This window comes from Gobio gobio, assembly GCF_949357685.1.
Source record: "Gobio gobio genome assembly, chromosome: 3".
Classification (NCBI taxonomy): domain Eukaryota; kingdom Metazoa; phylum Chordata; class Actinopteri; order Cypriniformes; family Gobionidae; genus Gobio; species Gobio gobio.
In genome coordinates, this window is record NC_137099.1 from 14675411 (window position 1) to 14819589 (window position 144179).

At 37.9% G+C, this 144179-nt stretch overlaps 6 protein-coding genes and 1 long non-coding RNA gene across 10 annotated transcripts in view; 3 read left to right on the forward strand and 4 right to left on the reverse strand.

Moving 5' to 3' along the window:
• Nucleotides 1-27193: 27193 nt before the first annotated feature.
• LOC307124375 lies at nucleotides 27194-33347 on the reverse strand. The gene is made up of 3 exons (XR_013816257.1): nucleotides 32922-33347; nucleotides 31669-32013; nucleotides 27194-31583 (listed from the first exon to the last, which is right to left on the reverse strand). It is a non-coding gene; the product is annotated as an uncharacterized lncRNA (long non-coding RNA).
• Nucleotides 33348-33633: 286 nt separating this feature from the next.
• On the reverse strand, nucleotides 33634-36262 carry LOC307124369 (OX-2 membrane glycoprotein-like). Its single transcript, XM_079813518.1, has 5 exons — nucleotides 36165-36262; nucleotides 35741-36082; nucleotides 35132-35431; nucleotides 34544-34651; nucleotides 33634-34422 (listed from the first exon to the last, which is right to left on the reverse strand). Exons 1-5 carry the CDS (start codon nucleotides 36208-36210, stop codon nucleotides 34373-34375), a joined length of 846 nt encoding a protein of 281 aa, XP_079669644.1. The 5' UTR covers nucleotides 36211-36262; the 3' UTR covers nucleotides 33634-34372.
• Nucleotides 36263-42000: 5738 nt separating this feature from the next.
• LOC307124372 (nectin-3-like) lies at nucleotides 42001-45168 on the reverse strand. Its single transcript, XM_079813521.1, has 5 exons — nucleotides 45059-45168; nucleotides 44607-44948; nucleotides 42751-43050; nucleotides 42477-42572; nucleotides 42001-42376 (listed from the first exon to the last, which is right to left on the reverse strand). Exons 1-5 carry the CDS (start codon nucleotides 45096-45098, stop codon nucleotides 42345-42347), a joined length of 810 nt encoding a protein of 269 aa, XP_079669647.1. The 5' UTR covers nucleotides 45099-45168; the 3' UTR covers nucleotides 42001-42344.
• Nucleotides 45169-49485: 4317 nt separating this feature from the next.
• Nucleotides 49486-60687, forward strand: mpc2a (mitochondrial pyruvate carrier 2a). Its single transcript, XM_079813524.1, has 6 exons — nucleotides 49486-49606; nucleotides 49703-49976; nucleotides 53200-53240; nucleotides 53927-54011; nucleotides 54475-54586; nucleotides 60419-60687. Exons 2-6 carry the CDS (start codon nucleotides 49829-49831, stop codon nucleotides 60465-60467), a joined length of 435 nt encoding a protein of 144 aa, XP_079669650.1. The 5' UTR covers nucleotides 49486-49606; nucleotides 49703-49828; the 3' UTR covers nucleotides 60468-60687.
• An 18334-nt stretch (nucleotides 60688-79021) lies between these two features.
• Nucleotides 79022-89659, forward strand: atp1b1b (ATPase Na+/K+ transporting subunit beta 1b). Of its 2 annotated transcripts, none has more exons than XM_079813513.1 (6): nucleotides 79022-79242; nucleotides 81059-81187; nucleotides 85965-86120; nucleotides 86384-86568; nucleotides 86818-86901; nucleotides 87982-89659. In XM_079813513.1, the coding sequence occupies exons 1-6, from the start codon at nucleotides 79149-79151 to the stop codon at nucleotides 88240-88242; spliced, it is 909 nt and encodes a 302-aa protein (XP_079669639.1). In that variant the 5' UTR covers nucleotides 79022-79148; the 3' UTR covers nucleotides 88243-89659. The 2 variants fall into 2 exon arrangements, with proteins under 2 accessions (XP_079669639.1, XP_079669640.1); XM_079813514.1 differs by having other exon boundaries at nucleotides 79023-79242; nucleotides 86818-86890; nucleotides 88072-89460.
• Nucleotides 89660-118712: 29053 nt separating this feature from the next.
• On the forward strand, nucleotides 118713-131750 carry LOC307124362 (cyclic nucleotide-gated channel alpha-3). The gene is made up of 9 exons (XM_079813509.1): nucleotides 118713-118952; nucleotides 122748-122909; nucleotides 123035-123064; nucleotides 123153-123305; nucleotides 126518-126586; nucleotides 126677-126856; nucleotides 126943-127044; nucleotides 129169-129275; nucleotides 129635-131750. The coding sequence occupies exons 2-9, from the start codon at nucleotides 122818-122820 to the stop codon at nucleotides 131023-131025; spliced, it is 2124 nt and encodes a 707-aa protein (XP_079669635.1). The 5' UTR covers nucleotides 118713-118952; nucleotides 122748-122817; the 3' UTR covers nucleotides 131026-131750.
• Nucleotides 131751-134377: 2627 nt separating this feature from the next.
• The window catches only part of cfap221 (cilia and flagella associated protein 221), a 15265-nt gene continuing 5463 nt past the window's right edge, over nucleotides 134378-144179 (reverse strand). For 2 of the 3 annotated variants that reach the window (XM_079811858.1, XM_079811859.1), the window contains exons 11-25: nucleotides 143040-143142; nucleotides 142842-142929; nucleotides 142679-142762; nucleotides 142298-142393; nucleotides 142032-142122; nucleotides 141258-141355; nucleotides 140947-141027; nucleotides 139201-139308; nucleotides 138904-139074; nucleotides 137639-137797; nucleotides 137304-137398; nucleotides 137104-137199; nucleotides 136898-137008; nucleotides 136420-136467; nucleotides 135741-136172 (exon numbers count right to left, since the gene is read on the reverse strand). In XM_079811858.1, the coding sequence (XP_079667984.1) occupies nucleotides 136046-136172; nucleotides 136420-136467; nucleotides 136898-137008; nucleotides 137104-137199; nucleotides 137304-137398; nucleotides 137639-137797; nucleotides 138904-139074; nucleotides 139201-139308; nucleotides 140947-141027; nucleotides 141258-141355; nucleotides 142032-142122; nucleotides 142298-142393; nucleotides 142679-142762; nucleotides 142842-142929; nucleotides 143040-143142 (1556 nt within the window). In that variant the 3' untranslated portion in view covers nucleotides 135741-136045. Of the gene's footprint in view, nucleotides 134509-135740; nucleotides 136173-136419; nucleotides 136468-136897; nucleotides 137009-137103; nucleotides 137200-137303; nucleotides 137399-137638; nucleotides 137798-138903; nucleotides 139075-139200; nucleotides 139309-140946; nucleotides 141028-141257; nucleotides 141356-142031; nucleotides 142123-142297; nucleotides 142394-142678; nucleotides 142763-142841; nucleotides 142930-143039; nucleotides 143143-144179 lie in introns of those variants that run through there. The other variant, XM_079811860.1, reaches the window with a different exon arrangement.

The window sequence follows — 144179 nt, forward strand, 5'->3', positions numbered from 1 at the left end:
CGACTAGGAAGACATTTACGGGTATTAGAGGCATCAGAAATTTAAGCACGGCTACAAAACAACAGCCGACTGCAAAGGATGCCACGTTTACGCCACTGTAATCCAATTAAATGTGCTGTGATGTGCGTGTTGAGAGAGAGACAGTCTAAACCTGTCTGCAGAGACCACATCTATCTATCTATCTATCTATCTATCTATCTATCTATCTATCTATCTATCTATCTATCTATCTAATCAGAGATTCTCTTTCCTTTTATATCTTCTGTTGTTTTTCTGCTTTCGTAATTTATCATCGTGGTCAATTTGTCGTGCCCTACACGTAACATTTAAAGGAAACCTCTGTCATTTTTCCATTCCCCATTCAACAAACCCTAACAAACACTGACAGGCATAATGAAAATTTAACATACGTCTGAGAGGAAGGAAAATGCTTCCTCCTGTCAGATTCTCCAACAATACAAAGCGACTGCTCGCCTCACTATTATATCTTTTCCTTTTAGCAAAACCCATCCATGCTCCACCCTCATGTCAGAAAGCCATGAGCAAACCCTTGAGGGTGTTTGGGAAGCCTTTAAATTTTTATGAAGAGCTAAGCTCTGCAATCTCTCGTGATCCAAAACAAACTAGCGGAAGACAAGCAAGGAAACATCTCTGCCTTGTCTGGTGTAAAGCATGCAAAGACTGGATGTACTATGCCTGTTCTTCCCAGAATGTTTCACATATAAACAGGAAAAAGATCCAGATCTGCTTCTCCAAATGCTTTTCTGAGAGGCAGGAAATGTTTTAGGAGTATTTTTTGTGACTAGCTGCTTTGTATACATTGTCATATGATCAAAGACTTTCTTTTCTAGCTACTTTAATTGGCAGATATACAGCTGAAAATTCTGAAATCTCTCATTAGAGACATTTATTATTATTATTATGTGGTGAGGATAAGTTACCATACTTAACACTCTATGGCCTGGTTTCACAGACAGGGCTTAGTTTAATTAAGACATCCAAGTAGCTTTTATAAACGTTCCTTAGAAAAAAAGCATTACTGGTGTGCATCTTGAGACAAAACAATATCACTGACATATTTTAAGATATGCCAATGCAAGTTGCTTTAAGTTAAAACAGCTCATACATGCATTTTAATCTGGAACTAGCTTAAGCCTGTGAAACCAGGAGTATACTAATAGCATGAAAATAGCATATATATTTGAAATATATTTTTATATGATAGCTGCTATATACACTAAGTTTAAATAACATTAGATTCTATTTACACTAAAGTGAAAATAGCAGTAGGCCTATTTTCTTTGCAATAAGTGTAAATTGTTAGATGCTATTTATACTTATAAATAGTGGCAGATACTATTTGCACCTCAGTGTTGTTGTACATTAAATGGTATGCAATAATAACATGATTATGTAAATTATTATATGTATTAAAATTATTAAATTGATGCTGCCTTATTGGGACAATAAAGCTCTCCCTATATACCCCTAACCCTAACCGATAAACACTTTTTTGCTGAAACATAACATTGAAACATAACTTTTTTACTGAAAATAAATGCCTTCCAACCTGGTATGTGATGGGAACATGAAAAAATATGGACGTAGTGTCCGTAACGTCACCCATAGGATTCTGAAGAGCAGTTTTGAAGCGTAAAGTAGGGACGAGCTGGCCATTGCCATCTTGTCAACGCATCATTGCTCGTCACTCCCGGAAAACAGAAAATGGGCAAAAAGGCGGGATGTGGATGGAGCTGAGGTGACGTGATGACTAACAGACAGCTGACAAACAACAATCCACCTGTCACTCAAAGTGGCCACACCCTAAATTATTCAGAACTTTAAGGCTTTATATAATGTAAACGATTGAGTTGTGAAAAAAAAAAACAGTTATCATGAAGGGCAAAATTATATATATAGACCAAAACCACAATTTGTACCAGGCTGTAAACATGTTTTTTTCTGCTGTAAAGTTGGGCATTTCAACATGGGGCTCAATGTCGATGCCAGTCGATGAATTGCAGTTTAAGTCACTTCCGTATTGGCTTCAAGAGAAACTGGGGGAGGTTACCGCTTGAATGGGAAAAGGTAGTAGAGCAAGTTCAGCAAAAGGCGGATTCAAACTCAGGTCGGTTTGCGTTAAAACTTTGTCTAGTGCCTTACCCCTACACTATTGCTACTGTTGATGATCCAGCGTCTTGCGTAATGTCTGGCTCAATCAGACATCATGGGCAGAGTTAGTGTAAATAGACTCTGCCAACAAGGTGGGCTATTTGCACTGTATTGTTTTTATAGTCCTTGATTTAAAAAAAATCAGATGCATAAACAACATTCAAAGCATCCTGCAAAGCAAAATCTGCTCTAAATTCAGCCATATATCTGTATGCTTCTGTACAACAGATATGCTTTTTTTTTTTATTTACCAGTCTTACCTGAATGTTTTTCCAAGAGCCTGTCTCCAGTTTAACCTTTTAGTTAAAAAGATAATAACAACCCATAGTCTCCCTGTCATTTGTAACACATACACACACATGCAAACACAATTTTCTATCATTCATCCACGTCAATGAACTCGCTGGTCTATGGAAAGGCTCTTTAATTCAGTAGCAGCGATAATTACGGGAAAGAATAAGCCATGAGTGAGTTCATCTTGTGAGTCATTTTCGGGGGTTAAGAGCTGTTCTCCGTGACATATGAAGACGCTGTGGCAGTGATGTAGAGCATCGGTGTGAGAGTTTAATATGCCAGGCACGTTGAGTTACTCTCCTCTCCATGAACTTATAGGCGATACTTCAAAGCCATGCTTTTGTCATGTCTAAAGAATGTGTCATCGATGTGAGAAGGGATCAAAGTTTCTGTTTTGTGTGTCTGCAGCTCTGTTCCACAACCTAGCGAGCTTCTAATGCAGCATCCTAAACTGTATGGAAGCACAAACGTGACCGATTTGGAGCACTCTTCCCATGTGCCACACAAATAGCCCGTCTCGCATGAAGCGTATGGGAGATTAGACTCACAATTGACTCACTGGAGACATTAGCATGATATTCTAAGCATGAAAACACAAGTATTGGGTAAAATATTTTTCTAATTACATTAATTATCGTGTAACAACTATATAGTAACTATAAAATAACTATTTTGATACTTTGCCAAATGAAATGTGGGTCTGGAGCACATAATGCCTTTTATAAGCAGTTTGCTAGGTTTTTTATTGGATATTATTCTTACTGTAGATTGGCTGGAAGTGTGATATACCTTTTCGGTGATATATATATATCTCTCTGTGTACATTGTCACTACTGTAAGTGCTACAAAGTAACATTTTACACTATTTTTGGATCATTTTAGTAAAATTTGATTTCAAAATTCCAGAAAATTTCTAGATCCAAACACAAAGGGTTTCTACTTACAAAAGCTTGTCTAATAATGCATTAAAACAATGGTTTAGTATTTTTTAGCCATTAGATTTTGATTAGACTGTTAACAGGGCTTGACATTAGCTTTTTTTTTTTTGCTGTAGCTGCTGGTTTTAAAGTTACTAGCCACTCAGCATTTTTACTGGCATCAATTTTGACATTGATACCATGGGGAAAACTGCCATATAGATATTTTTAATATAATTTCATAATTTGGCAGCAGGTATATTAGGCTGTTGTCATGTGTTGTCACGACCTGATGCACGGATCTATTATACTGTTACACATGCTTTTTCTTTCTCAACTGTTTACTTTCACTTAAAACAACTGAACGGCATTTCAACATTATTTTGTGTGTATTTGACTGTATTAAGTGCAATAAGCAGTGAGCACAAAATCTGCGGGAATGAGTACAATTTTGCACAATACATGCAATCCGACACCGAAATTCAAGCCATGTAACACCAACAATATTCATCCAGAGCAAAAGAAACGAGTGAGTGAGGGGAGGCGGGTTTGTGTGTCAACTCACTGTCGGAGAGATGAGAGAGCAAGAATGCGCAGCTGGTATTGTGTATCTATTCTGCGGAAAAGGAGTATTGGAAGCCTTTCACTATCGATATGTAGCCTATCGAAAAATCTCAACACTACATTGCATTTGTATTTATTACAAATATATTACAAATGTGTATTACATATAAAGTTCAATCTGCAAAAGTGGCTAGTAGGAGTGAATGCATTAGACGCCACTGCTGAAATCCACCCGTATTTGATGAGTTGGCATTATATAACTGTAAATAAAACACCAATCTATGTTTTCCCAAACAGGCAAAATGTGTCCCTTTAACTTGAGGCATTTAAAAGATCCATTTTCAAATCACACAGACCAATCATTTAAACGTTAGATTTAAATGTGACAATATTCATTCAGCATTTCCAATAATGGCGCACTATTCTTGCTAAAGAGCACTGGTAGTTTCAGTAATAAGCTCTGATTTGATATAAACCACGTAAGCAGCTTTTATGGGTCTGGGCTTTGACGGAGATGACTTCATGGTCTCAAACACTCAGTCACGGCAAAGCCAGACAGCGTAAGCCACCAGACACCCTGTAAATCTATTAGATTTATTATCTGCTCACAAAGTAAATCTGACCTTCTCCCTTTGTCCGTTTTCTCTTTTTCCTCTCCCACTATCAACTTCACTGAATTTTTTTTTTTTTTTTACCACTGTACCTTTTGAAGAATCTATGCTTTGCTTTTTACCAATAAGTCTGTTCCATCATCTTCATGTCCTGAATGATGCCCAAGGGCCACAATGACAACATAAGCAAGAGGAATCCAGGATAAGAGGTCTGGAGAACTTATCACACACTTATTCTTAGTCCTTCAAGTACTCTTTTTTTAAGGCTTTACCATCCATAAAATCGCGTACAGTACTGTAGGTGCACTGTACAATAAATATTTGATAATCATTGATGAAACATTGCTAAAAACATGACGATCCAATGTTTTTGGAGACGTGTGCGGGCCAGTAAATACACACCTTTATTTGCTAAGTCCCAAATCTGTTTGTCTTATGTAATGGACCATTAAGCGATGTAATCTTATTTGAGAGACCCTTATAATCAAGGGTTTGAAAGGTTGGACCCTGATGGGTCCTGTGCAATTTCATTACAACCATGGAGATGAAAAACTGGGGACAAGGTTAAATTGATCCCCAGAGACATTAGCCCAAATGAACCCTGGCTTACAAACTCAAAACCCCTCTCATAGACCAACAAACTGAATGTTACTTATAGAGTAAAGATTTTTTCTGTCACCTCCTAATAGTGTTGCTCGCACCAATTTCCTTTTTTTCCCCCTTGAGCTCCCTTGAGGCAACGTGCATGGACAGTCCAAACCCTGTCTACTTGCCTCCCTTTGGTTCCCAAATCAAAACAGCACCTGGAACGAGTGTATAAACCGTTGGTCACACTCCTCAGCCCTCAGAGATGGCCAGATGTTAAAGTATCTGCGCACACATCCAATGTCTGTTTAAGGACATGAGGCAGCATGAAAACAGCACTAAAATATGCCACTGAACCATCTCAAACCCTCGTATCCCTTATTTCTATTCATAATTTCATAATTACCAAGAGGATAGTGAACATAAATTGATGAAATTAAAAAAGGGGGGTGGGGGAATAGAGAACTAGAGCAGAAACTCAAGTCCTTAAAGGGTTAGTTCACCCAAAAATGAAAATTAGCCCATGATTTCATCCTGTAGGAGTATATGACATTCTTTTTTCAGACAAATAAAATTGAAGTTATATTTAAAAAGTCCTGGCTTATCCAAGCTTTATAATGGCAGTGAATTGTTGTCTCGTTTATGAAGTCCATAAAAGTGCATCTATCCATCATATAACTGCTCCACACGGCTCCGGTAGGTTAATAAAGGACTTCTGAAGTGAAGTGGCACGTTTGTGTAAGAAAAATATCCATATTTAAAGCTTTATAGACTAAAATAACTAACTTCCGGCGGAAAGCCGTACGCAATTCGACTTACGGCAAAAGAGTAACCCCCTGACGTGATGTATAGAAGCATCGCAAACTTTGACGCCTCTCGAGGATAGTGTTGGGCAACAAACGCAAGCCCATCTTCTCTTGTATCGAAATCCTCCTTTCTCTTTAAAAATTCTCGTTTTAGACTCTAATTCATGACCGGTGTTTTGTTTTGCTCTATCCTCTGCGCTTCTGCGTTCGTCAATATGCATGCGTCAAGGGTTCAAGGGTCAAGGGTTACTATTTCGCCGTATATATACGGCAAACCGCCAGAATTTAAGTTAGGTTATTTTAGTCTATAATGCTTTAAATATGGTTATTTTCCTTACACACACGTGCCACTTCACTTCAGAAGGCCTTTATTAACCCCCCGGAGCCGTGTGGAGCAGTTATATGATGGATAGATGCACTTTTATGGACTTCAAAAACGAGGCAACAATTCACTGCCATTATAAAGCTTGGATAAGCCAGGACTTTTTTAATATAACTCTTTTTAATATAAGAAGAATGTCATATACACCTAGGATGACTTGAGGGTGAGTAAATCATGGGCTTATTTTCATTTTTGGGTGAACTAACCCTTTAAGTCAAGCACAGAAACGGACCAATATAGATATGTTTATTATTGTATGCACATTTCTACCCTCTCCTAGTTTGTTTGTCATTGTTATGTAATATTCTTAAAATTGGTATTATTATTATTATATGTGAACGGGCCTTTAGACTTAAGTCGAATAAGGCAAGAAGGTCTGTTTATTTTAAGCGTGTTCTTGTCTGCCGCTTAAACACTTGAGCTTGTTACACTGGAATGGATTCTGATTGGCTGTCAATGTTTTAGCATTCATCAGCTGGAAAGTGATTCCAATAATATCGTTTCTCTGTGTCATTATCGTTATAGCTGTGGTGTGAACTCTGCTATTCTTTAATATTAAGAAAGATTTGTAGAACTATATCTTTATCGCTATCTTTATAGTTATTACCCTTGGTGTGAATGGGACTTAGGGGAGTAAGTTACTGATTCCATTCCATAAATCTTTGGACCCACTGTTTATAGGTCTATTAATCATAATTTCTGAACTTAACTGTCATGAATGCTTTAGAATACAGACCTAACATTGGAAAGCACTTCCAAAAAATGTAATTGTACATTTGTTTACTATAAAGCAAATCTACTGAACTAAACATGTTTTTAATTTATATAATATATATATATTCACATAATAATGTGGACTCTAAAACTGCTAGAGAATGAAATCCATAAGTCTAACCAAGTTGTGTTCCAAATCTGAAGTTGATATCGCAAAATTTGAGCCTGTTAAAGGTATCATTTCCATGGTAAAGCAATGTCCAATTTGAAAAAAAGGTTTTCACAAGATGAATTTTGAGTGTTTAATCTTTTGAATGATATAATTTGTTGATTACTAAAATGTGTGATAAAGGCAATAAAAAACATGTCATGTCAAGTGTCCTACAGTTAACATGCTATTAAATTTTATAGCATAATTTTGGCATTAATAATATCTGTGCAAAAGCACCTTTTGTGATATATATCACTTCAGTTGCAGCTTCTGTGCTGCTGTTTAAAGTTGATATTTCATACACTAATACATGCCAAAAAGAATGATCTTTGTTTACATAACCATTACAGTCTAAAAAGTTGAACTCAAACCAACATTGCCGCATTATGTTCTTTTAAGATAACTCTTTCAAGATGACGGAACCCAAATACATACAATTACAAAACAATCTAATGACGTTAGACCCTATTAACTAAACGGAACATAAATGTTACAACAGCTATCAATTGAATCCTTGGTGACAATTGCCTGTGAAATATTCCTAGCTTCCCCAAATCATTAATAATAAGCAATAAAAACGCTTCATTTGCTTTACAGACCTAACTGTGTTGCTCACACCAATTTCTTTTCCCTCAGCTCCCTTGAGTCGATGAGCATGGACAATCCATTGGGACAAAAGCTGTCTACTTCCTAACCTCTGTTTTCACACGTAACAGCGCCTGGAACGAGTGTATAAATCTTTGATCACACTCTTCAGAGAGCAGCTCCAGCGAGTATCAATAATTATCCTGTAGCCAGCAGTGCCTATAGCTCCTTGGGAAGTCTTAGATGCATAATTGCATGCACATTTTGAATGACATTTTGAATAGATTAGAGACTAATGATCAGTTTGACCAATATTTGCCCTGATCATCACTCAGTCTACGGATAAATGGTCACTAATATGGAAAATCACCCAACAACCATATTCAAAAGAGCAACTAATTGAATGTATTGTTTGGGAAATTACTTATCTTCTTAAATAACAGACATTCATTCTCAAGTGAGAATTGATATTCAGACAGCCCTAAACAAAGATGAAAATAAATCTGCCACCATCTAGACCACAAATCAACATTAAATAAAATAAAGGAAATAATAATATGACGTTATTCAGAAGGCCTATTATTTTTGTTGTTGCATTATGATAATTATGTGTCAAAAAGCAAATAAATAATAGTTAAAAATCTGTAATGAATATCGATTATTGGACACATCACAAACCAACTTTTGATAAATATAATGGAAAAATAATAATACTTATTATTATTATTATTTAGAAAGCATATTCATTTTGTAGTTTTATTATGATAATTATGTGTCAAAGAGCATAAAAACATAATAGTTAAATATCTGTAATGTATATCGGTTATTGGACACATTACAAATCAACTTTGAATAAATATAATGAAAATAAAAAGAATATAACATTATTCAGAAGGCATATTATTTATGTTGTTGTATTATGATAATTATGTGTCAAAAAGCAGAAAAAGCAATAGTTAAAAATCTGTAATGCATATCGGTTATTGGACACATCACAACTCAACTTTGAATAAATATAATGGAAATAATAACGATAATAATAATAATATTCATAAAGTATATTCATTTTGTAGTTGTATTATGATAATTATATGTCAAAAGTAGAGAAAAATAATAATAGTTAAAAATCTGTAATGCATATCGGTTATTGGACAAATCACAATCAACTTTGATTAAATATAATGGAAATAATAATAATAATAATATTCACAAAGCATGTTCATTTTGTAGTTGTATTATGATAATTACAAGTCAAAAGTGGAAAAAAAAATAATAGTTAAACATCTGTAATGCATATCGGTTATTGAACACATCACAAATCAACTTAATTAATAAAATGAAAATAAAAATAATATAACTATTCAAAAGGCATATTATTTTTGTTGTTGTATTATGATAATTATGTGTCAAAAAACAGGAAAAAAACAATAGTTAAAAATCTGTAATGCATATCGGTTATTGGACACATCACAAATCAACTTTGAATAAATATAATGGAAATAATAATAATCATTTTATTTTATTCAGAAGGCATATTAATTTTGTAGTTGTATTAGGATAATTATGTGTCAAAAAGCAGAAAAAAACAGTAAAATATCTGTAATGCATATCGGTTATTGGACACATCACAAATCAACTTTGATTAAATATAATGGAAATAATAATAATAATATTCACAAAGCATATTAATTTTGTAGGTGTATTATGATAATTATATGTCAAAAGTAGAAAAAAAACAATAGTTAAAAATCTGCAATGCATATCGGTTATTGGACACATCAGAAATCAACTTTGAATAAAAATAATGGAAAATAATATTTATTATATTTTATTCAGAAGGCATATTAATTTTTTAGTTGTATTAGGATAATTATGTGTCAAAAAGCAGAAAAAAACAGTAAAAAATCTGTAATGCATATCGGTTATTGGACACATCACAAATCAACTTTGATTAAATATAATGGAAATAATAATAATAATAATATTCACAAAGCATATTAATTTTGTAGTTGTATTATGATAATTATATGTCAAAAGTAGAAAAAAAACAATAGTTAAAAATCTGTATTGCATATCGGTTATTGGACACATCACAAATCAACTGTGATTAAATATAATGGAAATAATAATAATAATAATATTCACAAATCATATTAATTTTGTAGTTGTATTATGATAATTATATATCAAAAGTAGAAAAAAAACAATAGTTAAAAATCTGTAATGCATATCGGTTATTTGACACATCACAAATCAAATTTGAATAAATATAATGGAAATAATAATAATCATTTTATTTTATTCAGAAGGCATATTAATTTTGTAGCTGTATTATGATAATTATGTGTCAAAAAGTAGAATAAAATAATAGTTGAATAAAATAATATCTGTAATGCAAATCGGTTATTAGACACATCAGAAATCAACTTTGAATAAGTATAATGGAAATAAAAATAATCATTTTATTTTATTCAGAAAGCATATTAATTTTGTAGTTGTATTATGATAATTATGTGTAAAAAAGTAGAATAAAATAATAATAGATGAATAATATCTGTAATGCACATCGGTTATTGGATATCAAAAACAATCTGTAGGCTTGCTTTCGTCGTCAAAAAGCACTATCGTGTGATCTCGAAGTTGAACTCAGACCAACACTGCAGCATAAGCATCCAGATCGTTTAAGATGATGAAAGCCCTATACATCATAACAAGATCATATCTAAGTTGTTAGAAGACCCTTTAAGTAAACAGAACATTAATGTTGTGATAACTCTTATCGAATGAATTAGTCTCAATCGGCTGTCAAATCTTCTGCATGAAAACGCTTCATTTACTTTACAGACCAGGTTTCCTTGGTCAGTTGTGCGCTATGTCCATTCTTGTTGATCGCGCGCACGCACTGACACTTGCAGATGTAGGTACGAAGGCGCTTGTGCGCTTTCACTTTTGCGACGCATCAAATGATGCTCGACAAAAGACGCTTTAGAACTTCAATGCGAATGCAAGCCCCGTATCGCTTCGCTTACCTGATGCGCCTTACAATGTGGATATTCAATCGACCCTCGTATTAAACAAGGGGTCTCTGAGGAGGGTATTCCGTGGTCCTCTTATGTGGCAGGGGAGCCTGGAATACTATTTATCATTGGCGTCCTCACGAGATCCTCATATTCCCCATTTAGAGCCAGTGGAACGCGTGCGGCGAATGCACAAGCCTCTTGTTTTTCCTCTGTTTTCCCTTCTCACCCTCTCACACATGCATCGACACGCACAGCACACACGCCCCAATGGGCTCTCCACGCGTAAACGCCATGAGGAGCATCCCTGACTCCAATGCGCATTTCCTCGCTCCTATACGCGCGGCTTATTTCAGTGCGCGCAAACCAGCGCAGTTCTCACGGCACAGAAAAATTAAGGTTTGGCCAGCAGAAAGGCTGTTTAACTCACATTGCCAACGGACGCTAGATACAGGTGGTTTTGCAAATCTCCGACGTCTTCTTCCAAAAGTGCGGAGCGAGGAATATTTCAAAAGAACAAGTGCGTCTCGCGCTCGTATGGCGGCATCTTGTCTTCATATTGAGCTTCGCGGCAGCAGCAGCAGCAAAGATTCCAGCGTTCGCGCGCTGCGGTTGTCATGGTGTCAGACTGAGGGATGCTGCTGTGGCGCTTGATTCGTGACATCACACAGCCGTTAGAATTGCTACAAGTTTTCTTTTATTGGTTAACACTCACGGGGTTTCATTTCTTATCATTTAACTCTTAAATGTTGGAGATGATTTCACTGCCATATTCTAAACATCCTTGGAATGATTCTGCTACAGGAGTAGAACATCTAAAAATCCGTCATTCCATAATCCTTATGCATTTTCTTCTGTCAAACACGAAAGGAAATGTTCTGAAGAATGTTTTTGCTGCTTTTTTCCATTCCACAAAAGCATGTCATAACTAGGGGCTTATAACCAGTCAAATGAGCACCAAAAAGTAGTTCTTATTTACATTGTTCCATGACAATTAAAGCCCTACACTCAAAAAAAAAAAAAAAAAAGGTTCTATATGGCACCAAAAATGGTTATTCGTCGTAATCATAGAGGAACCACTTTTGGTGCTATATAGCACCATATCTTAACATGTTCTGTATGGTAGCGGTGCTATATAGCACCTAAGTCAAAGAACCGGTGAATTACCTCTGAAGAACCGCTGAAGAACCACTGAAGCACCAAAATTGGTGCTATAGCACTTAAAAAGGTTCCCCTATGATTACCAGCCAAGAACCATTTTTGGTGCCATATAGAACCTTTTTGTGTGTGTGTGTATAGACTATAAAAAATATAATTAGACTACAAAAAGACTCTAAAATACTACATGATAACTGTAAGTTACCTTACCATATATGGTAAAAATATTTTACATATGTAAATGTACTGTAAAATAATGCATTATTTAAAGAAGTCTATAAGTTTTTGTTGCCATCTGCAATTGCACACAGTAAATTCCCCGGTGTTGAATTAACACCGCTCGGTGTTCATATGGGAACCACCAGCAGGGTGTTAAAGTAACACTGAAGCAGTGTTAGAGTTAATAAGATACTTAAGTGATTAATTGAGTGAAGATTGTTTGATTATTGAAGACACCTGATGATAATGAGCAGAATCGCTGAAGGAAAGAGAAACACAAGAACTACAACCGACTTCAGCCACATCTTTAGATGAAATCAACTGAAGACATTAAATCTCTCTTATTACAAACCAGATTGACTGTATTTATGTCATTTGTCTACAGTTCTTTTTGAGAATTAACAGAGGTTTAGAGGATGATGTTTTATGGGAAATGTTGGGTTAATGGTTACCATTATGGAGATCAGTGTTTATTTTAGTTGGGCAGTTTGACTTGGCATTTTATGTCAGTTTGTGGTCTTTGTAACAGTGCTTACTGGAACACATACTTTGTTGCAAAGAAAGCCATAAACATAAATTATCAGGTGATATAGTTACCATCATAAATATATTTTTTCAGAAAAGTGGTTAATAGAAATGTTAATACAATTTGTTTTAATAGATTTCCACCATAAATGCTTCATTTCCACAGATCAGTCATCCTAAATTTTGACTTTTAAATACATTTAAGGGAGAAAAAATGTTTGTGCACACAGACCTCAAGAATCATCATATGAATCTCAACAATGGTGACATGCTGCAATGCATGCTGGGACTCATGATTGTTTTACTATGTGATTATATATCCCAGCATGTATTGCAGCATGAAGCATGTCACCGTCATTGAGATTAATATGCTGATTCTTGATGTTTGTGTGGGTGTGCGTAAAGTGTTTTTCTTCACAATGTATTTAAACAACAAAATTCAGAATATTTGATATCTGGCAAGGAAGGATTGCTGGTAAAAATCTACTAATAACAATTTGATTAATTTTATTTTTTATGTGTCAATTATCAGTCTCCTTTATGATGTTGAAAGATATATCATATAACCGTCTTTGTTTATGATTTCTTTTGCAAAATAAATTATGTGTTTTTAGTAAACACTGTTACAAAGACCATAAACTGACATCAAAAGCCAAGAGTCCAACTGCCCAACTAAATGAAACACTGATCACCATAATGGTGACCATATATTTTCAATAAAACATCAACATCTAAACCTCTGTTAATTCTCAATAAGAACTTCTGTAGATGTCAGAAATAAAGTCAGTGAGGTTTGTAGAGATGTAATGTCTTTTCAGTTGATTTCATCTAAAGCTGTGGCTGAAGTCGGTTGTAGTTCTTGTGTTTCTCTTTCCTTCAGTGATTCTGCTCATTATCATCAGGTGTCTTCATTAATCAAACAATCATCACTCAATTAATCACTTAAGTATCTTATTAACTCTAACACTGCTTCAGTGTTACTTTAACACTCTGCTGGTGGTTCCCATATGAACACTGAGCGGTGTTAATTCAACACCGGGGAATTTACTGTGCAGTTATTTGCAAAATTATCATCTTTACGCAGGTTGTGCATCACCGTGGCTCCTTAGCGCAGATGAATCTAATGTTTTGAGGAGTTTGTGTGGCTACTGTACTTCGGATTCACAGATTCTACATCTTGGAAGTATGACCAAAATAAGAATTTTCTCATCTGAACAATATCTGCCACTTTTGTTCTGACCAACTGAGAAAAAAAGCCATTACAATAAATCGCGCTACCAACGGTGATTGAATCTAATGATCGCTTATCTCATATCACATCAAACCGTGCAAATAATTATTAATGTTATACTTTGTTCTCAAATTGGTAATTCTAACAATATCAGCATGTGTGTATTAGCATTATCTGTAGATTTCAATTTCTGTACAGTCTAATCTTTTGCTCTTGACTATGGGTGAATCTCCAGTTGTCACTGATGATTGTTGTTTGGATCTTTCAGGATTACAATCCATCATCAAAATGATAAATTTAATTATTCCAGCTGCTGTGAGAAAAGGTTATAAATGATCGGCCACCTGCAGCATCCTCACATAGTAATAATTTGTTACATTTATATGGCGCTTTTCTAGGCACTCAAAGCGCTTTACATAGAAGGGGGGAATCTCCTCATCCACCACCAATGTGCAGCATCCACCTGGATGATGCGACGGCAGCCATATTGCGCCAAAACGCCCACCACACACCAGCTGATTGGTGGAAAGGAGACAGAGTGATTAAGCCAATCGTGTATATATATATATATATATGGGGATGATTAGGAGGCCATGATGGACAGGGGCCAATGGGCAAATTTGGCCAGGATGCCGGGGTTACACCCCTACTCTTTATCGAAGGACATCCTGGGATTTTTTAATGACCACAGAGAGTCACATGCGATATAGTCTACTAGCCGGACTCCTTCTTTATGTATACTTCCGCATTTTTTGTATTCCTGCAGACGGACCCACAGAGGGTTATTAACAGAACAGTTATTGTAAGGGTTTATGAATGGAAATTGTTTTGTACTAAATGCACTTCTTAAATAGCTCTGATCTATTGAAAAAAATTTACACTATGGCAATAGCTTTCTTACCTGTACACGATTAAATCAAGGCGGTATTTGACCGTGGATGGAAAACATGCCCAATGCATTATGGGTGTTGAAATTGTCCTACATATTTGGCAAAATGGAAGACAACAGCCCTTTTTCTGACTCCTTCTTTATGTATACAGATGTGACATAATGATGCAAAGACAAGTGGTGGCAACATGTCCTCAAACCAATACACCTATAGGTTGTTTGTCACTTCCCTGAAATACGACCCATATGAGCGTTTACTAAAGTTGTGCCCCTATCGACAACAGGACACTTTCATTTTAATGCTTTGTATCCTTTTATTTGTGTCATATTTTGGGTTTTGTGTAGCTCAATTGATAGAGCATTGCGGAAGTACAACATCATGTAATCATGTGATCATGCAATCGTAGGTTCGATTCCAGGGATCACATGTGCTCATAAAGTGTATATGCACTATAAATCACTGGATAGGTTTAGGGGTGGGGTGTGTGTAGTTGTTAAAGCTACACTGTGTGATATTTTCCCCCATCTAGTGGTGAAAAGGTATATGACCATCCAGTGAATTTTAGTTTCTGTTCCTCTCAATTCCGATTTCGTTTCAACTCCTACGGTGGCCGATTTAGTCCAAGATTAAAATGGCTTCCAGTTCGACCTCGTCCACATTCACTTTAACGTTAGCACTGCAGTGCGCTCTGTATAACAATTGTTAATATGCCGATCAGACCTGATACATATTTCCATCAACATACATTACAAGCAAATATTTTTTATAAACGAATAAACATTGTTGATAACAAAATAACTGAATGATTATTCAAATAGGTGAGCATTACGCTATTGTATGTTGACACAAAAATACTTCTGAGGTGACATCAACTGAATTACGAGATGACACACTCTGAAACACATCTACAATGACAATAACTATTATTACTTACGGAGTTATTAACGCACAGAAATACCACACAAGGAAAAACAGACTTTTGAGGAATAAACAAGCCAGGAAAACTCCCTATAACTCTATTACTGGAGCAGCTGAGATGAAAACTCTGCACAGGCACCAGACAAGTCTGAACAAGTTGACGAACACATGCGCGAGGCAGGGAATTTTTTACAGTGCCATCGAGTATTAAAACCGGTTAAAACGCGAAAGGCGAAGCTTGAATTTACGGGTATGTCCCTCTTTGGCTAATGTACTTTCAAGATGGAGGGGCAACATGGCGACCACCGTTAGATCCCATTACCTTATGTATTTTCAATGGCATATTATAAACTTACGAGAATACTTTATTACTTGAAAGAAGTAAATATACATTAATGAGCACATATATTTTTGAAAGAACTAAGTGTTTTTAGCTAAGAATAGACTAAAAAAGTTACACAGTGTAGCTTTAATAAAAAAATGTTTTTGCTAAATGGAAATATGACAAAAAAAAGTTCACACATTGCATTTAAATGAACACGCATTTTGATTGGTAACGATAGTCATTTCATGACGACAGACGTAATTTTCACGCCAGCTAGAGGACGCATGACTTAAAAACGTAAATAAAGGTCGTAATAAGGTGCTTGAAAAACCACCTAGAGTCGTTTTTTTTTTTTTTGGGAGGACAGTGGCGGAAAGCTACCATTACCACTTAAATTATAACACATTATTACAAGCTTACCGTTGTGAATCGGGCTAAGGAGATAGTTGTGAACACTGGCTGGTTATATACTTGCTCAAAAATTTATTGTGGATTTTTTTACCTAAAAAAGTTACAGACTGCAGTTTTAAATAACTATGATACTTTTGAAGGAATCGTTAACCCCCAAAAAAAGAACATTCTGTAATCAGAATTTCTTGTGTGGGGTGCTTTGCAAAATGTTTTCTGCTCTTTTTCATTCAATGTATAGTAAGGAGATGTCAAACTCCAAAAAGGATAAAATTGTACCATAATAGAAGTCCATATGACTTGTGCTATATTCTAAGAATTCAGAATTCATATTGTTATTCACACAAAATTCTGCTGTAAGATCTGCAAATTCAGACTTGCTGAATTGTGATCACACTGTTTGAATATGGGATGAATGCCAATAAGGCATGGCTGCCGTCTACAAATGATGTTTACTGCTAAATATCTCCACTTTGACTTGCCTGTAATTGGGAGTGGAATCAGAGAAGTGGCAGCACCGGTTCTCACTCTCTAAATGTGTGAGTCAGTGATGGGTTTGGACAGAGCTTTGGAAATTTATGTCCCTGGGTATTGACTGGTGGTTCTTCTAGCCGCCTCGAGGCATAGATGGGATTCACAATAGTCATTTTGCCCTTAATAGCTGAAGACCTGAACACAAGAGAAACATTACACTGTCCCCCTGTGATCTTACACTCATCACCATTAAATAATCATTAAATACACACCTCCTCTCAGCTCAATCCATCATCAAAGGAACATTTCCCTAATCTTGTCAGATGAATGGGCTCTGTTCCCTCCACAAGATCTACATCTTTCTCTCGAATTGACATCTTACTTTAAAGTCCTGAAAACACTATAGGCTACAAGAAGTACACTCCTAAAAATAAAGGTTTCAAAGGTATTTTTTCACATAGATGAACTATATATGGTTCCCCCTAATAATTTTTTAATGAACAGTTCTTATAATAACCTTTTTTTTTCTTTGTGTGAAGAACATTTTAATAATCTGAAGAACCTATAAAGAATAACTCCATGGATGTTAAAGGTTCTTCATGGAACCCCATATGCCAATAAAGAACAAAATGTAACTGCACGTTTATTTGTCAGAAAAAGTTTTGACAGCTCCGGGGCTTTATACTTCCGCATTTTTTGTATTCCCGCCCATTTACAGTCGGACCGACAGAGGGTTATTAACAGAACAGTTATTGTAAGATTTTATCAATGGAAATGTTTTGTATTAAATCCACTTCTACACTATGGCAATAAGGGTTTTGCTTCATGGGGTTGGGCGGAACTGATAGAATGGCCGTTTCTTTCAGTTTTTTCCCCTCTTGTCTCATAAAACACTGTGTCCGTGCCGTGGTCATCTAGTTTAAAATGTTGACTTCAAATGGATTTTTTTTTTCATATTTTCCATCCGGGCGTTCTCTCTATTTATGATTCTTTGCAGCCTTTTAGCCACTGCCTACAACGCACTGGATCCTTCACTTGAAACTGAAAGTAACTCGCTCCCGCTAAATGTGTACTCTTTGAATTCTTGTACCCAGGAACAATAGTACAAGACGACATCGTCATGAATAATGTTTGCTAAGAAGTGTTTCCTATTAAATCAAGGCGATATTTGACAGTGGATGGAAAACATGCCCAATGCATTATGGGTGTTGAAATTGTCCTACATATTTGGCAAAATGGAAGACAACAGGCCTTTCTCTCTGTTTTCTCTAGTCAGGTAGCACGATAAAAAAAATTCAATTATTCAATTATATTATTATAATTATTATTATCAATTATTGTATAGGCAGCCAAGTTTTATAGAAAGCCCATTTTGACAGAGGTGGCTGGTGAAGTAATACCACTTTAAGAGTGTAGTGGCAAAAGCAACGCATTAGCCATACTCTTTTCCGACATTTTTTCCCTATCCGTTACAATTAACAAAAAAATTAAGCTGCAAAAATCGCCTACACTGGGATTGGATTCAGAACGATGATCAAAACACAGATGGAGTATGTCGAGTCCATCAACACCCCCAAAGCTTCACAATCCTATAACTGGCCCTGGTTCGACATTTCATTCGGTAACATTATAGGCACTTTTTATTTAAAGTGATGTTTTATTAATACATTTCGGGAGGAGCACGTTCAGATAATTAAACACGAGTGGAGCACATTAAGTTAATCATTTTAATCAACGATAAGAAGTGTATAAATATATACTGCAGATTTACCTTCTCAGGGCTGCCAACTTACGAGATTTGGTGGGGCCAAAAAAATAAGAAAAAATTAATAAAAAGAATAATAATAATATATATATATACACACACACACACACACACACACACACACACACACACACACATCACAGAAAACACTCTCTCTGCATCAGCATTTGAATGGGGTAGTATTGTTTTTTTGTTGTTGATTTCTTTTTTGCCTTTGATAGATAGGCAAGGCAAGGCAAGTTTATTTGTATAGCACATTTCATACACAGTGGCAATTCAAAGTGCTTTTCACAGAAATGAAGTTAAAATATTCATAAGTGAATAAAATAAAAATAAAAATATATATAGTATAACAGTTATAATAGGAATGAAAAGAAAATAATTGTAAGAATTATAAGAAGATACGTATAAGTTGATCATTAATTCTGTCTATTAAGACAAAATGCATCTGACGCTTTGTATATACAGTATATCCTATAGACACACACACACACACACACACAATTTTAAAGCACTATGTAGAGGCATGATTTTGTCTAAATAGAACAAATTGATTATACATCAACCTACAGCATACTTTTACAGGGAAGAAAAAGGAAAAAATCTGTCAGTCCTGTCTGTTGCTCTTCTGTCTGTTGTGCGGCTATTTTTTGCTGTGGCTGATCTAAAAATAAAAAAACAGTGTTGTAGTTAAAGTAGTTACAGTAAGTTACATTCAAGTTACCCTTTTGAATAAGTTACTATCAAAAAGTAGCACATTGAAACTACTTTTTTCTCTTTTTTTTTACAATGAGATTGTTACAAATAACTGAATAATTGTAAATGAAGAATGTAATAATATTTGGGGTTTCAAGCAACATATGTCATTAAATGCAATGTAATTATGATTTTAAAGAGTATGGGGTGAATTCAGGGTTATTGGGACACTTTTTTCCCAGTCATTTCAATAGCAAAAACTGTCAGAATCATTACACACAATACTCAAATATAGCCTATATCTCAAACTGGCTTTCAAAGTGCAAAATGGCTACAAATGTAACATCAGTGCAAAAACAAAATGTATGCAACTTAAATGAAATTCTCAGGAGTCAGGATTAGTCTAAAAATGCAGGTTAAACTCACAGCACATGCAGTGATGAAGCGCGAACAGAAACGCTCTGAGACGCCAGTCATGAGCTGCTCGCGTGAACAGTGCAAATTGCTTGACAATTTATTTTCGTTACGAATTGTTTCATTTAAAAGTGGACATTTAAGTCCCCATGTCATGAAAACAAGATAGCCTACTGCTTCTAACCACAGGTCGAGAGCTGTCATTCCAATCACTCAACTTTGCGATGCTGTTTGCGAACGTTTGTTGGAACTATGTTTCGGGAAACACCGACTCGCTTTACTACGCTTATAACGACGGAACTTGCGACCATAGCTAACGCCGCTTTCGGGAAATGAACACCCCTGAGCGTCACAGCGCTCCGCTTTGCTCATTACAGGCTCATTCTCATCAGAACAACCCACACCGGATATGTAGCTTTCGGTCGTGCTACACCGTATTTGCACATTGATCTTAAACCCCCTCCCCGAAAGCAAAACTAATCGATCACGAGTGGCTCAACAGGTAGATCTATAGATAAGCTCATCTTTCAGGCATTTCACCGACCGGGTTGACACTTCAGCGTGAGAAATCGGGGGTGTGGCGTGTGGGCGTGTGAAACCAATCAAATGCGTGTGTCTCACGGCCAATGCCGAGAGTTGGCTGCTCTGCCTTCTTTTCGTTGACAGTTTTTTAGCATCCCTCCACCACCCTATCTACTCGTTTTTTTCAACTCTTATTAGACGTCAACACAATCCATAATACAATGCAGTCTAGTTCTAGACTATCTCTATCAATGGGGGATACTCTGGGTTCGGGCCAAAATTCCCAGCCCAGAGCCCTCCCCCGGACAGCACGCCAAATACGCATACTCTTTACTCTATTTAATTTGATGTGTGAACTCGTGAATGCTGTTTAATGTTGATGATTGCGTTATTTTGCATGCATCTGCTTACATGCTATCACTTGTTTTTGCTTCTTCTTTACTTGTGTTTTGATCAGGAGATTCAGTACTCTTTCAGAAGTTGTTTCATAGAGCCTCCTAGCGTATAAAACTAGCCAAGTTTCCATTCACTTTTTTCCACTGTTTTGTTATCGACAAAGTGAATATGACAGCAATTTGCTGTCTCCAGCCTGTTTCCATCCAATTGGTCTTTTACCGATAAAATGGTGTGCGTAAAGAAAAAAAAGTCTAGCTTATGATGCCATAATTCTAAAATTCGTTTAGAGCTTTTTGGATTCGCCTTTATTTATTTATTTATTTAGTTTTGAGATAGAACTGTTTTACATATTAATAAATTGTAGGCTAGGCCTATTTATAAAATAACTGTATTAACAAGTGTCATGTTTGTGATTTGTCAAGTAGCCAGATCCTGCACATCGTGATTTTATTCATTTTGTTTATTCGGATACAGACGTAATAGCCTATGCTGTGTATTTTACCTTTCTTTTTATCAGTAGGCCTATTGGAAACTCCAACAGCCTTCCTTCATTTGACAGATGCCACATTTTTATTTTTGATGAGCTACTGTGATTTTCAAGGCGTTATATTTTTCTCATCCATTTTGAAACAAAACGTATATATTATTAAACTGTAGGCCCTATACAAAAAAAAATGTTTCCAAACTAGTTTTTGCGACATTTGAAGTAGGCCTATCGACATACAATTTATGTGCTAAAGTTAAACTGAAAAAGATTGTGTCGACATTTGCAAAAAATTATCGATAATTGCCATTTCCATCAGCTATACCAGTAAATGTTTTGATGCGCTAAACCTTTTTTTCGCACAAATATCCTTGGATGGAATCCAACCCGGACGGTACTCCGGACGGTTGTCTCATAAATGACGGAAATTTCCGTCAATGGAAGAGAAAGAATTCATATAAACTATAGTTTAGTATCAGAAAGTATATAGTATGCCAACAATTAGCTGTTTTGATTTTTGTGGTGATTTCAGGTTTTAATAACTGCATTCAGCCTAGGCAAATCCTGACCCACATAATGAAATGCATTAATGCAAAATATAAAAACAGTTTAAGTGTAAGCAAAATCCAAACCATGACTGAAAAACAAATGTGTGTTACTGAGAGGCAAGATATAGCTGCTCCGGCTTACCGCGAAACTTGTTTCTATGAAACTGTGCTCTGTAATGCAGGGATTATTTCTACATTTAGTTGTATTTTTTTTCCAAGACAAATTTTGCTGTTTGATGCAGTACTTAATTTGATGAAAGGGATTTGTTTTACCCAAGTTGAAAAATGATTTTGCAATGGACTCTGAGCTGAGGAGCACTTTGAAATCCTGGTGAATGTTTATTACTGAAATGAAAACATTAGCACACTTATCTATAAATGTCCACATGTATCAAGTTGTTTCTGCCTAGTTTTCTCTGTCTATTCAAGTAATAATAAATTATACATTTGGCTCCTCTCTCCACAAAGGAATAGGCCATTCTTCCTCCTTACAGCGACTGCAAGCCATTCTCCAATCAGAATAAATTTACTGAGGTTTCATTATCCATCAATGTCGGAAACTATCAGTTCAGTATGTCAGTTCTATCAGACCTCAGCATATATTATTCACTGTGTTCATTGAATATTTTTTTTAATTCATTTATTTTATGCATTAGCATCAGTGATAAGGAAGTGAACTTGCAGTGTCCCTGAGAAGACACTAAAGGCATTCTTAATAATGCCTGAATCTCATCCCCAGTGTTGGGGAAAGTTACTTTTAATACATATTGCGTTAGGGGAGAGTGGGGTAAGATGGGCCAGTTTGTAAGTTGACCCACCCCCTTTATCTTGGCAACTGTACACTTTTATTGTCATGTGAACATATATTGTGGATCCTCCCATCATTTCTGCCAGACTGTGAACAGGAGAAGCAAATGGGAGGAGTGGAAGGGTGTACACCCATTTACTTTAAAAAAACCATACATCAAAGCAAACGTGTCCAGGTCTAAATATGACCCATATTGGTGATTTAGCAATGTATAAAACCATGCAAATAATTTAGCTAAAACTTAGCCTGAATTGGTAAGCTTGCTAGTTTTATCCAAAATGGCAGCTATGTGGCAAAGTGAGCCAAATGCTGTGGGGTAAATCGAGCCAGCGTTTTAACCTACCCAACCACAAGGCACTTATGTTAAATCTCTGAAGTATAAACTGGTATAATTTCAATGTAATGATGCACAACTGGTTTAGTTTTCTTATCATTTCTTGTCATTTTCTTATTTTTTAGGAACGAAGTACAAGTACACCAAATCCTTCTCTGATAAGACAAAGAAGATGCTCAATCATATATATCTTCCCACCTGTAATCCCTAATGGCCCAACATGTTCGACAGTGCAGAAAAACTACCATGCCAAGAACCTTTTTACTAAAATGTTCATTATTTTCAGTGACATTTATTCATTTATTCTAATTCCGTTTTTATTGTATTTAATTTTACTCAACAAACTCTGTTTAGTCTGTTTTTGGTTACTTTGGTGTTTAACATAATTGTTTCAGAAATGCAAACAATTAAATATATTGAAATTGAAATTTAATTTGGTTGGTTTTATGTGTTGTTTAAATCAGATTTAAGAAAATAAATCTTTTGTAAAAAGACATCTCATTATTGAAGGTGTTTTTAAAGGGGTGGTAAAACACATTCTTTTGAAGGCTTGATTGTGTTTGTGGGGTGCACTGTAACATGTGTTCATGCTTCGTTTTAAAAAAAATTGCCTTATTTTTCATATATTTGACCTTTATTCTACACTGCTCTGTCCCTCCTTGTAAAACGGTCTGATGCTTTCCGGGTTGTATGAAGCCAGTCCCTCAAAAATACGCAGTGGGCTCAGATTGGTTAGCTGGCCCAGTGTGTTGTGATTCGCTAACCGCAGTGCACGTCGGAAACGTCACGCCCCTTACCGCCCGAATCAGACCCAGAACATTTGAGTGAAGATGATCGAGCAGAACCTGTTCAGTCCTCGAGAGTAAAGACTGCGGATCTATAATGATCGCTACTGAATGGCACTTTAACTTTTGTATTTTTAGAACGATTATAGCCAAATATCTGTCGCAAGAACTAACCCAAAACAAACACTAAGCACTGGCTTTAACTAGTAAGTTAGCCAAATCACACACAGAACCATGTTTAGCAAGCCTGTAGATAAACAATACATAAAAGCTCTAATCAAAGAATCATTTACACTAATGCCAGGTTCGCTGTTGAGATTTTAACGTTAGTGTTTGTACCGATAGGTGTTCGTCGGATAACGTTAAGTATGAATGAGCTTTTAACAGACTGGTTTGCAGAACAGTGTTGTCATCTGTTTACTTCCTTGCTACAACCTATTACAGGAAAACACATCGATGAAAAATAAATCAGACTTACAGGTTGTGGCCCGTGAACAGCTTCTGTTTGTAAATCCAGCTTTCAGGACAAGCCGTTGTGCATATCCTGTATTGAACTCGCGAAGTTTGTGGAAGATTGTGTTGTCCTCCGTGAAATGTGCAGCGCGCGCGTCGTGCATCCACGCACCGGCAGTGTTTTTTTCACGCAGCTGACGTTGTGCAAATCTGGTATTGAAATCGCGAAGACGGTGGATGCAGGGAGCCCTGCGCGCGCCTGATTCCCCGCTGACTCAAACACACGTGCATATAACATGCTGTATGTTAAACGCTCTGCAACGCACCCCCGTCCCTATGAAGGCTGAACAGAGCAAGTACCCCAGACCTGCAATCCGGATGAAAATAACAGCGTTTCTTCGGCATTGCGGCAAAAACACAGCCTACTAACGCTTCCCCGCGGCGATACAAAATTGCCTCGCCCCCCTTATTTCATATTCTCGGAGGAGGGGTTTATGTAAATATTGGGCCTGGTGATGTCAGCAAAACCTGGAGGAATGTGTAGTAGTCCCTAGCGGCCGTTTGCTGTAGTCCTTAGAAACTGATTTCTTTAAAAGCAAATATCTCCCTTTGCTTTAAACTTTGAACGTTGTAACTTTGCAGATGTTGTTTATGCTCAAGCAGCAACATTACACGTTAGCTAAAGTTAGAATAGTGAAATCGTGGTTTACCACCCCTTTAAAAGAGGTAAATTATCTTTACAATTTTACTTCGACTATCAGATTCAATTAGATGGTCCATTTACACCTAGATGGTGCAACTTACCCAATGACTCAGATCAACTTACCCCGAACCTGGGGTAAATTGAGCCACATGAACACTTCTTTATAAGAAGTTATATTTGTAGCACCCTTTGTCATAGATGAATTCTGGTCATTTGAAATGATAGCAAACATCCTGAAATTACTTTGCACTTCTGCCGTATTTTCTCTTATCTTGAGGACCACATAAGTTTAAAAAAATTGCCCATCTTACCCCACTCTCCCCTACTGTCTAAAAAAAGTAACTAATTGTGTAAAAAGTTACTTTTGTGTTACTTTTTCTCATCTGGGCTGGGCTTGCTTGTTTTGTAATAACTATCAAACAAACATTTCAAAATCTAGGATCTTTTGATTGCACATGCCACTTTGTTTGATATTTTATTTAATGAAACTGACTTGTATGTGATTTAAAGGTAACATATATAATATTCAAACATGATTGTATAAAACGTGATCGGTAATAACGTTTAAAATATGATTTATACTCCCAGGAAACTTTGGATTCATTATGTTAAACATCATGATAATACATTATGGCAATTTGTCCACAGTTGCTTGCAACAATCGTTCCTGGGAATGAATAATTGACAGAGAGCTTAAAATGATTCCAATAAAAGGAACAGACATCTACACTAACTCTCACCTCTGATTATGAGCCACATTAACAACGGACAAGCCCTACATGCTCATTTGACAAAGTGATGTATTTTAACTGCCCTGGACGGCTCTATTAAATAATACATTAAACCTGGATGCAATTTGGATGCCTGCAAAGAGAATTGCTGGAATTGGAGGAATGAGATTTTTCACATTGACATCTAATTACAAATGAATGAGAGGGTGAGCAACACACACAAAACAAATGGTTCTTCAGCGGTTCTTCAACGGTTCTTTGGGGTGGTTAAGGTGCTATATAGCACCACTGCCATACAAAGAATCCGTTAAGCCCCTGTATAGTTCTTTAAAGGTTTGTGATTCAAAACAGCTTTTGCAGTAAATTCACATTTATAGCAAACATATGAGAGTGAAGTAACAGATCTAAAAATCTAAGGAGGAGAATGGGGTGGTTCTATAGTTCTACATAGCATACCATTTGACAAAGGTCCTGCACCTTAAAAGATAGGTGCTATATAGCACTTAAAGTGGTTCCCAATCCCAATGAACCACTTTTAGTGCTATTTAGCACCATTTTTATTTGGAGTGAAATGTTTATAGATTTCTCAGAACGACAGCCTAACACCAGTGAATTTACACTACCTCGATGCTGTCAACAGTTTACTGAAAAACTTTCCGTATACTTACAGTAGCCTATTTACTCAGATTGTTAGGACAGTTTTAGTCAAACTTCTGCTCAACCATGTGATTTTTTTTGTAATGGGTTGAATCAAACCACAGATGCTATCTTTAAACTTCCCTTTGATTTCTTTAAATGGTTAATGCCCCATTGGTTACTGAAATAATTTGAATACCAATACTATTTCAGGACTGTACTTTTTGGTGACACAAGCAGAGCACTGTGAAACCATCTATGTGTGAAACTTCCACTCTAAAGGTCCGTCACACCAAGGACGATAACTATAAAAAATATAGCTGCAAGTAGCAATACCGGGGCCAAGCGCAACAGAAGCAAACAAGGAAGCTAGCAGCAGACCAACTGAAAAAAAAATTAGCGAAGACATTTGAAGACAATTTTAAGCAAAAATGTTAAAACCCCACATTAAAACACTGAGTTGTATAGAGCCAATGTCATATTTTTTTTATTATAGCGCCACCAAGAGGCACAATCCTACCATTTTTTAATGTGTGCTCGGAGAGTGAGCCCATACATATGTTTGTCAATTTTGGTGAAAATATCTAATTTCGTTTTGAGTTATAGACATTTATATGAAAATACTTTTCTTACTATCGATATTTTGACATTTGGGCTCACATACATCTGACTATCGGCCTATGTTTACGAACTTCAGACGCTGGTTTCATCTCGATTGAACTAGCGGTTCCGACGATATCAGGTGATTTTTTTATGGCTAAATTACAACGCTGCACAAACCATACACCGAAACCTAGCAAGTTTGATATCGTTGGACTCGGCAAGGATTCAGAAGACAAAAAAAAGTCCCATGAAAATAAGTCAATCTCACCCAAAGTTATAAGCGTTTTTTTTTTTTTTTTTTTTATCTCCACTAGGTGGTGCTGTTTCGAAACTTCTCAGGCTCTTTCAGGACATCGAGCTGATGACCCATACTGAGTTTTGTAACAATCCGTTCAAGTGTTCAAATACAGCCTTTTAGCACATAATTCAAAATGTCTGAAAGCCAACATGGCCGATATGGTAAAATTGGATATCAGACGACTCGACATGTTGCCCTGAACAAACGGTTCAAAAGTTATAAGCAAAAATAACCATTTTCATATCTCCGGACCAGTAGGTGGCGCTGCGCCGGAACTCTGCAAGTTGCCTCAGGTCATGCTTATGATGATGACATGTACCAAGTTTGGTTTGAATACAATAAAGCGTTGCAAAGATACAGCCTTACTGCAAGTGCTTTGTAAAATTTGTTCATGCTTTTATCAAAAACTATTTTGACGAATCAACTTGAATTCCATAACTTTTTGTCAGCACTGACTGAAGATGATGTGGTTCAATTTTCGTGCAAATTGGACGAACCGTTTAGGACAAGTTCACAAAAGTAGGTTTTTGGGAAAATTCCAAACGGCGGGAAATTTATAATGACGGGAAACACGTCATAGGGTGCTATCGAATCGGCGTGAGCTCAGAAATCAGAGGAAAAGATAATTTTGTTTCTAGCCCTTAAGGTTCAAAAGTTATTAGAATAAACATGAGTTCAAATTTGGACAGGTGGTGGCGCTAGAGGGATTGAGTTAGAGACACCAAAATTGCCATGGTGACAGATCAGACTGCCCTCTATTAGTGTGCCAAATTTCACAACTTTTTACCAAACGGTTCTATGGGCTGCCATAGACTCCCATAGCGGAAGAAGAAGAAGACGGTTTCAATAGGTGCCTTCGCACCTTCGGTGCTTGGCCCCTAATAATCGTTCTCAATATTAAAGAATAGCAGAGTTCACACCACAGTGATAACGAACGGCACGGAGAAACGATATCGTTGGAATCACTTTCAGAACGATTTTATCCAGCTGATGAAAAACATTGGTGTAACGAGCTCGAGCATTTAAAGCAGCAGACAAGCACGCGCTTAGAATAAACAGAACAATATTGTCGCTATAATATAGTTATCTTTACAGTTAACTTTATAATTATTGTTCTTGGTGTGAACAGGTCTTAACCCTGCATGTTTTGCCACTAATTTCAAAACAAAACAAAAAAGTAGATTGTTTTTTTAAGACACAAATCTTATAGGGGAAGTAAGTTGTCTCTGTGTAAAGGCCTAAAGGATTTACAAGATAGAAGTCCGAAAGTACAACATACTTTAATGTCATCAGCTGTGAAATATAATTGTTATGAAACTATAACACTCCTTTAAACCTTAGTAGCCTAGTTGTAATTAGAGCCAGTCATTTTGGTAGGCTATAGATTGACCAGCAGGAAAATAACAGGGGGAGTTTTCTGTGTTTTCAGTAACTGAAAAAAAAATTACATTTCAGAATTGTCTTGGCATAATTCCTGGATAAGGTCACCAGGGAAAACTAAAGAGAAATAGGGAGAGAGAAACTGACAGGAAAAGAAAGAGAAAGTCAACAGACCGTACAAACTCACTGAAGGTTATATTTGCAGATGGGCTTAAAGGCACTCTCAAATGTCTCCAATGATAGAAGGTAAAACCTGGTCACTTTATCCCTTCATAATGACCATGAATCCATAAGCTCATTTAATAGGTTATCAGGCTGATTGGTTATTTAAAATATTAATGTTAAATCTCCTCCAACCTGTCATCCTTAGCATCTCTGGCAGAAGTGCACTGCTCGCACAGTTTATTATTGGCCACAAAAGGAACACCTTTAATTACTACTGTGTCCATGAGTTGAATAAATCAAAGACAGGAGAGAAATATCATATTCCTTATATTTTCAGTGATTTCTACAAGACATTGGATATCCAGTAGATGTCAGTATTTCTCTTCTGAGATCAATCCAAATCCCTTGGGATGCTTCTAAATCTGCACATATTTAAAGTAGATTTTCTGCATGGCATGCAGAAGAGTTTTATGAACTGTTGATTTATAAAACTTTTTAGGTTAATGAAATTCAATGTATTAAATCAAGTATATATTTATTTATAATTAAAAGTGCAGTAAAAAAATGAATTGCAGGGTAATGCGGCATCTACAGTTGCAAGAAAAAGTATGTTAACTGCTTCCAGAATCTGTGAAAATGTGAATAATTTTAACAAAATAAAAGATCATACAAAATGCATGTTAGTTTTTTATTAGTACTGTCCTGAATAAGATATTTACATCATTTATTGTTACATATAGTCCCTTGTTTATACTGAGCAGTTAAACTGCCCAAAGTTCTTCAGAAAAAAATCCCAAAAAATATTTTGCATATTTGAACCCTCTCCAGCAGTGATTGTATGATTTTGAGATCATTGTTTCATTGAGGACAATTGAGAGACTTTTTGAATTTAAAAATCAAGGTAAATTGTATGTAATTTGTCTTCTGGGAAACATGTAAGTATCTTCTGTTGCTTCCGAAGGCCATTACTAAATGGAAAAAAATTTTTTTTGACATCTTCATCCTGTTCCAAAGTTTTCACCCCCTGGCTCTTAATGCATCATGTTTCCTTCTGGAGCATCAGTGAATGCTTCAACCTTTCTGTATTTCTGTGACAGAAAGAATCAGTGCACAATACAAGTAACGTGAGTTACATAGTCAGATTACTTTTTTCAAGAAACAAGTACTTTTCAGGCTAGAGTAAGGCATTACTTTTACATTTACAACAAAATAGTTACTTTTTCAAAGAAGTAATGCAAGTTACTTTGTTTTCCCATTTATTGACTGACAGCTCTCGCTGTGTAAAAATGATAGTTATTGTAGTTCTAGACTAAATGTTGGCATGCATTTACTCATCTCACTTGCACAAAACTGTTTCAGTATTCCTCAAAATGAATAAAAACTGAAATGCTACCTCAGAATATTACGCAAACCTGCAATAATTAAATGTTATTTAATAACACAAATATACTATGTGTATTTACTCTCACTTTATTAACCAATGTCTTTGCTGCTGACCTTCGACAATCCAATTCAACCATACCAATAAGCAAAAAAGACTTTAGATAAACATAATTAATTGTGTTACATCTTTTTGTTTGTATTGCCGAAGAGTGTTGAACATTCTTCTCCATCTAAATCCTATTCTTCTTCAATCCAGAATGGCAGCATAGCTGAAAAGATTGTTTGAGCTGCGCCCTCTTTTGTACAGGTGTAAATTTGCATTTTTGTCCGAAAAACCAAACAAACATGTTTTGTTATTAATAAACAAACAAGAAAGCCTAGCCTGGGTGAGAAAAAGTAACGCAAAAACAATAACTTTCCATAAAAAGTATAACTAAGTAATGCAATGAGTTACTTTTTTTAGGGAGCAACATATTGTAATTCATTACTTTTTCAGTCCACTCTAAAATGCAAAAATGCATTGCACTGCTACCACTGAGCTGATCACAACTGTGGAGGTTCATGGGGGTTTTTTTGGGCGAGATGAGCTTGGTTTCAGTTTCAGCCACAAGCCTGGACCGCTGCATTAAAATGTTCCATTGCAGTTCAAATGAATGTAGCACAAAAATATCATACAGGCTGTGCAATTCATCATCCATTTTACCCCTTAAATTACTCCGTATATATTATATTTTAGACAATAAGAATATTCAAATATAGAAATAAAATTCGAACAAAACTTGAAGCCAATACAAATCTTTTTTTGGTTAAAAATGATCCAAAATCTATTATTGAGCAAGTTCATAACCAGCCAGTGTTCAAAACGATTTCCTCACCTTAGCTTAGCAATTCACAACGGTAAGCTTGTAATAATGTGTTATAATTTGAGTGGTATGAGTTTTCCATGGGAAATATGAGCTTCCCCCGTTCATCTTTGTGTCATTACGTCACGTCTGTACATTAAGGAGTCCGGGCTAGTATGCTATATCGTATGTGTGTAAGTTGCAGGTCATTTGTGGCCTCTTCTTACAGCAGCTTGTTGCGCCATGTCAACTGGTGCGTTGATAGACAACCCACACTCCTCAAAACATTAGATTCTACCGCGCTGAGGAGCCGTGCCAATGCACAACCCACGTAAAAAAGATAACTCCACAAATAACTGAAATGTCAGGGTTCGAACAGAAATGGCGACATATAGGTAAAACTTATGGACTGCAGCTTTCATTTATAGTGATTTAGGCTTAAATAAAAACCAATAAAGATCTGGATTTTCATATTTATCATGTAATAGCCAGGGGTTGATGTAGGTTCATACTGAAAACACAATGTCATTTAATAACACTATACAATATATGGCGCTGAATGCTAGCACAGCTGCGTCTGCCTTTAACTGGCCACTCCATGTTGAGACCTTCAGACCTTTGTATGGATCAGCTGTAGAGACATGTTTGTCACATGTAAGAGCATTGTATCATACAATAACTAAGAATCAAAATGCTGTTTTTGTTTCAGCTCAAACCTGTGACGTTGAGGTACACAAGATGGCCTTTCGCTTCAGTCCCACTGTTGAGACATGTGGCATCACACTGGTAGTATCCACTGTCTTCAAGGCTCAAGGAATTGAATGAGAGGAAAATGTTCCTGTGCCTGATTGTGTTATTTTGTATTTCATTTACTGTTATTACATATTCGTTCGGATCTGTGATGGGTTCTTGCTCAGATTTAGGCTTAGTGGCATTTGTGTACCACCAATTGGTCACAATGTCACAATTGTGTGTCTCATACAGCACCTCACACTTGAGAAACACCGAATGGCCTTCAGTCTTCGTCACCGGTTCACGTGAGTATTTCACAGCCACTGTACCTGGGGAATATTTCATCAAGCTCATCAAAACTGTTGAATGCATTAAAAGACTCCAAAATTTGACAACAACCCAGCTAGCAAACCTATTTAGTAAGAACGTTTTACTAAAGTTCCAATAAAGTTATATGAATGGCCAGTTTTACAAATTTACGTTAGTTCTTGGTGAATGTCATAATACTTGCAAAATGATAAAATTGACATTTCCCTAATGTTTTCTGTTTTATAATTTTGCAAGTTTTATGGGAACATTCATTTTGAGCATTCTCTGATCCAAGTAGTAAGCAAAAAACATTGGACCCACTTTATATTAGGTGGCCTTAACTACTATGTACTAACATTTTAATTAATCATTTGATACAATGCACTTATTGTGTACATGTCTTTACATTGTACTTACATTTTAAAAAATACCTGCATGTAATTACATCTGTAATTAATTTCTGTAGTTACATTTGTAATTACACAGTTGACACTTCCCTTACACCTAACCCTACCCTTAAACTTACCCATACCACCACACCTGTCCCTAACTCTACCCATATCCCACCTCAATATCAGCAAAGGTATTTTGCAATACAATTTGAACACAGTAAGTACATTGTAGTTATTTTTTGATGTAAGTACATAGTACTTAAGGCCACTAATATAAAGTGGGGCCAAAACATTTGACTAACATCCAACTAAAATGTTCCATGAATGATGTAGATAACACTTTTATGCTAATGTTCGATAATGTTATTAAAAAACCAGATAACTTTGAGCTAATAATGTTACTGGAATGTTTGTTCATAACGTTGAAAGCACCATGCCAGAATGTTAGCCAACGTTTGCTGTTAGTTTGGAAAGCTTCATTAAAAACAAATGTGTCTAAAAGTATTACGTTAAGTTAAGAAGTGAGTGAGACTTACCCCCTGCTAGAGACGATAGCATACTGCAGAGAGCAACCATTATAGGGAACGCAGAAGTCGGGTGAAAGAACTGCATGTTTCTGTACTCAGTTAGTCAGAGGAAATGGCTAACTTGAACATGGCTACCTGATGTTTGTCTGAAGCTCTAACCACATCAAGAGGACTTCCTTTGAACTTTGCAGATGCAGCACTGGTGCATTTAGACAACCAATCACAGATCACGTGGCTGATGAAAAAAGAGGCCGCAAAGGCCTGTTTGAAAGTCACAAGATGGTCATTTGAGTGAACAAAAACTTTCAATTAACTTGTGTTTGATTGCCGTTGGTGGTTTGATACTGCAAGTTGTGTAGGTTTAGACCTTAGATAGGAATCAGGCCTTAGCATTTACCGCTAGCAAGTGGTTACCGCTTGCGTCATTTTCAGTTCGACCCGTCACCCTTTCTTTTCACTTCTCTTCTTTTCAAAATATGCAATGTTATGAAAAGTCAGAACTTTACGTTTTAGGTTTTATTTTGAAACTATACATATAAGTGAATTCAGGGAGATTGAACCTAAATTAATCTTATTATATTTTCAGTCTTGTCATCTATGTGTGTTACACTAATTTGTTGACATCATTTATGTGCCCTGCATACATTTCCTGTGTTTCCCACACTTATTCCCCGGTTATGCATATAAATTTCAGTGATGTTAAAGCAGCAGTTGACAAAGTATGGTTCAAGTTTTTTTTAATTTAATACACATTGCACATTGCAGGTTTGACATATAGCCTACTGTAACATATGCTGTAACAAACACAAATATGTAACTTTATAGTCTTGTGATTTACCAGTCATTCTTGCCAGCTAGACACACTTACTGCATCTTACTGCAGTAAACATATAACAATAGTACAAGTACTAACAATAGTAACAAAATAAGTAATTTCTCTAAGCAGACTTTAGAGTTTCCTGCCAGAAACTACAAAACAGGCTCAGTGTCCAATAATGACATAACTTTCACTTAGTTTCACACGGTTTCCCCAAATTACTGGCATTGCTCAACACAGTACTGTACCACTGTGAGAAAACATAAAAACTTGCATTTTTGAAATGATAAATTACTGTCACATAGATATTCAACTCCAGAAGAATTACATTACATTCAACCAACTGGGTCTTAAAGTGCAAATGCATGAGTCTGATACATGAATACATAAGTTATAGAATATTACCTCTCTTATACAGTCACTCTCTGTGGTCAAAACACGCTGATATAGTGGTCAAAATATTGCGTATTAATCTATATTAATGCAATAGTACACTTCATAGTATTGTAAACATAAATATGTAAAATAATATGCATGTAATAAATTAAATAAATACTAGAAAAGATTTAAGGAACACACAAAAATTCACAATCACAGAGATAAATAACACAGAATAAATGCATACTGTGAGGTAGCTGCAGGGTTAACATTCCTCGTTTTGGTCATGAAGGGATTTCATCTCAAAATTGTCTCCTGGGGGGACAGGATGAAATTATTAAATTAGTTTGTTATTGAGATGCCGTTCTTAAAAGATGACAGTTTGTTGGGTTGCATTAACCAATTTATACTAGAGGGATACAATTTTGCAGCTTACTCTTTAGCCAGGTGCGAAGACAGATGACAAAAATGACAGTAACCACAATCATCACGACAATGATGACCGAAAATGTAATGATGTAACTTCTTGGTGTAGTGTTGTTCACTGTAAGACAAGAAAATATTTTTTCATCAAATAGTGAGAAAAAGACTTGTTAAAAACTATCAAAATGCAACATAATGAATGTTTGGCTTAAAGGGATAGTTCACCCAAAAATTTAAATTCTGTCATCATTTACTCATCAACCAAGTAACCAAGCAGATCTCACCCCACTCCAAAGGGGGGCGAGATCTGCTTGGTTACAAACATTCTTCCAAATATCTTCCTTTGTATACAGCAGAACAAAGAAATGTATACAGGTTTAGAACAACTTGAGTAAATGATGACCGAATTTTCATTTTTGGGTGAACTATCCCTTTAATTGGTTTTGCTGTTTTATCAGGTAATCTAAAAAATATATATATATTGACTTATTATTTAAGTCAACACTATTTAGCATGACTGAATCGAGTGACTGCATAGAAATTAACAACTGCACATTTTCTAATTGTGATTCTAGCTTAGCCGATATGTTGAACCTGTTACCTTCATCATCTTGTTGAGGCACGTAGATGTGGAAGCTCTTCTCCATTCTGTCACTCTGAGCCAAACATTCCACGTGCTTCCCACGAAACTGTGACAGTGGAAGTGTGATGTTGCTTGTAATGGTGGATGAACTGTCTTTGTTGAGCGTTATGAAATCATTTGAACTAAAGTGCTTCAGCTCTTTCTCTGAGTATTTCCATTGGATTGTTGGAGTTGGTTTACCGGTGGCTGAACATGAGACTACAACATCTGGATCAGAGGTGGGTGAAGGATTCACTTCCGCTGTTATTTCTGAGATACCTGGAAAGTACCAGAAATATAATGACTTAAAAGTAGCCTACTACATATTAAATCACTAGGAAAACTTCTAAATACAATGTTTTCAATTTGTGTATTATATATATTATTTTTGCTGGTTCAATTGTGACAATATGCCCCGGCCGCCACATAAGTCAATATATAAAGACTGTTTACTCAAAAAGTGACTTCTAAAACTATATTTTTATTCTAGTACAAACTGCTGTATTTAGCCCAGAATATCAAACACCAAGGTATTACCACATGACTATACCATGGTCTCATAACAGTAAAGTACAGGTGTTTACCTACCTTTAACAGTGAGGCAAAAGGTTTTTCGTTTGGGTCCTGATGGATACACTTTAAAGGAACAAATGTAGCAAGCCTCGTCTTCAAATGTTGTGTTTTTGATCTCAATAGATGTTGAATTAAATGACGCCAGAGGGAAAGTGACTTTTCCGACGTACTCCTTATCCACATTATCCTGGAATTGTTCGCTGAATGTAGCAAGAGTTTGTACATTTCCATCCGCGCGTACCCGCTGCCAGGTGACATGTTTGACTCCAGACGCGAACGGCAGCGTGCAAGAGAATGAAGCATCCTGACCAAACACGACATCTGTGTCTCCTCGTGCTACAATAGCTGAAAGGTAAGCTGTGGAATAAAAAATAAACAAGTTATTAGTTTGCAAACTTAACACAGTTTTGTCCTGAAAAGTATGATTCTTGTGACTAACCTCTTATGAAGCTTAAAATTAGGATCAAGTTCACCAGACACAACATGTCGAATGGTTGGCAATGATCAGTTTGTAATCAGACATCGTATATATAGCCTAAACCGAAAGTGAAAGTCGATGCTTATTACGCAGTATGACACACGCAGGGGTTTCCTGATTCACTAAAAGGGCTATATATATATATATATATATGGGTAATATGGTAATCCACGCGACTTTCTGTCATCCTACGATGAAAGGGAGAGTGGGAGACTTGAGTTTGTAGGATATTATGATATTATTGTTATTAAACCAATCAGAAAAAAAAACCAAGCCAGTACCTACTCATGGAAATTTGATAGTTTGATGGGCAATTTAGAGATATTATAATTAGATACTAACAGAAAGGGGAGACCCCCAATTTTAGAGAATTTCTACTTGGGAATTATGTTGCATATGTGTATTCAAAATCGTTCAAGAATTGCCTCAGCCAATTGATCTTAAAAGTATCGTTTAAAGAAGCGAAGTCAAGAAAATGAAGACCACCATGTTCAAAGCTATTTATGACAGCAGTTTTTTTTATGTAAAGTCTCTTGTGTCTCCAAGTCAAAAAGCATCCTATCCACCTCGACACATATCGACTTGTTCACATGTAAAGAAAGAGCAGGATAGGTTAATCTGATTGTTAATCTAATTCACGTTAAGTCTGATTGTTAATCTAATTCACGTTAAGTCTGATGGTTAATCTAATTCACGTTAAGTCTGATGGTTAATCTAATTCACGTTAAGTCATATCATTTTTATTTTAAAAGTAAGAAAAAAGTGTTTTCCATCAAATGTAATCTAACTAGGTGGTCGAATAAAAATATTTGGACCTTATATTTGAAAATGACCTCACTTTTTATTTTTTATTGTAACCACTTAGAAAACAGATCAACAAACAAGGAACATAATCAAATCACTGAATAAAACATATGATCAGCCATAGGTTGAGCACAGCCAGTAACAACCAGAAATCAAATTACCTCACATTAGCATCAGCTAGCTAGTTAGCCAGCCAGTTAGCATCAGCTAACAATATTTTGCAAAAAGGTTGATTTTATCTACTGTTATTTTGGCTTGTCTTTTTTTACTTTAAGCTAAAACATGCTTGTACTCTGATTTTGCTGTAACCGTATAAAGCAAATTGCTTTGTCAGAGTGGGGGCATTTTAACAAATTACATTTTTGTTAAAAATCTAATAACATGAAAACTCTGGACATTTTTCATACTTGGTTTATTTATGTCATTGTCACTGAAAAATAGGATAACTATTCTAGACACTTTAGCCTAATTTTTGTTTCTCAGAAAAAGTTACACAGTCCTTAAGGAGTATTTAATTTAATGTGTTCCTTTTAAAAAAATAAATAAAAAAAAGTCACGATCGTGCAACTATTGACATTGTGAAAAAGAAAAAATTCTCATCATTACAATAATTAAAAAAAATGAAACAAGTGCAATATTACGGTGGCTGGGATAGGACATGTTTGGTTCACTTAGTTCTGTCATGGCCACTTCATTTAGGGCCAGATTTACTAAACAGGGTGGTTTTAGTTTTGTATTTAAAAAGTAGCCTATTGTATTTTATTGTATTACAATGACTATTTAATATTAGGCTACCTCTAAACTTTGACTAGGTTAGGCATGTTGCTTATTAATTGTTCTAAGAACCTCAAAGCATATTTTAGTTTTTGTGTATTTTGTGCTACTCCATAATGATGTTCTAGTAGTTGATTTCTTGCAGCATACAAGTAGGGCCCAAACATAAACTCAAGCCCAGGGGCCCCCAGCTCCCAAGTCCTGCCCTGGATGTAGGCTATACATGAAATAAAATTAAGTTCCTGCATTCATGTAAATTGAATGTAAATGAACCACTTGCTTGCATATTTTAACATGTGACGTCATTATTGGAGTTTCCTGTTTAAATGGCAGAAGATTTTGTATTATGCCAGGTAAAATGAGCCATCACGTTTGGGAAGGAAAAAAAATCCATGTTAAACAGGAAGACTAACATTTCCCAGAAACTAAAATGCAAATGCAGAAATGGTTGGTATTTTTGCTGTCTCACGTTATGGTAAAGTTGTGTATTCACAAGGCCCTGGCATTCAGATTCAGCACTCCCCACTGTACACTATGATTTAGATTTTTCATAATATTAATTTTACAGAATAAGATACATAAAAGCATACACACACACTTAACTGTTTAGCAAATGGATATATTGACATATTTAAATAAATAAAATAAAAATGCTAACATAATGTAAACCCAGGATGTTGGTTGTATTTATCAGTGGATTAATCAAAATCCAGAAGCCTGATGAACTTAATAAGTAATCAACTAATATATTTATATTTCACTGTCTGCTGTGTTGTTTATCATTTATATGTACTTAACATATTACAAGATTGTGAAATGTTCATATTACTATACATAACAAGATTGTGTTGGTCACGTCACGAAACACCATAGACCGTAAAAACACGTAACCAAACAATGATACCTAAACCTTCCCGTCACTGTAACCTTAACCAATGAAATTAGCTGCAGGGCGGGATTTCTAGCAAAGTAGTTTTGGAAATCACGCAGAAGGAAGTGCTCTGAGTGTTCTGTACTTCCTGTTAAGTAAACCAAAAAGTTCTCAAGCATTGCTTAAAGGGATAGATCACCCAACAATGAAAATTCTCTGAACATTTACTCACCCTCATGCCATCCCCAATGTATATGACTTTTTGTCTTCATATAAACAACAATTTTTTTAGGAAAATAATCCATCTCTGTGAGTCCATATAATGTCCATGTAATCCACTTGGTTGATGCTTGAAAAATTAATGAATCAATTGGGTTTTTCACACTGCGTTTAACCCCGGGTTATGGTCGTTCTAAACACCTCTTTTAACCCCGGGTAAAGGAGCGTTTCACACTTGTGCTTTAGATGCGGGCTTAGCATCGCTTTTTACCCGGGTTTTTGAATCCCTGCTCTGGAGAATGTTACAGCTAGACTCTTAGCAGCAGACAACCAATCGTTTTTTCATGGAAACACTGCACATTGTAGTAAATTCAGTGTTTGAGAGGAAAAATGTCAGTGAAGAAGAGACCGTTTCATTCTTACCTTTATCGTCTGAAATGTCCATTCAGTATAAACTTGATATTTATGAGTTCACTCTTACATCAAATTAAATAGAGTAAAGATTATGCGCATTTGGCGTGCTGTCCGGGGGAGGGCTCCGGGCACGGAATTTTGGCCCGAACCCAGAGTATCCCCCTGTGATAGAGATTTTATTATGGATTGTATTACGGATTGTGTTGACATCTAATAAGAGTTTATTAAATCAAAGTGAGGAGATGGGGTGGTGGAGGGATGCTAAAAAACTGTAACGAAAAGGAGGTAAATCTGCAGTATATACTATACCTCTTATCGTTGATTAAATTGATTAACTTAATGTGCTCCACTTGTGTTTAATAGGTTTCATTATCTGAACGTGCTCCTCCCGAAATTTGTAAAAAAATCATCACGTAGTACAGTCAACAATAGGTGGGTGCACAATTCTATAGCTTTTACTTAAACAGGTTGCGTGCTGCATTCATCCAATCAATGACACTGACACCGCAAATATGCAAATAAGAACATTAACCCAGGGTTTAGGAATGTACAATGTGAAATGTCAGTTTATGAATAGCCAGGATTAATTGTTAACCCCACACTTCTCACACCATCTTCACAATGCACTTACAATACGTGTCGCAAGGTCCCTCTCGTGAACACTCATAAAGACTGACAGCAATGATTTAGAGTAAAAAATATTCACAAGTTCACACTTACATATAATTTATAGAGAGTAAATTTAAAAGACGTATTTGGCGTGCTGTCCGGGGGGAGGGCTTCGAGTTCGGAATTTGGCCTGAACCCAGAGTACCCCCCGTGTATGTAAGTGGTTAGAACCAAAAGTGTGGAGAAGGGGTGGTGGAGGGATGCTGATAGACTGTCAATAAAATGGAGCTAGGACTGCTGTGTAGGCTATATACCTCTTATTGTTGATTAGCTGAGTGCTCTCCACTTGTGTCAATTATCTGAACGTGCTCCTCCCGAACCTTGTTAATAAAACATAATTTAGTGCTTTTTTACACACCCCTATCATTTCGCTTTAGAAGACATTGATTCATCCATGTGGTTTACCGTCATGACTCATGATCACTGTGGTTTTTCAAGCGTCAACTGAGTGCTATCTATTCACTTGCATTATATGGACTCACAGAGATGGATTATATTCCTTAAAATTTTCATTTGTGTTTATCTGAAGAAAGTCAGTTATATACACCGATCAGGCCTAACATTTTGACCACCTTCCTAATATTGTATTGGTCCCCCTTTTGCTGCCAAAACAGCCCTGACCCGTCGAGGCATGGACTCCACTAGACCCCTGAAGGTGTGCTGTGGTATCTGGCACCAAGATGTTAGCAGCAGATCCTTTAAGTCCTGTCAGTTGCCATGGGGCCTCCATGTATTGGACTTGTTTGTTCAGCACATCCCACAGATGCTTGATTGGATTGAGATCTGGAGGCCAAGTCAACACCTCAAACTCATGCTCCTCAAACCATTCCTGAACCATTTTTGCTCTGTGGCAGGGCACATTATCCTGCTGTAAGAGGCCACAGCCACCAGGAAACCGTTTCCATGAAAGGGTGTACATGGTCTGCAACAATGCTTAGGTAGGTGGTACATGTCAAAGTAACATCCACATGGATGCCAGGACCCAAGGTTTCCCAGCAGAAAAGTGTAAAGCATCACACTGCCTCCACTGGCTTGCCTTCTTCCCATAGTGCATCCTGGTGCCATGTGTTCCCCAGGTAAGCGACGCACACGTACCCGGCCATCCACGTGATGTAAAAAAAAAAAAACGTTGATTCATCAGACCAGGCCACCTTCTTCCATTGCTCTGTGGTCCAGTTCTGATGCTCATGTGCCCACTGTTGGTGGCAGTGGACAGGGGTCAGCATGGGCACCCTGACTGGTCTGCGTCTATGCAGCCCCATACACAAAAAAACTGCGATGCACTGTGTATTCTGACACTTTTCTATCAGATCCAGCATTAAACTTCTTGAGCAATTTGAGCTACAGTAGCTCGCCTGATCAGTGTACATTGGGGATGGCATGTAAGTAAATGATTGGATAATTTTTATTTTTGGGCGAACTATCCCTTTAATGTGCCACGTTTGAATGTGTATGAGAGGGAATGCACTTTCAGTGAATAACTTCTATTTAATTCTGTGTATAACATAAAAGAAGGAAAATGCACTACTTTTTTGGTAGCTTTTTTGACCATTTTGAAATTTGACAGCTGTATTGGCCATTCACTTTTGTTATGTAAAGAACAGGACATTCTGCAAAAGTTCTATTGTATTTAATGGGGTGGGGAATCTTAAAGGATTTATCTGATTACTAATGCCCATGGAAGAAACTGAAACTTTCATCTGCAATGGAAAGAACTGAAAGCATTCATTCTACATTTCAGAGGATACGTTTGGGACTTTCCTTTCAGGATAAAAATCTATTCAAAGTGTGATTCACTGGAATGGGTGTCACTGCATATGACATTACATGAAGTACATGAATGTACCTGTGTCAGTGGCATTTGAGAAGTTCCTATATTATTCATAAGGTATATCCGTTTCCTTTGAATACTTTTTCAGAGTATTGCTGACTCATAGTTGCAGATAGGCAAATGTAGCACAAAGGAATTTCATGAGAATTATGCTATTGTTATTGGTGCTTTTGTTATAGCCACCAATGACTGACAGTCTGACACCTCAGGAATGTCTGGGTCCAACAACAATGTTTTATTGGAAAACTTTGTTTTATTGAAAACTGCACAAAATTCACATATAGCTGAAGGGTTTGGTAAAGAAAATAAATAAAACAATTCTGCAAAATGCAATACACAATACTCACAACAATAAATAAAACAAAATAGGTAGAAAGAACTAATCATGAAGTTCTTAAAGTGCAGATGCAGGATGTAGAAAATACAGTTTCTCATATGAACAGATATTATTTATATGATTATATTAATATTAGCTTATTCAAAAATGTAAACATGATGTGTTTATTTTTAGTACCAGACTACAAAAGTATTCTGAATAAAGTGGCAGATGACCAGTAGTTCATGCTGTACAAGCGGATATCTGATGTTTATCTGGGGGGGAAAAAGGAAATTATTAATATACATATTTAACAATTCTGTTCTTTATGACAATAAATGCGGTCCTGATAGAAAGTAATATTTTTCTGCTTACCATTTAACTTTGTGTGAAGGTAGAAGGCAATAATGACAATACTGAAGATAACCACGACCAACATCGGAATGATATACTTTCTTAATGTGACATTTTCTGTGAAACAAAAAGATTTTTTTTTCATGTAAATATTGATTTAAAAATATTAAAATGCATCTTGTTTGGCTTAATTCTGGAATTTCAATGCTTGCTTATTTTATTATTAGCTCATGCAGTTTTTAATCCACTAAACCACCACCCAAACACTTGCGTTACATAAGTCAAATCAAGTTACCTTTATTATCATCTTCAGGCACATAAATTTGCAAGCTCTTCTCCATGCTGTCACTCTGAGCAAAACATTCCACGTGCTTCCCACGAAACTGTGACAGTGGAAGTGTGATGTTACTTGTATAGGTAGTTGAACTGTCTTCATTGAGGTTTGTGAAATTAATTGACCTGAAGAAGTTCAGCTCTTTCTCTAAGGATTTCCACTGGATTGTTGGAGTTGGTTTACCAGTGGCTGAACATGAGACTACAACATCTGGATCAGAGGTGGGTGAAGGATTCACTTCCGCTGTTATTTCTGAGATACCTGGAAAATACCAGCAACATAATTACTTAAGTACAATTTTTTAACATTAAACAATGCAATGTAATATCCAAAGCTCAAAATGTCTATCAAAGTTCACAATATATACTATCTTAACCCTATGATGCTGATACTTGGGTTCATTTGCAATTACACATGCAGAAATTAGTTCACCTCAAAATGAAAATTTCCTGATAATTTACTCACCCCAATGCCATCCAAGATGTCCATGTCTTTCTTTCTTCAATGCAGTTTCAAAGGGCTTTGGAGTGCTTCAAATGGTACAGCGCAATCCCAGCTGAGGAATAGGGTCTCATCTAGCGAAACGATCTGTCATTTTCTAAAAAAATAAAAATAAAATTCAAATGCATATAATTTTTAACCACAATTGATCGTCTTGTGCTGGTCTGCAACGAGCCAGGCATTACGTAACGTAAGTTCAAAAGGTCACGGCGAACGTGGGCGGAAAAGTGTGGAGAAGGAGGATCGTTCAAATTTTATTGTATGTTGAATGACATATTTATTATTTAATTTATCATTGTTTTACCTGTTTTGTTAAAAGCGTTTGTATTAGTCTTCGAACGCTCGCTTTGTAAAAAAGTTCGGCGTGACCATTGCAACATACGTTACGTAATGCCTGGCTCGTTGCAGACCAGCACAAGACGATCAATTGTGGTTAAAAAGTATATACATTTCAATTTTTTAAAGAAAATTACAGATCGTTTTGCTAGATAAAACCCTATTCCTCAGCTGGGATAACGCAGGACCATTTGAAGCACTCCAAAGCCATTTGAAACTGCATTGATGTGGACGTTCAACATATTGGTTGCAATTGAAGTCCATTATGTGGAGAAAAATCCTGAAATGTTTTCCTCAAAGAACTTAATTTCTTTTCCACTGAAGAAAGAGACATGGACATCTTGGATGGCCTTGGGGTGAGTAAATAATCAGGACATTTTCATTTTGAGGTGAAATAATCCTTTAATACTGTTTGTAGTACACAAGTGCTGAGCAAGCCTCCGTAGTTGAAATTCAAACATGGTAAAGGGCGTTTTGGTTCCCGAAACATGCTGTAAGCGGTAGACCAATCACAACAGACTGGGCCAATGACCAATAAGAGCAGAGTAGACTCTCAGAAAGGAGGGGTTTAGAGAGAGATTGGATCCTTGATTTAACTGTTTCAGACACTGTGAGAAAAGAGGTGATGCCGCAATATATGTAACGAGAAAATTAAAGTGTTTTTTGGACGCATGTATATCTATTGTAGGAGACCTCCAAAACAAAATTAAGAAACTTTAAAATAGCATTACAGGGGCACTTTGAACATTTCCACTGGTTTTGCACTGGAAAAAGATAATTTAACACATATCAACCATATGCACCCAATTGGAAATACAAGTTGTCCCAATGGGAACCTGCCTTTGGCCTATTATATATACCATTAATGGCTTTTCAGCCATTTAAAAATGGCAAAATAAATATTAAACCACTGTTTTGGCAAAATACATAACCTTCCCCAAACTGATATGCCCTAGTCTTAAAGGTATTTATTTACCTACCTTTAACAGTGAGGCAAAAGGTTTTTCGTTTGGGTCCTGATGGATACACTTTAAAAGAACAAATGTAGCAAGCCTCGTCTTCAAATGTTGTGTTTTTGATCTCAATAGATGTTGAATTAAATGACGCCAGAGGGAAAGTGACTTTTCCGACGTACTCCTTATCCACATTATCCTGGAATTGTTCGCTGAATGTAGCAAGAGTTTGTACATTTCCATCCGCGCGTACCCGCTGCCAGGTGACATGTTTGACTCCAGACGCGAACGGCAGCGTGCAAGAGAATGAAGCATCCTGACCAAACACGACATCTGTGTCTCCTCGTGCTACAATATCTGAAAGGTAAGCTGTGGAATAAAAAAAATTATGTTGTTATAAGCCTCCCACCATCTCCATCCAGTTTAGAAACATCCAGCCAGAGCAGTTTCAGATTTAGCCATAAAAATCAATTACAGACCTCTTATGAGCAAACTTAATATGATCAGAAGGCGCAGCATGTCTAAAATGTTCTGGTTTCCATCTCTGAGCAGATATACATATATAGCTTATCTGGGGCATCCCCACCCCCTTCCAGTAAGGATACACAATGAAAAAGGGGAATTTTATTATTGGCTTCCAAGCTCTTCATTTGAGTACAGTAGCCTACATGTCATGAAACCTGAGTGTGTTTGGCGCGATCGTGTTTATTGCAGACGAATGCTTGATTCAAATTAAAGTTTTAACAGTGCAAATCCTTTTCAGTGAAACTTGAGACTAAACGGTGAAAGGTACAAATTTCAGACATGCATTCAGAATTTTTTTTTTTTTTTGCATAATGTATTTACAATAATATTAATATCTTTGTGTACAGTTATTTAAATGGTTACATACTACCATTCAAAGATTTGAGGTCTGTAAGGGTTCCTTTTTTGTAGAAATAAATTAATAATTTTATTCAGCAATCAAAAGTGACATTTTCCCCAAATAAATGCTGCTCTTTCGAACTTTCTTTTGATCAGAGAATCCTGAAAATATGCATCACGGTTTCCACAAATATATTAAGCAGCATAAGTTCTATGAAAGGCACATCATAAGAATTTTTTCTTCAGCACTAAATCAGCATATTAGAATGATTTCTGAAGGATCACATGACACTGAAGACTGGAGTAATGATGCTACAAATTAAGTGTTACCATCACATGAATAAATTACATTTTAAGAAATATTACAGCATAAAACTATAATAATTATAATTATTCATTTTCCACACTACTACTGTTTTACTGTATAAATGCAGCCTGGGTGAGCATAAGAGACTTATTATAATGGGTGTCAGAATATCAAAGCACCATCACATAACAAATAATGCACAAAATTTGACGGAAGTATCCAAAATTCTTTTTTTTTTTTGTTGCGGCCAGTGAATGTGTTCATTGTTCAAAGTTAGGCGTTCTGCTGCTATGAGGTTCCCTATATCTACACTAGTTAAAGTTAGTGCACTGATTTGTTTGATGTTGGGTTGAACTCTTATGATCTTTTGCATATTAGTAACACAATGTATCATTAATCGATTTATCTATCTAGTAAATATTTGAGTAATTTCCAGGATTTTCTGGCAGGTTTATCCCGGACTTTCCACAGAAATAAACAGAAGGCTACATGTGACTTCTGACTCATGATAAAATCACTTCCGCTTTTACATTTGGCAACTTTTTTTTTTTTTTTACATTTAGCAACACACATTTTACATTTATGCAATGTTTCTATATCAGACAATCTCAATATGACAGGCTATATTTTCACTATTGTGCTAATTAGGAGATTGAGTACTATATTAAGGATGTAAACGAAAACTTGCCTCCCAAATCCACAAGCGGCGGCGACTATCCGAAATGCAAGCAAAACAAAGTCGTATTGCTATTTTATGAGCGAAGTAATCCAGAACACATGAGTAATGACCATACTGTAAAACAATGACACATACGTTTTACTATAAAACACAAGATGAAACATCCGTGTGTGATTCATAGAGTTTCGGCCAGCACATGACTTGTAAATGAGATAACGCGGAATATTTCATGACTGCACTACTACTGTCAAAATAAAAGCCTTCCGCTTTCAAAATAAATCCTCAGGCTCTGAAATACTTTCACTTTGCCTGCAAATGACTTCTATAAACGATAGCTTAAATTTCAGTTCAGACTTGCTATTTATAATGCTGATTAATTTAACAGTAATGGAACTTATTTTAATACTTCTGCTATTGCTGATTTATCGAGACTTCCCTATTTAAATGTGTTGTTTAAATGCCTGTAAGTCAGTATTTAGGTGTGTCATGTCATATATTGATGGTGGTTGAGGAGATTCCCCTCTTCCATGTAATGCGCTTTGAGTACCCAGAAAAGCACTATACAAATTTAACAAATTATTATATCTCTGATATCATTTTCAAAAACTTTGATATAATATTCCAATATTTTCTGCTACACATTAAAGTAGTTTAGAAATATTCTACTTATATCTATAAATGTGTGAATTAATGTCAAGTACACAGAGTGCAGACAGTAATGTATTTGAAAGTGTTACAAATCTTCCCATCTAGTCAACCATGACCTATACTAAATTACATTTAGGTTTTGAGTACATATATCAAATTAAACAACATCTAATAAAAATCAATTTTAAGCCAAGTGTGAAATTACTCACAGCTTTGTCACCTCATGTATGATAGAAATGTAACCCCTTTCTAATTGGTGTTACAGCCGTACAAAATTGAACTCTCCTTGCCTCTTTTTCAATGCATCTTATCACTAAACTATGTTTTTGTTATCATTTTGTGCAAATTGTTTATGCCATTAAATCGCTCTTTTTTAATCTCTCATGAAATGAGACATGACATAAATTTACGTTTTGCATATATTGTAATTTGATTGTGCCTGATGCAGATCAAACTCCCCATAACCTCTAATTTTTCACATTTTTTAATTGTAGAGAATTCTAATTATTCATTTAAATCTTTGTATACCTGTTAGAACTTCTTTTTTTATTATAAATTTGTATTAATTTAAAGGGTTAAAGTTAAGATGCATGGTTGCGATCAGTGATTAGCATTCAACTTTGTTTCCCCCACAGTTACAGAAATTACATAAGTGCCAAATATTGCATAACAAGTTAGTATTTATTTACGGTTATTAAAGGGGAACTTCACTCATGGAATGAAACAGAAAATACCTTACACACAAACAAACAAACCACATGTAGCATCTTGTGTTTTGTACTTAATGTGGAAGTGTGTGGATTGTTTTTTTTTTCAGACGTATAGAAGGATGTTGATATAGTTGTTTTTTGATGACACACACTAGAGAATCATTTGTTTTTCATACCAGGCAATATGCAAAATAGCATCTTATTATTTTCCCATATTTTGAGCGGCCAAATGAATTCAGTAAGCGCAGGAATAAATCAGTGTTCCCATTCACTAAGTAGTGTAAAGATGTGACCCACCCGCACTACCCCATGCTACTATTTGGGGTAGTACAATTCTATATGGTTTATAATTACTCCCTTCCCTTAATTGTCCTCAGTGTGAAAGGACTCAAAATCATACAGTCACTGCTGGAGAGGGTTCAAATATGCAAAAAATCATGGGAAACTGAAGAATTTTTGGGACCTGGAGGATTTTTATGAAGAACTTTGGGCAGTTTAAGTGCTCAGGAAAAACAAGGGACTCATGAACAACCATCACAAAAACAACAAAACAAAAAAAAAAACAGCCGTGGATTATCCAGGTAATGACACACAGTATTAAGAATCAGTGGTTCATAAACTTTTTAACGGAGTCATTTTAATAAATTCAGCAATTTTTTGTCTTGTGGACTATATGTACAAAAAATAAATATATATCTTATTCAGGACAGTACTAAATAAAAAAATAACACTTTTTGTATCATCTTTTTGTTCTCTTTAGATTTTGCAAGCGGTTCACATATTTTTTTCTTGCAACTGTATAATGTGTGTGTGTGTTTGTGTTTGTGTATATTACATTGTGGGGACCAAATGTCCCCACAAGGATAGTAAAACCTGAGATCACCTACATTGTGGGGACATTTGGCTGGTCCCCATGAGGAAAACATCTTATAAACTAAATTAAACAGACTAAATTATGTTCCTTGAAAATGTAAAAATGCAGAATGTCTCCTGTGATGGGTAGGTTTAGGGCCAGAGTGTAGGGGGATAGAATGTACAGTATGTACGGTATAAAAACCATTACGTCTATGGAAAATCCCCACAAAGATAGTGAACCAGACGTGTGTGTGTGTGTGTGTGTGTGTGTGTGTGTGTGTGTGTGTGTGTGTGTGTGTGTGTGTGTGTGTGTGTGTGTGTGTGTGTGTGTGTGTGTGTGTGTGTGTGTGTGTGTGTGTGTGTGTGTGTGTGTGTGTGTGTGTGTGTGTTTTCACTTTGTGTTAGGCTAAGTGTAAATATATCAGTCATGCACTGACAGTGAGTGCAACAAATTTAAATCAGCTGACTGCTTAAATGACTGTCAAACTTGTAGGTAGCCTAAATTTGGAGATTATGTATACACTTTATTTGCATTTGTTAGCATAATATAATAAAATAATCTCCCATTTTCAAACATATTTTCCCCTGCAAATAAGCAAAATATCTGACAATCAAAAATGGTATTAGCAATCAAGTAGGTAATATGGACAACCAGCTGCGTATTAATAATATTTATAAATATGCTAAAGAGAGATTTCATACCATTATTTAAAGATTCTACAAATGTTGTGCTCCAAATGTAGGATATTCCGTTTCACCGCGTTGCACAAGCCAAAACCATAGACGGCCAAAAGAGCATGCGTCGATTAGACCGATAGCGACATCTGCTGGACGGAAGCCGTTAGTACTTATATGAGCACCAGCACACAGGCGTTTTAATATTCCACTAGGCTGTTACCTATTAATAGATCATATGACCACATTCTCCCCGCAGCGATCTAAGGAGCCCATTTTTAGAATATATGTAGGTTGGGAAAGGTCATTTTTTCAATCATTTATTAATTTCTCACTGTATTTGTCAAGACCAGTCTCACGTATCTCATTGTTTGTGTTTCTGTAGGCTCGCTGCCTGGCACCAAGACGTGTTTTCGGTGATGGTGACTTTGTGATAGGTCGTCTCGAAGGGTGGAGAGAAGGTGCGCGCCAAATAATAACCATCGACATTGTGCTCTGATCACTGCATCGAATGATTATGAACAGCAGCAGACTTTATTTACGACTGCAGTCATGTCGTTTTTATTCCGGTGGCCTGAGAGCGAAATATCACCGGACCCTGGACAGGATCGAGTTAATGCTGCCTCCTAAATTAAGACCTGTCTACAATCATCCTGCTGGTAAAAGATATTACTCTGCTCCTGTCTAAAGAAACACATTTATTTAATTCATGTTTTCTGTAATTTTACCATCTTTTAGCCTATATATTATCTGTAATTGTATTGATGCTATTTCTCATGGGGTCATACAATGGCCCCAAAAAGAATTTGAATAAAATGTTTGATAAATAAAGATAGCACAAGTACGTCTTTCATGCAAACATTCCACAGTTTAAGTTGTAAAGCAAATTATAGGCTACCTTTAAAAATTAGATGTTAATTGAAACATCTATATGGACTAAATGAACTTCATACATCCTTAATAACCTTGGGAATACAAAATGGCTCGGCGAGCTGTTAGTCCTGAGAAATGATAGGGTAATTTGTTGCAACGAAATTCATACATTTTAAGTCTGATCTAAGTATTAAAATACTTGTAGGGCCTGGCTTGGACAGTTTGAATGAGTCTTCTGTGCATCTTTCTGTCCCACTATTGGGTTGTATGGTGTCCTGTCCATCATAACCACCTAGACCTGGGCTGCGTCCGAAATCGCATACTCTCTTGTGTAGGTACTTATTTGAACTTCATGCCTAAAAAAGTCTATATGAGTGTGTGTAGTATGAATGTAATCTGGACATACTGCATTCGCCATGTTGCCCTTATTATGTGACCTACCAGTGTCAGTTGCGTCATATCATCTCCATTCATAAATCTTTTCCCGTGGCCTCAAGGGATAGTAAAGTAAAGAAATGACCCAATAATGCACACTTTAGAATCTCGCCTACAAGAAGTAGGTCATCCGGGTACTTTGTGCCTACTCTGCCTACATACTTCTTTTATCACATATTATTTTGCATACTAGGAAAGTATGCGATTTCGGATGCAACCATAGTTTCCTATTTGGTTCTTTCCAGAGATCTTGATGGAGTTGTTGGTCCCTGTACTGTTGATGCTAAGGGTATGTTTACGCGACAACAATGTACTAAAAATGGAAAAGTTATTCCTTTGTGTCTTTGCGTTGTCAAAAAGATCCCAGTTTACACGGATCCACAAAAACGAATAAAACACTGTGTTATTCATACCAGGCCAGTAGTTGGCGATGTTACTTTGTAAAGAAACACAATGCACTTATAGACTGAACATGTAATATGCATGCCATGACCTCACCGTTTTCAGAAGTTTGTGTTTTCAGGGCCCCAAAACGTTGTTGTCGTGTAAATGAACGGCTATAATGCATAAAGTTTTCTGATTTTAGTTGAAAAGGGTGTTGCATAAATTAGCCCTAAATTTGAATTCAGTAAACTTTTGAAAATAGTTTTCAAAGTGCAAGTTTTTGAAAACGATACTGTTATCGTCTCGGTGTAAACTACAAAAAAGGCAAATTTGTGAAACCGGTGACATCATGCGCATGTGTATTACGGCATATAGGCACGAAGTGACATCGCCAACTACTGGCCTGGCATCCATAATACAAGCATTTTTTGTCGTTTTCACGGATTCGTGTGAAAAGGGATCGTTTTGACAATGTTGTCGTCTTGACGCAAAAAAAACGCAAAGGAAAACTTTGTTTTTAGTACACTAGTAAAAATGCTGGGTTAAAAATAACCCAAGTTGGGCTGAAAATGGACTAACCCAGCAATTGGCTTGTTTTAACCCAGCGGTTGGGCTAAATGTTTGCTTAAAACAACCCAATCAGTGGGTTAAAAAAAACCAATTGCTGGGTTAGTCCATATCCATTTTTAACCCAGCATTTTTAAGAGTGTACTATGTTGTTGTGTAAACGTACCCATAAATATTAAATCATTAAACTATTCCAATGATCCTGGGTTGTAATTTCGTATCATATACTGCATATACACTACCAGTCAAAAGTTTGGAATCATTAAGATTTTTTTTAATGGTTTTGAAAGAAGTCTCTTCTACTCACCAAGGCTGCATTTATTTGATCAAAAATACAGCAAAACACTATTATTGTTAAATATTTTCACACCTTAAAATAACTTTTTTCTATTTGAATATATTTTAAAATACAATTTATTTCTGTGATTCAAAGCTGAATTTTCAATTCAATTTGCTGCTCAAGAAACATTTATGATTATTATCAATGTTGAAAGCAGTTGTGTAAATCATTTTTTCAGGATTATTTAATGAATAGAAAGTTCAAAAGAACAGCATTTATCTGAAATGTAAAGCTTTTGCAACATTATAATGTCTATACTGTCACTTGATCAATTTAATGCATCCTTGCTGATTAAATGTATTAGTTTCTTGAGCAGCAAATCTGCATATTAGAATGATTTCTGAAGGATCATGATTCATGTGACACTGAAGACTGGAGTAGTGATGCTCAAAATGCAGCTTTGCATCACTGGAATAAATTACATTTTAAAATAAATTGAAATAGAAAACTGTTATTTTACATTTTAATAATATTTCACAATATTACAGATTTTCTTTGTATTTTTAATAACAAATGCAGCCTTGGTTTGAAGAAGAGACTTCTTGAAAAACATTAGAAAATATTAATGATTCCAAACTTTTGACTGGAGAGCATCAAATAAAAAATAAAAATAACCCAACACAACAGTAGCACTTTGTAGAGCTTCACGATTAATTGTTAAAAGATTGCGATCTCGATTAAAACACCCACGTGATCTTATTCCTAAATGACAACGATTCGGCTATGTGACTGTCTATTAAACATTCAAGTATGATCACAGCGGACTTTCAAATCTGCATTCGCGCAGTTGTCATGAATAGGTAAGAATCAACCACACAGTATTTCTGTAACAATAATTCAAATTATCACAGAAATACTGGGATAGAAGTTTATAGTTTGGATGTCTATGGTAGCGATCAAAAGGATGATCGTATCATTTACATCGTTACACCAGTAACGGTGGCGACAAGTGACAGTGACATTGAATGTATTTGCCATTAAATCATTCATTCAAGAGATTTGTTCAAAAATGCTGATTCATCCAATAATGAAACAAGTGAAGTCTTTATGAATGAGTCATTGAATCATTAATTCAAATCGATTTAAGAAAAAATTATTCAAATTCATTAGATATTTTTAAATAGACTGCAGCAATTAACATTTTGTCAGAACCTTTTGTAAAATACATGTTATTTTGTTGTACATTCAGAATCGTGGGAAAATTGTGATTCTCAATTTATCCATAATCGTGCAGCTCTAGCACTGTCATAATTTCTCACAGGATATTTTCTTTTTTTCCTCAGGGCCAAAGACGGTTTTCTTCTGGGCACCTGTTTTTAAATGGGTGAGATGAGAATTGTACACAAATATTAAAATACAGCACTCAACATCACCTTTTACCAACTTCAGTTTTTACATTTTGCAATTCTAAATTGTACATTGACTTGGCCTTGGATTTTTTGTGCTTTATTTAATTATAGAGAATGCAATGAAAATTACTAGTTAAAGTAGGCAATAGTTCATCATTTACTCCCCCCCCCCCATGCATTTTAAACCCATTCTTTCTTCGTTGGAACACAAAAAGGAGATAAAAGTAGCAGAATGTTGCTTCTCTTTGTATACAAGGAAACAGTGACTACACCTGGCAAGCAAAGATTTTCAAGGCGTAACTTAAAATGCTCTCTAGTCCTTACACAAAACAATTTATGGCTTTGTAAGATTGAGAATGTAGTGTGAAAGTTGCATGGACTATTTTCATTACACGTTCATTATAACATTGGAAGAGAGCACCTTGAACATTCTGCTAAGCTTCTTATTTTGTGTTCCGTGAAAGACAGGTTTGTAAAGGCATGAGGGTGATAAGGATGATTTTTGAGTGAACTAAACCTTTTAAGTTAGCACATTGGCAGTGGATATTTTGCAATTTGAAATGTTGTAATGCTGCAATAAATGCAAACATATCATCAATTATCTGCTGATCATGGCCTTCTGGCAAGCTCACTCTTGTTTGCTCTTTCTTTCCTCATGCAGGGTTTAGTTGTGGCTGGATTTTCTGATATGACCCGACCACCAGAAAAGCTCAGTCTCTCTCAGTCCTGCGTCATTACAGCCACAGGTACTTATTTATGGTGGAGCGACAGAGACATGCTTGATGTTGTTTGGCCAAGATTTATCAACATCAGTAGCTGTTGATAGTGTCCTCTAGATTAGAATATCTCATCTAAAGCCTCATAGTAACCTGAGATTAGATGGCTGAAAATAGAACTTGAAACGATCTCAGGAAACTAAATACCTGAGCAGTATATCCAATTTGACTGTCAAGAAAATATTCTCTCTGTGTCTGTTTTTCTGACTCTGAGAGAGCATTTCTGAGACTGCTAGTCTTTTCTCTCAGCATAACCGTTTAAAAAATTGCTCATACTACCATTCAGTAGCTCAAGTGTAATCTTGGCTTAAGTTTTGACCTATACTCTTAATATAACAAGGCTAAGGTCTTAACCCACTTTACCCACACAAACCGTTGATTTCGCAATGAGAATTTTATTTCAACACAGTGACTCTCTCTTGTTTATTTACAGGATTAGTTTGGTCAAGGTACTGCATGGTGATCATTCCCAAGAACTGGGCTCTGTTTGCTGTTAACTTCTTCCTGGGCATATGTGGAACCACCCAGCTCATAAGAATATGGAGGTTAGTCATTACGAGTTCTGTTCTAAGGTCAGCTTTGTTTACTACCATCAGTCTAAATACACACAGGAGACAAGCTTAGTCGTAGGGTTAAGCTGCAAAGTTCAATGGTTTGTAGTTCAACAAGATACTAACAAAAAGTACATTTAGGGCCAGATTTACCAACAAACCCTTTTTTGGCTTTAAAAAACTACTGTCTGGATTTACTAAAGACACGCAGTGAAAAGTTATTTTTTGTTAGTTTCCCTTTCAGAAGCAAAATTTATGTGAGGAGAGTATTTCAATAATTCATGCAAGATGATTTACTAAGGTTTACGCTAGTCAATTTACTGGTGTTTACCAGCCAAAAAAAGCATGCCTTAAACCAGATGCTAATTTGCGCTGCTCTTGGTAGATTGCATTGGTCATTATGTAAATGATCCGGCTGCGTCTGTGTTCTTTAATTTGAGCGTCGTCAGTAGATCACACGCTGAACTTTCTACTACCATCTTCGTTTTTTTTGGAATTGCGCCTTCACACTAAAGGCCAATTTATACTTCTGCGTCGAGTGCACGCAGAGGGTACGGCGTACCCTACGCATAGACGCGTTGGATACGCCGTAGCCTGACGCGCACCTCTCCAAAAATGTAACAACGCGTCAATTCTACGCGGACCGCAAGCGCTGTGATTGGTCTGCCAGAACCCTTCCCTCAGGTCAATAAATAAATAAAAAATCTGCGATAGGAGTGTGTGTGTGTGTGTCCAGAAATTGGATGATAGTTCCTTACGTCTGCTATAACACACTATTTTGCAGTCCAGCGATTCTTTATGGTAGTAAATAAATACATAGATCCGCTGAATATAGTTTATTTATTTTCTCATTAAAACCAAAGATGTTAATCAGTAATTGTATATAAAGAACAGGGACACATTACGGTATATTTCGTGAATGAAGTCTCCGCAACAACAATCGCTTGCTGAGCCACCGCTGCTGAAAACAGCGGCCACGAGCTCCGCATGGTTTCACAAATGCATTCCAGCGCCAGATCGCCTTATTTAACTTTACTAATCAACTAGAGATGCTTAATTTGTATTAGATACAACAACTCAAGCTGCAAGAAAAGCCGCTCTCTCACTTCTGCTGATATTCCGACATGAATGTACAGATTCTACACATCAAGCTGCTTCTTCTTCGGCTGTTGTCTTGATTACACCAACATGCCCGAGGACACTGCCTTCTAGCGTCTGCATGTGGAATTGCACATTGACGCAGACAACAGCGCAGAAGTATAAATGCTCACGACGGCGTCGGCTACGCGCGTAGCCTACGGCGTACACTACGGCGTACACTCGACGCAGAAGTATAAATGGGCCTTAAGGCTGGTTTCCACCGACCAGTACGGTTCAGTACAGTTCGGTACGGTATGCAATTTTTGCCGTTTCCATCGTCAGAAGTTGTGAATAGTACCCTAATTCTGAACCATACCGTACCAATTTTTTGGCACCCTTCCGTTGGGGTAACTAGCACAGTGGTCCGTAGGGCTGGACGATTTGACCTAAAATCAAAATCTCGATTAATTGAACATTTTACGATTACGTTTAATGAACGATCATTTTTGTAATTTTTTTGCTTTCCTTTTTTTGCCCTTATAGTTCACTTATAAGGTTTGTACTGTAAATATGTTAAACTATTAAAGGAACACTCCACTTTTTTTGAAAATAGGCTCATTTTCCAACTCCCCTAGATTTAAACAGTTGAGTTTTACCGTTTTCGTATCTATTCAGCCGATCTCCGGGTCTGGCGGTAGCACTTTTAGCATAGCTTAGCATAGATCATTGAATCTGATTAGACCGTTAGCATCTCGCTTAAAAATGACCAAAACGTTTCGATATTTTTCCTATTTAAAACTCGACTCTTCTGTAGTTACATTGTGTACTAAGACCGACGGAAAATGAAAAGTTTTCTAGGCCAATATGGCTAGGAACTAGTGTTGTCACGATACTGGAATTTCTAACTTTGATACGATACCTAAAAAAAGTATCGATATTCAATACCATTTTCGAAACCACAGGGAAAAAATGCTGCATATACTGTCAAATAGATATTTTTAATATAATTTATTTTTTTGTCCGTCTATTGAGAAAATTATTTTGAAGAGATCGCTTTATATGATAAAGCTTTTAAGCTTTTTCTTATATATATATAAAGGTTGATCAATTACCATTACAATTATCTCACAAATATTTGCTAACTAATTTTGTTGCAATACATACAGCACAAGGAAGCTTGATTTCAAATTGAATTTAAAAAGACGAGTAAACAGTAATAAAATAATAACAACTAAACAAATGACAAACAATAGCACAAATAAATTCTATAGAATAATAGAATAAAGATACAAATGAAATAGACTGCTTTATTTTTTCAGGTAGGTCTAACAGTATTCAGGTAAGAAACTGAATTAAAAAAATGTAAATAACATTGGATAATCTTCATTGAAATTTTTTTATACAGATTAATCCATTAAAGTTACACAAGTTAATCAGTCAAGAGCAGTAAGTGATCGTTTGTCTTTTTGTAGTTTGAATCATAAATAACTGCTGTCCCTTTAAGACCCGGCGCACGCATGGATCCCAAACACTATTCCTGTTACACATTCTTCCTGAACTGTTTACGACTGTAAACAGTTTTTGAGTGTATTTGACCATTAATAAGCTGGAAAAAGGAGCACATATTTGCACTTGTATGTCAGAGGCGGCTTTATTACGGTATGTGTGTGTGCACTTCAGACGAGTGCGCAAAATCTGTGGGAATGAGTAGAATTAACGTTATGTGCAATCCTGCGCGAAATTCAGACCAGTCACACCAATACTAACACGCTGTCATGAGGAAATATCCAGCAGAACACGCGTTAACCGTGTTCAGAGGGTTAACTGGACTGAATGAGAGGAGGCGGGGCGGGTGCGTGTCAACTCATTGTCGGTCGGAGAGGAGAGCGCAGCTGGTATCGATACTGTAAAAACGGAGTATCGTATCGTTTCAGATATTTCAGTATCGATACATATCGAAATATCAATATTTTTGACAACACTACTAGGAACTATACTCTCATTCCTGCGTAAGAATCGTGGAACTTTGCTGCCGTACCATGGGTGCAGCGGCGCAATGATATTACAATTAAAATAGTGGAGTGTTCCTTTAAAGGTGGGATATTTTTTTCTAATTAAAAAGTGCATTTCTTTAAACACTTGAAGGAAACAGCTCACTTTCAGCAGTTATTGTCTATGGGTCGTAACATTTCTTACCGATTTCTGTTTGTTGTACATCAGATACAGATACATTAGCACAGTAGGCCTACATTACATTTATTTGAATGCATTAACGAGAGAGTGATTGTGTGTGTGAATTAGTCATACCGTCTCTATTAATTATGAAACTGTGGTTTGTACTTACTTCAAAGGTAGACAAATCTATGCTATAACGTTTGAGTTTCTAAGCTACTTTAGAGATGAATCACAGGACAGCGTTGACAATGAGTTTCTGCGCTCCTCTCTGTGCGCAATCTTTACGTGATGTGCGAGATATTGTCTGTATGAGTGTTCGTGTGTCGTTGATTGGTTGACAGAGAATCGTCACTTGCGCGTGGTTTTCGGCTGTGTTTTTCCCGGGCTCAAACAAAGCGTGTCTTCTTCTTGTGACAACAGCCACATAACATGCCAAGAAGCAAGAACAAGATCTGCTGTATGTCGTCTATTGTTTACTGTGTCGCTTTCTTATTTGCGCTAGAATGACGTTGATCGCTACACCACGCCTATCATAAGCGTACAGTCCGAATCCTACTATACTGAACGGTACCGCACCACTCGGTGGAAACGAGCCATAGTTTGCCTTTAGTAAATCTGGCCCTTAAAGGGTTAGTTAAGCCAAAAATGGAAAATGTAATTAATTACTCATTACGTCAAATGTCATTAAAAACAAAAATAACAAATTTATTCAACAATGTCTTCTCTTCACTGTCACTCCCTTAAGCTATTCACTTTGTTGGGCTATTCACACAATGCAGCGCTTCCAGATTCTACGGCAGAACGATGGCTCACTATTGGCTGAGAACCACACGCTTGCGTGAATCGTGTAGGAGAGTGACACGGAAGAGAAGAGATTGTTGAATAAAGTCGTTATTTTTGTCTGTTTTTCGCGTACGAAAAGTATTCTCAATGCTTCATAACATTAAGGTTGAACCACTGGAGTCACAAAAGACTTTTCATGATGTCTTTACTACCTTTCTGGGCCTTGAAAGTGGTTGCTGTCTATGTGGGGTCTCTGATTTCATAAAAAATATCTTAATCTTACGGGTTTGGAATGACATGAGGGTGAGTAATTAATGACAGAATTTTCATGTTTGGGTGAACTAATCCTATAAGCTGTTAAATGTGACTATATATTTTAAATGCATAAAAATGTACTAAATAAAATAAAAAAAAGTATCTCTTTTTTTCAAAGTATTTATCTGGCAGAAAATCTAGAATGATCTCATTTGGAATGGCAGCATCAAAAGCTACAGTATTTTATAGCTAATATCAAGCTACTAAAAATGTAGTTGAGTTACTATATTTATTTAATTTTATTCACCAACACAGAGTTATTTTTTATTTTTATTAAACCTCAAATGACTTCTAAACGCTTGTTACGTAATGTTCACACAACAAAACACCCTTTTGTTTATCACACTGGCCCTGGGCCTAATACGTATTTAGTACCAATATTTACTTTTGCTGAGAGACATTGTGTATCAAAAGGGTGTTTTTCGATTCCGTCATTGTTTACTGGTTGATTCCATGATGAATTTAAACTTCAAAATGTACAAAGTTGCATTCTTATGTAAAAAAAAAAAAAAATCAAATGTAATGATTTTATATATAAATATATTGTCTATTTGTAAAGTAAATTTTGTATTACTCCCCCAGTTGGACTTTTCCAGTTGGATTTCAATAGGGATGGAGCTAAACTCTGCAGGACAGTGGACTTTGAGGCTCAGTATTGCCTATGCCTGGCATAGTAATTTATGGCAAACCATGATACTGTATATGATTTCCATTAATATATGAAACATGTTTTATGTACATAAAAAGATGAGAGATTTGGTTATGGCCTCCACAAATGAATGTGGTTGATGCACTTTATTGATAAAATAAAGGGTATAGAATATTATAGCCTATATTTTATTAATATATTAATACAGTAACAAAAGTTATTCTGTCTAGAACAGCAAGTTCATTTTCTCATTGTCTTGTGTTTGATTAATGTTATCTTAGAGACAGCATCAGGAAAATCTGCCGTCGCTTTGAGCTGCACGGATCCCATACTGTACTTACACATGCGTTTTCATCTTTTCTTTTCAACTAACCATTTCAGCCATAGGATCGGTGCCTATGTTGGTGGAGGTTGTGAAGTTGCCTAGTAATAGTGGTACAATTTTATGGGTTTTTTATGGGTTTTATGGGAAAAGATCTAATACACCCACATCTAGTAAGTCCAGTGGAAGGTGAATTGGAAGTAATGGAGAGTTTAGCACAGCTCTCAAGCCAGAGCCCTTGAGGTCGACTTTCCTGCAGAGTTTAGGTGCATTCACTCCATGCCGTAATTACTGTAATTATGAGATTTGAACTTGTGAAAAGTGTTCACGTCCTCGTAGAGCTCCTAATTACATCTTGTAAGTTGGGAATTTTCTGAGAGCTCCAACTTGTACCACGTGACCGCTGTCTTTAGGTGTGTTTGACTTGAAACGGCACTGCGCTGCTTTGGCTAAACCATTATGCATTCAAAAGGAGTGACGCACTTTGTATTTGTGTGTGTAGGTACAACCAACAGCTCAAGGAGAAAGGAGAGGAAGTGGAGCAGACTTGAAGTGCCATTTAGTCTGACAGAAGTGGCTCGGTGATTGAAGTTTTGCTGTTTTTCAGTTACTGCAAAAGCAATGAATCAGCATTTTGCACACAGAATTCATGTTATATATATATATATCAAACAAATCTGTGTAAAATAGGTTTCTTTTTTTTTTCTTTTTAAAAACCCCATACATATTATTTAAAATGTTATCACGTAAAATTAAAATTATTTCTAATTTCGGTGTTCTTGATTGTATACTGTAGTGTGTTGTTATTCTGATCCATTTCTATCAATTTTTCCGTTTTAAAGGGGTTATATCATAATAATAAAAAATACATTACTGGAGGTGTACCTATAATTTTATTTTTTCTGGGATGGATGGGGAGTTTACATACACCTACTCAGTATTCCTCATTATTAGATCACTTTTCGCCTGCTAAATGAATAAATGTAAGACTTCTTTATGCAAATGTGCCATACAAACTGCTAAGATCAGACTGAAATGTCCAGGATATTGTTAACAATAAGAAATCAAGAGGGTAATTTGATTCCTCATGATGTGACCCCTTTAATAAAAAATAAACTAAAGGTCATTTGACACTAAATAAAACCTGCATGAATGCACTATATGCCATATTATTGTTGTGGTTTTTTGCATTAAGAGATCAGATGAACACTGGCATTACCTGATCAGATACAGGAATAAACAGACTTTGTTCAGACAGAACAGACACACAATGACAGACAGAATGTTTTAGTGTTTTTGCTGTAGCGCGTTATTGAACATAATAGTAATATCTCTTTCAATTCATGCATTTATTATATCTAAGTTGAATCAACATCGATTAACGGGACAAAAGAACGTTTTGTAATCCCACATCTTTGCATTTTGAGTCAACGGTGCACTTTTCTCCGGAGCTGCATCCTACACACTGTTTCAATAACGCTTAAGGGTCATAAAGCACCGTACATTTCCAGACCCTCTCCAATGCTAAATCAGGAATCGAGGGTGTATGACGAACACATGTATCATTTTGTTAATACCCGTTGATCTCCTTTAAACCTGTTTTCAGTGTATCCTACACTCTGACTATAAATTAAGTACGCAATGCGTTTGAATCATCCGTCTGTCTCAAAACTTATACGTGTCAGTTCACCACTGCAGCCCACACTCTAGTCAGATGTGAACAGCATAGAATAGAAACTGTGTTCTGCTTTCTGCATAAATATGAACAAATAGTACAGCTGTATGAGTAATTTTATCAGATTTATGTTTGCATTTATATTTAGCAATTTTGCAAAATGTTACAACACAAACAATATATAATATAGTCTCCTGACCAGGCAAATAATTCATTTGTCTGTTGACACTGAAAGCAAAGATCCTGTGTGACGCAATATAGTCGCAGCCAATCAGAGCATTTATGTTTATGCATTTATGAGGAACAGGATTTTGGACCAGTGAGATTTTACAGTGAGCAGTGATGCAGGAGAAATAAAATAGCCTGCAGATTATTTAAAAAAATAAAATAATAATAAAATAAACTGCTTTATCGTTTTCCGCTTTATAACATTCAGTGATAAAATAGCGCAGCAACACAAACATGTTTATTACATTATAGTGGGCTACATGCTGAATAGATTTAAGATCTTATCTCAAGTTGTGATGGTATATTTGAGTTGTTTTTAGCTGCGCATTGAATACAGAGAATGAAGAACATGTGTTATGAGAAAAGATTTGGGGTTTATGTATCTCGGACTTGGCACCTGTTCACCAGACTTGAATGACTTTGTGTACTGAAAGAGGTAGTGCAAATAATAAAGTAAATGTTCAGAGAGAAACTCTTGTGACCGTTTCACTCCTTGTGATGTTAGAATGGGTCAGATTAATGAATAAACTAACTATATGCAACTGTAAAGTTGTTTAAGTGAAACACGTGACTACACGCAAGTTTAATTTAGTCAGCATTGATTAACATATTTTAAAATCAGCCATTTAGCTATTTACTGGCCAAAAGCATTATTTACTTCTTTTATTTACAATTCTACACTGGAATAATCTTTATCATGGTCTTTATCTTGTTCAGTTTCAGTAAAATACAGGATCCTTAAAATTAAGCAATTTAAAAAAAAATGCAGTATTGTGTTAAGATCTTGGTTTTAGAGAATGCACCTTGCTTCTCTTTTATGAAAAATAACTAATCTTTAAACCTCATCAAATGTGTTATTCTATATTTTATTTGCAATGTAAGCGGCAATCTGAAACTAATTTAACTAAAAGGGTTAGTTCAAAATTATCTCGTAATTTACTCAACTCAAGCCGTCCTAGGTGTTTATGACTTTCTTCTTTCAGTCAAACACAGAGTTATATTAATAAATATCATGGCTCTTCCCAGCTTTATAATGGGAGTGAGTAGAGCCTGGGTTTTTGAAGGTCCATAAAGCACATTAATCCATCATAAAAGTAATCAATACGACTCTAGGGAGTTAATAAAGGCCTTTTGAAGAGAAGCAATGCGTCAGGTCAGAGGTCACTAGTTCCACCGGAACTACACTCACATATGACCGTTACCGGTAGTCAGTGATTATAGTTTATAATTATACATTTATAAATATGGACATTTTTCTTACAAAAACGCATCGCTTTGCCTCAGAAGGCCTTTATTAACCCCCTGTAGCCTCGTGGAGTACATTTATGATGGATTAATGTGCTTTTTGGAGCTTAAGAAACTCAGGCTCTACTCACTCCCATTATAAAGCTTAATGGAAAAAAACAGGATATGAATTAATATTATTAATATAACTCTGATTGTGGGTAAACTAACCCTTTAACTATAATGGAATCTGATTTACAAGAGTTATTGATCATTTTTCAGTGTGTGTGTTGTACAAAAGTACAAATCTATACATTTTATTAATTTTCTCTACAGAGAAATAGATTTTTAACGATTAATGTTAACCCTTTCAACACAGAACTACCAGGAAATGTGATGTGAAATGATGATGTAATATTCTCAATCTGATGTCGACTTCATTTTTTAAAGGGATAATTCACCCAAAAATTACAATTGTCATCATTTACTCACCCTTACGTTGTTCCAAAACTGTATGAGTTTCTTTCTTCTGTTGAACTTAATACAAACTAGATATTTTGAAGAATGTTGATAACCAGACAGTTGATGGTAGCCATTGACTTCATAGTAAGAAAAAAACACACGTCAGCCAAACAGCTGCCGTCAAATGTTTGGAAAAAGTGACTGTCACAAAAAAAGGGACCTTCCACTACCACAATGCATTGTAAATTATGAAATGAAGTCCCTACAGGAGTCTCAATCAATAACTGTGTTACCATTGATTTCCGGAACTTGAACACCAAAGACGCTTTAATATATCATGTTTTATTAGACAAGGGAACAACTGTTTGGATACATTTATCGACAGAAAACTGATCATTGTTATATAGCTCAACACATTTAGTCTTATTGTTTGAATCTCGTTTTCATGATCCATGATCAACAGCGATGCGTGACGTCACCCGTAGGTTTCTGAAGAGCAGTTTTGAAGCAAAAGTCGGCCATTGCCATCTTGGCAGCGCGTCACTCCCGTATAACTGAAAATGGGCAAAGGGGCTGGATGTGGGTGGAGCTGAGGTGACGTGAAGGCTAGCAGACAAACGGCAATCCACCTTTCACTCAAGTGGCCATGTCCTTAATTATGCAGAATTTTAAGGCTTAATATAATTTGAACGAATGAGTTATAAAAAAAAATCACCCCCCTCACAGTTGGCATTTTAACATGAGGCTCAATGAGATTCTGCTCCCTTTTGGAGCCTGTCTCTAGCGGCCAGTCGATGAATTGCAGTTTAAGTCACTTCCGTATTGGCTTCAAGAGAAACTGGGCGAGGTTGCTGTTTGGTTACCCTACATATTGTACGCTTGACCGGAAGAAGCAGAAGCGGCGACGGACCCCATGGGCATCCTTGTGTGCCCCCCTCCGGACCAAGGGAGAGAAAAGCTGCCCATAACTGCTGGTCTAGGATCTGTTTTCCTAGTCATAATAGCATATTATTAGCGAAAAAGAGTCAGCAAAAGATCCAGGGCCCTATTTTAACGATCTGAAACGCAAGTGTCAAAGCGCGAAGCGCAAGTAACTTTGTGGGCGGGTCTCGGCGCTGTTGCTATTTTCCCGGCGGGATAAATGGCTCTTGCGCCCGGCGCAAATCTAAAATGGGTTGGTCTGAAGTAGCTTCATTATTCATAGGTGTGGTTTGGGTGTAACGTGAATAAACCAATCAGAGCGTCATCCAACATTCCCTTTAAAAGCAGGTGCGCAAGTTCCATTATGGATTGCTATTATTATGGCGTATTTACCAGGCGCACGCCAGGAGCGGTTCACAGCCGAGGAGACTGATGTTCTTGAAAGAGCAGTGAAAGACAGAGAAGTTGTGTTGTATGTGGATGGGAGAAACCCACCCAAAATAGCGTCGGTTAAACAGGCGTGGGAGGAAATAGCCACAATTGTTTCATCAGCTGGCATCCCCAGGACGTCGCACCAGTGCCGCAAGCGCTACAATGACATCAGAAGACGGGGAAAGTCCAAGCTTGCCAGCATCAATCGGGCACGCCGTGTAACGGGAGGTGGATCTGCCTCTACTCAGGACCTGACGCCAGCAGAGGACATCGCTGCGTCCACCCTCACCAATTTTTTTTCCTGGTTCTTGACGGACAAACCAATTTGTTAGATGTCCTTATATACATATATGTCTTGCCAGAAGTTGCCACTATTGGGCAAACAGGTCTCCTTAATTATTAGACTACAATTAGCCTGAATAATTTGTAAGCTAGATTTATGCCTATTTTTTCACATCTTCGTGGCACACCACAATGATTTCCGTCATCTCATGTGTTAATATTTTTTAGTGTAACAATTTATGATTTGCAAAAATAACTGTTGCATCTGTGTAGATTACATGAGCAAAGTGTATGCGCGTTGTGCACGCTATACATTATGGTCAAGCATGCGCCCTTAAAATAGCATAATGAACAACGCGCAACGCGCCACTGACTTTAGACTAGGTTTTTTCTGGTCAGTGGCGCAATTGTTTAATGGAACAGCAAAATAGCACCAGGGATTGTTTGCGCCGGAACACGCCTCCTTTTTTGCGCTGAACCGCCCAGGTAGCGCAAGTGCATTCACTAGTTTAGCGACATGCTTCTGTGGAGGGAAAAGCGCGCTTTGCGCGGGTGCAAAATAGGAATGACACATGCGTCGGTGTACAAAGTCAATTGCGCTGGGTGCAAGATAGGGCCCCCAGTGCGTATCTGTATTTGCGCTCGTTAAATGATTCAATTTCCAACGTGTTTCCGCTTCGGTGCGCTAATCCTCTCTAACAAAGTGTAGACATTATGTAAATAAGTGATTCATTGTGTCGTCAGCCTCACTAATTAATATAACGGAACTTTGTGAGATTGCGTTCATTGAATGAGTGACAGCTTTTAGTGATTATAATGGGAGGGCTCTTTGCGCACTGACTAGGAAATAAACAAATAATAGGCCTATAATATATTCAGAATTTGAATAAAACTTTCGTTTTCCGTTCTTGACAAGCGGCCACATTCACGATTCAACATGCAGGCCCATCCGCATGCGGGATTCACTCTCGAAATTGTGATGAGTGACAGTGATAAATATTTATGTATCGAAATCAGGCTCATATAAATGCAGGAAAACACCATTCCTGTCTGCATGTCAATATCCATGGATCACTGGATCTTTGCCAAGTTGTAAGGAACACAATATTAAGTCCAACTTTTAGTTTAAAGTGATAACCGTTTGTTTTACTCCCGTTTTCCCCTATTAACTCATGCAGCTGCTCTTCTGCCACTCAGCCCCGGCTGAGGGGGCGTGATCCGGCGGGAAAGTGACGGTGATGCATACCCTCTATTGGCGACCTCTAGCGGCGAAAAACTACATATTGTGCCTTTAAATCTCATTAATTGGGCTCCATTTAGCTTTTGGAGAAGTAATTAACAATAATAATAATAATTTGTTACATTTATATAGCGCTTTTCTAGGTACTCAAAGTGCTTTACATATAATTGTATATAATTGGTCATTAAATCTCTCTGGTAATGTATTCAGGGCCCAAGACAGTTTAAGAAGTAGGCAGAAGTCAGTCACAGCCTGTGTGCTCTATTGTCTATTTTTTATGAGAGGTCAAATAGTTACAATTAAATGCTCTTCACTTCAGCTCACTGTTGCCCTGGTAACGTGACCAACCCTTCATCTCGTGCTTTGAAGGTCAAGCCTTAAATTGCTGCAGTGGCAGCTCCAATTCATCTCAGTGACATTTGACACTCTCTCTGTTCCATTCTGTTCTATCTCCCTCTTTCTTTTTCCACATTGATGCATTAAATATATACAGAAATATAATCCTTCCTTAGAGTCAGCAAATTTAGAGTATCTGGTGATGTACGGAAAGTATTCTTCAATTTTAACACGCTTAAGGGTAAGTGGAGTCGCAGGTAAATTGACTGGTTCCAAAAATAGCATCGCAATCTGTCGTCAAAATCATAGCGCGTGCGGGAGTGTGTATGTGCCGCCCGCCACCATAAGGTGAACCTGTTTATCCCACCTGGTTTCCCCGTGTTTTTTTTCCCTTGTTGTATACCTAGGAGCCGTGCACATGTTTGCACGTGTGAGTTTGGTCGGGGTGCTGGGGGATGGTGCATGAGACAGGAAGAGCTATGGAGAGAGCTGTTCTCTGAGGAGGAGCGCAATTACGCAAACACAGCGATTAATGCAGTGTGAAGGACACTCGATGAGTGCCACTCGATCTCTCGGCACTGTCGGCAGTGAAGGCAGGAGACCCACCTTATCCGGAGGAACTCGCGTTAAAATATTTTGCCTCAAAATGTAGACGTGTCTAAAATAAAAACAAGTGTGAATGGAAAGTAACAGAAACAGTAAGCCATATGCTGAAATGAATAAATTAGCTTACCCTTGTCCATGTCACTGGGGACAAGAGCTTATGTGAACTTCATTATTTTGGGATTATGTTATGACTCGATATTCCCTTGATGGCATCGCACAAGCTCTTTAAAGTGACAGTGAAGTAAAAATTCTGTTATCATTTACTCAACTTCATGTTGTTCCAAACCCGTTTTTCTTGCGTGAAACACAAAAGTAGATATTTAGCAGAATGTCCACGTTGCTGTTTTCCATACAGTGAATGGCGACTAGGGACAATATTGTATTAAAATAGCAGCTTATGCATGATGCTTAAAGGTAGACTGGGTAAATCCAGCCTGATCTGCCGGCGATTTGATTTCGCCCTGCAGCTCAGTCTGGAAACCTGTTCATTAATTTCTACTGCTTCTGTTACACTTTTGCCGGTACCAATCACAGACTGGCTTATCCGTCTGGCGCGCTATTGGCGGGTTTAACACGATGACGGATAGAGAAGTGATGGGTTGTTGCATAGATATCCATTATAAAGGCTAGATGTCTCGTCCGCACTGCTGGCCAATGGAGGTCGACGTCCGCACCTGGCGGCCATCTTGTCACAGGCAGTTCACTCACTCGTAACATTGTTTTCATGGGTGCTTGCACTTTTTAAATAACCATAACTTGCTCAAGTTTCTATCGATTTTCAAACTGTTTGGTTTGTTATAAATGTCAGAGATGTAGTTATGACACTGCATACTTATGAAAAAATATTCATAATTTGTTCAAGCATCCATAATTATAGTCACGTTAATAACGTTTGTAAGAAACCAAACCATTTGTAAATCCGTTAAGATTTCAGTGAGATAAGAGTATTTGTGTTCATGCAGATCACTCGCCTTACATCAGGTACCACAGAGCCCTGCCTGTGACAAGATGACCGCCGGTGATGACGTTAGAGACTCCGCTGTAAGACATCTAGCCTTTATTATGGATATCTATGGGTTGTTGCCCATTAATCACGCCTCTTGTGGTCCGATTGGTTGAAGGACTATCCAATTGCACACAGAGTCATTTGAATTATGCTCGTTTATCATGCCTCTTGTGCAGTAGAAAGTACATAGCAGACTCTCCAGACCAATGTTCAATCTTAAATTGAGCTTGGTCTGGTTATAGCCAGACAAGCTTAAAGGGATAGTTCACCCAAAAATTAAAATTCTGTCATTAATTACTCACCCTCATGTCGTTCCAAACCCGTAGGATATTCGTTCATCTTTGGAGCACAAATGAAGATGTTTTTAATGAAATCTGAGACCTTTCTGTCCCTCCATTGACAGTCTACGCAACTACCACTTTTAAGGCCCAGAAAGGTATAGACATCCATGTGACTCCAGTGGTTTAACCTCAGTTTTATGAAGCGAGTGCATTGTGCAAAAACATAATTTACCACTTTATTTACAAAATAGTGCCATGACGCACTTACACTACACGTGAACGTGTGTTGGAGATTCATATTTTGTAAATAAAGTGGTAAGTTATGTTTCTTTTCTTTTTTTGTGCAAACAAAACACTCGTGTCCCCTTCACAAAATTGAGGTTAAACCACTGAAGTCACATGGATTACTTTTATGATGTCTTTGATAACTTTCTATGGCTTGAAAGTGGTAGGCTGTTAATGGAGGGACAGAAAGCTCTCAGATTTCATTAAAAATCTTCTTTTGTGTTCTGAAGACTAATAAAAGTCTTACAGGTTGGGAACGACAAGAGGGTTAGTAATTAATGACAGATTTTTTGTTTTTAGGTGAACTGTCCCTTTAATATAGAAATTGCTGGAACATATTCTGACGTGCAGAAGCTTCTATCAATGTCACTGTGAGGAACTAAAGTGTTCCTCTATTATAGGAGTCCTTTGTGGTTTCAGCAAGTACCCACGATTGTTCTGAAGAGGAAGGACAGGTCTATTTTGTCATTAAAAAAAAAAAAACAGTTGTAAACATACTTTTTTTTTTCAGTGCATCATTTAAATAATGTAATGTATGTAAGTAATGTTAAATGCTGAATATTATGGAAGCTTTTTCTGCCACAGAATAAAACTACTTTTTAATTGCACAATGAATTGTGTCGTTATTTCTCTGAATTGCGAGTTTATAACACGAAATTCTGACTTTACAACTGGCAATTGTGAGCACACAATTTGGAGGGGGGGAGTAAGAATTGTGAGATAAAAGTTTTGATTTATTTGGCAGAAACAAGCTTCCTTTTTTTGCTGCGGCCTTGCATGACCCTGCACATAATATACCACTGGAGGGTGCTCACAAACTTATTCCCCTGAAGGCTGAGGTGAATGGAAAAGGTGAGTTTCCAGATGTCTTTCAGATGATATAAACTGTCTAAAACCTAAGACAACTTACAGTACAGTGCATGAAGTTCCTCAGAAGGTTCCATAAAGTTATGGCCAATGATCTAAAACAAACTCAAGTGAGCTTTAGCGATGACTAAGCAAATTTTTAGTGACCACAATGCGTATTTCACCATAAAAATTGTGTCTTTAGTAAATAAATATAATATGAGTAAAAATAAATGTACTACTCTTAACTGCTTCATCAGAAGGCCGAACAGGACTGTGTGATATTGTAGATATCTGTGCTACCTTCTGAACAGGTGAATTAATCTCTATGGAAGCCCATTTCCTCCATAACAATCGTGACATACTTAAGTAGAAATTGGCTTAAAACCATACAATAATTTTACATTTTTATGTCATAATTATGACTTTTTATGTCATAATTAAGATTTACCAAAGCACGATTGTTATGGCAAAGGTGAGTTTCCAGATGTCTTTCAGATGATATAAACTGTCTAAAACCTAAGGCAACTTACAGTACAGTGCATGAAGTTTCTCATAAGGTACCATAAAGTTATGTCCAATGATCTAAAAAAAACTCAAGTGAGCTTTAGCGATGATTAAGCAAATATAGTGACTACAATGCTTATTTCACCATATAAATTGTGTCTTTAGTATATGGAAAATGTTTCAAATGGAAATAAATATGACTAAAAATAAATGTACTACTCTTAACTGCTTCATCAGAAGGCCGAACAGGACTGTGCAATATTGTAAGCAGCGAAAGATACATCTGTGCTGCCTTTGAAATCTGAACAGGTGACATAAAACATAAAAACAATAAAAAGACTGACATAAAAAGCCATAATTATGACATAATTTTTACATAAAAAATAAAAATTATGACTTAGTATGTCACGATGACTTTTAGTCATAATTTTCTTCTCATCGTTGACTTCATACGTCATATTTTCGATTTTCTATCTCATAAATAGGACTTAGTTTGTCATAATTTCTACTTTCATTACAAAATTGAATGGAAATGGGCTTCCATATATAAGTGCCACCTACTGTCAGAGAGAGAATTTACATTTTCATTTAGCCCGTCTGCCATTTTAGGCTGAAATGTGAGGTTTGTCATTTTATAAAACTCTTTGATTTTGTCCAAAAGTTTTTACGGTCATTTTACAGTTGAGGATGCTACCCTTTCAAAAGAACGTTGCAGTTCTATTCTAATATCAGAATTTTTCAGAAGAAAAATTCCCCATTAAGTTACTGATGTTAGTCAAACCTCTCATATTCACCTAATCACGCTGGTGTCAGGAGCTTGCTTTAGCAGTAGACCTTCAGTCTAGTGATGGATGCAGTGACCAGAAACCACCAGCAGATGACGAGAGAGTGAACATGAGCGCTGCAGGAAACCTTCACGACAAGGTCACCTTAACATACACACGCCCTGCTAGTGAGGTCACTCAACTAGAAAATATATAAACTCTCTTGACTGTTTTCAACCCATACCTCCTCAATAGAGGCCTGGAGGAGAAAAGTCGTTTACTATGATGAGACATAAATGAATCATGCGACTGACAACTCAGCAGTTTTGTAAGAAAGATATTTATAGCATATCATTGCTGTTTCGGTTGCAGGTGAACAAAACGGCTGTAAAGGTTTTCTGTGATGAGAATATCAGAATTGTGAGATGACCTTTTCAGAAAATTTATAAAATTCCTGCTGTCACATTCTGTCTTATTAGTATTTAAACCTTATTTTTCCACAAACTTTCCAAGGAATCGCACAGATATTCTCAGAAGAGAATTGCTTCAGTCAATAATAAGGCTTAGCTTAAAAACTGGCAGGCCGCAACAGTAAATACTGCAACAAAGCTACCTGGTAGAGGACCGATGGGTAGCATTGTCCTTGACGGCAACGGATGTTCTATTATCTCTAAAATCATGCAGGAAATGTTGCTTAAACACATGCTAATACTGCTTGACTCAGCTTTACGGTATATACAAAGCGTTTCTGTACACCACAAACCTCTATCTAAGAATCTGTCGTGAAAACAGCTCTCGTGGGTGGACTGTACAAAGGTCATATATGAATGTCCGCTTTAAACCTACATGCACCCACCCCCCTAGCTTTTTTTTACCATTACTTTATTCCATTCATTTTACATTATTTTAAAAAATTGCCATTGAAAAACATCCTTAAAAAGTTGTGTAGATTCATAAATATAATTCATTAAATCAATTAAATGAAAATGTCCAAAAGTGCTTGGAGGCAGAGTGTCATGTCAATTCAGAAAGTATCCATTAGTATGTCCTGCAAACCCAGATGGAGTTTAGACAGGGTAGTGTGCATGCATATCCAGCATTAGTTCAAATGGTTCCTCTGTATTGATCTATTAAGTATAAGATTTCTATATTACATTTTTAGCTGCGATAACTGCTGTATTTAGACACAGCATGAAACAATGAGGTCATGAAGTGGAATCCTGTTATATTTAGCCATGCTGACTGGGGGGAGAAAGCGGCAAAAAGCATCTGTCTGAAGTGTTGTGATGGGTCTCATGCAGCTCTCTGGGTGCTCCTGTAAATTCCGAATGTGTCGCACATAGACACCGCTGAGCTAGTTGCCATGGCAACAGAGGCAATGACTCAGCGAATGTCTTCTTAGGTGACAGACGAGACTCATTATTTGATGGAGACAGACCTGTTTCATGATCTAAAAAAAGATGTTTATTCATGTTGAGGGTCCTTGGAGGTGTTTGGAAGATGAAAACACCTTTAAGCAACTTCAGGACATGCAATTAATATTAAATAATGGAAGTGCTCACACTTTCAAATTAGGCACAATCACTAATGGTCTTCCTTGTTAAGGAAAATACAAAAGAAAAGTCATGTGGTTGATGCCCTAGAGATATTATATAACAATAGTTAGGGATAATGGACAGTCAGTCAGTCATTATTGCAAAAAAAAAGAATCACTGTCAGAGTGTGTAGCTGTAGATAAAGTACACGACACAGAAGATAATTGGAATGTCCTTTAATCTACCGATATTAACAATAAACTGGATAATAGCAAGGAAAAGAACAACCTTGACGTAAAATAAAGCTTGACAAAGAACAGACAGAAACTGAGGGCTTAAATACATGGCAAACAGAGGGCTATTAACAAGACACACCTTAAAACGAGGACTCTAATCAAATCAGTAACCATGGACACAGACATGTGGGGAAAATTGAGAGAACTGAACCAATTAACACACTAGGAGAATAACAAAGAAGACTCAGACAAGAACTAAAAAGAGACACATAGTGAAAGCATATCAAAAACAAACTCTAAACATGATAGTACACCCCCCCTCCCGGAAGGTGTGTCCTCGGGGGTGCCCTGGAGGCCGACGAGGGGTGGTTCAGTCCGAGGAGGAAGCCTCCAGGGCAGTACCGGTGCTACAGGGAGCCAGGGCGAAATCGGAAGTACAGGGGACCAGGGCGAAGCCTGCAGCTCAGGGGACCAGGGCACAGCCGGTAGTCCAAGGACGGCCTCCTCTGGACTCTGGACAGGAGACAAAGTCCTCACGGGACTCTGGAAAGGGACTGGAGCCATCACAGGAATCTTGATGGGGACTGGAGCCATCTCTGGACGGGGACTGGAGCCATCTCTGGACTCTGGACGGGGACTGAAGACTCAGGTGTGGCGGCCATCCTGGCAGAGAACTCAGGCGTGGCGGCCATGTCAGGAAGAGACCCTGGAAGGGACTCTGGAGCTATCACAGGACTCTGGACAGGAATAGGAGCAATCACGGGACTCTGGACATGAACAGGAGTCATCTCGGGACTCTAGACAGGAACAGGAGCAATCACGGGACTCTGGATGGGGACTGAAGACTCAGGCGTGGCGGCCATCTTGGCAGAGGACTCAGGCGTTGCGGCCATCTTGGCTGAGGACTCAGGCGTGGCGGCCATGTCGGGAAGAGACCCTGGAAGGGACTCTGGAGCTATCACAGGACTCTGGACAGGAACAGGAGCAATCACGGGACTCTGGACATGAACAGGAGTCATCTCGGGACTCTAGACAGGAACAGGAGCAATCACGGGACTCTGGATGGGGACTGAAGACTCAGGCGTGGCGGCCATCTTGGCAGAGGACTCAGGCGTTGCGGCCATCTTGGCTGAGGACTCAGGCGTGGCGGCCATGTCGGGAAGAGACCCTGGAAGGGACTCTGGAGCTATCACAGGACTCTGGACAGGAACAGGAGGAATCACAGGACTCTGGACATGAACAGGAGTCATCTCGGGACTCAGGGCAGGAACAGGAGTCATCTCTGGGATAAAACCCAGGAGCTGAAGCTTTCTCTGGGCTGAAGGTTGGAGTGAGTTCTGGGGCTGAAGACCGTAGAAGGGAAGCTGATTTCAGCTAACCAGATGGACGTAAACGCTGGATCCGCCACTTGTGCCCCCAGGTCCATGCTGTTATAAATCTTCTTCCGGGCTCGGGGAAACACGGGTGCCCGGTGCGTGGCTGTAGATAAAGCGCACAATGAAGAAGATAATTGGAATGTCCTTTAATCTACTAATAATAACAATAAACAGGGGAGTACCAAGGAATAGTACAACCACAAACACATTGACACTGAGAGAACTGAACCAATTAACACACTAGGAGAATAACAAAAACTCAGACAAGAACTAAACATAGACACACAGTGAAAGCATATCAAAAACAAACTCTAAACATGCACGGACGGGGTGATCAGGAATTCGTATTCTAATAATAATTGACTGATTGTACATTATCCCACTTATTATGCCGCAAACAATTAAAGTAAGGGTAGGCAATTTGTTTTATAAAACATTTTTTGTTATACTGGTTTAAACTCTTTTAGAAACATTTACTGTACATATATCTTCTGTGGAGGTCACAGGACCAAAACATTTTCGTCCAATCATTGCATTTGGTCCGAATGTAATGATTGGATGTCCTACCTGCCTGTCATGTATTTCCATACCTCCGCACACATCATCACAGCGTTCCTTAGGCTATGCAGAGTTGTTGACAGACAACAAACAGCAGCTGCCTTTTACACTTCCTCCTGAACTAAAACAACATGCTTACACTCTTAAAAAAAGGGTACTATATGGCACCAAAAATGGTTCTTCGTCGTTATCATAGAGGAACCACTTTTGGTGCTATATAGCACCATATCTTAACATGTTCTGTATATGGCAGCGGTGCTATGTAGCACCTTAGTTAGCGGTGCTATATAGCACCTTAGTCAAAGAACCGGTGAAGAACCTCTGAAGAACCGCTGAAGAACCACTGAGGCACCAAAATTGGTGCTATATAGCACTTAAAAAGGTTCCCCTATGATTACGAGCCAAGAACCATTTTTGGTGCCATATAGAACCTTTTTTTTTATAGAGTGTATGCTGCGGTCACCCCATCTCGTAACCGTAATTACGAGATTGTAATTCTACCTGGAGTTGTTCATGTCCTCAGACTTATGCGTTTCTCTGTCAACACTATCAACGCCGAAATGAATCTGCAGCAGTCAGGTAGTACAACTAGATCTCTGTAAGTAGTTTACATTCATTATTATTATAATGTTATGTGCTTTGAGACATGAGGTAATTTAACGGCATCTCTCGTGACACTTTGCAGACTCTGCTCTGGCTGTGTGCGTTCATATGTTTTGGAGGAGGCGTGGCTATGGAGACGCTCTGAAGGGAGAGTGGGATCTCATGCTTTCAAAGCTAGCTTGCTAAATCTAGCCTCTCCAAAATGTACTACCCTACCTTTAAATAAATAAATAGACATGAAACATTGATTTCAAAAGAAATTATGTGAGAAACTTGCACAGTCAATTATACAGCCATTATACAGTACTAAATTATTTGACCACAGAATTCTGTAATGACCAATAAGAATATAATATTTTATAGACACGTTTATTAATGCATTTTTACCAAAGAAAAAGGTGTGCCTTTTTATCAGTGGTTTACTGATATCAGCTTGAGTCTCCCTCATTGGTTCAAATTTCACAGCAGTTAAAGCTGTAATATGTAATATTTTTGCAGTAAAATATCCAAAAATAACTAAGCCAGTGTTATATATTTTGTTCAGTTGAGTACTTTCAATATCCCAAATGTTTCTAACTATTTGTAAATCGTGAGAAAATTGCTATTTTAACCAAGGAACCGGGACGTGTGAGGGAGTCGCCTGTCAATTGCGTCATATCTGTGTTCCCCTCGGTTTATTTTGCAGAAGCACTTTACTCTCACTGCAGTGTGTAACCAGTGTCATAGCAGCCATCGAGCGAACGCACAGAGTAACGGCATTACATAATTTTCAACACACTCAAATGTATCTGATATGATAAACAGAGTTGCGTTACCTCATACTCATGACCGGAAAAGCGGAAATTGCGCCTGCGACTGTGGCATAATAAAAGTCCCGCTGCTCACGAGGCGTGTGTTGCGTTCATCTTATTAACAATCACTCCAGTGGCCTTGCTCAGCTCCCACAACACTCTGTCCTGCTCTGCTTCATACTACAGTAATGTTAATAATCGCATCCATGAACATGATTTCTGCCCGCGTCCTATCCTGATTCTTTTCCACCTGCTGTGAGGTGAAAACCACATGTCCCAAGATTCTGCATTCAAACTTAGTGTCATCAAGCTACGCCTTTGATTTGAATAGGCGACCTCTTACAGAGAAAAGTTACATAGTGCACCTTTAAATGAAGGTTCCAAAATGGGGGGTTCGCAGCAAAGCCATAGAAGAATTATGTTGGGTTCCCCAAAGGACCTTTCAGTGAACAATTCTTAAAAGAACCATTTTCTTAATGTGAAGAACATTTTAGTAATCTAAGGAACCATTTTTCATTATAAAGTACCTTTAGTGGTTTCATGGATGTTAAAGGTTCTTTAAAGGGGCAGTGTGTAGTATTTATGAGGATCTGTTGACAGAAATGCAATATAATATACATAACTGTGTTTACCTTACATAATGAACCGTTATGTTTTTATTACCTTAGAATGAGCCATTTCTATCTACGTACACCGCGGGTCCTCTTACAGTGAAGTCTCCATTTTGTGCCGCCATGTTTCTACAGTAGCCCTAAATGGACAAACTTCTCTACAGAGCGCTAGCTACTCTCTGCTGTCTCAGACGACGACATCTTTGTCCTGTGTTGGCCACCGTAGCTTCTCTATGTGCTACGAAAAGGGAGGGGTGAGAAGTGGATGGTTGCAATTTGCAACCTCACCACTAGATGCGGCAACAAATTACACTGTACACCTTTAAGGAACCAATGATACTATAAAGAACCTTTATTTTTTATAATTGTTCAGTATAGTAAGCTTCACATTCATGCTAGGTCTTTGCTGAGTAATCTAAAGTTGCTATCACCTGGAACATTAGCAAAGGAAGTCAGTGTTTGCTGTGGCGATGTCTTATCTTCTGATATACAACTCTTTGTTGGGATGCCAGCCTTTTTATTTCTATTTTAATCAGATTATTCAAAAATATTAGTAAAGTAGATCAATGTCAGGCCTACATTGCTGGTAGAATCCATATGAGATGAAGAGCACTGAAGTTAAAATGTAATAGACAACTCATTTGCCTAACATGAAAAAGCATCTTTTATATTGCAATTATTAAAAAGATTTTGAATTTCCAGTGTAGTAATCCACTTGACATCCACTCTGAATATTTAGTGATGTGCTGCACCGAACAATATGGTATTTATATGTTCAGAATACTCATCATCATAATATTAATTCAGACAATCGTATCTGTTTATAGTGGAGTCCAAATTGACTCTCACATTTAGAATGTGGCTTCAAAATGTTGGTATTAACTGTAAATCTGACAATGACATACTGTATGTGTTACTGTACACTTTAGAGAGAAACAAATCTGTATCTGTGTGTGTTTAGTAATATCAGCCATAAATTCATATAATGTGGCCTCTCAGAAAATTATTTAGTGCGTAGTGTCTCCTTATGAACTCACCTTGAGTTTGACAACTGTGATCTTGAAAAATCAGTTTTTGACATTTTTGACATTGACAGCTTTGCCTCTTTTGTGTGCTCTATTTGTGATTCAGTCTACGCTCTGTATACATGTAAACACTGTTCCAAGGTGGTTCAGTGCTTGTTCAAGGGTGTGTGTGTGTGTGGGTGGGTGGTGGCTGTTCATGCACCTCTATGCACTCACACAAGATGCAAAGGGGTCTATCAATCATTGTCACTTCACTTCTAGAAACTTCCTTCCAATTTTCTTATCTTTTCAAATCATCCTACATTTCATATTCCTACGCTCCTGCGTGTGCATGTGTGTGTATATTGTGTATATATGGTATTGATGTGCTGTGGTTCCCATAGTAAACTTTTTATATTTATATTTCAGTTTTCAATATAACTATTAATCATTAAGTTCATATGTTCTGTTGTCAGCATTATAGTTTAAGTGAATTTCAGAACTTAGTCTTTGATATGTCTCTCTATTGTAATAATATTGGCACTCAAACGGCAGGAACAAGAATTATTTTGTCCTCCAGCGTGATTTGAGAATGAAAGAGCATCTTGTGCTTCAATGGAAGCAAGAACATCTGACCTTTCTTACAAAGCAATTCATTGTGATGGTCAGTGAAAAGTCCTCTCCTTAAAGTTGATTAATTTCCATGAGGAAATGGGGGTTCAGTTTCTTTTTCAAACTTTCGGACCCCATATTTTACATTTCTCTGCATATGGAGTTGCTGTTCTGTTCTGTTTAATTGGCTTTTTTATTAGGCTACTCATTCCAAATATCCTGCTTAATTTACACTGTTATAAATGTCAACTGAAAACTAATAATTGCCTTAAGGTAGAATCAAAGTGGTGTTTAGCCTGCAGTGATGGGAAACACTTTGATATAACACACAAGCATAGCCTATGTTCATCCATCTGCATGCGTTGTCTAAAAATAACAGCCTGAGTGAGCATCCTTAAAACACAGCGCCGTTGGGCATACTAGATCCGTTTCCCCACTTTTACGCGTTGAGCGTTGCTCTTGCGTCATGCGTTTTTACATCACTCCCTTCAACCTGTCCTGTTCTTACAGCGGCTTTTACGTCTCTTTACGCATCCCTATTGTAAAGTGATTCCCACCCCGATTTCGTGAGCTGCACGACTGTGTTACGTCATTGGAGGTTCTGTTTGTGATTCGCTGTGGGCGACTGTGGGCGGGACCTGGGCGCTCCGCTGGATATATTACGCGGGGCACCTTGGAGAGAGCCGGGTACGGCTCCATGTCACGGTGGGCATAGTGCTCCGGGAAGGGGTGTAGTTTTGCAAAGGCGGCAAGAAAGGACACACGAGGGAATTCGCTGCCCAAGAGGACAAACAAAACCTTACATTGCACCATGCCTGCTCAAAATAAAGAAGAAGGAGGATGGAAGAAGTTTGTTTGGAATTCGGAGAAGAAGGAATTTCTGGGGCGCACCGGTAGTAGTTGGTGTAAGTATAACCTATAGATATAATATCGACAGTATCGCTGGATTTCAGCACGTCGGACAGCGCTGTGATGCCTGTCATCGCCGTTTCTATAGCAGCAGGTACCGATAGACTGCCAGTCTGGTCACGATGCAACCTGTATGATTTGACTTTGCAGCAAATGTCTCGCGGACTTTCATATATCGACATACGGACTCAACGCACGATTTGCCGTGTTAACAGGTGTATTTTGATGGTTCAAATCCTACTTGAACACGTAGGTTCATTTGCTGGTGTTTTTTCTGTATCCCACCTGTTTCGTTGAGAGTGAGACCCCGAGGTCTTTAGACAGGCTTGATGTGTTTTTCGTTTTTTTTCTACCTAAATAGAAAGATATATGAATGTACAATGAATGCTGAGCATGAATTCGATGCTGACGGAGGAGCAAAAGGTCAACAAAGGACAGCATCAGATTTTTGATCAGTTCGATTTCCAAGGCTAAAGATGAAATTTAATAAAATGATTTTACTGCTTAAAAATAAATAATTAAACAAATAACGAGAAGGCTTCTATTTGTATAAAAGCTGGCTGTTTCTTCTCTGTGCGTGTCATGAAATCAATCAGCATGTCATTTAATTACAGCATACATGTCATTATTAATGTTATACACATACAAAGGGTTAAAAATGCATCATTGTTCAAGGTGACTCAAGGTGAAAGGCCTAGTATTTGGGGTCTGACTGATCCATAAGGTTGCACTGAATATTGACGTCATGTATTTGAGGCAGCAACAGTTTCTAATTGATAGGCTCCATGCCTTCAGTTTTACAAATGTGGCTTACCTAATGTCCAAACTTAACTCCGTTGTCATGGTAAGTCGTTGAATCTGCCTTACAGTTGATATCATTTCATCTCAAAGCACCTTGCATGTGTCTAGCCAGTTGTGTGTGGACATAAAATCCATGCTAGAGCTATTAAGTGTAAGAAGTTCCTATAGGGAGGGATGCCCAAAACGAGTCGTGCTTTAGCAAAGCACTGCATGATTACCTTCTGGACGTCAGTGCATCTCCTAGGATTTCTGAAGGGCATTACATCATCTAGTACGTTGACATTCGCTGAGCTTTAGTCCCAGTGACCCTCTGACATTGCTTTATGCACCACTGGAAACCACACGGACCTTGTGCCCTTGCCTAACTGCACATGAGCAATTGAAATTTGAGTTTAGCACTATAATGACTGATACAGTCTAATCATTGGGTCTAATTCGAATCGGCCTCATCTGAACAGGCTGTCAGTGATTTCTTTCGGGAGAAAAAGTGGAAATACTGGTTTGACTGGTTTGGAAAGAACTTAAGAAATGACCCTGGTTTTACTGCACTGCGATGCCCTACACATTGTTGATGCTTGAGACATTGAGATTACTCATCATATCCTGTCATGCTGGCACCTCTATATTTTCTGGGGACAGACTGAGGACATTTGTATTGCTGGTATGGTGTCAGCAGTTTCGCCAGTTTGATGTAGCATCACTGAGCTTACCAGGACCAGTTTGTTCCAAGTAGTAATTTCCAATAATACTCTTTCTTTAATGAATGGATTTAGTAAATATAGGTTGTATATGTATAAATAAGTTCTAGTAATAATGACTTTAGCTCCAGTAAACATTTTTCACCAAGGATACAAGGATAAAACACACTTGCTTTATTGCATTGCAATTTTTTAACCATCAATTAAAATGATCAAAAACCAAAAGTCTATATCAAAAAACTGTCCCAACATCAGAATTGCCATATGTCTTGCATGCTGAAATATGTTCTTATCTCTCCCTCTCTCTCCACAGCAAAAATCTTCCTCTTCTATCTCATCTTTTATGGCTGTCTGGCCGGGATCTTTATCGGCACCATCCAGGTTCTCCTCCTCACCCTGAGCAATTACAAACCCACCTGGCAGGACAGAGTTGCTCCTCCAGGTAACAGCTCTACTGTGGTGGCTGTCCCACCCTTTATATTTAGTTGCGAGTGAAAGCTGAGGCTAAAGTTTTATAAAAGGATTTGTGAAGCCCTGGAGGTTCATGGTGGAACTGCACAGGGCCAAATTGAATAAAAAGTAAAAAAAAAAAATACAAACAAAAAGAATAATAATTTGTCTAAACATCAAAATATGATATTTTCCTGGTAGAGAATTTTTTTAAAAGCCACAAAGATTATTTTTGTTTTCATGGGGTCTAGACATGTTCAAGGGTTCAAATGAAATCATTCATTTCTCATCCTCATGTTGTTCCAAACAAGTTAGACTTTCGGTCATTTTAGGAACACAAATGAAGATCTTTTTGATGAAATCGGAGAGCTTTCTGTCCTTCCACTGACAGCTATGCAACTACCACTTTGACGCTTCAAAGCGTTCATAAAGAGATCACACAACTTATCCGAATTGATCGGTTTATTCCAAATTTTCCGAAGAGACACGATGGCTTTATATGATGAACAGATTGAATTTAGGCTTTTATTCCCATATAAATATTCATCAACTCACACATCAGTTGTGGTAAACGGAAGCTCAAGCATGTTTGCTTGATGTGAGAGAACCAATGAGATTCATTCTCGTGTTACGCAGCACGTTTGAGCTTCACCAAGAGCCAATGAGGTTCATTTTAATGTTACGCGGCACATTTGAGCTTCAGAAAGAACCAATGAGGTTTATTCACGTGTTTTACGCAGCACGTTTCAGCTTCAGAAAGAACCATAAGGTTCATTCTCATGTTACGCAGCACATTTGAGCTTCAGAAAGAACCAATGAGGTTAATTTTAATGTTACCCAGCACGTTTGAGCTTCAGAAAGAACCAATGAGGTTCATTCACGTGTGTTACGCAGCACGTTTGAGCTTCAGAAAGAACCAATGAGGTTCATTCTCATGTTACGCTGCAGATTTGAGCTTCAGAAAGAACCATAAGGTTCATTCTCATGTTACGCAGCACATTTGAGCTTCAGAAAGAACCAATGAGGTTCATTTTAATGTTACGCAGCACATTTGAGCTTCAGAAAGAACCATAAGGTTCATTCTCATGTTACGCAGCACATTTGAGCTTCAGAAAGAACCAATGAGGTTCATTTTAATGTTACGCAGCACGTTTGAGCTCCAGAAAGAACCAATGAGGTTCATTCTCATGTTACGCTGCAGATTTGAGCTTCAGAAAGAACCAATGAGGTTCATTCTTGTGTTACACGGCACATTTGAGCTTCAGAAAGAACCAATGAGGTTCATTCTCATGTTGCGAAGCACATTTGAGCTTCAGAAAGAACCAATGAGGTTAATTCTCATGTTGCAAAGCACATTTGAGCTTCAGAAAGAACCAATGAGGTTCATTCTTGTGTTTTATGCGGCACATTTGAGCTTCAGAAAGAACCAATGAGGTTCATTCCCGTGTGTTACGCGGCACATTTGAGCTTCAGAAAGAACCAATGAGGTTCATTCACGTGTTTTACGCAGCACGTTTCAGCTTCAGAAAGAACCAATGAGGTTCATTCTCATGTTACGCGGCACATTTGAGCTTCAGAAAGAACCAATGAGGTTCATTCTTGTGTTACGTGGCACATTTGAGCTTCAGAAAGAACCAATGAGGTTCATTCTCATGAAATCTGTTCATCATATAAAGCGATCATGTCTCTTCAGAAAATTTTGACTAAACTGCTCAGTTCATATAGATTCGTTTTACGATCCCTTTAGGAAATTTTTGAAGTGTCGTAGTGGTAGTTGCATAGCTGTCAATGGAGGGACAGAAAGCTCTCAGATTTCATCAAAAAGATCTTCATTTGTGTTCTGAAGATGAATGAAAGTCTTACGGGTTTGGAACAACACGAGGGTGAGTAATTAATGACAGAATTTTCATTTTTGGGTGAACTAAGCCTTTAACACATTCGCCTGCATGAAATTCTAGCAGGTTTCGAATTTTAAGTTCATATATTTTGAAAATCTGAATTTAGAGTGTGATTCTGGTTCTCTTAGTTGGTTTGGGACACGCTGTTCCTTTTGCTGTCACAGTTTCTATTCCTCTTGCAGTTTAATGTGAGGCTTGAATCAATCTGACAAACATTTGGTGGGTTCAGGAAATAGATCAAGTGCTAAGAGAGCTCTGAGCACTTGGGAAGTCATCATCTGTTAGTTTTACATCACAGGTGAAATATTTGTCATGCTTTCTTGGTAGAACAGAAGGCATATGAGGTTAAGGGGAAACAGACTAAGAAACACAACAGACACCTTTCAGACACATCAGAACTACAAAACACACTTTAAATAGAAACTGATGCCACTTGTCTGCAAGATTTATTCAGGAAGTTTTGGATTCAGGATGATTCTGCAAAGATTTCTGCATTTATTCTATTTCCCCCTCTAACAATCACAGAATGTTCCTTTATGATTTATTTACAACCATGAGTCATTGCTAGGCTAGGAGGATTCGAGCTTTGCAAACTGTTTTCAGAACATGCTTTCTTTTTACATGTGATTCTGTTACAAAAGATGACATTTGATTCGGTTTAAAATGCAAAACCACTTCAGTTATCAAACAGATGCTCCATAAAGGCTTTGTCCATTTGCCAGATGCATCTGAATATCACCAGTTTTTAACAATTGCTAAGTTCCTGCATAATTTCATGCTGATAAAAAAGGCCAATTATTATTTTGTGAAGATTAATGCAATATACATATATGTCAATTGATTTTTATTCATAAATATGATATTTTTAGATGGACAGATGAAATTTGTAAACATCCCTTTCCGATTTTATTTTTCCGACTTGTCCAATTAACCCTCTGGGGGTCTTCATTTATGGGTCACACTCAGGCCTTCGGGTCAAAAATGACCCGGAGGGCGGGATTAAGATAAAAAAAGATTTGAGTAAAATCAATGAAATATATTTTTGTTCAATAATATTTTTTCTTTTCTTTTTTGGTGTTTTGAGATAATTTTATGATTAATAATTAATATTTATGCAATAATTATGACCCATTTTTCCCCATTAAATATAATAAAAAATGTATATATATCTATATTTTTTTTTAATTTTTTTATTAAAGATGTATTTCATTTTAGAGTCAAGCCTAGGCCTCATGAAATAAATTTTTTTAATGAGATCGGTGCCATCCAGTGTTGAGCATTTTTATCACACAATAGCACATTTTTACCACTATAGTGGATCTTGCATTTTATAAAGAAATTTAAAAAATCGTAGCTTCATCGGAATGGTCCGAAACTTGGTGACTTTATTGGTAGTTGGTATATGAACACCCCAAAACATTGGGGACAGGACTTGAAAAGTCTAAGTGGTCGTAAAAAAAAAATAGTCACATTCAGGACCTTCGGGTCAAAAATGACCCCCATAGGAAATGAATGGGAAATTTTTTTTTTCTGCATACAATCTACAAATCAGCCAGGATGCAGAAAAAAAGGACTCAACAGTGAAGGGGTGAATCTCTAAAATATCAACAGTGCAAAACAGACAAAAAAACTCACACACACACACACTTATACACACAAAAACACACGCACACACAAATGAACGCGTGCCATTCCAAAAGCTAATTGTGTTTTTGTGTGTGTGTGTGTGTGTGTGTGTGTGTGTGTGTGTGTGTGTGTGTGTGTGTGTGTGTGTGTGTGTGTGTGTGTGTGATTTTTTTTTGTCTGTTTTGCACTCTTGATGTTTTAGAGAATCACCCCTTCACTGTTGACTCCTTTTTTTCTGCATCCTGGCTGATTTGTAGATTGTATGCACAAAAAAACTCTGTATTTTCATATTTTTGCCAATTTCCCATTAATTTCCTATGGGGGTCATTTTTGACCCGAAGGTCCTGTGTGTAACTATTTCTTTTACGACCACTTAGACTTTTCAAATCCTGTCCCCAAATTTTTTGTGTGTTCATATACCAAGTACCAATAAATTCACCAAGTTTTGGACCATTCCGATGAAGCTACGATTTTTAACATTTAAACAGAAAAAAAATTCGGATCAGAAATGACCGAAGACCCCCATAGGGTTAATGTAAAAAGTGTTTGCAAAATAAACGTTGTGTTCAAAATCGAATACTTGCCTACTATATAGTATGCGAAAAACAGTATGCCAAAAGAGTAGTATGTCCGAATACATAGTATTTGAAAAACAGTAGGCGAAAAACTCCCGGATGACATACTGCTTCCGACGAGATTCTGAAGCGCGCATTCGATGGACACTTTACTATCCCATGAGGCTTCAGGAGAGGATTTATAAATGGCAGTGAAGTGACGCAACTGATGCTGGTAGGTCACATGACAGTAACAACATGGGGGATGTAGTACATCCGAATTTCACTAATTCTACCCATATTCATACTATATAACATACCTTTTAACGGTTGCAAAATAAATTCAAACTCAAAGGTGGTACCTACTATAGTACGAGATTTCGGACACAGCTAAATTCTTGTGTGAATCATTTACCATTTTGGGGAGGTTAAACAGCTGTAAGAGATGGCTAAATTGGCAAAATTATTCTTTGAAATTATTCTTTGAAATCACATTTTATCAAAAAAGTTGACAAATTCCTCGGAACTGCCCATAATGAATGCTGATATTCCAAATAATTCAGGACTGACTGAGTCATGGGTTCAAAAAGACTAGACAAAGATTCAAATTAGTCAAATGAGAGAAGTTTTTTTTTTTTATGTAAATATGTCTGAATTTCATGTATTTATAAGTTCATTTTTCTGTGCACAGGGCTTAGTCACTTCCCACGATCAGACAAGTCTGAGCTGATCTTCTCTGCGGATGACGTGGAGACATACCTGAAATACACCAAAGTCATGAGAGAGTTCCTAGAATCCTATGACCTCGAAAAGCAGAAGGACCAAATGAAGTTTGAGGACTGTGGAGGTACCAGATTACACATTATTCTTCTGTTTGAAGAAGTCAATTGGTACTTGAGTCCCAAATGAATATGGACGTTCTCTTAGCAGGATCAGCCTACAAAAAGCCAAATACTAGAACATGTCATGAATTATACCACACACTTTTGTAATACATTTTCAATTAACATGTACCAGAAAATCGTTTACATGTACAATGATATGTAGCCTTATATAAGAATTACACAGTACATGGCTACATAATTTTTTTTTTTACTTCTGTTTTTCAAGCTCAACCCCAGGATTACAGGAACAGAGGGGAATTAGAGAGTGACATTGGTGTCAGGAAGGCATGTAGGTTTTCGAAGACTTTGCTAGGACCCTGCTCTGGCATCGACGATCGTGATTTTGGATTCTCAGAGGGGAAGCCCTGCTTGATTGTCAAGCTCAACAGGATTGTGAACTTCAGACCGAAGGTTTGTTAAATACATGCAACAATATTCACAAAACGTTTGTAACATTTCTGCAGACTATGAACTAATTGACTAAAGGTTCCTTTTTATAATAAACTAGCAATTTGAATTTACAGTATTGTGTAAATTATGTTTTTCCATATCACCTGACCTGTTTTATTTCATGTAGTTACTTTATAAATTAATATCTATTTTTTGTATTTGTTTTTTCTTCTTATAAAATATATAAAATAGAAATGTATTTTCTTTTAGATACCAATGTCAAATGAAAGCATTCCAGAAGAGGCGCATTACAAAGTCCAGTCCAATGTGATTCCTATCCACTGCACAAACAAGGTGAGCGATCCTTTCGCCACTGCACTCAATACACTTACCGAATTGTTCCGAATATAAGACGACCCTGATTATAAGATTTTCAAGATGTACCTTTTTGAAGACCAAATCTTTTGTCAAATAAATGCTTTTACTTGAAAATTATTTTCATATTGCATATTTTTCAAATGCTAATGTTTGCATTGAAAGTATGGTAAATACTGGTAAAATGTACAAAATAAACACTTTTTGGCATACCATCAAAATAACCTGTAGCCCATCTGAACTATATAATAAATGGGCTATCCATCTCATAGTGAAAACCAAAATTTCATTAAAGGAACACTCCACTTTTTTGAAAATAGGCTCATTTTCCAACTGCCCTATAGTTAAACAGTTTTGATATTACGCAGTGCCTGAAAATAGGCTAACTTCCGTCAACATAACCAATGTGACACCCTGCTTGCACAGGGAGCGTGCTGGGGACTATTTTCAGGCGCTGCGTAATATCATTGCGCCGCTGCACCCATGTTATGGCAGCAAAGTTCCTTGATTATTATGCAGGAATGAGAGTATAGTTCCTAGCCATATCGGTCTAGAAAATCGCAACTTTTCCTTTTCCGTCGGTCTTAGTACACGATGTAACTACAGAAGAGTCAAGTTTTAAATGGGAAAATGGATTCGAAAACGGCTGAATGGAATGGAAAACGGTGAAACTCAACTGTTTAACTCTAGGGGAGTTGGAAAATGAGCCTATTTTCAAAAATAAGTGGAGTGTTCCTTTAACAGTAGAAGTGAAATCTTATACTTGAAAATCACGTACGTTGGAAGTTTGGTCCCGTCAGCGAGGCACGCAAACATGACAGTCACGCAGCTCTTAGATGGTTAGCAGTTTTAAGACTTTTTGCGATCTTCTAACTCTTGACACACCGCATTTCTTGGCACACGCGCCACCTATTGTTTCCGGCGTATTATTGACATCTAAAAGTCTAGACCCTGAATATAAGACGAACCTGTTTTTTCATTTTTCACTATTGGAACAATATGGTATTTCCTCTGTAAACCAGTAAAAAATGTTGCTAACCGATGGCATATTGCTTGCAGAAAGAAGAGGATGCAGGTAAGCTTGGCGAGGTGAGGTACTACGGTATCGGAGAAGGCTTCCCCCTTCAGTATTACCCCTACTACGGGAAGCTCCTGCACTCTCACTACCTGCAGCCCCTGGTGGCCATCCAGTTCATCAACATCACCTTGAACACGGAGATCCGCGTGGAGTGCAAAGTGTATGGGGAAAACATTTATTACAACGAAAAGGATCGCTACCAGGGACGTTTCGATATTAAACTCGGTGTCCACAAATCATGACCTCTGAACAGAGTACCTCCTCTCTCTCCCCCTATTTAAAGGCAAACTAAGGCCCCTCTTCTGACTTGAGATACAAAGGCACCAGAGAGAAGTTTCTCGCCGGTCTTCCGCAGCTGTTTAACCGAGGGGATGATTTTTTTGAATGTACAAGTGTCTCATGTCAGAAAGAGGCCTCATTTTAGTTCAGGAGAGAATAATTAAGGAAACAAAAAACAAAAAAACAAAAAGCGAATAAAAGATTATTTAAAAACGCTAGTCTAAAACAACAAACCATCTTACACATGTGGGACCTAACATTGTCTGTACTCTTTACTTCGAGCTTTCTGCTTTCAGTCTAGGGTTAGAACGTAAACACCTGGATTAGCCATAGCATAGAAAATTTATTCTACTACCGAATGAGAACTGTCCACGATCAAAGGGGCACGTTGTTTTACTGTAAATTACATTTCCTCTACCAATGTAGCCAGCACTGTTTTGTCCCTCTTGTATTGTATTGCTGCCTCGTGTGATTTCCCTATATTTAGAAAGTGCACAGTAGTTGCATATGTAGGTTGTTTCAAGCCACGCCATGTGTGTGATTCAGCTTCATTTGTCAAACGTGCCTACATATATGTATAGTTACTTAATGGAAATACACTGGCCTCTTAACATTGCCTTTCGGGGGTATTGATGTTCTATCTTTGCATCTTTTAGGTGTATTATAGGTGGGTAATAAACCTTTTTTTCCCTAAAATCACTACAATGTAGGGGGAAGATTGTACTTCTCTTTGATGATTCGTTTTCACTGAATGTAGATGTTGCCTTTGGTTTTATGGTGTCGTTCACGTGTGGAGGGACCCGCTACCGTAGCTTTGATTTTTTTACATCTTTATCTTTACGTTTTCTTCCTTGCCTTGTCGTTCTTCTCGTTGATGAAGGCGCCACACGGCGTGGTCGAATGTTTTAAATTTCACTATTTATTAAGTGGTGACCTTAAATATTCTGTTCTTGCACATGCTCATGTTCTGCAGAAACTCGTCATGAATGTTAATAATGCCAAAGCCATTAAAGTTATTCTAGATTCTATCAGAAGTAATGCAATACCCTGTCCATCGGGATGTTTTGTAGGTGTGCACAATCAGTGTCAAACATCAGAAATGTCAAATTTCACGAGTCCCACAAGCTCTCATGTTTGAAACTAAACTGGAAAAGACTAACTCAAATAAAGATGAGACTCTAAAATTGTGCCGTTTTTTATTCTATACATCTTCTATGGTACTGTTTGAATGAAACGTCATTTTAAGATATTGTTTACTTTGTTTGTTATAGTTTATGTATATATATATAAGACAGCTTTTCACCGCCAATACAAAGTTTACACTCTTTTCTTCTCACATTTGGATATGATTACAATATGTAAAATATGTTTTTTCACATCAAAACATTTGCACATGATTGTGATTCTATTTATTGATTTTGCATACCTTCTGAAAAAAAGAACATTATTGTCTAAGTAATTTATAACAAAACAAAGGACACAAACTCTTAAACTCTTAAAACTTTTACCTCTCTAATTATTTATATTTTGTCAATAAAAAATTTAAAAAAATTATATATATTATATATATATATATATATATATATATATATATATATATATATATATATATATATATATATATATATATATATATATATATATATATATATATATATATATATATATATATATATATATATATATATATATATATATATATATATATATAGCTCTACAAAAAACTAAGAGACCATTTAACATTCAGAAATCAATGTTATGTGGTCTCTTATTTTTTTCCAGAGCTGTGTTGCGTCTTTTAGGTGTATTATATGTGGGTAATTAACATTTTCCCCAAAAAATCACTCCAATGTATAGGGAAAGAATGTACTTCTCTTTGATGATTTGTTTTTACTGAAAGTTTAAAGAGTGTGTATGTATGTATGTATGTATATATATATATATATATATATATATATATATATATATATATATATATATATATATATATATATATATATATATATATATATATATATATATATATATATATATATATATTTATACACTGATCAGTCATAACTTTATGACCACTGACAGGTGAAGTGAATAACACTGATTATCAAGATTTGAGCGAGTTTGACAAGGGCCAAATTGTGATGGCTAGACGACTGGGGGGAGATGTGGGGAGAAATCCATTTGATTGTAATTTAAATGAGAAATAATTGCAGTGCTCTGTTCTACCGCTATAGAGTTAGTATCGCAATCGTGTTAGACAGGGCCGTTTGAAGGAATTTGGGGGCCCCAAGCAAAATGGACATGGAGGCCCCCCCCAATACCCCAAGCAATTGCTTGGTTTGCCTGCCTTGTCGCGACGGGCCTGGTGTTAGAACCGTGTTAGAACTACTATTTTAGCACTATTTTAAACGTTTCTTGGGTTAAATTATATGTGTTCGCACTCATTAATATTCACTTGTGTGTGCTTATATAAGTATCATTAACAGGGGCTTAGCACAAAATCCCGGGCCCTATGCATAGGCAGTCCTGATGGGCCACCATGTTCCATGTTAAAATATATCCCAGACTTTTCAAGGGCCCTCTCTGCCCTTGGGGCCCTGGTAATCAGTACTGGTTTTACCCCCAGTCCGACGCCCCTGATCATTAAAAATATTAGGATGTAAGTTATTAACGTTTTAAAATTTCACATTTAAAGAAATCTAGTGTTTGATCATATCTAAATATTTATTAAAATGCAAAACTGCAAAACTTTTTTGAGCAACTAGATTAAATACATGTATATTGATTAAAGAGCCATAAAGGCACCTACTGGGTAATGGCATTACAAATGAAAATTATTATTTTTCTTGCCACAAAATGACTCTAATTTGCCTCTTTGAATTGGAATTCTCTATTTTAACCTTAATTACTACACTACTTGTATTGTAAATAATACAAATATTAGAAGAAAAATATTTTAAGTGGTCATTAATTGACAATTATTGCACAAATAGCATTTAGTACCAAAAGATCTCCTCAAAATATTCAATAAATATTATTGAACTAAAATATAGAACATTTATTTAATTGAAAAATAGTTAAGGTGTATGGTCACATGTGTGTGCTCAGTGTGAGCAATTAGTAAGGAATACCTGAGGGCTAAATACAAGAAAAACATTAACATTAATGTTAACAATGTTGCATCTCCACCACTCTCCATTATCAAACAACCCTGTAAATATGGTTGACGTAATAATCAATGCACACTATGCTGTACTATTTACCAAAACTTGCTGCAAATACCTGTATAGTGAAGCTGTTGTGTATCTGCTTATGCCATTCAAATGTATTGACAAGGCGCTAGAAGTATTGAGAGCTCATGAACCACGTGACCGCGCGCGCCGCCGGGAGATGAAAGCATGTCACAACTCCGTTTTTCAACGCATCTGGCTTTAACTGTTATGCCACATTAGCACCAAATCGCTATTTATTGTTTGAATTTCGCATTAAAACTTTTAAAAATGTAAAAGCTTAGACTTTGTTTAATATCAAAAGCAGGTTTGGTAATTTGGCGTGAGATTAAGTTGGCATTTTTCACGTATCTGTACTTTACTTAAAGCTACACTGTGTGATATTTTCCCCCATCTAGTGGTGAAAAGGTATATGACCATCCAGTGAATTTTCGTTTCTGTTCCTCTCAATTCCGATTTCGTTTCAACTCTTACGGTGGCCGATTTAGTCCAAGATTAACATGGCTTCCAGTTCTACCTTGTCCACATTCGACACGGTGCCTGTGGGATATTCTGTGCGCAGTGGGACCGTTGTAACTCAACTGGCCTAATTATTCGGCTAGAAAGAACTGCAGCTAATCCAGAGTGAACTTTGATGATAGTAATGTTTATTCAGTCATCCAATTGCAAGGCATAAACAGGTTTGCGTGGATATGTACATAAATGTGGTTTCTGTGAGAGAACAAATAAGGATGGTAAATATACATACACAGTTAAGAACTGTATAACTATACTTATAAGTAACATTTGTATAATGTAACCGTAAACCAGAGCTTATTGTACCATATATAGGCGCTAAATGCAGCTGCATTAAAAGGAGCAGAGCTGCCGCTGCTAACAAGCGGTGTCCGGGTTACAAAAGTGTGTGCGCCGCTCTGTATAACAATTGTTAATATGCCGATCAGACCTGATACATATTTCCATCAACATACATTACAAGCATTTTCTATAAACTAATAAACATTGTTGATAACAAAATAACTGAATGATTATTCAAATAGGTGAGCATGACGCTATTGTATGTTGACACAAAAATACTTCTGAGGTGACATCAACTGAATTACGCGATGACACACTCTGAAACACATCTACAATGACAATAACTATTATTACTTACGAGTTATTAACGCACAGAAATACCACACAAGGAAAAACAGACTTTTGAGGAATAAACAAGCCAGGAAAACTCCGTATAACTCTGTTACTGGACGCTGCTGAGATGAAAACGCGAAAGGCGAAGCTTGAATTTACGGGTATGTCCCTCTTTGGCTAATGTACTTTCAAGATGGAGGGGCAACATGGCGACCACCGTTAGATCCCATTACCTTATGTATTTTCAATGACATATTATAAACTTACGAGAATACTTTATTACTTGAAAGAAGTAAATATACATTAATGAGCACATATATTTTTGAAAGAACTAAGTGTTTTTAGTTAAGAATAGACTAAAAAAGTTACACAGTGTAGCTTTAAGTAGAACCAATAGTGCATAATTTTTACTTTTACTTCGTTACGTTTTGCAGCAATTATTATACTTTCTACTCTACTACATTTCTACAACGTTCCGGTACATTTTCTGATCAGTTTCAGGGCTCGACATTAACGCTTGACCTTTTGTAATGAACTGACGGTAATCAGCGCCGCTCACAGAGAAACTGCAGTCACATACTGCAGGATTGATTCAAAATGTTAAGTTTTTATATTTATAACATATAATACAGTTAAAAACATCACACGACCAAGAGTGTTGTTTTCCTGAATACCATCACGATTGAAAATGTGTCACTGATTTCACTGATTTCATATGACACTGACAGTTCCATAAACAATTAATTAACAAAAAGTCACTTACATTTTAGATGCAATATATTGACTGCGTTTGTTCTGTTTTAGCAACGAAAATAGTTCCAAACAAAGATCACAGCAGAACCGTCACGCATCTCACAGCAACAGTATGTTACTGAATGATTCAGCGTTTGAATGAATCGGTTGAATCAAAGATTCAATTACCTGTTCATAAACGACTGCCTCATTCCTGAACGAATCAGCCGTTTGAACAAATCGACTCAATGATTCACTCATCATGTTTAAACATTCTTTCCAACATTTTTGATTTGTATTCAAAAAAATATTTAAAACAATCTCATAACATTTAAATACGTCAAAGCTGATTGAACACTGGTGAGAATATTGCTTCAGAATAATGATATTAAACTCTGCAGATCACCCTGATTACCAGAATTGTAAGTCAGAATGTAAACTGGGCCACAGATGGTAAGCACAATTACATTAACCCAAAACTAACTTAATTAAAATGCCACAGCCCATACAGTTTTTTTTTAATTATTAGAATAGACATTTAGAGAATACATTATTTAGCAAGTACTTTTACTTTTAATACTTAAAGTACATTTAAAATCAGGTACTTTTTACTTAAGTAGGGTTGTCATTGTGGTACTTCTACTTTTACTAAAGTAAATAAATCTCTAGCTGGGTATTTGTACTTTTACTTAAGTACTGAGATTCAGTAGGCTACTTCCTCCACCACTGGCAGAGTGAGACCTTGAGCCTGAAAGCGTTTCTCACGCCAAAAATGCGTGAGAGTTGGCAACCCTGCATTTACAGTTACACCCACCACACGTGTAGCGTGCAAACTCTAAACACCAAAGTAACACACATCAGATCATTTTAAATAGATGTGTGTGTGGTTTGGCTTTGGGTTTAAGTGATGTTTAGATAACTATAAAAGAGTTCACATGTTCCCTTGGACATATTTAGCTATTAGATCTATTTAATTACTTCAGTTATTTGGTTGTTGTTTTTTTTACAAATTGAAGCATTTAAAGTGATATAATGTACTATCAGTTTAAATACTTCCATTAGGTTTTATATTATATTATAGGCTATTATAATTGTATTATAGTGTAAGCCTAATAAAGAATTGATCTCACAAGGGGATTGCTTAGGGATCCTTGCCATTAAGACGTTTGAAAACCCCTGATATAGAAAATCTTGGAAATTCATTAGCAATAAACAAACATTTAATATAGATGGTTTAATGCTGCCTGTCGCCAATAAATGACTGTACAAAAACACATTAAGAACCATCTCAGTGTAACCGCGTAATTTTTTTCATATTATATTAAATTATATTTATTATATTATATTATATTATATTATATTATATTATATTATATTATATTATATTATATTATATTATATTATATTATATTATATTATATTATATTATATTATATTATATTATATTTATTATATTATATTATAAAGAATTTAACTGTCCTGGGGGAGATTTTAATAGTATTTCTTGGTAAAGAAGACTACAGTTAACAGCACTGTAAAATGTGCTTAATTTAGTGACTTCTGGATTAACTGTTTTTTATTTAATATATTACTAAGTTACATCAATGGTTAAATAAAATAGAAATGGCAAATTAAATTTAAAAGTTATAATTGCATGATGAAACCCCTTTTTTTCTGTGCGCTTACATACGCTGTACAGGTAAAGAATGTTCCCTTTCGGTCAGTCACTACGACGTACGTTAGTGACTAACGAATGGGGGTTTCGCCTAGAAGTCAATTACCTTCGAGGTGTTTAACAGCGCCCAATGGCGTGCCAATGCCATGGGCATGCGGAATTTGCATGCGTAACTCCGCCCCACCGCGTGGGTATATAAGGAAGTACGCTGGCAACATCGCATTATGTTTCTGCTTTGGAGCCAAGAGAACCTCTTCACTCCTTCAAGCCTACAACTGAGTCTTTGTCAAGCCTTCGAGACGAGCAGCTTTCCAGAGGCGTTGGATCTACGGCGCGTTCCAGTGATCTCATACTGCCTGCCTGCTGATCTGCGCAGTGGTCCGCTAGACAGCTGGTGTGTGGTCCCTGGGCGCTTCGGCGTCTCTGCGAAGCTTTCCTCTCATAAAAGAGCTTACACGTGGCACGTCCTTTTCAGGATGTCTCGCCCGTGTACTTCTGGGTGTGGCCGGTCGTTGACTTCTTCTGATGGGCACGATCTCTGCTTGGTATGCTTGGGCGTTCAGCATGCTCAAGCAGCGTTCGTGGATGAGTCATGTTCCCACTGCGGGAACATGACCATCGCGGTCCTGCGGTCAAGACTCAAGGATCTTCGTAATGAAGTGAGAGTCTCCTCAACCACACCCCGATCTACCGTGCCCCCCGTGGCCGGTACTTCGGCTGGTGGTCAGGGTGACCTGAGGGTTACGGTGTGGAACAAAGCCCCGACGCTCATGCCTCGGGCCACACCTCCCTCTAGCGTTCCGCAACCCGTGAGCGTTCAGGCTGAAATCGCGGGGCCAGCTCCGGCTCCCCCGCGCATTTCGTTTGGCGCTCCAGAGGATGATGCGATGTCGGTCACCGCATCACAAGGTGGGCTCGAGTCCTCTGAGGATGATGACTCGGCTGTGCTGCCGCCTTCGGGCGTGCCAGCATTGCCCGAGTCGGACCCAGAGCTGACAGCCATGCTGTCTCGGGCAGAAGCCAGTCTAGGGATAGAGTGGAACCCTCCGCCCTGTCCCGAACGCTCGCGGCTCGATGATTGGTTTTTGGGGGCCCGCGCTGACTCACGTCAGTCCCCGCCCTCAATACCTTTCTTTCCCGAGCTGCATGAGGAGATTGCCCGGTCCTGGAAGTCCCCGTTGTCTTCCCGTGAACGGTCTGCAGTCTCCTCCGCCTTCTCCATCCTTGATGGGGCCGCGGCCAAAGGGTACACTGGGGTCCCCCAGGTTGAACGTTCTGTTGCGATGCAACTGTGTCCTCAGAGCGCTTCGAACTGGCGAGGCGACCCTAAGCACCCCTCCAAAGCCTGTCGATTCACATCAACCTTGGTGGCGAAATCGCACAGAGCTGCGGGGCAGGCTGCCGCCTCTTTGCATGCCATGGCGATCCTCCAGGTCTACCAGGCCAGGATCCTCAGGGACATGCACGAGGGTGGAGTTGATCCGGGGCTCTTAAATGAGCTGCGTGCCGCCACCGACCTCGCTCTCCGGGCGACGAAGGTGACCGCACGCTCCCTGGGTCAAGTGATGTCCACAAATGTGGTCCAGGAGCGACATTTGTGGCTAAACCTGGCCGATATGCGGGACACCGAGCGAACACGCTTCCTCGATGCCCCCATATCCCAGGCTGGCCTCTTCGGCGGAGCGGTTGAAAACTTCGCCCAACAGTTTTCAACCGCCCAGAAGCAGACTGAGGCTATAAAACATGTACTGCCCCGGCGGTCAGCTGCTGCTTCCACCCAGCCGCCGGCACAGTCGCCTCAGCCTGCTTGCCGCCGAGGACGCCCTCCTAAGGCTCCCGCCCCTCCCACCCGGTCCAAGCAGCAGCCTTCACCTGGGCCGGGTCGCGGAGTAAGCCGTAGGAAGGCGTCCAAGTCCCCTCAGGCCGCCCCGCGCCCCGCTAAACGCCAGGCCAAGCGGCGCTCCTGAGACGGACGGCTCAGGGATGGGAAATTCTTTCAAGGAGATGGTAGCAGGACCACTCCTTCCCCCGGTGGAGGGCCGGGGGAGAATCCTTTGTTTAGCTGCTGGCCCCCGGGTCAGCAGCACCCTAATCTGGTCAAAGAAAGAATTAACACTCCCATCCCTGAGCCCCCAGAGATCGGTGATGTCAGTGCGCGGCACCCACGGGTCCCGCCACTCGCATCCCACTCTGTCGCCAGCCTCCTGGCAGAGCAGACCCCAGTGGAACGTGCATCCTTCCCTGGTCTCCTCTGTCAGGACGCAGCAGTTAACCGCACCCCCACACCGGGACGCCCAACAGCCTCCCTTGTCCGGGTCGGTAACGCTGCATCGCTGCCCCACACCGGGTACGCCTGTAGTCCGAATGACCCCGCTGGTGCAGTTCCTGGGAGCCTGGCTTCAGATTCCAGGGCTGTCCCGCTGGGTCGCGAAGACAGTCAGGCGCGGCTACGCGATTCAGTTCGCGCAGGTTCCTCCCTGTTTCCGGGGAGTCCGCTTTACTATGGTCGGGGCCAATGCCCCTGTCATGCGAGCGGAGGTTGCCACCCTACTGGCAAAGGGTGCGATCGAACCTGTCCCTCCAGCCGAGATGAAGTCCGGGTTTTACAGCCCCTACTTCATTGTACCCAAAAAGACCGGTGGGTTGAGACCAATCCTGGACCTGCGCATCTTGAACCGTTACCTTCACAAGTTTCCGTTCAAGATGTTGACAGCGAAACGCCTTTTCGAATGCGTTCGTCCCGGCGATTGGTTTGCAGCGATCGACCTGAAGGACGCCTACTTTCATGTCTCCATCCTACCTCGACACAGACCGTTCCTACGGTTTGCTTTCGAGGGGCGGGCATACCAGTACGCGGTCCTCCCGTTCGGGCTATCTCTGTCCCCTCGCGTCTTTACGAAGATTGCCGAGGCAGCCCTTGCGCCCCTACGGCAGCACGGGGTTCGCATCCTGAACTACCTCGACGACTGGCTCATACTGAGTCACTCTCGAGAGCAGGTTTGCGAACACAGAGATCTGGTTCTCCACCACTTAGCCTGTCTGGGCCTTCGGGTCAACTGGGAGAAGAGCAAACTCTGCCCCGTGCAGAGGATCTCTTTTCTCGGTATGGAGATCGACTCGGTCGCCATGTGCGCGCAGCTTACGAGCGAGCGCGCGCAGTCTCTGTTGACTTGCCTCCGTCAAATCGAGAGCAAGAGTGCGGTTCCACTGAAACATTTTCAGAGGCTCCTGGGGCATATGGCATCTGCAGCCGCGGTAACGCTGCTCGGATTGCTACATATGAGACCGCTTCAGCACTGGCTTCGCGATCGAGTCCCGAGATGGGCATGGCGGTCTGGCACGCTCCGGGTCCAAATAACCCGGGCCTGCTTACAGACACTCACTCCGTGGTCGAACCTCAGTTTTCTACGGGCCGGCGTGTCCTTAGAACGAGTTTCCAGGCATGTTGTTGTATCAACGGATGCCTCCTCCACGGGCTGGGGTGCCATGTGCAATGGACAAGCAGCCGCGGGCTCCTGGACAGGACCCCAGCGCCTTCTGCATGTCAATTGCCTCGAGTTGCTGGCAGTACGGTTCGCCCTGCACCGCTTCCGAGCGTTGCTGAGGGGTCAACACGTACTTGTCCGGACAGACAACACGGCCACTGTAGCGTACATCAACCACCAGGGCGATCTACGCTCCCGCCGCATGTCTCAACTCGCCCGCCATCTCGTTTTATGGAGTCAGAAGCACCTGAGGTCCCTTCGTGCTATCCACATCCCGGGAGACCTGAACCGTGCAGCCGACGAGCTCTCACGGATTCAGCCACTTCCTGGAGAATGGAGACTCCATCCCCAGACGGTCCAGCTGATTTGGGAACAGTTCGGCGACGCACAGGTAGATCTGTTTGCCTCCCACGACTCTTCCCACTGCAGCCTGTACTATTCCCTGACCGAGGGCACGCTCGGCACGGATGCACTGGCGCACAGCTGGCCCCAGGGCCTACGCTTATATGCGTTTCCCCCAGTGAGCCTTCTCGCACGGGTACTGTGCAAGATCAGGGAGGACAAGGAGCAGGTCATGTTGGTCGCCCCGTATTGGCACGGCCAGACCTGGTTCTCAGAACTGCTACTCCTTGCGACAGCCCCTCCCTGGCCTATCCCTCTGAGACCAGACCTCCTCTCTCAGAGACGGGGCACCCTATGGCACCCGCGTCCAGCGCTCTGGAAGCTCCACGTGTGGCTTCTGGACGGGACGCGGCAGGTTTGAGTGGCCTGCCACCTACGGTGGCCGCCACCATCACTTCCGCTAGGGCAGAGTCTACACGACACCTCTATGCGTTGAAGTGGAACCTCTTCGTCACCTGGTGCTCTTCCCGCCAAGAAGACCCCTGGAATTGCCCGATTGGGTCCGTGCTTGAGTTTCTCCAAGAGGGGCTGGAGCGAAGGCTGTCTCCCTCCACCCTGAAAGTGTATGTGGCTGCAATATCTGCCCATCACGACCTCTTGGGAGACAAAAAGGTAAGTCAGCACGACCTGATCATCAGGTTCCTGAGGGGGGCGAGGAGACTGAATCCTCCTCGCTCTCCTCTCGTTCCCTCTTGGGACCTCTCAGTAGTTCTAAGTGCTCTGCAGAGGCCTCCCTTTGAGCCTTTCCGGTCGGTTGACATTAAGTTCCTGTCGATGAAGACGGCTCTGCTGACCGCATTGGCCTCTCTTAAGAGGGTCGGGGACCTGCAGGCTTTTTCAGTTGACGAAGCGTGTCTTGATTTCGGGCCGGCTAACTCTCACGTGACATTGAGACCCCGGCCTGGATATGTGCCCAAGGTTCCTACCACTCCCTTCAGAGATCAGGTAGTGAACCTGCAAGCGCTGCCTTTGGAGGAGGCAGACCCAGCCTTGGCATTGCTCTGTCCAGTACGCGCTCTCCGCGCTTACGTAGACATGATGCAGTGTTTCAGGACCTCAGACCAGCTCTTTGTCTGTTATGGTGGAGAGCGGAAGGGAAGAGCTCTCTCAAACCAGAGGTTGTCTCACTGGATAGTGGACACCATTGTTTTGGCTTACCAGCAGCAAGGTCGACCATGTCCCCTTGGTGTGAGGGCACACTCCACCCGGAGTGTGGCCTCCTCTTGGGCTCTAGCGCATGGCGCCTCGCTAACAGACATCTGCAGAGCTGCAGGCTGGGCGACACCCAACACATTCGCCAGATTCTACAATCTCCGAGTGGAGCCAGTGTCCGACTATGTACTCGCCCCCCCCCCCCCCCCCCCGAGGGGCCGGTAATGGACCAGGCTCTAGGTGTCTTCGCTTGCTCGCCACTCCACTCCACGGACTGGATACGTGCAATATTCTCCTCAGGTGAGCTCCCCGAGAGCCCTGAGCTCCTCCAGCATTGTCGACGCCGACATCAGTTCAGTCTGCCCTTTCGAGCCCAGACCCTCATGTCCGGCCAGGTGCCCCGTGTGCATGGTTCCCTCCGGCGACCCCCACACGAGTATTTCCACCGTAAGCCTCCTCAGTGAGCAGGTGTCTTTCCCTTGGCAAGCCCCTGCCACCCCTAGGGTTAAAAATCCACCTTCGGCTGGTACCCTAGAGTTTCCCATATGCAGCCCACAGCGGGTCATATGTTGTTCTCTCTAAGTCCTCCCCACGGGTAGGCACCTTTGGCATTCCCTCACTGGGATATGCTTCCCAGTGTACCTTGGTAATCCTGTGATAAGTGGGAGTCCTACGGCCTTAAGTGGCGGGATCTCACACTTACGCAGGGCACTGGACGACAGCTGAGTGGCGCGGTTATATTGGAACCCCCATTCGTTAGTCACTAACGTACGTCGTAGTGACTGAACGAAAGGGAACGTCTCGGTTACGTATGTAACCCTCGTTCCCTGAGGAGGGAACGGAGACGTACGTTCCTCAGCCACTTCAGCTGTGCTGCTGGAACGCGGAGTTCAGATCTTGGCTCCGCAGCAGATACATAATGCGATGTTGCCAGCGTACTTCCTTATATACCCACGCGGTGGGGCGGAGTTACGCATGCAAATTCCGCATGCCCATGGTATTGGCACGCCATTGGGCGCTGTTAAACACCTCGAAGGTAATTGGCTTCTAGGCGAAAGCCCCATTCGTTAGTCACTAACGTACGTCTCCGTTCCCTCCTCAGGGAACGAGGGTTACATACGTAACCGAGACGTCCATTACTTGGGGAACACATGGCACCAGGATGCACTATGGGAAGAAGGTAAGCCAGCGGAGGCAGTGTGATGCTTTGGGCAATGTCCTGCTGGGAAACCTTGGGTCCTGCCATCCATGTGGATGTTACTTTGACACGTACCACCTACCTAAGCATTGTTGCAGACCATGTACACCCTTTCATAAAAACAGTATTCCCTGGTGGATGTGGCCTCTTACATCAGGATAATGTGCCCTGCCACAAAGCAAAAATGGTTAAGGAATGGTTTGAGGAGCACAACAACGTGTTTGAGGTGTTGACTTGGCCTCCAAATTCTCAATCCAATCGAGCATCTGTGGGGTGTGCTGAACAAACAAATCTGATCCATGGAGGCCCCACCTCATAACTTACAGGACTTAAAGGATTTGCTGCTAACATCTTGGTGCCAGATACCACAGCACACCTTCAGGAGTCTAGTGGAGTCAATGCATTGATGGGTCAGGGCTGTTTTGGCAGCAAAAGGGGGACCAACACAATATTAGGGTTATAATGTTATGCCTGATCGGTGTATATAAACCTAGAAAAGGTTCACCAGTGCTTGGCTGAATATGAAATAGATAAGTCTTTTCACAGTAAGACATTTTCACAGGATGATTGTGAGTCTTTAAAGCCAAACATTTGAATCAATAGGTATTTGGCACACACTCCAGCTGTTGACATCTAAAGTAAATGTGCAGACAGAAAAGAGCAAGAGAGAAAATCCAAATGAGACTGAAGACAGCTCTCATCGGGTTCCTGCAGGGGTGACATCCTGGACACACTCCTGCATTTTAGGTGTTGGTGTTGTCTGCTCTGTCACCATATCATTGGCTGATCTTTGAAGGTGATTAACTAATGTGGGCCTTGATGAATTAAAAATGTGCTTTTGCACCCAAGAGGACCTGCTTACCTCAAGCAGAGCCACTCGATATCTTCAGATGTGTGACGTCAACATGAGTCTCACAGTGAGTAAAAATACTTGCTTCAGAATATGATGTGTTGTTTGTAAGAGAGAAGAGGAAAAGGGAATATGCTAAGTGCTTTTCGTATAATGAACAACAATCATTACCACAAATCTGTCACAGCTGATTCACACATTTAAGCCCATCAAAAATTGATTATTGATTATTTCCTACTGAGACACCATGATGGTTTTGAATTGCTTGAAATATGATTGGAATCACTTCAAAAAAGGAAAATACAGTAAGTGTTGCAGCTCAACATGTGACATTATAATTGTGTGCTTGGGACATGGCTTTTCGTGGTGAGCCTTTTGTTTTTGTAATCAGGCTCTCAAAAATCATATACAAATTTGGATTTCGATTTATCGGCCAATATATCGGTTATTGGCTTTCAGATTTAAACAATTATCGTTATCGGCCAACATTTTTATATCGGTGTATCCCTAGAAATAATGTTTCAATCATGAATCTTGTTGATGATGTTGCTGATCATTTAAAATTGAGCTGTACAAAGCTGTACTGTATTGGCCAAGGAAATACGAAAGTAGTAGACTATTCAAAACAACCCATACATAATATGTGCAGGATGGAAGTTAGACAGCAATCTAACTGAGATGACTCACAGGTGTTATCTTTGTACTTTGTGAACTGTGTGTCCTGCTTTTAGTTGGATCATAACTGCTGGAGAAAAGAACAATAGTGTTGCATTTCCTCCCATTGTATGCTATGTGCTTAAGCTTGCCAGAAGTTTTTTGTATTCTTCTCATCTCCACCGTCAGTACTGGTAGGCTTTCCAAAAATAAGGTACAGTACACTTTGGTGTCCCGTGATTTTGCATTAAAGCATTGCAATTGATCAAATAAAAGTTTGTCAATGACTACAAACTAAGATTTGGTCCCAAACCAAAAAGGGTTATATGTATTAGCGACACCTGTGGTCATTAAGTGAAACTGCAGCCAGTATAAAGAGACTGAACTGATTCAAGGCACCAATCGCCTCTCAGTAAAGTTCGATTTTGTTCTATAATAACACTTGGGAGACTCGGGATCGCGCATAAACGCCACATCCTTTAGATTTTCCCTTCAAAAACATCCAGTCACAGACTTTCTAAGACAACCTAGGAAGTTGGAAAGTCCCCCTGTAGTCAATAATTTCATCCCTAAAAACTCATCTTTGATCACCAAAATGACATATTTAAAAAGAATTCCTTGAAAAAGATCATTGAAAAATAGTCATGCCTTAAAATAGCTTAACTGTAACTACACCCTTGCCTCTTTAGTATACGTGGCAAATTATCCCCGCCTCCACTCACTCGCACCAGCTCAGAGATCCTCTTGCTGACCATCACACGTTGACGTGATTGGTTACAAGGTAGTTTGTTACGTCAGAAACAACAGTTTTTGACTTTGTCTTTGGTTCACTATAGTTTTAAAGAGAAAATACTCAGCAATGATGATGACATGAATTTGCACATGGTTTATCTTAAAGCATATTAAAAAACACCACATATACTGTAAACAACATTAAAAGCTTGATTTTCACCACAGGTGACCCTTTTGGCCATTTTTTTATTTATTTGTTTGTTTGTTTGTTTATCAATTTATTCCATTTTATTGCTTTTTTTATTTTATTTTTTAAAATAATCTAATCTAATCAAACAAGACAAATTGCAACCCCTCAGAAAATACATTTTAAATAAAATGTCTCATATCATTTTTGTTTATGACCCTTACATTGTTTGAAAAAGAAAAAAAAAACGAAGATTGTAGTCAAAATATAGTCAGAGGGAGTAGCGGTTCAATGCATTTGAAACGTTTTTTAGTTAAAAAAAATACAAATAGAACGATGTGAGAAAAGAAAAGCGGAGCAAGTTAATTTTCTGTGTAGTGGGAGCAGATCTAAGGCCTTCCTGCGTCACCACATGTCCATAGGGAACCATTCTATGTGGGAGAGATGCAATTGTTGATTGATGACGGAGGTTTTAAGGCTGAATAAGATCCAGGTGCACCTTGTTTTTTTTTCTCACACACTTCTTCACCCTTTGGTATAACACTCTCATGCTATTATTTCTGCAGTATATATCATTCAGCACCATATTTGTGAGGGAGACGTACGGAACGGTACTTGTCTGACTGCATTGTGCCAAGTGTAAAGTTTGGTGGAGGGGGATTATGGTGTGGGGTTGTTTTTCAGAGGTTGGGCTTGGCCCCTTAGTTCCAGTGAAAGGAACTCTTAATGCTTCAGCATCTCAGGACATTTTTGACAATTTCATGCTCCCAACTATGTGGGAAAAGTTTTTGGATGGCCCCTTCCTGTTCCAACATGACTGCACACCGTGCAAAAAAGACATGGATGAGCGAGTTTGGTGTGGAGGAACTTGACTGGTCTGCACAGAGTCCTGACCTCAACCCGATAGAACACCTTTGGGATGAATTAGAGCAGAGACTGTGAGCCAGGCCTTCTCGTCCAACATCAGTGCCTGACCTCACAAATGCACTTCTAGAAGAATGGTCAAAAATTCCCATAGACACACTCCTAAACCTTGTGGAAAGCCTTCCCAGAAGAGTTGAAGCTGTTATAGTTGCAAAGGGAGAGCCAACTCCATATTAAACCCTACGGATTAAGAATGGGATGTCATTAAAGTTCATGTGCATGTGAAGGCAGGCGTCACAAAACTTTTGGCAATAGTGTGTGTACTGTATACGTATATACAGGGGCGGTTCTAGACCCTTTTTAGGGGGGCTTTAGCCCCCCTGTCTGTCATGCCATGCCCCTAAAACTGATGTATTGAAAGTGGGAATCACAGAATCCACACCGGCCGCCACATATTGCGTGTCGTTATTCAAAACATCCTTAAAAGGTACTAAAGACGTCGTTACAAAGTCCATCTCACTACAGTGGTTCTAAAATAACTATGAATCGGCGAGAATAGTTTTTGTGCGCAAAAAAACCCTAAATCATGAAGCTTCGAAGCGTTATGAATCAGTGAGTCGAATCATGATTCGGATCGCGTGTCAAACTGCCAAACTGCTGAAATTTGGCGATCCAAACAGCTGAATCGACTCACTGATTCATAACGCTTCGAAGCTTCATGAGGCCGTGTTTTGAAATCGTCATCACTATATAAGTCCTTATTTAGGGTTTTTTTGCGCACAAAAACTATTCTCGCTGATTCATAAAGTTATTTTAGAACCACTGTAGTGAGATGGACTTTGTAACAACGTCTTTAGTACCTTTTAAGGGTCTTGAGAGTGAACCGTGCCATTGTGCCAATGGAGGCCTTTCAGAGCCATCAGATTTCAACTAAAATATCTTAATTTCTGTTCCGAAGATCAACGGAGGTCTTACGGGTGTCGAACGACATGAGGGTGAGTAATTAATGACAGAATTTTCATTTTTGGGGGAACTAACCCTTTAAGGTTAAAATAGAGAATTCCAACGCAAAGAGGCAAATTAGAGTAATTTTGTGGCTTGAAAAATAATACATTTCATTTGTAATGCCATGGCTTACCCACCTAGGTGCCTGTATGGCTCTTTAATAAATATATATTCTAGTTGCTCAAAAAAGTATTGCAGATCATAACAGGCTTACTTATTTTTAGGTTTAGATTTTTCTAGATTTCTTTAAATGTGAAAATGTAAAAATGTTAATAACTCACATCCTAATATTTTTAATGATACTTATATAAACACACACAAGTGAATATTAATGAACGCAAGCAAATATAATTTAACCCAAGAAAAGTTTAAAATGGTGCTAAAAAGGCAAACTTATCTTTCCTTATATGTACCAGTAGGCTATATGAATTGATGCTGAATCGAGATCGATATTTGTGCCAATCACCAACCCCAAATACCCCCAAACCCCCTCAACTCCCGCCCGCCACCACAAATTGGGTTCTAATCTGTGGGAAATACTGTAGACTGAACATTTTCTAGTGTTTCTGTGTCCACAATTCAGCTGTATTCCAGACTTTTTTTTCTTGCAAAGACTGTAAAATTTGTAGTTTTAGGTTTATTTAAACTAATGTAATTCAGCTATGAGCACATTTGTGCTATCCTTTATATTTGTGCTATCAACATTCTGCAATACAGAGCCATAACACTCAGTAGTGTTATCAGCAGTGAGGGCTAAGCCTCCCTAAGGGTGAAATCCTAGAACCGCCCCTGCGTATATTCAAGATGATAAATCAAACATTTTTTATGATGATTATAAACCCTCTCATGAAGTGGATATTCTGACATAGCAACAAATTCTGTATTTGCAGAGAAGGACTGTAATCTATCTCGTCAAATCTGACCGTCATCTCATTGATCGGTATATCTATATCTGATTGGAATGACCCCCTCCATACACTCTTTTCTTCTCCATTCCATTTACCCTTCTCCTCTTCCTGTTTTTAAGTTAAGTGACTATCCATTTTGTTGAGGTCCATTTTTTTTTTTACTTAAATGTATAAACACTAAAAAGGTGGATACTTTAACAATGGATAACACAAAAAAATCTAAATAAAAATATTCTCAATATGGCTGCATTCATGCATTCTAGTTACATTTTATTCCCTTTACAAATAAATACAGAATATAACTGTAAATCAAATGTTTTTTTTTAAATTAAGTTTACCCACTAACAAATGTGAATAATCAAAATAATAAAAGTATATTTCTCCAATGCTGTGCCATGACAGAAAAAAATATCTTAATGACTGCCAGCAGTGACAAAAAGAAGCTTTTTACTGGTTTATACAAACAAAGTCATTCTTTCCTTGTTAACAAATTTTATTGACAATTTAAATGCATCATGTGCTTGCACCGTGCATACAATTGGTTTGTTACCCAGAGGAAACACTGCGATAGAGGGTTAAAGAGTCATGGTGACAAAACCCCAGACACATAAGATCATTTTCTTAGAAACCATTCAGATTCAAATTTGAAGATTAATACAATAAAATATAGAGCATAAAGGACAATTTTGCAATCTGCTTTTCCCTAAAGGCAGAACTAGAGCACTTTTGTAGTCTATTAGTCTATTAGATTATTCAGATATTATCAGTTCTAGAGCATAACAACAATGAATAAAGAAACAAAAAGAGAGGTCATCTTGAATCATTCTGTAGGTGGAATATGATATTAAGCTTGTGTAAGCAGGAATGTTCATTTCCTCTGTGTGTGTGTGTGTGTGTGTGTGTAGCAGCTGTGGGGGTGAACAGACTCTGCAAACAATGCTACAAATACATGCTGTACCGTCCTATGATTTGAACAAATAAGAAATATTGTATCTTCTTTTGCTTTGATAAAGATGTTTTAGCTTTTGATGTGTTTATCTGGTGCATGCTCTCTGGTTAAGCAAATCAATAGCACTCATCACTGACTCTGATCTTAAACAGCCCAATAAAATTTGCCTGGGCGGAGTGTTGTTCCCTTTCACGTGTGTCAGCACTGAACAAGAGCATTAATAGAATATGAAATATATAGGCAGTTGTATAAACCATGCTGAGCATGCACCTGTGCTATTTATAAAACCTTGTCTTTTCTGGGAAGGTCTAGTGCTTACATCATGAATATAATCCGTCTTGGGTTACAACTTAACTGGAACTGTCACCTTCAAACGCCCTTTAGTTTCTCCGCGCTCAGACATGCTCTTATGTTCCTGCCTTTTGCACCCCCCCACTCCCCCAAACACACACACCCACCCACCCAGACACAAACACATACACAGACATTGGTTTCCATGTTTAATGGGGACATTCCATAGAGATGTAATGGCTTTTATACTGTACGAACTGTATATTCTATACCCATCACACAAAACTTACTGCTATTTTATATTTTCAAAAAAGCTCATTTTGTATGATTTATAGGTTTGTTTCCTCATGGGTACCAGAAGAATGTCCCCACAAGGTCCAAATTTACTGGTGTTACGATACTTGTGGGGACATTTGGTCCCCATAATGCCAGGACCACACACGTTTACGTTTACAATTTACAGACACAGTTATTATTTCCTTTTATTTTTGTCCTGTTTGTTTATAAACACAAGCCTGAAGTCACACCTATTGTAAAGCCACACGTGAGAGGTGTGACATCATCTTCACACCTGCCCTCCCCTAGCCTGGCGTGGCCATACTCAATTCTAGTCAGGGTTAGGCCAATTCTAATTCGAATCGCCCGAGCAAACATTTTTGTGGGCGGGGCTAAATTCGGCTGGCATCCAGGCTAGCCCTCCCCCGTCCCGGGCTGTAATCCGAATCAGCAGGGATTTTGATGACATTTGTTGTAAAACTAAACATATGCTGATCGTGGCAGAACTTTATCAGCAGCTTTCACGGAGGGGCGAATATCATTGAAACTCAGTCTGAAAGCAAAAGGAACAAACTGTGCCATTAAGATACAAGTTACCCCATGCAAAGTGAACAGGCCAAAGGTTCAGTGACGCATACAAGTCTTAATCATTTAGACACAGACACATAGCTGCAAGCGGAAACTCTGCTTATGCTATCATGCAACCATATTAACCCTGTAAAGCCTGACATATGGTGATCAGACCACACAGGCCAGGCTTCGCTCCCCACGTGCATCAATGAGCCTTAGCCGCCCATGACCCTGTCGCCGGTTCACCGCTGTTCCTTCCCTGGACCACTTTTGATAGATACTGACCACTGCAGACCGGGAACACCCCACAAGAGCTGCAGTTTTGGAGATGCTCTGACCCAGTCGTCTAGCCATCACAATTTGGCCCTTGTCAAACTCGCTCAAATCCTTACGCTTGTCCATTTTTCCAGCTTCTAACACATCAACTTTGAGGACAAAATGTTCACTTGCTTCCTAATATATCCCACCCACTAACATTTGCCGTGATGAAGACATATTCTGTTATTCACTTCATAATGTTATGCCTGTTCGGTGTATGTGTGTGCGTGTGTGTGTATACGCATACACACACACACACATATGTGTATATATATGCATACTCACACATACAGTCTATATATATAACTCTGTAATACACAGTAACTCTAAAAGCTTTAGTAATATACTTCAAATAGATTGTTATAACAGTAGAGAAGACAACTTACATGTAGTGCATATAAATATCAGTTGTTACTCTATCTCTCCCGATGATATTTCTTGGTAAGATGGTATTTAAATGCTTATTTTTATGATCAAAGCTTAGTATTTTTTACTATGTGAAGCAAAACATGTAATGCAATGCAATACAATGATGATTGATGTACAAATAAATGTTCCTCAAAAGCATGATTTATCATATGTGATACTTAAAGGTGCACTATGTAATTTTTTTTCAGTAAAATATCCAAAAACAACTAGAGCCGCGTTTCCACCGCAGGAACTTTCCCCAGGAACTAGGAACTTTGGGGTGGTACTCGGTGTGTTTCGACCGCAGGAACCAGGGTCTAAATGAAGTTTCGGGTAAATATTTAGCTGATACATAATAGCTGATAATAACATGCGTTGTCTTATTTTAAATCTAGCTTTACGAGCTTTCAGAATACGCTTTAGTATAAGTGCTCGTCTCTTTTCTGCCGTTTTGTTAATTACATATTTAGTAAACCAATACATAACTAGCAAAAGCAGCGCTGCTTGCATCTCCTCCATACTTGTTATTGTTGCAGACAGTATCGCACAAAAATGATTATTGTCCTGGTTTTTTGACTGGGAGGAGCAGTCGCGCGCAGTCCCACGTCTCCCACTAATCTTCACGGTACTTTAGACCGCAGTGGAAACGTAGACAGTAGCAGGTCTGGGGGAAAAAAGTTCCTGTAAAAAAAATTCCTGGTACAAATTGTTCCGGGTAATTTCGGTGGAAACGGGGCTTTGATTGGCTAAAGCGTACGACTGATCCGGGTCGGGTGGGAGGAGAGCGCTGCCAGGAAAGTCTCAAAAACACACACACACACAAATCCAAGGCAATTCACACATGAATGACGATTTGCACATTCACATTACAGGATGAACATACATTTTAAACATTCGAAAGTTTTTGTGCACAGTTGTACATCTACGAATTGTGTTTTGCATTTGTGATATGTATTTTATGAATGTATAATTTTATTTTGCGCACGTGAATTTGGTTTCATGCATGTGAAAAGCTATACGCGTGTGCATCTTGTTTTTTGCGTGAATTATTAATGAGTCTAATCTGTCTCCATAGAGTAACGGTATAACATAATTTTCAACACACTCAGATGTATCTAATATGATGAACAGAGCTGCGTTACCTCATACCAGAGAATGTCTAATATGGCGAGAAGTTTCACTCTCACTGAACTTCCGGCTTCTGAACTGGTTGCAGTTCCTCTCTGATTCCATATGAGGGCGCTCACAGGACGAGTGCAGAATGAATGGAGGTCTATGGCGCTATACCAATAAAAATCCACTTTTCTCAGGATATAATTTTTTATCTAGTAATTTGAATGTTGTATTCGAAAGGAAATGCAAATAAATTACACATTGCTGGGTGTTATATTTTTTAGAGTCACTTATTTGCTTTAAAAAGTCTTTTAAAGTGTCAATGACGTCATACACATGTACGACCAGAGATACTGCTTAACGGCAATCCTTCAGTCGCTCTGGTGCTTTCGCGCTCTGCACTTTCTTTTCTCTCGAGGCATCGACAACACAGCTGACACAGGTAAATACACGTGCTAGAAGAGTTTTTGTTTTGTTTGTTTCTGGTCCCGCTTCAGATGACACGATGCCATCAAGCGGGATCTCTGGTCGTAATCAGTCCTTCACTGACCAATCAGCGTTCATTAGCAGAATGCTAGCGTGTTATGGACAACAACAACTCAACCTGTAAGAAATCAAAAGGACATAAGTACTCGTTCATTCAACTTTCGACCTAAAACCCATGTTGAACTTGCAAAATCTACAATCATTTCTGAGATTTCTCAACGGCAATCGGGTGAAAGAGACAAATTTAGCCGTCAAGCCCCATTGACTTCCATTCATTTTGCACTCATGGCGATCGCCCCCAGTGGAACTCTGGTGGTACTACAACCAAAATTCTGTACAACAGGGCTTAATAGGGAGTGGGCAGGCTCTCCGTAGACGGGCTCTGCTCATACTCATGGCCGGAAAAGCGGAAATGGCGCCGGCGACTGTGGCACAATAAAAGTCCAGCCGGCGACTGTGCCATAATAAAGGTCCCGCTGCTCGCGAGGCGTGTGTTCTGCTCTTCTTATTAACAATCACTCCAGCAGCTTTGCTCAGCTCCGCAACACTCTGTCCTGCTCTGCTTCATCCTACAGTAACGTTAATAATCGCATCCATGAACATGATTTCTGCCCGAGTCCTATCCCGATTCTTTCCCACCGGCTGTGAGGTGAAAACCACATCTCCCATGAATCCGCGCTCAAGCGTGGCGTCATCAAACTACGCTTTTGTTTTGAACAGGCGACCTCTAGGGGACGGAAAAGTTACACAGTGCAGCTTTAATATGATTTAAAAAAAAAACTAGTTTGCGTTAATCCAATAAGTGTTCATCCTGAAATATAACAATATAAAAGCTATGTAATGTTTACTTTATGAAAAAAAAATTTCACAAGGTGGATATTTTTACAATTATATTTTTGAGGTGGTGCTGGCTCTTTCCTCCTCAGAGAAAACACCCCTGCCACACACTAAATTGAAAAAGCATGCATACATCATGGAAGCATGAGTCATTGCACTGATGGCAGAGATAATATATTCATACATGCCATGCATCCTGATTGGAGTCTTTCTCGCATGCATGTAGTCAGAGCCAGTGTTGCCAACTCTCGCGAGACAAATAAGCAACCGCAGCTTCAAAAACAAGCCCAAAACAAGCCCAATATTATTATATTATTTATTATCATCAATATTATTTATAATAAATACATTTTTTATCAATAAATGAGCCTGCAACATATTAAACTGAAACCTCTCAGAGTTTGAAAAGCAAAAACAGATGTGATTTTACAAAAATCATCAAATTCCAATAAAGGATACACAATATCCTCCGATCAGCTGTGAACAGAAGAGGTTTGAAGAGTGAAGAGTGACATTGAGGCCAATTATGGTAACCCATAGTCGGAGTTAGTGCACTCATGTTAGGGGCAGTAAGTAGTGAACACACACTGCAAACCGTGAAAAAGACAAGCCCTGCATCTCATTGTGCACACACTATCTGCCCTAAATAGTACTGAAAATTACTAATGTCACACTATTTAGGATACAAGCACTAGAGCGCTGCAATATAGCCACATATTTAAAATAAATAAATTCGAACCATACCTATACCTACTGTTATTATTTGTAGATTTTTTTCTTCATATAATAGCCTGTAATTTTAAATACATTACAAAAATATTTTTTTAATTAAATTAGGTGCCTCTCCTCCCTCTTTCCTCTCCATCTCTGCTTGTGCTATTGTTTGTAAAAATGTATACGTCTATTTAAGTCTACTAACTATCATTACGTGCATTTATAACGTCACATGCCTGCACGTTGAACGCGATTTTTCTTCAATGAAGGGGAGAAGGAGGCGGGATATAAAAGGACGGATTACTACAGCACTTGTATCGTTGCACTGAATGCCTATTAGCCCAGCAGTGAGAAGACCGTGTCAGTCAATGTATTGGACAAAACAGCGACCATAAATGTAAAGAAACGAAGTTGCTTATTATATTTTCCTAACAAGCAACCACATTTTTTAAAATAAGCCCAAAAAAACGCAACCCGCGACTCGTGATTTTTTAACGCGACTTGCCAAAAAAAGAAGCCCAAAGTCGCGTGTTATACGCGGACTTGGCAACTATGGTCAGAGCGCTGTGCTTGTTTTGTTTTCTTTTGCAATATACATTTCCACAGGCTATGACATCCGCATGGCCTCATTCTAAAGAGGACATGACCCAGGTTTGGAGCCCTAAGATGAGACAATTGCTCTCTTTGCTTCATCGGTTCAATAACATCATGCTGCAAAGTCACAGCAATGTCAGAGGAGCCCTAAAATAGCCGTTCTGCTCGTGCACGCATTGTCACATAAACATTAAAGATGTTTATTAATAATAATAACAACAACAACAAACAGCAGCAGCACACCCAGGCAAATGAGAAATGTCAATACAGCTTGACTTTCACATTAGCATGACGGAGACCAGCGCTGGTCATTACTCAGAGACTGTGACGCTGCACGGCCGTGTTCATGAAGTGCCTGTAATGAGATGTCTTGATGGGTTAGAGGAGGCGACAGCAGGGGCTTTTCTCCTCCATGTGTTCCAGAAGTGAACAGTCCCCATGAGAGACGGATGAAAAGTCTGGATTTATTTATTTTTTAGGCAGAACTGAGTAATGTTTATATCTCCTCAGAAAGACTTTGCTTTAAATGCTAATTATAATCAATAGCATTTCGCAAAAAAATATAATTCATTTGAGCCTGGGTTCCTTGTGAATTTGAGGAGAGCAAAGAACACAACGTTCTTAAAATTGGGACTCGTGACACAGTAATTGTGGCGTATGGCTGACTTGCACTACTTGCAATATTGGAGTTTGGCCTATAGACCAGCAGGGGGCGTCCATGCTATACTTGTCTTTGTGCTGTCTTGAGAAGCAGTTCAGCAAGACTATTATTAGTCGAGTCCAAAAGTCTGAGACCACATTGAAAATATTTTTATTTATACCTGGAAATCAACGGAAAGTTTTAGGTATATATATATATAAATATTCACCAATCAGGCATAACATTATGACCTAATATTGTGTTGGTCCCCCGTTTGCTGCCAAAACAGCCCTGACCCTTCGAGGCATGGACTCTACTAGACCCCTGAAGGTGTGCTGTGATATCTGGCACCAAGATGTTAGCAGCAGATCCTTTAAGTCCTGTTATGTTGTGAGGTGAGGCCTCCATGGATCACACTTGTTTGTTCAGCACATCCCACAGATACTCGATTGGATTGAGATCTGGAGAATTTGGAGGCTCGTTGTGCTCCTCAAACCATTCCTGAATCATTTTTGCTCTGTGGCAGGGCTGCTGAAAGAGGCCACATCCACCAGGGAACACCGTTTCCATGAAAGGGTGTACATGGTCTGCAACAATGCTTAGGTAGGTGGTACGTGTCAAAGTAACATCCACATGGATGGCAGGACTGAAGGTTTCCCAGCAGAAAAATGGCCAAAGCATCACACTGCCTCCGCTGGCTTACCTTCTTCCCATAGTGCATCCTGGTGCCATGTGTTCCCCAAGTAATCGACGCACACGCACCCGGCCATCCACGTGATGTAAAAGAAAATGTGATTCATCAGACCAGGCCACCTTCTTCCACCGCTCCATGGTCCAGTTCTGATGCTCACGTGCCCACTGTTGGTGCTTTCGGCAGTGTACTGGGGTCAGCATAAGCACCCTGACTGGTCTGCGGCTATGAAGCCCCAAACGCAACAAACTGCGATGCACTTTGTATTCTGACACCTTTCTATTGAAAACAGTTATTTTAAATTGTGATAATATTTCACAATATTACAGTTTTTACTGTATTTTTGATCAAATGCAGCCTTGGTGAGCAGAAGAGATTTCAAAAACACTCAAAACAAAGAAAAAAATCTTACCAATTCCACACTTTTGAACATTTGTGTATAGCATATAGAGATATATCTGTCATTTAGAATGAAAAAAAAAACATAAATCTCAGACTTCCTAGGCTCAACCAGACAATGATAATAATGCTTTCTAAATATCTTCATATTACACTCACTCTGCATTTAGTTGTATTTGAATTTTTAATAATGACAAATTATAATTATTTGTACCTATATTATTTTTAGTTTTTTAAGGAGCATTCAGTAATTATAAAGGAAAGAACTTAGGTAAGCAGTCAGGGGACTTAAACAATTATAACCACACACTGGCACAGCAATTAGATCAGGACAACGAACACCTGTAAACAAGATCCCATCTCTGGAGATGTTTGATGTTAGCGTCCGTGCTTTGTTTTATAGCTGTCATTTGCAAACAAAGAACATTAACCAGACTGAAGGATTTATACAGGACATGTGAATGGAAGATGTACTGATTTCTTTTTTCCTCTCATCTGTTGTTCTTATGAGGACAATCCCTATTCCTAATGTTGCAAATACACTTCTGTTAAGTCCATTAGAGAAAAAATATCTGTAATTATTTCTAATTCATCCAAGTTGGAACGAAATATACCTGACTAAAAAAATCGAAGTGATGCTTTGAACAAAATAAAAAGCATATTATTTTAAAATGATATTAACCTTAGAGAATGGACACCATCAAATTATAGCAATCAACATTTCACTGAAATAAGAAAAATGTCCAATTTTACAAATGTATTACCCAGTTCTTCTCGTATTGATTTCTCCCATGGAATGACTTCATTATCATTTCAGAGTGATTAGAGACTAGCATCTGCTCTGCTCCACTTGTTTGAAGTCTGACATCAAACGATTAAACATAATCTGATTGATGACGGTTTATCTCCGCTCAAAGGCGGCCGTGTTGTTTGAGAATGACGGTCTGTAATAAGCAGCAAAAATCACACAGGGGGTCGCAACAAATCAGACATTTTCATTAATGAGTAAAGATCTGAAATAATGATAATCACAGCATTCAACAAGACAGATAGTAGCTGTAACACAGATTTACTTTCTGAGACATTAGCTGCACCGGTCTGAAACAAGCAACAGATCAGTTCAATTTTATTGGACAGTTAAATGTTGAGAGATTATGGACCTCACAAAACTATATATTACATAAAATTAAAATTAGATTAAATTTGCCATCATTTTGAAGCTGATCTGGCTGAGATAAATAACAAATTAACAGCTTTGTGAAACAGACTGATAAGTGCCGGGGTGACTGTTTATTGCATGTCTTAATTTTACCATAATGTAATTAGATATTTATGTTTTCAATATGTTAAAAAAAGAACAAATAACGGATCCACTGTTTTTGCAGAAAAAGATGTTATGATAACTATTATCAGTGAGTTATTAATTGATAGGATCACAGTTAGATGGTTTGCAGGTCCCTCTCTATAAAACAAACTCATTTGACTCATTTAGTAAATTCAGTTTTTAAAACATGACCTACACTCATAAAAAAAGGTCATTATTGGGATCAATGGTTCCATGAAGAACCTTTGCTGTTTTTTTTTATTAGCTTTGGTACTATTTTCACAAGCACGGTGTACATTTTCAAAACTGATCATCAAAAGTGCACTTTTTGCAAAAATTGCAGCATATTTTCAATTGTGTTAGTACAACACACAAACCCATAAAGTATCCTTTTCACTACACAAAATAAGTGTTTCATCTATATAAATGTTTCATTCACAGTAAATGCCTTTCTTACTATTAAACTTTTGATTTGCATCTCTTATCGTTCAGTTTAAGTCTATTATTTAATCCAACTGATCTTAATGGTTAATCAATGAATCATTTGGTACAACTATAGATTTCTATCGATATTGGTTTTATATACATAGTTTCTACTTTGTTTGCAATTTCCGATATGGATAACCATATGAAATTAATTATTTTTACATTACAAGCAATTTATCTTAGATTATAACTACTATGTTTAAAGTGTGTGTGTGTGTGTGGCCTGGTAAACTCTAGATTATGGGGACAAAGATGGCAATATCCTCAATCCTTGTCCTTGCGGGGACATTTTTTGGTTTCCAGGAAATCATACAGAATTATTTTTTTTTGAAAATGTAAAAATGCAGAACGTTTTCTGTGATGGGTTTAAGGGGAAAGAATATAGTGTGTACAGTATAAAAATCATAATGTCTATGGAGAGAGAGAGAGTGTGTGTGTGTGTGTGTGTGTGTGTGTGTGTGTGTGTGTGTGTGTGTGTGTGTGTGTGTGAGTGTGTGAGTGTGTGTGTGTGTGTGTGTGTGTGTGTGTGTGTGAGTGTGTGTGTGTGTGTGTGTGTGTGTGTGTGTGTGTGTGTGTGTGTGTGTGTGTGTGTGTGTGTGTGTGTGTGTGTGTGTGTGTGTGTGTGTGTGTGTGTGTGTGTGTGTGTGTGTGTGTGTGTGTGTGTGTGTGTGTGTGTGTGCAATTTGTGAGCATAGAGCAGAATGAGAAGTCAATGATGGTGTAACATCAGACTGACCAGAAATCAGAAGAAGGGATACGGATGGCATCAGATACAGCATTTTACATTGTATGTATGCCATGTGATACATGTGTGAACAGATTACCATGGTAGAGACTGACGCATCACTGTAACTCACCCTTATAACGTCAACTACAGTATAGATTCAGTCATGTGGTACAGTGAGAACATTGACTGTATTGGTAGCAAACTCTGTTCTATAGGCCAGAACCTCGTGGCTGTGTCGTAACTTCATCACACCTTTTGATAAAACAGTTTTTAGACAGACAGACAGACAGACAGACAGACAGACAGACAGACAGACAGACAGACAGACAGACAGACAGACAGACAGACAGACAGACAGACAGACAGACAGACAGACAGACAGACAGACAGACAGACAGACAGACAGACAGACAGACAGACAGACAGACAGACAGACAGACAGACAGACAGACAGATAGATAGATAGATAGATAGATAGATAGATAGATAGATAGATAGATAGATAGATAGATAGATAGATAGATAGATAGATAGATAGATAGATAGATAGATAGATAGATAGATAGATAGATAGATAGATAGATAGATAGATAGACGTCCCTCGTCAACTGTGTCTGCCAGCTTCTTAACACTGGGTCCAAGAAAGAGCATTAGTGGGTAAACCCAGATTATGACTGTTCAACAGCCTGCCTAAACCAAGCAGATTCCGGGGATTGGTCGGGACTTGATCTTTTCATGGTAAAGCAGTAGTATGCAAGGTTTCCTAGAGGAATGCTTACAGGTTTATGGCCCAAACCATTTTGAGGGTGGAGGGGAGTGTAGAAAGTGTTAACAAAGGTTAAAGGTGGCAAAACAGCATAAACTGTTTTGGTAGTATTATGTGTTGCCATCGTTGTAAGATGATTAAACAGAAGTTTATTAACTACACAGACAAAACAATTATTTGTTAACCTAAATCATTAGTGAAACATGGATGTCTTGCTACTGTAACTGAAAGCAAGCCACTGCTTGTGATGAGCCAAGTCCATTAACTGAAGCTGAGATGGGATTATATTGTTATAATTTATATTATATATATTTTTTTTCGTCTTTTTTTTTCAGAATTGTTAGAATATATTTCAGGATAGCACAAAAATAAATGTAAATCTTTTATAGTTCCCAACAAGACTTATTAGCAATATGATAAACTGCCAGTTTAATTATTGTTATTATTTATATTGCCTTTACATTTATTCCAAGGATATTAATTTAATTTAATTTAATTTATTTACTATGTACTGTTCTAAGACTCCGGTGTTTTGTACTCTAAAGTCTTGGCATACTCTCAGTGACAGAGTGCTATTATTGGCCGTGTGTGGAGTGGGGAGGAGTAGTTGGATGTTCTCCGCAAGTGAAGTCTAACACTGTCCCCTTTCTTGGCAGGTGGAGACAGAGCAAGATTTGTGCCATCATCCACCCGAGAGCTACTTCACGCTTTGAGTTCGACAGGACACGGCCTTCGCGTTTTCTTCTTGCAGTAAAGTTCAAATCATGTGAATATCTCTGAACCTGAAGGTTTTGTGGAATAGGATTTCACTGATGTGAAGAAGAAAGTCCTGTGGATTAATTTGCATCGGGAGGTTACGCAGTTTCTCATCAAATGCTACAGGTAAAGAAACGGTAGCACTTTATTTTACAGTGTCACTGTTACAAATGTTACATGTAGTTACTATAGTAATAACTGTAAAATTATGCATAATTACATGCAACTAACCCTAAACCAAACCTGAACCAAATCCTAACCCTATAGTTAGTACATGTAGTTAATTGATATTTCTCAGTACTTAAATGTAATTACAGTGTAACACGGACGCCTTAAAATAAAGTGTAACCAAAGAAACTAAGGCAACAATGAGTGTGATTCGGTTGTAGTATTTTCTATTTTCTATATGTAGCAGTTATTTAATTGCTTGAATTCCCAAACACCTAGATTTGGTCCTCAATTTTGATTGGTCAAGTGGAATTACAAAAGCGCTGATATGATATGATTGATATGATATGATGATACGATACGATAATAGCCTAAAACAACACTGGGACTTTTCCAAAGTTCGTAATTTAACTTCAACTGCAAAATCGTGGTATAAAAGTGGTATAAAATATTTGTGAATAAATGTTTCCATCCATTGGGTTAAAGAGATCAAAATCGTCACTTTCTGAGAAAATATTGCAAATTATCACTAAGAAAAATGGAAGTTTCTGCAGTATGAGAAGCCACTGTAGGTCTTTTTTCATATCTATAATAAATAAATGACAACACCTCAGAGCGCATAGACTAATAAACACGGTCATTTTATCTTGCGTTCGGAGGCGGATGCCTGGTGTTTGGGAATGCACAGTTCTGGGAGGTAATTATATCAAACCACTTTGATGACAGAGTTTGGCTCAGGCCATTTCAGAAGGACCAAAAAAACATTTCAGATGCTGTACAATGAGATCTATCCCATATCACATTACTTTTTTTGATGTGTGTCGAGGAATTAGGTGTGCTCGACTTGAAGCGACGCTGCACAGACCGATCTGTGAATGGCATCAAAGTATTGCAATAGCGATTCGAAAGCAAACGCTCCCATCTGCTCTCTAATCGCATGTCATAGAACGTGTGCAGCGTTGCTTTAAGTTGAGCACACCTAATTATTCGGTAAATGTGTTTCCATCGTGCTTTTTTTACCAGATAAAAAAATTATCCACCTCAATTGAGCGCATGCGTTTTTCCATAAAGCGTTTTTTTTTTATGCGATATCCCAAAATGCGCATAAAAATAGATGGATGAAAACAGCTACTGTTTGTATCAATCCGCTTGTATGTTTTCAGAGTAGAGTTTAGATAAGGAGAGTTTGTTATGAAAGTCGAAGCATCTGTGTTTTTGTGTCTGATTTTATCTGCAGCTCGGTGCAGGTTATTGAAATCAGAGCGGCCACGTTTTCCTTGGCTCCAATATTGCTCATAACAGGGTTTCTCTCTAATGCCACTAGCTAGTGCAGAGGGGAAAATGGAAAACCAGGAGTGGAGCTGTAGACGAGTGATTACTATGGAAGCTTGTTTTCGGCAGTATGCATCTTTTTTATCACCGAATTTTTATTTTGTCTCGCAATTGTGAGTTTACGTCTCACAATTCTCAAATTTGCGTGATATTAACTCGCAATTGCGTGTTATAAAGTCAGAATATAAACAGAGTTTATATCTCGCAATTCTGACCTTTTCCCTCAGAATTACAAGTTTTTATCTCGCAATTCTGATTTTTTTAACACGCAATTGTGAGTTTATATCTAGTGAGATATAAACTCGCAATTAAGAAAATGTCAAAATTGTGAGATCCTGACATTTTCTGAATTTTCTTCAGAATTGGACTTTATAACTCGCAATTGCAAGTTTATATCTCACAATTTTGAGAAATGCAACAAATGCGAGTTATAAACTCAGTTGCGATAAATAAAGTCAGAATTGCGAGATAAAAACAAGAGTTGCGAGATATAAAGTCAGAATTGCGAGATATAAACTCAGAGTTACGAGAAATAAAGTCAGAATTGTGAGATATAAACTCAGTTGCGAGAAATAAGTCAGAATTGCAGGATATAAACTCAGAGTTGCAAGAAATAAAGTCAGAATTGCGAGATATCAACTCAAGAGTTGCAAGAAATAAAGTCAAAATTGCGAGATATAAAGTCAGAATTGCGAGATATAAAGTCAGAATAGCAGGATATAAACTCAGAGTTGAGAGAAATAAAGTCAGAATTGCAGGATATAAACTCAGAGTTGCAAGAAATAAAGTCAGAATTGCGAGATATAAAGTCAGAATTGCAAGATATAAACTCAGTTGCGAGATATAAAGTCAGAATAGCAGGATATAAACTCAAGAGTTGAGAGAAATAAAGTCAGAATTGCAGGATATAAACTCAAGAGTTGCAAGAAATAAAGTCAGAATTGTGAGATAAACTCAGAGTTGCAAGAAATAAAGTCAGAATTGCGAGATATCAACTCAGAATTGCGAGATATAAAGTCAGAATTGCAAGAAATAAACTCAATTGCGAGATATAAAGTCAGAATAGCAGGATATAAACTCAAGAGTTGAGAGAAATAAAGTCAGAATTGCAGGATATAAACTCAAGAGTTGCAAGAAATAAAGTCAAAATTGCGAGATATAAACTCAGAGTTGCAAGAAATAAAGTCAGAATTGCAGGATATAAACTCAGAGTTGCAAGAAATAAAGTCAGAATTGCGAGATATAAAGTCAGAATTGCAAGATATAAACTCAGAGTTGCAAGAAATAAAGTCAGAATTGCGAGATATAAAGTCAGAATTGCAAGATATAAACTCAGAGTTGCAAGAAATAAAGTCAGAATTGCAGGATATAAACTCAGAGTTGCAAGAAATAAAGTCAGAATTGCGAGATATAAAGTCAGAATTGCAAGATATAAACTCAGAGTTGCAAGAAATAAAGTCAGAATTGCGAGATATAAAGTCAGAATTGCAGGATATAAACTCAGAGTTGCAAGAAATAAAGTCAAAATTGCAGAATATAAACTCAAGAGTTGAGAGAAATAAAGTCAGAATTGCAGGATATAAACTCAAGAGTTGCAAGAAATAAAGTCAAAATTGCGAGATATAAACTCAGAGTTGCAAGAAATAAAGTCAGAATTGCGAGATATAAACTCAGAGTTGCAAGAAATAAAGTCAGAATTGCGAGAAATAAAGTCAGATTTGCAATATATAAACTCAGAGTTGCAAGAAATAAAGTCAGAATTGCAAGAAATAAAGTCAGAATTGCGAGATATAAACTCAGAGATGTGAGAAATAAAGTCAGAATTGCGAGATATAAACAGAGATGCGAGAAATAAAGTCAGAATTGCAAGATAAAATTAGAGAAACAAAAAGGCATTTTCTATCAAAATAGCTACATACAGAGGAAATAAATATTCAGCGAGGTTAAAACAAACTTTAATATTTTTTTTTATTTTTTATTTTTTAAGTTTAAGCACTTGCAGGTTTGATCCTAGTATGTTTGGCTAAGGGAATCCCCAGTTACAGCATGTTTACCTCCCTGCCAATCAGAAACCACAGGCTCTTTTTGTCTTAAAACAGCTCATCTTCCTGGAAGACGCTCCTGATCCCACTTGGCAATTAAGCTGCAGTGTATTTATAGAGCAGACACTTACATCTGTTTAGCATGTATATAGGATCCATTATCCTTCTGTCCATTCTTAAAATAGAACAAGGATTTACTTTTAATCTTTTGGAGACAAAAATAGTCAAAGTGTTGCAATGTGAAAATGCATCACTTTTACATCTAAACTTAGCTGTAATACTATTTATTTGTGAATTTGAACATTGTTTATGTGACATAATGGGTTAGAACCACTGTGCACGAGGAAATACATATGTTCACTAATAGAAGTGCATTCAGTTTACAGGAGTGATTACACAAACGCTCCAGATGTGATCCAATTGCAGTGAATGGCCTAACAGGAAAGAAAATGGCTAAAATCTGCACCGAACAGTCATACCCTTCACGAAGATCCGCCTTCACTCCTGAGCCAGCTATTGAATGGATCGAGAGAGGAGAAAGGTCTGAGGATATACCGCAATCAATATCAAAATATACAAATCAATCATTATTTTGAATCTAGAACAATTTGATGAATTCATTTAAGTTCTTATATTTCATTCGGTGTGTATTTGTCTCTTTTGCAGTGATCAGCCACCTCGCGGACTAATGGGCAGGTGATTTGATCTTTTGCTCTGATGGAGATTTGAGAATTGTTTGTGCATCATAAGTGATTTTAATAAGCCAACGTACATTCACTTTCAGGATGTCCCAGTTCATTCCGAGGTTTGGAGGAAGGTCTACCAAATGTAAAGCTTCGGAATGTAGTGATTCTGTTACGATAGCAGAGGAGTCTGAAGACATGCAAAAGGATGCATCATTGGACGACAGAGGGCAGGACCAACTGCGCAAGAGGAAGTGAGTGAAAATGCATCCATGTACACAGTGGCCTCCAAAAAATATTTGTACACATTAGCAAAGTTGAAAGTAAATTTGAAATAAAATAATCACCATGCATTTTTATGGAAACTTGTTTCCACCACAGAAAAAAATATTATTGTGAAATCTTTTTAATCTTTTTCTTCCGTGGCGGAAACAAGCTTCCAACATTTTAGTTGTATATAGAGTATTATATCAGAGTGTTTATTTATACCTTGCTGCCAGATGCAATTTACACTAACTTAAGACACTACTTGAACTAATTTACACTAAACCTAAACTAGGACTGCAGATATACAAACCGTAAACAAAGCAGAACTTGCTTACCATTTTGAATATCAATCACGCTGATCACTTTCTCCATTCCAGTCGGCTCATGTTATTGTGAAAAAAGTATTTGTGCATTGAATGCTCATGTAAGGTGACGTGAAATTCTAACAGCCTTCTGTCTGTACTGTCTTGACTTCTTCGCTTGCTTTCATCACTTTCGCTTTTATTCTTGTGCACTGACTCGTTCGCTAAGCTGAACAGCCAATCAGAGTTCTCTCTGTTACCGATGGCCTGACGGCGATTCAACATGCCCCCCCCCCAAAAAAACAAACAAACAAACAAACAAACAAAACAAAACAGAGGGCATCTGAAAAAATTAAGCAGTTAGCTTGTTGTGTCACGGCCTTTATGCGGGTGGTGTTAGCTTTTGATGCGACCGACCTGAATTTGAATTAGAATTTGTCTTTTTCCGAACTTATTCTTCTACTTTTATCATCGCATATCAGCTTGGAGAAGCATTTATTTCAAATAAAAAGTATGGACATTTTTGAAAAGTGGAAAATTCATATTTATCTCTTTCTCCGTCAGCATTTTTTTAAAGTTGGCTATTCCCCGACAGTGTTTTTGATAATTTTCACAAAAATGTTCATGGCCCCCAGAATATTTTGTTGTATGAATATCTGAACATGCAATATATAAAAAGAAAGAACAGACCCTCTGCTTTTAAACAACAACAACAACAACAAAAAGTTTTTTATCAACACTAAAGTTAGGCACAGGTGTGGTGGTATGGGCAAGTTTAAGGGTAGGGTTAGGAGTAAGTAATTATTAATGTAACTACAGAAATTAATTACAGATGTAATTACATGCAGGTCATTTTTTAAATGTAAGTACAATGTAAAAAAAACTTAAAAACTATCCTAGCTATGAATTGGTAGCCAATGCAGTGAGGCTAAAACTGGAGTGATGTGATTAAAATATCTACTTTGAGTCATTAATCTAGCAGCAGCATTTTGTACCAATTGAAGCCGTGATAGAGTACTGCTAAAAACCATGAAGCGCTTTATATGTCAATATTAATACCTTAAAAAGTATCCTAGCTATGAATTGGTAGCCAATGCAGTGAGGCTAAAACTGGAGTGATGTGATTAAAATATCTAGTCAGTAATCTAGCAGCAGCATTTTGTACCAATTGAAGCCGTGATAGAGTACTTTGATTTAAAGAAGAAAACAGGGCATTACAATAATCCAGACAAAATTAAATAAAAGCATGAATAAATCTGTATATTTAAAATGTTAAATCTGTCTCAACTTGAAAATATTTCTTAACTGATAAAAACAAGATTGAACATTGAATATTGGGAAAGATGTAATTAAGAGCTGACTCAATCTTACTTTAATTAGAGCCCTGACCAAATATCACTACTTCGGTTTTATTAGAATTTAACTGCAAAAAATTACAAGCCATCCCGTTTTTTATGTCTCCTAAGCATGCCTTGAGGACATCTAAGCTTGACAGATCATAAGATCCCAGTGATAAGTATAACTGCAAATGATCTGTATACTAGTACAAAGCAGTGAAAATGTAAATGAAGATAAAATTGGCCCCAACAGGGACCCCTGAGGAACTCCAGAAGGAGAAGGATAAATCATCTCCAACTGACACCAAATGTTCTATTTGAAACCAAACCAATGCCCTTCCTCCAACTGCCAGGGAGGGAATTGGATTGTTGATGATCGCATTATGTTACATAGGCCTATATATATATATATGATTACATATCGCTTGTTTCTGCTTCTTCTTCGCCTGTGTTTTGATCAGGAGATTCAGTACTCGTTCAGAAGATGCGTAATAGCACCCCCTATAAATCTGTAAAAACTAATTTTTGGCTGGGAAGCATTTTCTCATTAGTGGGAATAAAGTGTTTAACTGGTAGGATTAGGGTAGATGTAGGGGAGGGCTTTAGGGACAGGGAGAAGTAATGCCCCAATAAGGCAGCATCCATTTATTATTTGATTAATCATGAACACTAAATATATTGTTATCTGTTTTATAATATACTGCAATACAGTGAGGTGCAAATAGTATCTGCCCCCATTTGCTCTGTCGCTATTTGCACTTAGTGCAATTTACAAATAGCCGCTGACAATATATATATATTGTTTGTCTACAGAAGGTGTGACCAAATTTAGACAAAACATTTCCAACATACTTTGAGAGGAAACATAATCAGCCCTAATGTACTGCCCCTCCCTTGATCTATGGTGAGATTAAGTGCATTTCTCAAAACAGCAAGAGAGGATGTGCTGACAGTCAACTTATAATCCTCTGCTGTCTGTCACACTCTCACTTTCTTCTGTCCTAGTATTCGAACCACAACCACTCCTGATGATGGTTCTGGTTATATTGCTAGTCTAGTGGAAGATACTGCTACTTAAATGCATTACATATAGCTATAAGCGTGCAACATTCTGTAGGCCCACAACCTGACAATGCAGAACTCCACAGATTAACACAGAATTCAAAGTTCTTTACATCTCTCTCTCCTTGCGTGATCATTTAGTAAATACTTTTAATTTGATAATGCTTTTAACTACCAAAAAGAACATAGTACTCTCAGCTCCAATTAAATCTGTTGAACACATTTGAATCCATTTAGCAGATCCATTTAAATCCAATTGTAAATCCAATGTAGATTTCATCTGGGCCTGGCAGTAAGAGGCTATGCTTTTACCACAGTTAAGGATTTTTTTGGGGAAAAATGCACTTTTCCCACGCAGCAATTAACCGTGGTAAAATTATTTAAAAAAAAACTGTTTTTGATTATGAAGTGCATGTTTTATAATGTTTTAGAATTTCATGTTTTATTTCTAACCAAATTACAGGAATAAGACTATTTACGATATTGTTGTCTTTACAGCTTCAACAACAATGCAAATCATTGGCCTCTTGCAACTCTGAATATGAACAACTGCAACAATACAGACGAGTATGTGGGAAAGTTACATTCTTACATGTTGTGCTAAAGTACATTATGCTAATTGCGACAAACTAAATATCAATTGTCATTTTAACGCAGCAAAAAGGACGACAGGGAGATAAAGAAAGATGAGAAGAAAGAAGAACCAAAAAAGGATGAGAAGAAAGAGGAGAAAAAAGATGAGAAGAAAGATGAGAAGAAAGACGAAAAGAAAGATGAGAAGAAAGACGAAAAGAAAGATGACAAAAAGGATGACAAAAAGAAGGAAGAGGAGAAACCGTGAGTATTTTATCTAGATTAAATGCAATGAAATGTAGTTCTTTGTTCAGTCCTGAACTTTGTGTACATTTTTTTTTTTTTTTTAGAAAACATGTTTGGATAATGGATCCAGCGACAGATCTGTACTACCACTGGCTGACCATTGTAGCAATACCTGTCTTCTACAACCTAATGATGCTTGTTACCAGGTAATTTTACATTTTAGAATTTCCATTATTTTGCATGTTATTTATTAAAATGAAGGGTGTAACGGTACACATTTCATACCGAACCGTTTTGGTACAGGGCTTCCGGAACTTCAGAGTTCCCAACATATTAATTATTCTGTCCATTTTATCACGAAATTCAAACGATAAATGCCGTTTTGACGCTCTTTAATGTGACGTGACTGATCATAGGCTATATTTGCGTCAGTTCAAGCGGCTGCACGCGAGTGAATGCGATCATCTCTTCCTAAAGAATAAACATGAATTAACATCTTAAGGTATGTTGAGGATAACTTACTGAAACGTATAATTTGTGGTGTAATCGCTCAATCACTGTTTCAACGGTGGAAAGACGTCAATAAAACAGCTTGTAAACAATGTCACGTAGCATTACATTTACCTCAGAAGTCATTCAGTGTCCACAGCTGTGAACTCTTTTGCTAAATATACTATATTAGCCTATATATTCATTATATTCTACTTAACCTGTTAGTGATGTCTTGATTATTTAATGTATGTTTAAATAAATCTGTCATGAAAATGACAGCCACTGTGTATAAATGATTATATTTCAACAACGAATTGGAGAAAAAACATAATTTTATAATTAGATTTAGAAGTTAATGCAAAAACTGCCTGTGAAGTTTACATGTTTGCATACAATTTGTTATTTGAGTGTTGATTATTATATCTAAAAAATAAATAGCAACTGAATTTAGGCTAATAGTGTGGGCTCTGTTAACCTTTAATATTACAGTAATGCGTTACAGTAACAGCATTATCTTTAAGAAACTATTAGTTATAATTTAATTCATTTAAGGACAGACACAATTTTTTTCAGTAAACCACTGTTTAATAAAAATAAATAAAAAGCAATTTTGTAAAACTGCTGTACCGAACTGTGACTTCAAAACCGAGGTACGTACCGAACTGTCAATTTTTTTTGTACCGTTACACCCCTAATTAAAATATATTAATATAAAATATATTATATTCAAACATTTAAATATTATTTTTTTAAATGGGGATATCACAGCTAATTATCAAACAAACAAGAAAACTATATTTAGAAATATCTTTATTTATATAGCACTTTAAAATACAGATTGTTTCAAAGCAGCTTTACAGTGAAGTAAGTACAGTAGTAAAATGATTTAATGATGCAAACAGAGCTCATTTCGGCTGTAAAGCAGCTCTAAAAAAAATATAGTGTCATTGTTCAGCTGAAGTCAGTTCAGTGTTGATTCAGTTCCGTTGTAAAGATCATCAATTATTAAATGAGTTTATTTAATCTATAAAACAGTTCTTCAGAAAACAGTGATGTCATCGTCCAGCTCAGTTCCGTTCTTATCCATTAGTGTCAGTGCAGTCAGATCAATCATTTTGTTGAATATTATGTGCCCTCAACTAAGCAAGCCAGATATAATATTATTTTGTACTTAAAAGAATTTTGCACTTAATTTAGAACTTAAAAGCAAAATTGCTTTTTGCTAATTTCAGCTCAACGCAGTTAACATTTCCACATCCATTTCCACATTGTTTAAATAGCAAATGCACTAGTGCCCATTTGTGCACCCATGGTCTGAAAATGAGGTGTGTTCAGGCTCATTGTTGGCGCGTTGCTATTTTGAGGCAACTGAAAACTACTGCGCAGTATTTTTTGTGTTATTTAAAGGGCACGTTAGTAATATGCCACTATAGGCTGGTGCACAACACGCGTACACTCTGCTTATTACACACACACACACGGATGCGCAGCAGCACACAAACATTTAGGATTCCTCTCTGGAAAAGCATTCAGTTTTACAGATTGCAAATTCCGCCATGTAAATTGCAAATTCCGCCATGTAAATCGCGAATCAGCCATGGCGCGAGCGCAACTGGCTTTTAAAGGGAATGGGAGGTGAGACTCTGATTGGTTTATTGCACGTTATGCCCAAAACACACCCATGACTCATTAAGAGAATAGGGACAACCATTTTAGACGTTGTGTCACACGCTTTAGACCATGTGCTTAGATCGTTAAAATAGGGCCCATATTCTGGTGCTGTTGTGTGGAGCTCTAATTTAATGCTAATTAAATTATGTTCTGATCTTTTTTTTTAGATCCTGTTTTAATGAGCTGCAGGATGATTACACCATCCTATGGATAGTTCTGGACTATACATCAGATGTCATCTACTACCTTGACACATTTGTGAGATCAAGGACAGGTGAGATTATTCTTCAAATTTTCTCTGTTAGTGTTCACTTTGTCACATTTCACTAACAGTGAATGAACTAAAAATCCATCTAAAGCAGTTGGTCAGCAAACTGCTAAAGGGGCTGCAGGCTGACTTAAAAATATTTAAATGAATAAATCTGTTTATAAATTAAAATGCTACAGAGAACATAAAATCAAGATGTAAACTAAAATCACACTATTTCTTTTTATTTTCATTCAATAACTATGTTTTTTTAATGAAAACCTACAAGACTACAGAACATGTCTTCTGAAATCACTGCTCTACAGGGAAAGTTGTTGTCAGTGCTAAATAACATCCTATAAAAAATGTTGAAATTGTTTTCGCAGGTTTCTTGGAGCAAGGCTTACTGGTGAGAGAATCTAAGAAGCTGTTGGAACACTATAAAAAGTCACCGCAATTCAGATTTGACATATTCTCCATGATACCGACAGACATAATAATGCTGAAAGTGGGCTACAACAATCCCGAACTAAGATTTAACCGGCTTTTCAAAATGGCTCGTCTGTTTGAGTTCTTTGACCGCACTGAAACCAGAACCAACTTCCCCAACATCTTTCGCATCAGCAATCTGGTCCTGTACATCCTTATCATCATCCACTGGAACGGCTGCATCTTTTTCGCCATCTCAAAAACAATCGGCTTTGGATCAGATACTTGGGTGTACCCCAACATCAGTGACCCTGAGTTTGGCCGTCTTGCCAGGAAGTACATCTACTGCTTGTACTGGTCCACTCTAACGCTCACCACAATCGGGGAGACACCACCGCCTGTCCGAGACATTGAGTATTTATTTGTTGTTTCTGATTTTCTCATTGGCGTGCTCATTTTCGCCACCATCGTTGGTAACGTTGGTGCCATGATTTCCAACATGAATGCATCCCGCGCAGAGTTCCAGGCCAAGATTGACTCAATCAAGCAGTACATGCAGTTCCGAAAGGTCACCAAAGACCTGGAGGCCCGTGTCGTGAAGTGGTTTGACTACCTTTGGACTGAACAGAAGACCTGCGATGAAAAGGAAGTGCTCAAGAACCTCCCAGACAAACTCAAGGCAGAGATCGCCATCAACGTGCATCTGGAAACCCTTCGGAAGGTGCGTATCTTCCAGGACTGCGAGGCAGGACTTCTAGTGGAGCTTGTCCTTAAACTTCAACCGCAGGTTTTCAGTCCTGGCGACTACATCTGCAAGAAGGGCGACATCGGGCGGGAGATGTACATTATCAAAGAAGGCAAACTAGCTGTAGTGGCGGACGATGGCGTCACGCAGTTTGTGGTACTCAGTGATGGTGCTTACTTCGGCGAGATCAGCATCCTCGGCATCAAAGGAAGTAAAGCCGGAAACCGCAGGACTGCTAACATACGCAGTGTGGGATACTCTGATCTGTTTGCACTCTCGAAAGATGACTTGATGGAAGCATTAACTGAGTATCCAGATGCCAAGAAGGCTCTAGAGGAGAAAGGTAGGGCTATTCTGATGAAAGACAATCTTATCGATGAGGAAGCGGCCAAAGCTGGTGCCGACCCAAAGGACCTGGAGGAAAAGGTCAGCACGCTGGAGACGAATTTAGATGTGATGCAGACTAAATTCGCTCGTCTTTTGGCAGATTGGACAGCCAGCCAGAACAAGATCAAACAGAGGATCACCAACATGGAGGCCCGAGTGAAGACTCTTAGGGAGGAGGATTTATCTGAGGTCGTGGAGGATAAGAAGGATAAATAGTTCTATGCTGAAATAGACTGAATTCACAGTATGTCTCAGGAACATGGACTACACATTTACCCATATAGAGAAATTTGGTATCATTTGAGAGGAACTGGTTGATTTCAAAATAGTGCAGCAGCAACATATAACTATTAGTCGGTCAGAGACTTGGCATTTGACAAGACCTACACCTAATTTGTGAAGGCACGTAAACAATGACAGATCAGACAATTAAAGCCTCACTAATGCAGGATTGTCTTTAGAAGTAATTCTGGACAACAATGGACCAAAATGTTCTTGTTTTTGGTCATTTTGGTTCCTGATGCTGTTGTGTGATGCCTAAAATGGTATAGAACTGTGAATTTGAAGGGGGTTATTGTGCAGCTATACTCTCTGTGAGATGTCATGCTGTAAGTGGTTTTTAACCAGCATTAGTAAATATGCACAATATCCTTGAGTTGTGTTGCAATTTAAAAAAAGTTCTCAGGAATTGGTCCTAAGCCTTGTTGTCTTATCTGCTATAACAAAGCTTTGCTTTTATTAAGCAAGCATAAATACCAAAGCAGAACATCTTGAAGGGTTTTTAAGGTTTTTTTTTTGTTTGTTTTTTATATGAGAATAAAATGGTTCCCCATTTTAGTCCATCATGTTCTGTTCTCGTATGTCTATATTATTTTCATTCAGCTAATGAAAAATAGCTGTATATGTGCTGCAGTAAATAAAAATATTTTAGAAATTTTCCTAACATTTCGTGTCCACTGTGGATTGATTGGTTTCTTGGGGGAAAAAAATAAACAATCTACAATTGATCCAAATGATCAAACTGTGCAGTCGCTGTGGGCATAATACTGTTCAGACTTGCCCTTAATGTGACAATCTATGACTTCAGTGCGTGTTGTCCATTGGGAACCGTAGACCAACAATTAGACCTACCGAAGCTGTGTTGGAAATGCAAACGCTGTAGTTTTGACTCCTGAGAGGAACACAGAGGGCCCTATTTTAATGATCTGAGCGCATGGTCTGAAGCGCATGGCGCAGGTGCACTTAGGGTGTGTCCGAATCTACTTTTGCTAGTTTAACGACAGAAAAAACAGTCTGCGCACAAAGGAATGGCCCAAAAATGAAAATTCTGTCATTAATTACTTACCCTCATGTCGTTCGACACCTCTGTATTTTAGTTGAAATCCGATGGCTCAGAAAGGCCTCCATTGGCACAATGGTACTAAAGACGTCGTTGCAAAGTCCATCTCACTACAGTGGTTCTACAATAACTTTATGAAGCACCGAGAAAAGTTTTTGTGCTCAAAAAAACCCTAAATAACGACTTATATAGTGAAAACTATATAACTTCGAAGTGTTATGAATCAGCGAGTCGAATCATGATTCGGATCGTGTGTCAAACCGCCAAACTGCTGAAATCGTGTGACTTTGGTGATCCAAACCGCTGAATCAACTCGCTGATTCATAACACTTCGAAGCTTCATGATGCAGTGTTTTGAAATCGTCATCTCTATACAAGTCGTTATTTAGGGTTTTTTGAGCACAAAAACTATTCTCGTTGCTCCATAAAGTTATTGTAGAACCACTGTAGTGAGATGGACTTTGTAACGACGTCTTTAGTACCTTTTATGGGTCTTGAGAGTGCACAGTGCATTGTGCCAATGGAGGCCTTTCAGAGCCATCGGATTTCAACTAAAATATCTTCATTTGTGTTCCGAAGATGAACTGAGGTCTTACGGGTGTCGAACGACATGAGGGTCAAATTTTCATTTTTGGGTGAACTAACCCTTTATTGAGTTATGGGTGTGTTTTGGGCGTAACATGCAATAAACCAATCAGAGTCATCTCCCATTCCCTTTAAAAGCCAGTTGTACTTGCACCATGGCGGATTCGGTATTTACATGGCGGAATTTGGAGCGGAGAGACTGAACGCTTCTCCAGAGAGGAATCCTTTAACCCTTAATATTTCTAAATGTGTGCAAGCAGAGTGTACACGCGTTGTGCACCCGCCTATAGGTGCATATTCCTAACGTGCTTTTTAAATAACACAAAAAATACTGCGGCATTGACTTTAGACCAGGTTTTTAATAATAATAAATAATAATAATTTGTTACATTTATATAGCGCTTTTCTGGGTACTCAAAGCGCTTCACATATAGAAGGGGGAATCTCCTCAACCACCACCAATGTGCAGCATCCACCTGGATTAGGAGATAGACAGAGGCCAATCGGAAAATTGGCCAGGATTTCAAAGGACATCCTGGAATTTTTTATGACCACAGAAAGTCAAGACCTCGGTTTAACGTCTCATCCGAAGGACAGTGCTTATTAGAGTATAGTGTCCCCATCACAATACTGGAGTGTTAGGACCCCCACAGACCACAGGGTGAGCACCCCCTGCTGGCCTCACTAACACCTCTACCAGCAGCTACCTGGTTTTCCCAGGAGGTCTCCCATCCAGGTAGTGACCAGGCTCAGCCCTGCTTAGATTCAGAGGGAAACCAGTCTTGGGTTACAGGGTGATATGGCTGCTTTTTGTTGGTCAATGGTGCAGTCGTTTTCAGTTGCCTCAAAATAGCAACACGCCAACAATGCGCCTGAATACACCTCGTTTTCAGACCAGCACGCCCATGGGCGAACGGATGGGCGCGGGTGAATTTGCTATATGGACATGTAAATTATAACTACATTAGGCTGAAACTAGCAAAAAACACTTACTAACTTTTTTTAACTTACTAGCTTTTTACGATTATTGCTAAACTTTAAGTTTTGTTTTTTTAATAGTCACTAATTACAAAAATATATTTCTGTCATGTATTGAGGCACATTTGAGACTTATTGCAAATGTTTTCATGCATTTAATCTGACATTTCATTTATAGATATAATCTTTTTCCAGGTCCTAAGATGTATGAGATGTTGATTATGGAAAGCAGCTGACAATTATCACAATTATTATTACGAGAACAGCTTGTAATGCAAATGACGTGACAGTTATCCAGTGTCAACAGACCATGAACCTCGTGCAATACAGGGTGCTAATTAGGCTGCCTTTTCTCCCTTTGTCCCCAGGGACAGGAATCAAGCCGTGTTTTGCTATTGTGAGGTGAATGTGGAGGTGAGAGCAGTTCTGAAACTGAGAGACTGTCAGACAGAATAGAACTAGACTGGCATTTGCTTAACTGCAAACCTGACCGTGTAAAATGGAAGCTTTTAAATCACTCTAAAACATACATCGGGTCTATAAGTATAAGATAGAATTTTTTTTTTTTTTTTGAATTTATTAAAATAAAAAAATATATTTTGCACAAATTTGGAGTTCACATCAAACCATGGACTGCTCTAATTAAAGCAAGGTGACTCCAAAAAAGCACATTATTTATTAATTTATTAGTTTTCCAAATTAAATTTTCACTCAAATAGGGGTTCTGGAGATTGTGATGGCTATGACAGGGTCTTGATCTGGATGTCATCCATCCACACCTTGATTGGAGCATTGTCCTGCAGGAAAAAAACAATCCTTCGAGTTAGGAAATATTGTTAGAGAAGAAGGAAGCACGTTTTCTTCTCGGATAACCTTGTACGTGTTGAGTCACATGTCCTTCACAAAGACAGATCTGCCTGATTCTGATCTTCTCTGATGAGTCCAGTTTTCCCTGGTCCTCTAATGGTTAGACAGAGACCTGGAGAGGCCTACAATCCACAGTTTCTCGCACACACTGTGTAATTTGGTAGAGGATTGATGATGATCTGGTGGTTCTTCAGTAAGGCTAGAATCAGGCAGATACGTCTTTGTGGAGGACGCACAACTTAAGCCACATACATGATTATCCTTTAAGAAAATGTTTCAGGAATGTTCCCCATTTTTTTTCCCCCACAGGACAATGCTCAATCCACACAACCAGGTCAATCAAGGTGTGGATAAAGGACCACCAGATCCTTTATCCACACCTGTCATGGCCATCACAATCTGAACCCCACTGAAAATCTCTGGAATGTAAGCAAGCGGGTCACACCAGCCATTAAAAAAATAGCCAAGCGGTTAGATTTTTTTCGCCAGAAGTGGCATAAAGTCACCCAACAGCAATGTGATCGACTGATAGGGAGCATGCCAAGACGTATGAAAGCTGATTGGAAATTAGGGTTATTCCACCAAATATTGATTTCTGAACTCTTCCTAAGTTAAAAAACATTCTTTGCATTATTCAAGGTCTGAAAACAAAGCATCTTATTTCATTATTTTGACCAGTTGGCATTCTGCAAATAAATCCTCTAAATGACAATATATTTATTCGAAATTTGGAAGAAATGTTGTCAGTAGTAATTTCATTTTACTCAAACAGATAGATATAAATAATAAATCCAGATAAACTGCTAATTTTGTAGTGGTCTCAATATTTCTCTTAATATATATAATCTCACTACATTTAACTACATCAGATTTTTTTTTACTTCTTCAATATAACTTGGACAGAATATTTTCGTATTTTATAAAAGTAACGTTATGTAATAAAAAATATACTTTGCACAAACTTGGAATTCATGTCAAATAGACGACTGATGTTATATAAGGTAACTTGTCAAAACAAAATTATGTTCCACTCAAATTATGCTCATTCAAGTTGTTTATATTTTACCAAATGTGCATGTAAATCTACTGTTTAAAACGACAGCCTTGACTGATGAAGTGTCATTCTGTAGTTCCTGTAGTTTAGGTTTAACAGAAAGAAAATAAGTTTAGAAAAAAATCTTTAATGGGAACTCGTGGAAAAAAGAAGATCCTATACAAACATTGACCATAACATCTTTTCAGTTGCTGAGTTTCATGTGTCAGACATTTAATGCCATCTGGTGGCTTGTCGTTGTATTTTGCTAAAGTCTGCACGTTTACCTGAGCTAGCACTGCATTTCACTGTCCATTTCATTGTTCTAGTTTTGCTTATTAACAGAATATGAATATACTTATGAAGCAAATACTAAAGCATGAAGGCATAAAGAAACCTACCATTTTCTACCTTTTCTTTTGAAGATAAAAGTGCTATTTATTGTCACATGATGAGGCACAGCTGACTCTGCCTGTGGATTTCAATTCTTGTAATCTACCCAGCACTTTTGATCCCAGTCTGTTGTTCTGTGTTGACTCTGGCAGCTGCTCACGTGTGTCGCTGTGATCCAAAAATGAAAGAGAGGAAGAAAGTTTATCTCGTGTCATCATCTTATATCCTTCACAACAAAGCAAATAATTTGCTGTTCTCATGCTCAGGTAGTGGAATCAACTTCCCCTACATGCTAGAACAAACAAAAACTGCCTTTTTGTTCTATGAATTGCTGTTTTATAGCATTTACTTCACCAATTACCCTGTGCATATGAGGATTATGTGATGGATTAATGATTGAAGTGCTGATGCTCACCTTGTGGTTGTTCCTGCAGAGGCGACTGGTGCTATTGGAGTTCTGGGACTTGCAGACAGAGAAAATTTTGGTTATCCTTCTATTCATCCATAGGTCAACCTCAAAATTACTGAATTCCCGTACTAGTAGGTACTCTACATTTGGTTTGAAACGTACTTCACGACCGTTAAAAAAGTACATTCTATATAGTATGAATTTCTGTAGTATAAATTAAATTTGGATGTAGTACATTCGCCATGTTGTCACTATCATGTGACATACGGCGTCAGTTCTGCCATTTCTCTAGTGGCATCATGGGAAAGTAAAGTGTCCAGTGGATGTGCATCTGGGTGCATCCATTTGGATATACTACTTGGCACACATACCAACTACATAGTACGGAAGTAAGCATATTCGGATGCTGGGCATGATAAAGCACAAGACAATTAGCCATTCTCAATGAGCCAAAATGTTATATTTGATAACCCATTTTACCAACCCGTTGCCTTCATCTTGATCCTCTTTAACAGATGTAGCTGCAGATCTCGCAGACAGACCGAACTCTGCTTCAATCATCTCAGGGGTGAGACGGAGCTCTGAGCTCTCAGACCTGCCAGAGAAATCAAACCAGCATGAATCTGTAAATGCCGTCAGAAACCATCAAAGATGGAGGGTTTATTTAAGATGGCGTTAATCTTTATTTACACTCCATCTTGAATCTCATCTCTGATGCTGTCGGGCAGACCCTGAAGAGCTGGAGGCGCCTCCACAGGAAGCAGGACAAAACTGAATGGGTCAGACCTAGATATAAAATAATTTTGCACTGGTTGGACTAGTTTTACTGCATGTGTAAATGAGAGGTAAGCCAACAAATGAATGTTTATGAGAGTGCATGTAATACTTACATGCGTGGGGCGCAGTCGCTTCCATTTTTCTTGGATAAAGTGCTCAAGGCCATAGAGGGAAACTTCTTCCACATCATAATGCCTTTGATTATATCCTGCATTTGATATTTTCAAGCAAATGTTTACAGGGTGAATGTATTCTTAATAATAACATTAAATAAAATATTATAAAACAAATAATTTTGTCCTGGATGCTGTTCATTTCAGACAGTAATACACAAAATAGTACCAGCTATGACATGAAACTTTATTATAATCCACGCTGATTGAGAGGTTGCTCTTTGTGAACTTGTTTCAAATTGTGATGTGCAAAAATGTATAAATTCCCAACAAACCTTTTTATCTAGAAACTTCTTCTGTGTTTGAGGGGTATGCAGACCCACGACATTGCCCTTAGGGACAGTGTATCGTGGCAGTGGACACAAATGAAAGTCCAGGTCACACTCAAGGTAAAGTGGAGCTGGTTTGTAGGCATAAATGTGTGGCGCAGGATTCTAAATAAAATTGAAAAAAAGATCATATTAATTCAAAGTAAGACTGAGCCACATTCAAACATGTCTATGATATGTCTGAATTAATAATTCAAAACTGCTGATGTAAAAAAGAACACAAAAGCAGAACCGACAGGCAACGAGCTGTGAATAATGTGTATCATAATTTGAATACATTATTATATTTTGTATTAATATTTTGAATTAGACTTTGTTTATATTTTCCATTTTCATTTAAACTTTATAGTTATTGTGTTGTATTTTTGTCATTTTATAAGGATTATATCTACACTGCCAACATTTTTTGATCAGTAAGATGTTTAATGTTTTTAGAAGAAGTCTCTTATGCTCACCAAGGTTGTGTTTATTCTATTGAAAATACAAAATAAAAAAAACTATAATATTGTGAAATATTATTAAAATGTAAAATAACTGTTTTCTATTTGAATATATTTTAAAATGTAATTTATTCCTGTGACTGTAAAGCTGAATTGTCAGCATCATTACTCCAGTCTTCAGAGTCACATGATCCTTCAGAAATCATTCTAATATGAGGATTTGCTGCTCAGGGAACATTTATGATTATTATCAATGTTGAATATTTATCTGAAATAGAAAGCTTTTGCAACATTGTACTACCGTTCAAAAGTTTTGGGTCAGTAATCATTTCTTATTTATTTTTTTGGGGAAAGAACAAAGAAATTAATACATTTATATAGCAAAGTTGCATTAAATTGATCAAAAGTAACAGTAAAGACATTCATAAAGTTTGGATGTAAGATTCTATTTAAAATAAATGGTGTTCTTTTGAATGTTATATTCATCAAAGAATCCTGAAAAAATGTTTTACACAACTGTTTTCAATAATTTATTTAGTATTTAATAATTTTTGGTTTCAGTTTCATGGTAACACTGGTTAATGTATTATTTTAGTAAAAAAATTAAAAAGAGAAATGTTGAAATAAAATAAATTATTTTTTATTTCAGGTAATGAAAATGTTTTTTAATGTTTTTAGTTTTAGTTTTAGCTAACGATAACAACCCTGTTTTTTTCATAGTATGGGCATGGCATTCTCAGCAGATAATTATAGTTGGCTCAAAAAACATACAAAGATCCGGAGAGGGTGGGCGTTGGGCGGTCTGAGAAGTGCTTCAGGTGCACTGAAACTAAGTGTGGGACCTAAATCCTGATGTGATCCATCATCGTCCTCTGGCTTCTCATCTTCCTCATCCTCACTGAGCTCTACAGATAGACATGTCACCACAGGCAACAGCTCATCCTATAACAACACAATGCCGATTAGACCAAACACAATAGTTCGATTTGTTTTCAGACTTATTTTAATGCAAACAAATAACAATTAATCATTTTATGGCTAAAAATAAACCATTAACATGTTGGTTACCTGCGCTCCGGTGCGTAATGTCCTACACAGGTCAGGAGGAATGAATGTTGATGCTGCATCATAGACAGATAATGGCTGATAACCCATCAGTCTGTAACGCTGGGGCACCTTAAAAATAGACATGCAAAATTCTCATTATAATGACATTAACAAAACAAAAAAAGTTCTGATGTGAAATCTGTTTTGATGGTTTGATAAAAGGATCACATTATGAAGAATCATGTTTTAAAGGGAACTCAGTAAAAGAAAAAAGAAAATGCATGTTATGAAAACTATGATTAAATATCATCAAAGTCCCTTTAAGACAAGTCATTTCACTCTGCGGCCATCTTTGAAATGCCTCTCGGGCATGCAAGTGTAACTCCTATCTCTTTGAAAAGGGAAACATCAAAGTTCTCCAAAACTGTTTTCCAAGCTTGCGATTACATTAATTATTTGAAATCACCAATGAAATCTGACAGCAACTGTCAAATTTTGTTTCTAAACGCTCAAATCATGAAAAAAAAAAAAAAAATTCCAGCCTGGACAAAGCTAAAGCGCATGTGCAGTCCTAAGCGCGCGCCTCAGAACACAGCCTGTTTCTACAGCAACTGGAGCTTCTAACGGCAATCTGCAGTGATGCGATGACTTTACTAATCAACGATTGGCTGTTTCATTTAGAAGATGGGGCTTATTAGACAATGGGCACTGCACTTTCTCCCCTTTATAAGTAATCGGTGTGCAATGTCTTCCTATTAGTGACCTTGGAGCACAAAACCAGTCATAAGTCACACGGGTATATTTGTGGCTATAGCCGAAAATACATTGTATGGGTCAAAATTATTGTTTTTTCTTTCATGCCAAAAATCATTAGGATAATAGGTAAAGATCATGTTTCATGAAGATATTTTGTAAAATTCCTACTGTAAATATATAAAAAATGGATTATCATTAGTAATATGCGTTGCTAAGGACTTAATTTGAACAACTTTAAAGATGATTTTCTCAATATTTAGATTTTACACCCTCAGATTCCAGATATTCAAATAGTTGTATCTTGGCCAAATATTGTCCTATCCTAACAAACCGTACATCAATGGAAAGCTTATTTATTCAGCTTGTATAATGATGTATAAATCTCAATGACTGGTTTTGTGGTCCAGGGTATGTGGTCCACATATATAAAGTATTTGATATCAGTACTGCTGCTATTGTCATTTGTAAACTCAACACTATTTTGGATTAGTAAATGGCCTTCATATTGCCTTTCCTGATTTGGTAAGACTTTATTTTGATGGTCCACTTTAGATATTCTACTAATTACACAACATGTCAACTAACTTTCGTTAGAGTATTAGTAGACCGTCTGCTTAATATCTGCTAACACTTTATTTTGATGCTCCCCTAACAGACTTTACTAACTACAAGTAACTTTGCAACTACATGTCAACTTGTTCTACTAACCCAAGCCCTAACACCTAACAGTCTACTAATACTCTAATGAGAGTTAGTTGACATGTAGTAGCAAAGTTAGTGTCTAAACTGGACCATCGAAATAAAGTGTAACTCCTGATTTCACTCACTTCATTCATTCAACCATACACACACCTTCACATAAGAACAGCACTCATGTATTTTTCATAAATGTAGACATATTACAAAACCACATTTCAAAAGCGGCATTTACAGAAACTTTAAGAAATATTACGAGACCAAAAATTCCCTACCAGACGATGAAAGAGTGGGAAAAGTACTTTCTTCCTGTACCTTTAGACTGAATAATGGAGTCCTGAGTTTCACATCTGCTTCAGGCATTCTTACTGGAACATGGCCCAATGCATTCACAGCCTGAAAGCCACAACACGACACTGCCTTCAATGCCACAAAATTTGCCCTGTTATTACACATCTCAATTGTTGAACCGAAACTTTTGGGCATTTATCGAACAAAATGCACCTCTTTAAAAGGTTTCAATTCTATTTACAGTAACTGAAAATTTTTTACTGCAGTTTTTGCACCAATATTGTGTACAAGAGTTATACAGAAGATCTGCACAATAACCATAAGCAGTCTCTCACAAGTTCGTCAGGTTGGTCTTCGGGTATAAATGTATTGAAGGTATAGGGCAGAAGTTTTGCTGGTGTCAGCTTAAAAAATTGCGGCTTCTCATCCCCATCTACAAAAAAACAACAGAAGAATAACTAAAAAAAGATCTATTTTGGAGATATGACTAGTTAAAACTATAACAACATAATAGCAATATACACAATCATTCAAAAGCTTAAAGTATGCAAGATTATTTGGTAAACCTTTATAATAAGTAAACAGTAATAAAGTACTTACAAATCATTTGCCAAAATATTAGTTTATAGTTTATTCATAGTTTGTATATTGTAGTTAGAATGTTAATATATTAACAGGCCTTTTTAATGTTTTTAAAGAAGTCTCTTATGCTCACCAAGGCTGCATTTAATTGATCGAAAATACAGTAAAAGTAAATACAGTAAAAATACAGCAATATTAAGAAATATTTTTACAGAATATATTTTTAAATGTAATTTATTCCTGTGATGGCAATTGGCAAAGTTGAATTTTCAACATCATTACTCCAGTCTGCAGTGTCACATGATCCTTCAGAAATCATTCTAATATGCTGATTTGATTCTCAATAAACATTTATTTTTATTATAAATGCTGAAAACAGTTGTAATGCTTAATATTTTGGTGGAAACAGTGATTTTTTTTAACGAGTCTTTGATAAAGAAATGGTTTGTAACCCTGTAAAACTCATTACTGTCAATTTTGCTGAATACAAGTATTCATTAAAAAAACATTAACAATAAAATCCCAACCTGATTCTTTATCTCCCTGCAGACTCCTGGTTTTGCGAACAAGTTCTCTTAATGACACAAGCCTCTTGGTCATACGACATTGAAGAACAACCTTGATTAAACACAACACAATGCAACATTACTATACGTATTAGTACTGTCACACATTTTATATAGATAATCAGCACAGGGAGTTGAACACAAGCACTGTAGTAATGCTTTAAATAATAGTTTAATGACATTCAAATTCATTTACATTAATAAGGCTGAGTTATAAGTTATGTTACCTTACGAGCAGCCTGCTGGAAGAGTCTGAGAGCTCTCTGTCTGACCTCCAGCTGGCCAGTGCCAAACCTGATGAAATCAGCAGTGCATTCTGGGAACTATAATATAGAGCTGTTGAATAATAAGTCTAAAATATATGAATTTTAATATAATGAATTCAGCCAGATACTAACATTTACATGCTATCAGTATGTGACAAATGGAATCAATACGCAATTTTATGGCAGGAGCTTGTTATACTTTCTTGCTACCTACTCAAATTTATGTACTCTCTCACCATCGGTGAAGTACATACTTGCAGTATAAGCATGCAAATTGGGACAGAGTCTAAATTGAAGATACAGATTAGAAACAGGATTTTCAAGATCAAGACTTGCATGTACCTGTCCAGCATCTTGTAATATTCGTCGTGAGAAAAGTTTCGTTGAAGATCTTAAAAGGGCCATTGACTCACCACTGTATTTTAGCTGAAACGTACATAAAACATATATGAGCATTCAGTGGAAAGTGATACAAAAACGTTCAATATGAATCAAACTGGCTTACTTTGTATGCAGCAACTGCCTCATCTTGCTCCTTCAAAATTTTAAGTTTCTGTTCTGTTGAACATGGGTCATCACCCGGATCAACTTGCCTGAGAACAAAACACACTAGTTTTAAGGGTTTTCCAGTTCACTATATTATATCGTAGGTAAAATCAGAATATCTGTCATATATGTTATACAATCACATGGAGCAACACACCAGCGGATATGATTGGCTTTCTCCTCCTTTTGTTGGACCTTCTTTAAAAACGCAGCTTCCTTCATCTCCCTTGTTTGGTCTGCAACCTTGGTATAAGACATGGCTTCAACAAATAAAACATACAGGTGTTTTGAATTAAATAACTGTGATTTCTGGTCACGTCATTTCATATTCGATCAGTAGTATGTCGCTTTACAAATCCAATCCAAATCTGTCATTATACAGTTTGAAATCTGATTTAATCATTCAAATTGAATTCTGTACGTGTTTCGGACATAACAGTCAGTCTATAATTCAATGTATTTGTTATTCAGGATACATCACATATTTGCCATCATACACACCATAGTGGGTCTGAATTGTTGCTGAGAGTCAGGTAAAAAAAGAATACTTTTTTCCATCTCTACTGTTGTCATCAGATTTTACTAGAATTACATACAGAGTGATGATTGATGAGGGCAGCACAAAATAAAGTGGTACATACAGTGTAAGCTAGAGAGTGGCCTTAGAAGTCAAGAAAAGCACCACTGCAAAAGGCCATTTTCAGGTTGGGTAACTTGCAAAAGGGGCATGTAATTGGAAGATTATAAAATGGGACTCTATTATTATTATCTAACCTCCACTTTGCAGATAAGATGAGATCAGCAACAATTTCCATGCCGGTCAGGGCAAGTTTTTGCTTGTTAGTGCTGGTGGACCACCATAAAGGCCCCGATATACTTCAGGCAAAATCGAAGAACAAACTGGTGTGAAGTCATTTAGAACAAAATCAAGCCAAAACAAAGTTTGTTTGGAGTTTGTTCTGGGAGTATGAAACAGCTTGCCAAAGCAAATTTTCCGGAAAAGTTCACTCTGGCTAGTAAACACCTTCAAACTACCCTTGATAATAGGAAGGTGTGCTCTTAGGCTCCGCCTTCTTTGACGTGGAACTGTTCTCTGGTTTGTTTTTTCTTCTCAATCCGTCTATGTCAGACGTCTGTGAGCAAAAACATGAATGCACTGGAGAGCCGCTTGTTGTCATTCTATTCGAAAGCGACTGTCACGTCCACCAGCTGTGAGTGCCCATGCACGTCAGCAGAGGACACTGTTTCCACCTTCACTACACACATCATGGACTCAGTTTCCCACAATGCTTTGTCT

Coding starts and splice junctions, on each gene's coding strand:
- atp1b1b (XM_079813513.1), top strand. CDS start 79,149: ATGCCTGCTCAAAATAAAGAAGAAGGAGGATGGAAGAAGTTTGTTTGG. Junction 79,243..81,058: donor GCGCACCGGTAGTAGTTGGT/GTAAGTATAACC, acceptor CTCTCTCCACAG/CAAAAATCTTCCTCTTCTAT. Junction 86,569..86,817: donor TTGTGAACTTCAGACCGAAG/GTTTGTTAAATA, acceptor ATTTTCTTTTAG/ATACCAATGTCAAATGAAAG.
- LOC307124369 (XM_079813518.1), bottom strand. CDS start 36,210: ATGTTGTGTCTGGTGAACTTGATCCTAATTTTAAGCTTCATAAGAG. Junction 35,432..35,740: donor CTTTTGCCTCACTGTTAAAG/GTAGGTAAACAC, acceptor GGTACTTTCCAG/GTATCTCAGAAATAACAGCG. Junction 34,423..34,543: donor TCTTCGCACCTGGCTAAAGA/GTAAGCTGCAAA, acceptor CTGTCCCCCCAG/GAGACAATTTTGAGATGAAA.
- LOC307124362 (XM_079813509.1), top strand. CDS start 122,818: ATGGCTAAAATCTGCACCGAACAGTCATACCCTTCACGAAGATCCGCC. Junction 123,065..123,152: donor CCTCGCGGACTAATGGGCAG/GTGATTTGATCT, acceptor ATTCACTTTCAG/GATGTCCCAGTTCATTCCGA. Junction 129,276..129,634: donor ATTTGTGAGATCAAGGACAG/GTGAGATTATTC, acceptor TTGTTTTCGCAG/GTTTCTTGGAGCAAGGCTTA.
- mpc2a (XM_079813524.1), top strand. CDS start 49,829: ATGATTATGAACAGCAGCAGACTTTATTTACGACTGCAGTCATGTCGT. Junction 54,012..54,474: donor CTGCGTCATTACAGCCACAG/GTACTTATTTAT, acceptor GTTTATTTACAG/GATTAGTTTGGTCAAGGTAC. Junction 54,587..60,418: donor CAGCTCATAAGAATATGGAG/GTTAGTCATTAC, acceptor TTGTGTGTGTAG/GTACAACCAACAGCTCAAGG.
- LOC307124372 (XM_079813521.1), bottom strand. CDS start 45,098: ATGCTGCGCCTTCTGATCATATTAAGTTTGCTCATAAGAG. Junction 44,949..45,058: donor ATTAAGTTTGCTCATAAGAG/GTCTGTAATTGA, acceptor TTTATTCCACAG/CTTACCTTTCAGATATTGTA. Junction 43,051..44,606: donor CTTTTGCCTCACTGTTAAAG/GTAGGTAAATAA, acceptor GGTATTTTCCAG/GTATCTCAGAAATAACAGCG.